The sequence below is a fragment of the Arvicanthis niloticus genome, chromosome 6 (assembly GCF_011762505.2).
Source record: "Arvicanthis niloticus isolate mArvNil1 chromosome 6, mArvNil1.pat.X, whole genome shotgun sequence".
Lineage (NCBI taxonomy): Eukaryota > Metazoa > Chordata > Mammalia > Rodentia > Muridae > Arvicanthis > Arvicanthis niloticus.
Window position 1 is genome coordinate 23,376,774 of NC_047663.1, and position 121,896 is coordinate 23,498,669.

Here is a 121,896-nt window from a genome sequence, read left to right on the forward strand (position 1 = left end):
CTTCTACAGCAACAACAACAACAACAAATTTAGTGACTTAAACCAATGCCCGTTTGTGTTTGAACATATGTGTGTGTGTAATGTGATGAGCATGTTCATGTGTGTATGCACATGCATGTATGTTCATGTGTAAGCATGTGTGTGAGCATGTTCGAGTACGCACACGTGTATAAGCATGCTCGTGTCTGTGTGTACGCGTGTGAGCACGTCTATGCATCTATGCACGTGACCGAGCTCACTCGTTCATCTGCGTGTACACACGTGTGTGTAAGCGTTCATGTGGACACACGTGGGTGAGCATGCAGGCGGAAGCTAGAGGACATCTTGGCTGTCACTGGTTACTCAGGAGCTTCCATCCTTTGTGCTTACTGAGGGGGTTCTCTCACTGGCCTGGAGCCTGCTAAGTAGACTAGGCCGACTGGCTGGAAGGCCATGCTGAGAGCCTCCTGACACTGCCTCCTTAGGGCTGGGATTACAAATGCCCACCACCACACCCACATTGGCTGGTTGATTGGTTTGTTCATTTGTTTTAGTTTTATAAAATATATTTTGATGATGTTTTCCCCTCCCCCACCTTCTCCCAGATTCCTCCCCACCTCCCTTCCTACCCAATTTTATGTTCTCTCTCTTAAAAGAAAGAGAGAGAGAGAACAAAAGAAAGAAAGAAAGAAAGAAAGAAAGAAAGAAAGAAAGAAAGAAAGAAAGAAAATCAAACCAAACAAAAAATAAATACAGACCAAAAAATGCCAAAATGAAACAAACAAACAAAATGGAGTCCATTTTGTGCTCGAGAACTCCTCCTGGGCGGGGGGGGGGGGGGGGGGGGGGGGGGGGGGGGGGAGGCTGCCCTGGCATGTGGTTGATATACCCAGTAGCACTCAACGGAGAAGACTGATTTCTCCTTTGCCAGCAGGTATCAACTGCAGAGTTTCTTGGTTAAGGGTTTTGGGGTTTTGTGTTTGTTTTTGCTTTTAGTTTTTCAAGACAGGGTTTCTCTGTGTAACTCTGGCTGTCCTCGTATTCTCTCTGTAAACTAGGCTGGCCTCCAACTCAGAAGAGATCTGCCTGCCTCTGTCTTCCGAGTGCTGGGATTAAAGGTTTTTTGTGAGCTCCGCCTGGCTCTTTGTTTTGTTTTTAACATGGGTTCTGGGGATCAAACTTGGGTCCTCAAGCTTGCAAGGCAATCATTTTACCAACTGAGCCATCCTACCCATGTGTTAGGTCACAGCTGCATGGGACAGAGCTCTAGATGAGGTCACTGAGATTCTCCACTGGCGTCTCACAAAGTTCAAAGTTGGGTGTCAGCCAGGCTGGACTCTTCTTCTTCGGAGGCTGTGAGGAAGAATCCAGTTGTAGGGCCATTCAGGTGGTGGGATTCTTTCAGTCAGATGGGCTGACTCCACACCTGCAATCTCAGCACTCAGGGTACCGAGGCAGATACACAGGGATCCAATCCCCTTCCATCTCAGCACAGCAAGGGTCTTGGCATGCTCTTCTGGATCTTCCCCAACTGGCTAGGAAGCAGGAAAGAGAGCCAAACAAGGCGGATTTTTCTAGAACCAAACCAGAACCAGAATATAGCATAGCTTAGAGCCCTTAGGTCACATTCTCCTGGCTATAACTCAATGCATGAGCTCACTTCAGAGGAAGCTGAGAAAGAAAATTCGAATCTGGGAAGGACACAGCATGCTGGCTACCACGTTCATTGCCTACTGTTATGGTTGAGATGGTTGTGAGCCACCATGTGGTTGCTGGGAATTGAACTCAGGGCCTCTGGAAGAGCAGTCAGTGAGTGCTCTTAACCACTGAGCCATCTCCCCAGCCTTTTTTTTTTTTTTTTTTTTTTTTTTTTTTTTGAGACAGGGTTTCTCTATGTAACACCACCTGTCCTTGAAATCTCCCTGTAGACCAGGCTGTCCTCAAACTCAGAGATCTGCCTGCTTCTGCCTCCCGAGTGCTTGGATTAAAAGTGTGTGCTAACACGCACACACAGACCACAGACACACACACACAGACACACACACACCCCCCAGAGTTCTTAGAGTACTTATCTGTTATTGTGTGTGCACATGGATATGAGTACAGACACGTGCATGCTATGACACATAGATGGAGGTCAGAAGACAACTTTCCAGTGCGTATTGCAGGAACCGACCTCATCCATCCAGTGAGCATTGCAGGGACCAACCTCAGGGCATCAGGCTTGGTAGCAATTACTTTTACCCACCAAGCCTTCTCCCTTGCCTTACAGTTTTCCCCACTCCAGTACATTCTCTTAGTCAGTGGCAGCTCAGCAGGAAGAGCCTCTCATCCGATGGGTCTAGGGCCATGCAGGATGGCTCACAAACTGGCCAAGGATACCCACTCCTGGCCACCCCTAGGCAGACAGTTCAGCCACTTAGATCACTGCTGCAGCCAATCAGGGATAGGACACAGGTCCAGATGCCCTCAAGATCATTCCTATGCTTCCCTCAGGGAAGCTGAGGAGCCCAAGCAAGGCAGGCCCCAGGGCGATAGTGACGTACTCCTATTCCCACCCTCGCTGGTCTTTTTGTAGACACAGTGCCTGGTTTTCTTTTTAATTCTAACTCTTGGATTTAAGAATCAGAAAATTAGGTCCCAAAGCCAAGTACAAATACCGTGGTCCAGAAACTGTCTGAGTGACAGACGTTGAGGCTGTAATTCCTGCCTGCCTGTCTGGAGGCAGCAAGGGTGTGGGAAAGGAAAGTGTGGACAAGCAGAACCAAGGACATATGCACCCGCTCTCAGGCCCACCCAGCGCTGCCCCTAGAGAGCACGCCAGAGATGTCAGGGCTCCAGCCCTGGCCCCAGAACACAGATAGCACGATTACCTCCCTTTGGCTGCATTTCCAAAGTCCACAGGACTATATGCAGTGTGGGTGATGTAGAGAAGAGAGGAGTATAGGAATCTCACCACCTACCTTCCCCATATCCCCACACAGTGGCAAAGGTCATAGTAAACCCTGATCCGGGGCTCAGTCAGCCTCTGTCACTCTGGAATCAAAGGGGCCTCCAAACAGTGTTGAACAGAGTGTTGGAAAGTTAAATATATATGTATTTCTATCCAAAAGCAAGACATTCAGGACTTTTAACGTTTGGCATACAACCAGATCCATGTCTTCTCCCTCTGATGGTTGGCCTGTCAACCCCCCTGCGTGAGTCAGTTTCTGGAAGAAGTGAGAATTCTCCATTAGACGGAGGACTTAACAGGCCTTTCCTCACGCTGTAGCTTACTTTTAACATACTGTGGCATACGAATGCTTACACATGCCCAGTTCCAACAAAATCACAGCTTCCGATGCCTCATTAAACTAAATTAATACTCCTTCAAAAGTAGGGTTTGTAGGGTGTGGCCCATGCCTGAAATTTCAGCACTCAGGAGGCTGAGGCAGGAAGCCACCTATAAGTAAGTTTAAAGTTAGTCTGGCTATAATATGAGTTTCAAATCAGTCTGGATTAGAGAGAGAAAGCTTACACACACACACACACACACACACACACACACACACACACACACTTACTTGCATGGAGGCAAATGGCTGAAAGAGATTTCTTATAACCAGATAGCAAGAAAATAGCAGCATCCCCTGCAATGTGAAGACTCGGTTTCATATCACAGGGAAAATTAAGATTGTCAATCAAGTGGACTGTAGATTTCTCCAAGTGGCATGTCTGTCAGGATAAAGGTGAGGTCAGAAGATTCTCCAGTAAAGCTATTAGGAGAGGCAGGTAAGAATACATCAGGGAACTTGGAGCCAAAGTTTAAAAGCGTCCTCATTATTCCACAGTTTTGGTAGCTGAAAACTGCATGCATTTCCAAGATCTTTCATATCTGTCCTTCAAACAAGGAACAAAAAAGAAAAGAAAATTTTAATTTGCTTTGAAAAAAAAAAAACCTTTCTAAATGAAGAGTCTGAGTGGGTTTAAAATCCATTTGCTGGAAGTATTAAAATGCAACATTATTCCAGTCTCTTCCTAAGAACAACTGATTGACACGAGAGAAGATGAGAATTTGCAAGCCAATTTTGAGCAAAACCTTGCCATAATTGGTGGATGGAATTGAAAATTAATGTCACGATTTCCTGAGCTGAGCCCCACAATGCACCTCGTCCGTCTGGATCTAGGTGTCTTCGTGAGGCCTGTTTTTCATCCCTGGCAGCCATTAAAAACTGAACTTTGAAATAAACCAGATTTAAAATGAGACATTCAGATCCTGGCCCCATAAAGTGTAAAACCAAGATTTTTTTTTCAAAAATAAACAAGCATATTCTATCATGTTGTTCTCATCATGAGAGAGAAAAACGAATTTGAACTAAATGAAACACCATGAAACGATTTTAAGATATTGCTCTTTTTTTTTTTAATTTGTCATAGTCTATACAGTTTTATGACAGGCATAATATCCTGTACAAACTTATATGTTGTGTGTATGCTTTATAATGCACATGTTTTTATAATGTAAGTACCCATATACATTCACATGTGTAGCTTCTGTATATTTCTATAAAGTTCTACATATGCACATTATAAACAGACGGGAGCTGCCGTGACTACTCCACATTTTTTATTGTAGCTTTATGTGAACAATAAACTCTGAATTGAAGGATATTGGCAGTGCTCGTGTCCCCACCATTCCTGGCACCAGACTACATGGGGCCTAGCCCTGCCCTGGGCGTGGACATACATCATAAAGATGTTCCTGGATTGGGCCTGGCCTACCCTGTAAGAGCAAGGGGTCAACTAAAGGCTTCAGGCATGTGTGTTTTTATAGGTAAGAAGGTACGGTCTAAAGGAACCAAGCAAGGGCAAGAGCTGCCTGGTTGGAAAGCACGTGATCTCCTCCTATAGAAAAAGAAGATCCTGCCTCACACTGGTGGCTCAAGCCTTTAGTCCCAGCACTTGGGAGGCAGAAGCTCAGGGATCTCTGTGAGTTCGAGGCCAGCCTGATCTATACAGAGTGAGTTTCAGGACAGCCAAGGCTACATAGAGAAAAACCCTGTCTCAAAAGAAGAAGAAGAAGAAGAAGAAGAAGAAGAAGAAGAAGAAGAAGAAGAAGAAGAAGAAGAAGAAGAAGAAGAAGAAGAAGAAGAAGAAGAAGAGAAGGAAGAAAGGAGAGTTGCTGGCTCAGAGGGCCTTCAAAGGACCCAAAAAGTTACTATCTTTTTTGGCACAGCGCACCTAACTGGCAATGGAGACGGTATAAATTCAGACAGCTTGAGACTGGGCCTGTGGCTTTTTACTGCTCTGCTGTCTGGACCTTAATGTGGAGTCTGGTCCTTGGTTACCAAGATGATCACAGCAGTCTCTGCCGGAGAGTTTTCTGCTATGAATTTCAGATTGGTATGCTGCAAATTAAGCCTTGGATGTTCAAGAGGCTACACACCCAGGTCAGCCACAAGAACCTCTCCCTGATCTTTTAAGTCTGTCACAAGCCAGGCATGATGGTATATTGATAGGTTATTTCTCCACCGTTGGTGAAATGAGCCAATTCGAGCCAGGTTAGGTTATATTAAAGGAAGGTTTATTGGGAAGCTGCACTAGGGCAGGAGTGTTCACTGGCCCCAGAGACCGAGGCCAGGGGAGTTGCCATGGGGAAAGAGGAGAGAGAGGAAGGAGTGTGCTCACAGAGAGAGAAGAGAGCAAGAGAGACCGAAATGTTTGGATTATATAGAGAGAAACCTCTGGGGGACGGGCAGCCCAACCTCTGGACTGCAAAGTTCAAGGATGGGGGCGGGGTATACCAGGTAGCAACTGAGAGATGCTGGGAGAACCTGGGAGACCAGGTCTACTTTGATAGGTAAAATATGCACCTCAGACTCTTGATCTGGGGTCTAAAATCAAACAGTGTATACCTGCGATTCCAGCACTGGGGGAGTTGAGGTAAGAAAATTGCAAGTTTGAGGCCAACCTGGGCTACATAATGAGAATTTTGTCTGAGAGAGAGAGAGAGAGAGAGAGAGAGAGAGAGAGAGAGAGAGAGAGAGAGACTGCACTTCTGCTGCTGCCTATGGAGCCGCCCAGCCTCCCCTGAAGCAAAATGACCTTCCTGAGGCATGGCTGTGGCATGTGTTTCCTCCCTGTGCTTTTCCTGTCTGTTGACTTTCTCTGGACTTTCATTGCCCACAGCAGAAAATTCAGGCTGCCAAATTAGGCTAACCAATAACGGCCCATTGTTCTCGACTCCCAACACACTGAATTAGTCACCTACACAGAAAAGGGTTGTGCCGGCTTTGAATGAGAACAACCCTGATAGGCTTGAATGCTTGGTCCCCAGAGTTGGTGGAACTGTTTGGGAAGGATTAAGAGGTGTGGTCTTCATGGGGGAGGTGTGCCACTGGGATGGGCTTTGAGGTTCCAAAAACTCAAGCCCTTCCCAGTTAGCTGTCTCTGCCTCATGACTGTGTCCCAAGATATAAGCTCTCAGCTACTGCTCCAGCGCCACGCCTGCTCATCTGCTGACATGTTCCCCACCCTTTGCCTGCTGTCACGAACTTACTCTTTGAAATTGTAAGCCTCAAATAAACACTTTCTTTTCTAAGTCATCTTGGTCATGTAGAAGTAACTCAGACAGGAGCCATTTGAGCTAATTTGAACAGCTAATTTAAATTTAAAGATTTATTCATGTATTTTATGTATATGAGCACTCCGTTTGCATGCATGTCCTCATTCCTGAACAGAACATCAGACAGAACAAGGCATCGGATCCCATTACAGATGGTTGTGAGCCACCATGTGGTTGCTGGGAATTGAACTCAAGACCCTGGGATGAGCACGCAGCCAGTACTCTTAAGTGCTGAGCCATCTCTCCAGCCCTGAATAGAAAGATCTTTGTGCTGTTATCCTTTGCTAGAAAGCTCATTGGAGACAGGTGGTGGTGGTACACATCTTTAATCCCAGCGGTCGGGAAGGAGGGACAGTGGATTTCTAAGTTCAAAGCCAACCTGATCTACAGAGTGAGTTCCAGGGCTACACAGAGAAACTCTGTCTCGGGGGAAAAAAAAAAGAAAGAAAGAAAAGAAAAAGAAAAAAGAAAGAAAGATAGAAAACTCATTGGGAGGACTGGAGAAGGCAGCTGTATCTGTGTATCTGAAGCAGATCCTGGAAGAACACGCTTAAAAGATTCACCACAGAAGCGGCTCCTCTTGGCACTATGAGGAAGCTTTTTTTAAAAAAAATGAGGAACTACTCAGGGACCATTGACTTCCAGAAGCATGCTCATAACTGATCAGGGGATCAAAAAGCCATTTCAACAACTTTGTAACCACCAAAAGCTGTGGCAAACCTAACTTCCCTTCTGACAGACTGTGACTGGAAGAACAAGAGGTTTCCGCTCCACTGAGAGGCTTTTGGTCAGCTGAACACTCCAGCCCTCACCAGGCTGACCAACAGCAGCAAGCTGCAAGGCAGAAAGAAGATACTGCCTCACCTCACCTAAATCCTTACCCCCAAGTCTGTCTAGTGGACATAACTGACTACCTTAGTGGGATTCTAACAGCAAAAGAATCTGAGAAATGCAGTGTCTAGCGCACGTGTTCTAGCTCAGAAGGGCTCACCAGAAGGTTAGGTGGGGACTATGATATCTGTACACATTCACTCTGGATTACTCCCTCAGCAATTTTGCCAGGCTTACCTGAGTTACTACACACACATACACACACACAAAAAAAAGTCCCTAGAAATGCCCCCTCCATCTGCCCTTTTTGAGCCTATGACGCTTTCCATGGGTTACTGTAGGTTGAAGCTGCTCCACAGAAAATATAGTGCAAACCACACCCAGAGTAGGCTGAATAACAAGTACCCAAAGATATCAAGCAAATCAGGTCCTACCCACCAGAGCCTTTAAATATTAATTAAATTGTAATTAAATTGTGGGAGATAGGAGAGAACGATTTCAAGGTGCGAAAAGTAATCCTGGCTTATCTGTGTGATTCCCTAAATGCCACGGCAAGTGGCCTGGTACAATACAACACGGATGGAAGGGGATTAAGCCAGCAAAAGAGGAGAGGAGAGATGAAGGCAAAAGGCACAGTGGAAAGCGACGCAGACACAATTCAAGGACTCCAGAACAGCTCCCCAAAGCTACAAAGGGCAGGGGCATGAGTTCTTCCCTCTGGCCTCCAAAAGCAGTATGTCCTGTTCAGCTTTGGGCCTTGTGACTGTGGGACAGTGTCTATGGGTTGTTTGAAGTCTCTGGGTTTGTGGTAATTTGATACAGATGAAATTAATTCTGATCATCTATTTTATTTAACCCAAGAGCCGCAAAGCATCTTCATTTCAACACAACACTGAGATAAAACACTGTGAGTCAGAGGGCCCTTGAGATCAGTAAAGGGGAAAGACACTTGCTGCCAAGCCCAAGGACCTGGGTTTGCTCTTCAGAGCTTGTGTAAAAAAAGGAGAACTGACTTCTGCAAGTTGTCTCCTGACCTCCACATGCATGTCAGGGCACATTGCCCCATTCCACCTCGCACAAGAAATAAATACGTTTTTAATTATGAATACTATAGCTTGAGCCTTTCATGCTAAGCCATTAACGTCTGAATTACAGTTTACTCCAAACCCATCTCAGCAGGGAGTAGCCCAATAGCTCTACCTGACTGACCCTGCCATATTGGATAGTGGAGTTCTGGTCTTTTGTAGACTAGCACCAGGCTGAGACCGGAGTCTTTCCCCCTTATGGACCATGAGCATCTTGGAGTCGGCAACCTTGCCCCTTTGTTTCTGTATCCCAGTGCCTAAAGGCAAGCGTGCTCATGGATGTGTTTTAATGACCTGATAATGAGTTTAATGACGGCGTTCATTAAGACTGGGAAGCTAACTCAGTAAAGTGCTTGTCGTGAAGGCAGCATAAGGCCCTGAGACCAAACTCTAATGCCCACATAGAAAAACGGCACAGAGACATGACCTGATAGTCAGTTCCAAGGAGGCAGTGACAGGCAGACTCCTGAGACTTGCTGGCCAGCCAGCTTACCCTAATTGGTACCATTGAGGGACCCTGCCTCAATAATAAAAACAAGGAAAATGGCTCCTCGTGGGAGACACCTGAAGTTGATCCCTCACCTACACACATACACACACACACAGAAATGCACACACAGGCACAAATATACACACAGAGTCACACATAAACACACACACACACGCACAGATACAAAACCATACACAGACACACACAGATACATAGACATGCACACACAGACACAAACACACACACATAGATACACAGACATGCACACACAGACACAAATATACACACACAGATACACAGACATGCACACACAGACACAAATACACACACACAGATACACAGACATGCACATACAGACACAAATACACACACACAGATACACACAGATACACAGACATGCACACATAGACACAAATACACACACAGATACACAGACATGCACACACAGACACAAATAGACACACACACACACACACACCTGTTCTAGTTTGCTTTCTGTCACTATGACAAACCATTCTGACCAAAAGTCTCTTAATGGAGAAAAGGGTTTATTTTACCTTGCACCTCCAGGTCACAGTCTGTCAGAAGGGAAGTCAGGGCAGGAACTTAAGCAGAAAACACAGAAAAGGAATGCTTCTCTGCCTCCTACACAGGCCATGCTCAACTCAGTTTAGGAATTCCTGCCCAGGGAATGGCACCACCCACAGTGGGCTGGCCCTTGTTAAGACACTATCTCACAGACTTGTTCACACATCAACAAGATAAAGAGGAGTACTCAGTTGAGACTTCCATGTGACTCTAGCCTGTGTCAAGCTGACAATCACTAACTGGGACACACCCACACAGAGGCAAACACATACATGCACACAAAATGGAGTTCTTACAAGAAAAAAAAATATCAGAAATAACAATTCTTAATTGTTTAATCAAATTTCCCCTCTTCTTTCATGAGAGAAGCGCAAGCAACATTGAAAAGAGTCAGGGCTTTTTTTTTTTTTTTTTCTGCACCTTTAAACATTCTGCTTGGAATAGAAAGATAAACACAAGACAACAGCTTGAGCAACAACATGCTCAAGGTTGAAAAAGAAAAGCCATGAATCAGAACATGTTGGTTGATTCACACCTATAATCCCAGCACTCAGGAGGCTGAGGCAGGAGGCTGTGAGCTTCAGTTCAACCTGGTCTACGTAGTGAGAGTCCGTTAAAGAAAGAGAAGGGGGAGGGGAAAAGAGAACAGAAAGAAGAGGAAAGAGCTGTGAATACTTATTAAAATACCACCTCGCCTCTCTGTCTCTCTGTACCCTCAGGGGACTGGTTAGCCACAGGGCTCCTCCCCTTCCATGCCCAAATCTGCATATGCTCTTGTCCCTTATATAAAATGGTATATTTGTGTAGGACCTACATATATCTTCTCACACAATTAACTGATTTGTAGATTACTTGTATCTAATATAATGTAGTTGTTATGCTTAGGAGATAATGGCAAGAAGTCTGCGCAGGACACCGTTTTGTCTAACCTGCATTTTGTTGATTCTATGAGTGTGGAATCCAGGAACTGGGACTGGGCAGCTGTAATCATCTCCAAAAACAGAAGCAACGGGATGATTCACTGCAGAATGAGGGGTATGAAATAGTTCAGGGTGAAAGCACACCAGTTCCCTGCACTCACTTTCAGAAAGCAGGCATAAGAGGGTCCCTTCCTGACTGTCCGTGAGGCTGGCTTTACCCTAATGACCAAACCAAAGGTATTACGAGGATCAGACAGTTGCAGACTGATAGCCCTCATGAGCACAGGAACCAACTTCTTCACCAAAAACTATCAAATCCAACAAAGATTTAAGCAGCATCACAAGATCTACCCCCCCCCCCAGCATGCAGATGCAAGCCGGGAACCCATCATGGCAGCTGACTGAGGAAGACAGTCCTACCAAACATATACAAAGATATGTCACCCCTTTGGCAATGCTGGTTGTGTCAAAAAGCGGGGAATGGAGAGAAGAGGGTGGGCAGCTGAAACTGAAATCAGCATTCTGGGATGGTTAAGCTGGAGGAAGTGACTGTGTGTGAACCAAAAAAGGCTAACTGCAGAGAAAAACAAAAAATCAAATCTACATGCTGGGCAAGCATGTACCAACTGTGTGTACTACAACTGGAGAGTCATTTCTCCTCCATGCAGCTCACCCCTCCCACCCAAGAAACTCAGCAGTCTTTCCTCCCACCCGCCCACGAAGCTAACGCCTACAGACCATGCCCACCTTTGCTCACAGCTAGCCAGTTTCTTTCTTCAAGGATACATTAGGTATTTGCCAAGTCTGGCATCTGCTGGGTCATATGGATACCAGAGGATCCATTTCAGTGTTATTCTCAAAAAGAGAAGCCTTGTGCCTTGCAGGAGCACTGGCTCATCACAGGTCTCCAAAACCACAGGGCATCGAACACAATCCAGAAAGTGGACTGCAGAGCCTAAGAGAGATGCTGGGCCACCCACTCTCAGGATCCGCCTGCTGGGGTCATCATGTGTCTCCAGACTGAAAACCTTTCACACCAACCTGCTCAGATGGGGGTCTGCCCCCGGTGTCCCTCATCCTGGCTGGACATTCCCTCACAGCATCTTGAGGACCCCTGACAGGGAGGGAGTTGGAGCCATGAAAAAGGAGAGGATGCCTTCCACCTAGCCAGGTAAATCATTGAGAAGCAGGGCAGCCCTAGAGAGAGCCCTCCAGGGCCTTCCACTTCTTTCCTTAGGCCAGAAGCCTCATTCCTAGGCTGGAGGTGGCCTTGTAACAGAACAGAAGGAAGGATAGACCACATGTGGGCCTCACAGAGGCGTCCAGATTATAGGACAGGTCTGGGGAAGGGTCTCCTACCCACTAGTGTCTTTTACCAAGACCTCAAGCTCTCTCTTCTCACTGTCTCTGCCAACCCACTGTTTCCTCCTTCCTACATAGGGTAAGAGGAAAGCCAGCAGCACACCTTGGTCTACAGAAAGGGTCAATCTAGGAGTTTGCCCCACACACACACACACACACACTAACCGGTGCATCCCCCATCCCTAACACACACGCCCCTCCCAGTATGTGCCTGCCCCTCCCAGTATGTGCCTGCCCCACCTGAATGGTTAGGACACCTCTGGGGCGGGGCCAGTCACTGTCAAGGCCACGTGTAGGGCCTTAGGAGGGAAGCCAGCGAGCGGGAGAGGGCGGGCTGTTTTTAAGGCGTGTCCTGAGGTTTGCTGGCTCCTCCTCGTGGAACTTACCTGGGCTCAGCACAGTTTGATTCTGAGAGTCGAGTCGTATGTGAGGGGAGCAGCGGCCACGAACAGGTGAACAGGTAGGTGCTTTTACTCACTGGGTGGGGGTGAGGGTGGGAGAACCCAGTTCTGCGCTTAAACTAGAGCTAAGTCTGCACCGGGTTGCACAGATAAAAGAATCCAAGGCCATGAAAAAAAAGCTGGCCCTGGGATCTTGAACACCAGATTAGATCCTGGACAGACCCAGGTCTCCTGACTTCTAGACAGAGCACTAAGCAGAACTAGGAGGCTGCCCACTGTCTGCTGCCCCAGGTGAGGCCACATGGCTCTTGGGGAAGCAAGGGACAAATGAGGAGCAGGCTCAAATGATGGGGATCCTGGGTTTGTGTGGTGGGGGAGACTGGAACTTCATCCTCTGCCTTCTCTACCGGGGCTCCTACAAGGTGAACCAGGATGACCACGAGAGATTTCCAGCTGCCCTAGGGGTTCCCTGCCCCCCCTCCCCCCAGAGTTTTGGGGAAGGGAAGAGAAAGAACTAGAGTTAGAATCTGAAGAAGAGAAGGTGTAGGAGGGAGCTGTAAATAGGACAGAGATAACTGGAATCCTTCCTAAGACGACAGACAGACAGACAGACAGACAGACAGACACACACACACACACACACACACACACACACACTGAGCCCAGGCACTCCTCCCTAAGACTTAGAGCAGAAAGGAACCAGCCAGAGGCCCTGGAGTGTACAGCAACGTCTCAGAGGGGCAGACAGAGCCTGGGCCCGAGCCCAGGGATGACTTGGGAAGACTGAGAATGTGAAGAAGCGTTTCCTGCCCTCAGCATCTCTCCCTGAAGCTTAGTATCCACTAGGTCCAGACAGAGAACAGAGGGTAATCCTGTGAGACTTTTAGAGGCAAGAATCCCTTCCATGAGGTTCGAGACATACACTTGTAGCCTGGACAAGGCCCTCAGCCCTGCCAGCACTGCCCCCTCAGAACTGTTGGGAAAAAGAACGAGTGTCTGTTATTATCAAGTCACCATAAGATGGATAAAACCTCTGAGATCTGCTCAGAGAAGGAAGTATCCTTTCCACAGGAGCACAGAGAGGCAGCGTCTGGGCAATCTTGAGTCCTGGTCATGGGGGATACTCAGCTTCCAGGACACCCAGCCCGGAGTCTCCAGCTTCCTCTGTAGGCCTGGCAGTGAACCCTGCAAGCTGTGCCTGGCTCCTTGGACTCTTGGAGACTTTGTGGGAAAAGCTGTGTCTTGGGCTCTGTGTCCTCAGCTGCCCCCAAGGAAGGCAATCAGAGGCCAGCACCCTTCCACTGCCATTTGTAGATTTGATTCACCACATGACTTCTCCACACCAGCATGAGCACCCCTCCCCCCTTCCAGGACCCAGCCAAGAAGTCTGATAACATAGCCATAGGAGCCTAGGGTGAGGGGTGGGGTACGTGTGGGGTCAGGCAGGCCTGGCTTCTTGTCATTAGGCATACCATGCTCCCTCTGTGTCCCCTCTGCCTTTGAACTCTGTGTGGCTTAAGGAGTTAAGATTACAAAGGTCCAAGGCCTAGATTTGAATCTCAAATATGAAGCCTCTTGGGGTTTTGTGGGTTATTTGATTGGTTGGTTTGGGGGATGAGGGATGGGGGAATTGAGATAGGGACTCATCTATCTCAAGGTGGCCTTGAACTCAGTGTGTACCTCCTCCTCATCCCTAGTGCTGCCATTACAGGTGTGTGCATCACACCTAATCCCTGGTGTTTTCTTGACTTCTGTGAGTCTGGGTATCTTCTGGGGGTAAAGTGGACTGAGACCACAGGCTAGGACCTCAAGAAGGTTGAATTACCAGGTGCAGCTGTGTAAGGCATGTTGACCAGTGCCTGGCTGGCACCTGACGGGTGCTCAGCACCTAGGAAACCCCGTCTGAGGATGTCATACTCCATGAGCCCCGGTTTCTAACTCAACTCCAGAACTGTCTAATGGTTCCTCACACAGCACACTGTAGCTTCATGCTCTGACACGGTGGGCAGGCAGCAAAGCTCAGAGCTGCCAGAAGGACTGAGGTCAGCATGTCCCTGTTCCACCCAGCTTTCTCATCAGGCTGTCCCAGAACCTTTTACCTCCTCCTCAACACCAATCCATGAGAAACAAGTATGTGGCATCAAGGTTAGACAAAAGGAAGAAGTTTTCACATGGAGAAAATTAAAGTTAGGACGTTTCTTTCTCTTTCTGAATGAGCCCCCCCCCAGGGAAGTGACTGTCAGCAGACAATGTCACTTCCCAGTTCAAAACATTCTTGTGGCTTGCTCTTACCTCCAGGGTTTGAATTGTCAGTCCTGAGCTGAACCTGTGAGTCTTGGCAGAGCCTAGTTAGCCCACTGGCTCTACCCTATTTCTCCATCCCAAACATGTGCTTCCTGGATACCTTTGACCTCCCATGTGGCCTCTGGGCCTTTGCACATGCCATACTACTGCTTGAATACTTCCTTGCCTCCTCAATCTTACAGGCCTTGCCCCGCTAGCTCCTTCTTTTCTACTTTTGCATGTCCCCTTCTCCACAAAGTCCTCCCTGCCATCATCCTCACCAGTGCCACAGAATCTCCTCCAAGTCACTGAGTCTCCTGTGGTATTACGCATACCCGCTCGCCTGCTTGCTGATCCATTCCACCAACTAGCCTCAGGACAGGAGGTCAGACAGCAAGCAGGCAGCCTAGCGTCCAGTCCTGTTCTGACACTGGTTGCCTATGTGACAGTTGAGCCGTTCTTTTTTTTATTGCAAAATGGGATAATAGTGGCTCCTACCTCATAAGGTTGTTATAAGGTTGTCATTAGGTTGTTATAAGCCCTTGAAAGGGCTTCATGAACCTGGTAGTTTCTCATAAACAACTGGGTAACATTTAGAGATATGTGCATGACATCGTAAGTGATTACTTAATCACCCCTTTAAGTCACCTAACCATCCCTTTCATAGGCTCGGCAATACCAGGCATTGTCCTGAGCATATTTTCAGGATTAGTTCATTTTAAAATAAGAAAACCAAGTTGGGGGGGGGGGAGTTAATTCATTTGTCCAAACTTACACAGCCAGTGAGTGTCAGAGCCAGGAGCCCAGTGGAGCCTTTAACTGAATGAGGTGATCTGTCCTTCCCTGAGACCCTGGGCAGGGGCGGGGGTTCACCTACAGAGGTCACTTAGATCCCACCCTCATCTTTCAGGTCCTTGGAGCCCTTGAGAGCAGGATCTAGCTCCGGGGAGAAGTGAGGCTCCTTGGAAGCCAGAGGTAAAGCAGTGGGCTCACTGCCCCACCATGTCCAGCTCCCTGCTGACTGAAGGTCATGTGGTCAGCTTGACTCCCCATGAGGAATCCAGGATGGCCCTGCACCCAACCCCCAGCCCTGGCCTCCCAGCCCTGTGTCCTTACTACACCACAGAGAGCTGGGGAACCCAGCCTCTGATGGCCCCCACACTCTGCAAAGGCAGCTCCAACAAGCTCCAGCAGGCCCAGCAAGCTGAGCCCAAAGCTCACGGCTTCCTTCAATGCCCTGGGGAGCAGGCCTCAGGGGCCTCGCAGGATCTGGACTCTTGCATTGACTTCTCACTGGAGGCCCTCAATCAGATGATCCTAGAACTAGACCCCACCTTCCAGCTGCTTCCTTCTGGGATTGCTGGTCCCCAGGCTGAGTCTACCAACAGTATCACTTCAAGGAACAAGAAGGAGGAACCTGAAGCCTTAGGTAAGAATTTGGGGCACAACCAAGAGGGGAGCTGGGGGACAGATCGCAATCAAATAAGAGCTCTTCTACAGAATCTAAGGCACAGGTGGCCCTGTCCCGTGGGGAGTACTATGCAGCCCTAAACAAGCTTCTGGCCTTTCTGATTTCTCTGTTGCACAGAAGGTATAAATACAAGTTTCCCTCAGTATACAGTTCTGTCTGGGTCCAGAGTTTGAAAGCCAGTAGACTCCAGTTTCGTGTGTTTTTTTTATGGGGACTGAAATATGCTTACCCACATGAGCAGTTGACATGCGCATAGTGAAGGCTTCCTGACTGCAGAGTCCTGCAGCCTGACCTGAGTCCTTGATGCTTCTCTCTGTAGTCTACGTTTGGGCCCCTGAAATTATCATAGGAGTTCTAGGTGGCTTTAACCCCTGTTTAGGGGAACAGGTCTAAGCTGGGAATAGTGAGATGGGACAGACATAGAACTCAAGAGAAAAGATGCTGGCTCACTGTTTGGGAGGCAGAAGTCCTGTTTTGAAGCATTTGCCATTTCCATGGTCTAAATTCCCCCATCCTGGCCAGTTCCATGCTACTAACAAAATCAATCTCACTATACCAACATAATAGCTATGCTCAAATAATATGCTCAAATAATATGCTCAAATAATATGCTGAAAGCATACAGAACAGTAAAATAATGGGAAGTATGTATTTTGAGTGTGTCTCCTTTTTTTTTTTTTTTTTGGTTTTTTGTTTTTTTCGAGACAGGGTTTCTCTGTGTAGCCTTGGCTGTCCTGGAACTCACTCTGGAGACTAGGCTGGCCTCGAACTCAGAAATCTGCCTGCCTCTGCCTCCCAAGTGCTGGAATTTAAGGCGTGCGCCACCACCGCCTGGCTTGCTTGTTCTTTTGGTTTTGGTATTTTTTTCTTTCTTCTTCTCCTCCTCTTCTTCCTCCTCTTCCTCCTCCTCCTCCTTCTTCTTCTTCTTTTCCAGAGTCTCTGTGTAGCCTAGGCTAGTCCCTAAAACTCCATCTCCTCTCCTGAACACTGCGCCTGGTCAGCATTTTTCTTTTGCTTGTTTTGAATCTAAGTTATTTCCCTATCAGTTTGCCGGATGTGATTGTTAATACTGGCCGTGTTCAGCAACCAGCTAGACAACATCTTGAAATTTGCTGTCTTAGCTCTGTAACAAGCTGGTACAAGCCGACACCAGTCTGCTCAGTCCGAGGGAATCTGGAAAGCCCTGGGTGCCAATTCAGTTTCCCATGCAGAGAAAATCTCAAATATTCTGAGATCGGCTAGTTCGGCTAGCAGCAGACCTATGGGGCAGACCTATGGGGCAGACTGACAGACAGGTCAGGCCTCCAGGGGTCAGACACCAGGAGCCGGGCCGGGCCGTGCGGTTGGGATCTAGGACAACGTTCACTTACTGAGCATTTACTGCATGCCAGGCCCTGCCCTTAAGTTGAGTGCCTTCTAATGAATCTTTATTTATTTATTTTTTTTAAAGACTGCGTCTCATGTAGCCCAGGCTGTCCTCAGTCATGCTAAGTAGCTCAGGATAACCTTGAATTCCTCCTCCTCCCTCCTCTCCCTCTCCTCCTCCTCTTCCTCTTCTTCTTCCTCCTCTCCCTCCTCTTCCTCTCCTTCCTCCTCTTCCTCCTCTTCCTCTTCTTCTTCCTCCTCCTCTGCCTCCTCCTCTCCCTCCTCTTCCTCTCCTTCCTCCTCTTCCTCTTCTTCCTCTTCTTCTTCCTCCTCCTCTGCCTCCTCCTCTTCCTCTTCTTCCTTCTCCTTCTCCTCCAGCCTTCTCCTTCCAAAGCACTAGGATTAGGAATCTTCAGCCCTCCTATCCTACCTCACTGAGATGAGAATTTGACCCCTTTTACAGATGAACAACGAAGTTAACAAGGGCTTGGATAAGGAGCCTATCTAATCTAACCACTGGGCTCAGGCGGACCTTACATAAGCTGTTGACATCGCCTCTGTATCTTTGGTTCCTCATTTATGAAATGAACAAAATAAGAGCTCTTAACCTGAAAGAATCTGTTTGTCACGAGTCTTGGTGCACTGAGCCATGGTAGAGCGGGGATTGCCTATTAGGCCAGCTCCAAGTCAGTTTAGACTCTGGGATAGAAGACAGCAGAGCACCCAGGCTCTCCTGCACCCAGCAGGGGATCCTGGCCTTGCACAGCTTCCCCTAGTCCTGCCAGTCCTAAGAAAGGAGCTGTCGACTTCCCCAGCTGCCTTCTACTGAAGGCGAGTCGTGGCCACATCACGGCTGGGAAGCGCTTAAGACCTAATTACCATTGGCAGCAGCCAGCCCAGGGTTTTAATGTTCATGCCCCAGGGAAGGGATTCCACCTGGCCAAAACCAGTTAGGACAAGATCGGTATTTGGAGTCCACATGCATAGGGTAGGGTGTGGGGTAGACCCCCCACCCATGTCCTCCTCCACTGAAGGAATGAGGGTAAGCAGAGGGGTCCCCATCCTCAGTTTTCTGGGTACAGCCTGTCACTACCCACCCCCAGCCCCTTTTAAAAACAAAGTCTTGCTCTGTAGCCCAGGCTACCCAGCAACCAGGCAACCTCCAACTTCTGTCTCCGAAGACTACAGGCATACTCATTCCCCTTGTTCTTTTTAGTATCAATCGCTGCTCACATGCCTCTCCTACTTCAGAACCCCTTCCTCCTAAGACACTAAAATCAGCACCCTTCAGGAACTGGTCCTCTCCTCACCATGAATGGCAGATGCCTGCTCTGCCTTTCTCAGGCTCCCCAGATCCTCCTGTGGGCCCCTGTTGCTGGTGAGAAAGTACCCACAGGCCCAGGACACTGCACATACTTCTGGGTGGGACCCCTTAATTCTTCACTTCCTCAGTGTGGATTCTACCCCTCCCCCCACTCCCATCTCACCCCACCCCCACATCCCATCCATCCTTCTTTGGGGGACCCTGTCCTCAGGAAGCAGCAGAGGCTCACGGTCCTCTTTCTCCTCCCTTGGTAAAAGCTCAACCGTCATCGAGCTTGGTCACCCTCTCTAGACAGCCTCACAGACTTCCTTTTGTGAGGATTAGCCCCTGTGATGTATGTCCCAGCCGCGGCAGAGGGAAATCACAGTGATCTCATTTTACAGATGTGTTAACTGAGGTGGAGGAGGGAAGCCACCCGGTCCTCAGTCACCCCCTACTGAGTGGCAGGTCAGGCTATTTCTAATCCTTAAAGCTCTTGTTCCTGTCTCTCTCCCTAAACTGGAGTTTGCTGAGAGGCAACCTACAGACTTCTCTGAAACTCAGCCGAGCCCTCCCTCACCCCAGAACTTGGTCAGCACCCCCTTCCTTGCCTCCTGGTCACCTTTCTTTATACTTGTCCTTCAGGACCTGTCAGCATCCCAGAGGGCTCCTGGCTTCTCCCTTATCCTCTGTACGACCTCCCACCCCATCCTTGGAACGGGTCCCCACATCTCATTTTCCAGCAGTTTCTGCCAGGCAAGGCTGTTTGCCAGTCCCAAGGGCAGGCTGTTTAATAACTGCCTCTCCTCCCCCCACCCACATGCCCTCCCTTCACCGGCCAGGCCTGCGGCTGGCGCCTGCATCCACCCTACACTGCCGGGACTTGCCCCACAGGCCTGTAAACAGCGGCTGCACCCCAGAGATAGGGTGGGAGCCTCCAGCTCCCCAGCCATATACCTCAGGACAAAGAGTGTGGGGGTGACTCACAGCAGAGCCCCTCCCGCCCTACTCAGCTCCTCTACAAGGTCTTAGATACTTTTAAGCCCTGTGAAGTTGGGGGCCAGTAACCTCACAGGCTGAGAGATCCACACTGGGGCAGCCGAGCATCAGGAAGGACTTAAAATGGGATCTCAAAGAGTTCCTCTTTGTCCTAGAAAAAGCCCCTACCACAGCTGAAGGGCAGAAATTGGAGTTTCTTCCATGCCTTCCTTCCTTCGTGCAGCATTGGGAAGCTTGTTTAACCTAGCCAAGCCTTGAGTTCTTCTTTGTTCCTTGGGGATTATTGCATTTGAATAGAGCTGCGGTAACAGCACAGGTAGCAACTATGTTGCGTGCTAGCAATTGCCTATCTTTGGTAAAAGTTATGCAAGAAACCTCAACTCTACTCCCACATACTCTCCAGTCACCGATTGCCTCTTTGAAAACAATGTCTGGTCTGCCCAAGGGCCAGTGTGAGAGTCAGAAGTGGTCATGGGTATAAACACTATAAAGTCTTTCTAAAAATACAAGTTGTGGCTACGGATGCAGCTCAGTAAAGGGCTGGCCGGGCACACATAAAGCCCTGGGTTCTATCCCCAGCCCTCCAAGTACCACATAAAACTAGAAGCGATGGCTCAGATCTGTCATTCCCAGCATTGAGGAAGTAGAGGTAGGATTATCAGAAGTTCAAGGGTATCCTGGGCTACTTAAGGAGTTTGGGGATAGATTGTGTCTCAAAATTGTGTGTGTGTGTGTGTGTGTGTGTGTGTGTGTAAACTGTACTTACCAGCTTCCTGGAAGAATCTCTCTCACTCTCAAATCTCCTCTCAGAGCCTACAGTGTAGTTCCCCAAATCATCTGTTACTTCATCCTCTTCTGCCAAAGATACCCATTGTGAGCCAGCGAGGGCTCCCTTTAGATTACCAAGGGCAACTGGTGGGGAATGTTCCTTCCTTGAAGAGGTCCGCCATGAGCCAGGCTCCATCCATCCTGTGTTTGGTCCTCAGCACCACCCTAGGAGGCTGGGTCTAGATCACGGCTTTGCAGATAAGGAAACTGAGGCGGAGAGAGGTCTGGAAAGTTACTCAGTGCCTCCTGGCTAGAAAGTGCTGACGTCAGGATTCACACCCAAGTTCCTGTGACTGCAGAGCCAGCCTGTTTCTACATCTCCGGAACCAGCATGCCCAAGTCAATCCACTAGCCCTGTGTGCCTAACCTAATGTCTACTTTCACCCAGGCTGCAAGGAAGGAAGCATGAATACCCCAGGCAGGCTGGATAGAGAAGGGATGGGCGCTTTAGTAAACTGAGTGGTCTCCAGGGCTCTACCCTAGTTTCCATCCTGGGAAGCCACAGAAAGGATTCATGACCCTCTAGAAAGGGGACAGCCTGTGCACCCCCAGTTTCCACCACCTGTGCCAGACAGTGCTCCACCCGGGTCTGGAGAGGAAGCAACAATTCTCTCTGACTCGTAGGATTGAGCAGTGTTTTCTTTCTTTCTCCCTACCCCCCACAAAGATATAAAGTACATCGAAGTGACCTCCACCAGATCAAGATGCCTTGACGGTCCCCAATGCTGCTCCAGCCCATGTGTCACCCCACCATTTGGCTCCCCACGTAGTGGCGGCCTCTTCCTCTCCAGGGACATCCCCCGAGAGACTCGAAGCAGCAGCAGCGAGAGCCTCATCTTCTCTGGGAACCAGGGCAGGGGTCCCTCTCCCCACACCCCTTCTTCCCTCAGCAATTCCATCCCTTGCCAGGAAAGCAGAGCCTCAGGCTCCCCACTGGCCACTCCTCCAGGTTGGGAGAAAGGGCTAAGGGCCCCACAGCGGGGCAGCAGGGTCTCTATGCTGTCGTCGGCCAGCCCTGTATCGGATGTCAGCTATGTCTTTGGAAGGTAAGTTCTGTCTGTGCGCGCGCACACACACACACACATACACACACATACACATATACATATACCCACACATACACACACACACAGACACACACACACACACACACACACATACACATATACATATACCCACACATACATACACACACACACACATATACCCACACAAACATACACACATACACACACACACATATACATATACCCACACAAACATACACACATACACACACACATACACATATACATATACCCACACATACACACACACACAGACATACACATACATACACACACACACATATACATATACCCACACAAACATACACACATACACACACATACACATATACATATACCCACACATACATACACACACACACACATATACCCACACAAACATACACACATACACACACACACATATACATATACCCACACAAACACACACACACACACACACACACACACACACACACACTAGAAGGGCACCATGTTCTGTGAGCAAAATGCAGGGGCATGAAGAGAAGAAGCATGCAGGTTGTCTTTTCTAGCATCCCAGGCACTTCTAGCTCAAGTTCTCCTCAAAGCATTTAGAACAGAACTCAGTGTGTGCTAAACTCTTGGCCGCCGTTGACCTTTCGAGACGAGAGTGCTACTTTAAAGAGACTCGCCTGCTCTCTTCCCGGCCCTCATGTGACCCATCTGGAGGAAGGACTTTTAGAGCTTAGGGGTGGGAACTCGAGAGGTAGCCCGATGGTTAAGAGCATAGGACCCAGGTTCAGTTCCCAGCACCCATAGGGCAGCTAACAAACATCTGTCACTCTAGTTCCAGGGGATCCAGTGCCCTCCTCTGACCTCCACAGGCATGACAGACGCTCACATGCATAAAATAAATAACTTTAAAAAAAATAAGTACATCTCAGAGGTGTACACAGACTTGGGGGCCTGAGGTGAAGCATCTAGGAAAGCCCCTTCTCCCCTACCCCCTTTCCCACAACTCCCCTCCCCAACCCCCTGGGCCTTATTTACAATGGTCCCAGGTCATTGTTCTTAGGCCTCACAATAGAAACACCAGCCCCTCCAGATTCAGGACAACTAAACCACAGGATCTCAGTCCCACACACCAACTCCAAAGACAATGGCCAAGGCAGTCCCTGGCAAGAGAGCCAGCGTCCCACCACCATGCTTGCTGGCCTAGACACCTAGTAGAGATGACCTCCTCCAGATAGAACATTCCCCCTGCATCAGCTCAAGACATGTCCAGTCTAGGTGGAGCAGCCTGTCCCCACAGGGCTCCTGAGAATCATGGGTAGGGAAGATGCTACTGTCTGTGACCCTTCTATCAGACCAACCTGGTCGGGAAAGCAGAAAATCCAGACCAGGCTAACCTGCTGGAGGTTAATTCCCCTGGCTAGTTTAAATGTTAAAAGGCCAAGGAAGGTTCTGTACCCTGGTGCAGCCCTTAGAATTCAGATGAGGGTTCTCTTTACTCTTGAGTTTTTGGCAAGGGTATATGCAATGTTCTCATTGACCCAAGATAGGGCCACCAGATGGCTAGATTCTAGAACCTAGCTCTGACCCAAGTCACTGTCACCCAACACCCTAATCCTCTTGTGTGCTTTTTCCTGCAGCAATCAGTCCCTCCCCAACTCCAGTTTCTCCAGCTATCCATCATCATCTAGATCCTGGGGAAGCCCAGCCAGCTCCTCTTCCAGCCTCCACAGCCTGGACCGAGGGTCCCAGTGTGTGAGACCTAGCGATGCCCAGGTTCCTAGTAACCCCGTACTGGGCATGGGCCAGCCCCAAGCAGTCCAGTCTACTGCAGCGGCTAAAGAGCAGGCCAGTAGCTGCCCCCCATCTGTCACCAACTCCATGGTGGACATACCTATCGTGCTGATTAATGGGAGCCCAGAACCACAATCTCCCCCAGCCCAGCGGACACCAGGACACCAGGACTCTGTCCAGCCTAGGGCTACATCTCCCGGCCACCTCTGTCAGGCCACCAAGAACCACAGCAAGACTCTGCCGGATGTTCCTCCCACTGCATCTCCAGAAGGTATGCTGTAATCCAATACCTCCAGAATTGCATGGTATGGTTAAGGAGACTAGTCAAAGTCCAAGGGGGGTTGGCAACAGCCTCTTAACACATACTTTTATTGACTACCCACACTGTATGTGAGCATTGTGAGGACACACAGATGAACACAAACTAGAAAGAGTGGCCCAACCCAAGGCTTACCAGAGAGTAGTGTCATCACAGAGGTAGAGACGCTTCGTAGGTGACAGATGAAGAAGGCACCTGTAAGGCACCTGCAAGGCTCAGGCAGCCTGGAAAAAACGGGCGCTGTGGGTACCTGAGCTGCAGCCAGAGGAACGGAGGGGAGGAGACATTTGTAATGAGGATGCGGGCATTTGGGGTTCTTTGAAAACACAGACATACTATAAGAAAGTGTTTTCTTTTTAATCCCAGGTGTGGGATCTGGGGCTGCTTTGGACTGTCTGGAGCAGCTAACTATGATTTGCCTCATGCTCTAGCAGGGCCACGATTTTGCCAGCTGCAGCTAGTTTTCGCAATTGTGTGACTTTGGAATTCTGGGAACTTTTCAGAGGGTCTATAAATGCTAGGGCCTCGGAGAGGAGAGCTGAGGTTGGTGGTTGGTGGATGGTGTTTGTTTAAGGGAGTTACTTATGGCTTGTTAGTAGTCGTGCTCAAAAAAGAAATAAAAGGAAAGAAATTAGATTCAGGAATATCTCTCTCTCTCTCTCTCTCTCTCTCTATCTCTCTCATTCTCTCTCTCTTCTCCTTTCCTTTCCTTTCTTTTCCTTTCCTTTCCTTTCCTTTCCTTTCCTTTCTTTCTCTCCCATCTAGCGATAGAAGGTACAACCAGGGAGATAAAGGGTGGGAAACAGAAGAACCCAGAAAGTAGCAAAGCCCAGCTATAGGCATTCTTTGCAGAGACAGCTAGGACCTCCTAGTTAGAATAATGTGCCCGCACAGTGTGCACGCACAGTAAGGAAACTCCTGGAATGACAGGTACAGGTCAGTGAGAATAGTGGCAGATTGTATGAGTCCTCGAATGTCAAACTAAAAAGTGGATTTCTTTCTGGGGACTATAAGAGCCATCAGAAAGTAAATCAGGGAAGATGTGTTGTCAGCAGTACAGGCAGAGTGATTTACCCTGGAAGCTGCTTGGCAGAGGGTTTCGGGGCTAGAACCAGGGCTGGGCAGTTGAGGTAGAGGGGAGGAAGGAGAGCCAGGCAATCCTCAGGCTATCTGAGCAAGAGGCTTGGTGACTAACTGGCTAATCCAAGGAGAGCCAGAGGGCGCATCAATCCTCACTCTGACGTTCACGGATGACGCTAAACATAGAGGGGGCAAACAGAATGGAGACAATACATTCCAACACAGATGGCTGAAAACCACAAAACAGCAAACATCCTCCTTCCCGGAGCCTGTGACTACAGAGTTCCAAAGAATCGGAAGCAGTAAACACAGGCTGAGTTGTAGCACTCTCTGGGTGCATACCTCCCATGCGTGAGCAGAGACCCAAGGACATTGTCCCAGACTCCCCCACCCCCCATCTGAAGGCAGAGCCTGGCTCCGCCTTGGGCTTCCCAAGATGTGTATATGAGCTCTGACTGTAGCCCCAGATGGTTCACTCCTATGAAAGCAACACAAACAGAAGAAAATGGTACCTTTAAATGCCTTTAAAACAACACGGCTGGGCGGTGGTGGTGCATGCCTTTAATCCCAGCACTTGGGAGGCAGAGACAGGCGGATTTCTGAGTTCGAGGCCAGCCTGGTCTACAGAGTGAGTTCCAGGTCAGCCAGGACACAGAGAAACCCTATCTCGAAAAAACAAAAAACAACAACAACAACAACAAAAAACACCAAAAAACTTTATCATTGTTGCAGGGGTGGGGCAGATGCCACAGGACACAGGTGGAGGTCAAAGAATGACTTAAAAATGGGGTTCAGGGGATCAAACTCAGGTTGTCAGACCTGCATGACAACAGCTATTAACCACTGAATCATCTTGCCAGGACTGTTGCCAGCTTTTGTGATAGGGTCTCATTCTGCAGTCAAACTGGCTTTGTACTCAGTGCAACCCCCCTGCCTCAGCTTCCCAACCACTGGGATTACAGCCATGAACCACCAGTCCTGGTTTTATGTTGTGTTAGGGATCAAACCTGGGGCCTCATGCAAACGAGGCAAGCAAACTGCCCAGTGAGCTACAGCTTCAGTTGGATTTTCCTCTTTGGGCTATTTGGAAAGACTCTGGAGATGGGTTTAGGAAGGATGAGTGGAATGGGATCCCTGGGAAAAGGAACAGGGCGAGTCTCCTGCATTCTCTCTCGGCAGCCCTCTATCCAGCCTACAGAGTGTCTCTTCTCTGTCTGTCTCCAGGTCCTGCCAAGGACATGCAGCCCACCATGAAGTTCGTGATGGACACATCCAAGTACTGGTTTAAGCCAAGCATCACCCGAGAGCAAGGTAAAGCCAGGACTGTGTCCCAGAGGACAAGTAATTATGTCTGGCCTTGTACCATGCTGCAGGCAGATGGGGCCGTGGGTGGGGAGGGGGAGGGAAGCAGCTGGCAAACAGCAGCCTGCAGAAAGGTGGGTGACCTGCTGGCCTTATTAGGAAACAGGCAAAACATGCAGAAAGTAGACTGGAGAAAGACTTCCTGGGGACAAATGGTTGTGTGACTTTGCTGTGAGGACCCTATGGGGATGGGAATAGAGAGTAGGAGAGTAGGTCGCCTTCTAATTGAAGACTGTTCCAGCAATCAGTCTGCTGAGGACGGAGAAGCCAGGTGCCTTTGTCATCAGGGACAGTTCCTCCTACCGAGGCTCCTTTGGCCTTGCCCTGAAGGTACAGGAGACTCCGGCATCTGCTCCAAACCGACCAGGTATGTACGTAGGTACCTTTTGCTTGATCACCTTGGAGCCCCCACCATGGTTGACTCTGTTCCAGCTTGACAGTGACTATTAGGGTGACTCCTGGGAGGACAGTCCACCTCTCCGCTCTCCCAGCCCACCCTCTAGCACCTAGAACCATGGAGACCAACTCTGAAAGCCAGAGATGCCCCTGCCTCCCCAAGTTTCGTGTTCCACACTTGAAAAAAGGTAGAAGAGGAGGAGGGAGGTCCCAGCCTCTCCTCAGACTGCTGTCTTCTGGGAACCTCTGTCTAGCCTGGATTCATCTCCAGGAAGGAACCTAATACAACTAATTTTTTGTGGGCTTATCACACTCCCAATAGCTTATCATTCATAAAATAACTTAGCATGTGTTCACTAGCTCATCCTGTTTGAGAGAGCTTATCACATGTACAACCGCTAATTGCATATGTGTGATAGCTTTTCAGCTCTCCTTCAATCTCACGTGGTCATCTGGTAACTCAGCACACATCCCTTGAAGGATCTTATCAGATCTATACCAGATCCCGTGTAAGGAACCAGGCCTGTGTGTAGAGGGCTCGCACACGGAAACCATGCCGTTGGGGAGATAGATGAGGACCATCATGGCAGTACTACAAAGTCCCAGAGTAATAGTCCCCTCATTTAAACCCCACCAGCAGTGAGTCTCAGGGAGTGAATGACCCCCAAGGAATTTAAGGCATAGAATGAGGGTGGACCCCCCAACCTTGTGCTGTTAGCACAGGTTTGGGGAGTTGGCTCAAAGGTGGAGGCATTGCCTGATGTGGGTTATAGCTACAGCATAGTGTTGGGAGTGGGGGATTCAGCAACTTCTGGGGCAGTTGTGGGTTTTCAAGGGAGCGTTGCAAGAGGCAGTGAGCCCAGATGGAGGAGTGAGCTGTGGTGGGTGGCGTCAGAGAGCTTCTGCTACCTGTCAGAGCCAGCTCTGCTGCAGTAGGGATGAGCTGATAGGAACTGATGGCACTTGGAATGGTCTGGGGGAGTTTGTAAATACAGACCCCTCTGCGCAAGCATGCTGGCACCTTGGAGCCTGTGAACACAGGTTTACTATCTGCACCTCCATAAGGAGGCAGAGGTTAGCATGACAGCCTGGGATGAATCTGGGGGAAGTGAGCAGGGCTGAGCTGGCAAGGGTCTGGCTAACACAGGGAACCGAAACAAAACTCCTTCCTTCTTTGTCCAGGTGAGGACAGCACTGACCTTATCCGTCACTTCCTGATCGAGTCTTCAGCCAAAGGGGTGCATCTGAAAGGAGCAGAGGAGGAGCCTTACTTTGGTAAGCCTCCCCAGGCTCTGCAGCCTCCCCAGCCTCCCCAGCTTCCCCAGCCTCCACCAGCTTCCCCAGCCTCTGCAGCCTCCCCAGGCTCTGCAGCCTCCCCAGCCTCCCCAGCTTCCCCAGCCTCCACCAGCTTCCCCAGCCTCTGCAGCCTCCACCAGCCTCTGCAGCCTCCACCAGCCTCCCTAGCCTCTGCAGCTTCCACCAGCCTCCCCAGCCTCTATCAGTCTCCCCAGCCTCGGGCTCTGCAGCCTTCCCAGCCTCCCCAGCCTCCACCAGCCTCCCCAGGCTCTGCAGCCTCCACCAGCCTCCCCAGCCTCTATCAGTCTCCCCAGCCTCAGGCTCTGCAGCCTCCCCAGGCTCTGCAGCCTCCCCAGGCTCTGCAGCCTCCCCAGGCTTTGCAGCCTCCACCAGCCTCCCCAGCCTCTGCAGCCTCCCCAGCCTCTGCAGCCTCCACCAGCCTCCCCAGGCTTTGCAGCCTCCACCAGCCTCCCCAGCCTCTGCAGCCTCCACCAGCCTCCCCAGCCTCTGCAGCCTCTCCAGTCTCTATCAGTCTCCCCAGCCTCCACCAGTCTCCCCAACCTCCACCAGCCTCCCCAGTCTCTATGCCTCTGGGCTTGGTCTCCTGCACTGTGAAAGTGTCTGGGAAAGCCCTACTCACTCAGAGCTTCCTGCTCCCTTGCAGGGAGCCTCTCTGCCTTCGTGTGCCAGCACTCCATCATGGCCCTAGCCCTGCCCTGCAAACTCACCATCCCACAGAAAGGTAGGTCAGACCCATTGTTCCATTAAAAAGGCTTCCAGGGGCCACTTCAACCTTGTTTATGAAATTTTTTTTTAAGGGCCAGTATGACATGTGCTTGCTCTGGACTAGGTCCATGTTGCTCCACTTCCCACCTGTGAGAATTTAAGGATGTTTGCTCTTCTGAGCCTCAGTGCTACAGCCACCCCACCCCCCTGCCACCCCCTCGCCACCCCACACACACACACAAATGAGAACAACCATCAACCAGATTCAGTGAGATTTTTTTTTCAGGCAAGGCTTACTACTGCACAGTGCCTGGTTCAGACTAGACCTTAGGGCAGTGTTTCTCAACCTGTTTGGTTAAGGGTTGAACCCCGTTTCACAGGGATCACATATCAGATATCCTATATATCAGATGTTTACATTACAATTCATAACAGTAGCACAATTACAATTACGAAGTAGCAATGAAAATAATTCTATGGTTGGTGCCACCACAGCATGAGGAACTGTGTAAGGGTTGCAGCATTAGGAAGGTTGAGAACCACTGCCTTAGAGGGCCAGCAGCCTCCTTTGAACGGATAAAAGAACCTAAATCCAACAGTTGACGAACACGTCTGATGTCACTCATCAAACATGCACCACTACCACCCCCTTATAACTGTTGCCTACTGCCCCATTTCGCCGGTAAGATATGGGGTTGTGGCCTTTACCTGTGATATCAGCTCGTGGAAGGCTGAGGCAGGATGACCAGGAACGTAAGGCTACATAGTGAGTTCTAATTCAGTCAGCACTATGTAATGAGACTCATTTTTTAAAAAAAGGCCGGACAGTGGTGCTACATGTCTTCAATCCCAGCACGCTGGAGGCAGGGGCTGGTGGATCTCTGTGAGTTCAAGGCCAGCCTGGTCTACAGAGAGAAATCCTGCCTTGGGGGGCAGGGGAAGGCTGATAAAACAGAAGACAGAAAGGAAGAGAGGAAAGAAGGCTTAAGCACCAGATTCACAGGCCCACAACCTTAAGCCCGGGTCAGCAGCCCAGTCCTCAGGAGCTTCTGGGCCAAGGGGGTCATCTCAGTTGTGCTGGAGTGAAGGTGAAGAGGGGACAGGAAGAGCCAGCCTTAAACAAAAGATGGAGACAGCATCCTTACTCTAGAAAGAGGGGCCTAGGGTGGGGTCCAAAAGAAGAGCCCAGTGGCTTTAAGGACATGGTCAGAGCAGTGGGCCAGGATCTGGGAGGCTGCATATAGAGGCTGGAAGAGATCAAAAGCTTGCAAACAGGGTAAAGTGGTTCTCTCCCTAATTGAGGCGACCACACCTGGCTTCCCAGCGTGTCAATTCCTGGGAGTGGGGGCGGCTGTGGGAGGTGTTCAAAGGAATTCTCTGACAGCTGCTCCCCTGAGAGGGGTCCACTCACTCCACCCTCTCCCGGGGCCTTTTTCTTTGCCTCTGCTCAGAACTGGGAGGTGCAGAACCAGCATCGGACTCCCCCACACATGGCCAGACCTCTTGCCTGAAGATATCAGCCGGTAAGTGGTATAGAGGAGGCGCCAGGCTCACTGCATCCCTGGAGACCACTCCCCAGATACACACACACACACACACACACACACAGGCCCACACATGCTTTCCATTACTGCTTTGTTTCTGCAGCCTTAACAACCCACTGCCCCCCTCCTCGGCTCCATAAACCCAGAGATGAGAGGCTGCCGCTGTGGGCCAGTGGAGAGGGAAGAAGGGGGGTGAGGGATTGGGGGACGTTTGCTGGTAAGCCGAAAGCCAACACCCTTGCACACACTGTACACACATCTGTACTAGGGTCTTTCTGTGTTTGAGATTCCTGCCCTGGGGGTGGTCTGCAGGTCTGGATCCTCTGTGGGGGATGAGGTCTGAGTCCAAAGGTTGATTTCAAAGCCCAAGTCCTCTCCTCACTTGAGAGGCCAAGCATCCATCAACACTCAGTGACAGCTGCTCCTGTTTTGTGCCCCACTCCCCAAAGCACAAAGGCTGCCCTCCTTTCTCTCTCTGCGCTCACCTTGGGGGTAGGGTAGCCCTAGGTAGAGGAAAAGAAATTTTGGTCATCCTTTGTACTCCAAGTCTTTTCGGTGGCTCTAAAAGAATCCCATGGACTCCTGATGAAGAAAGGCATTTTCTCTGCCCCGTCCCTGTCCCTGGGCATAGGAAGGACCAGAATCCAGTGATCCATACACATTATAAGATTCCGCTACAGATCCTGTTTAATTAATACGTGTATCCCACAGGCTGCCACACGCTGTACCTGAGCTCTGTGAGTGTAGAGACTCTGAGCGGAGCCTTGGCTGTGCAGAAGGCTATCTCAACCGTGCTGGAGAGGGATGTCCTCCCCACACCCACTGTCGTCCACTTCAAAGTCACAGAACAGGGCATCACTCTGACAGACGTCCAAAGGAAGTAAGGACCTCTCCTAGCCCCTGGGCTGCAAGGCTAACTAAGAGCAGGGCCGAAAGGGAGGCCGAAGACAGACAGAGGTCAGGGCCCTGGATCCAGAAGGGGTGATGGTAAATGCTGGTTGACACCAGACAAGTTCCCCACCTTTCCTAGGCCTCCGGCATTGGTCTCAACAAGGATGAAGGTCGGCTGTTTTCATTGGGTGCTGATTAAATCTATGTAGGCCAGATACTAATGACATCTCAGACACAGTGTGGAATGACCACATCTCTTCCCAGGACGCAACCTAGCCAGAGCCTTCCCTAATTTAGCCAGGAAGGCAAGGGTAGACCAAGATGTAACTCCTGGCTTCAAAAGAGTGAATGGCATTGGTGGGGGGGGCATGTCCAAAGACCCCAATGTAAGAGCATAAGGCAGATTATTCAATGGGAGAAAGACAAGGCCTGTGTGTCCAGTCCCAGTAGTAAGAAACCATGACAGGTCATGAGAAGCCTACCAGGATAGGATGTGTGAGCTTTGGGGGAGCCAGAAATGCTGAGATGGGGGCATGACACAGGAATAAGCCCTCACCAGCCTGGCTTTTCTTTCTGCATCCACTCAGGGTGTTCTTCCGACGGCACTACCCACTCATTGCCCTCCGCTTCTGTGGAATGGACCCCGAGCAACGGAAGTAAGTTCAAGGCTGAGCCATGCTGAGAAGGCAGTTCCAGGCCTAACTGCCCTCCACAGTGTCTGCTGACTGTGGCACTGAAATAGCAGAGACAGCCTGTGAACACTAAGGGGTCAGGTGTCAGGCCAGGTGGGGCATGACAGAGGTCAAGCCGCAGCTCCCACTGTTTGTCAGGGTCCTGAGGAGCAGAACCACATCACTCACTCCTGTCCTGTTCCTTTCTTTCAGGTGGCAGAAGTACTGCAAGCCTTCCAGGTAAGCTCCTCCCACCACTCTGTGGCTCTAAGAGGTGGCCTTGTGCCAAGGCTCCAAGGGGGTGAAGCCCGGGTGTGATATCACACACCTGTAATTCCAGCGTGCAGGAGGCAGAGGCAGGAGCATCACTGTGAATTTGAGGCCAGCTTGGTCTATATAGTTAGTTCCAGGCGGGCCTTGTCTATGTAGTCAATTCAAGCTAGCTAGGGCTACACAGTGAGAGATAGTGGGGTGGAGGGGGAGGGAGGGGGGAATGAAATAAGGAAGGAAGGGAGGAAGAGGGAGGAAGGGGGCTTCCATCTTCATCTTAAGACCAAGGTTCAGTCCCCAGAACCCATGTAAGAAGCAAGATGCAATGTGTCTGGGGAGGCAGAGACAAGCGGATTCCTGGTGCTCATTGGCTGGCCAGTGTAGCCAATTGATGAGCTCTAGATTGATTGAGATGCCTTGTCTCAAAAAGTAGTACAGAGCAATTAAGGAAGACACCCAACCTCCACACTCACACACACACACACTAAGTCTACACAAATATGTGCATCTCACACATACATATGTATGCACATACAAGCACACACAAGTGGCAAGGCGCTGAAGCCGGTTAGCTTGGGGAGAGGCAGTTAGGTTCAGGCAGTTAGGTTCAGGTTCCTCCTCATCTGACCCTCCCCTCGGCATGATGTCTGTCTAGCTCACATCCCCTCAGACTGTCTTCTCTCACCAGGATCTTTGGGTTTGTGGCCAAGAGCCAGACAGAGCCACAAGAGAACGTGTGCCACCTCTTCGCAGAATACGATGCAGTCCAGCCAGCTTCCCAGGTCATCAGCCTGGTGACTGCTCTGCTTCAGGACACAGAAAGAATGTAGCAGAGAGGCGTTGTTTGTGTACCTTCCCCGGCATCTCAAGGGACCTGCCCAGGACATGGAACTATGGCCACATTGACAGGCCTTGGACTCAAGGATTGATCAAGTTGAACTCTGTGAACCTGCTATGACCTTTACCGGGCTCTGGAGCCTCGATCTCTTCCATTATAAAGAGACCCATCCTTAAGACAGCTGCTCCTTGAACACTCGGCTGGGATTCTTTAGTGTGTCCCTCCATGTTACTGAAGCCCACCCACCTCCAAGTTAAAAACTGCCTGCAAGGACTGTCCGGCTTCATTAGCCTGAACACCCCTTACATGGCAGGTTGTGCCAGAGACCTATGACCCCTGCCTTGTGGTGAACAGTAGGTGCTGGATCAGAACCCATGGGTTTCCTGGCTGGCACTTGGTGTTGATGTGTACAGTTTGGGGACAGATTCTATTTCCCCACACCTATTCCTCTCCTCAGTTTGCTGAGGGCCTTTTGGATCCACTGGCCTAGAGATTTAAAGGTTTGGGGATGAGGATGTATGTAATTCAGTTGGTAGAGTAATTGCCCGACATGCAGGGGGCTGGGTTTGGTCACCAGCCCCACAAACCATGCACAGTGGTGAATGGTTGTAATCACCTAGAATCTAGACTGCACTAGAAGGTAGGGAGATCAGAACTTCAGGGTCATTCTTAGCTATATAATGAGTTTAAGGCAGTCTAAGCTACACAAGACCCTGCTGAGAAAAAGAGACAGAGAGGTATGCATACACACACACATACACACAAAAATGGGGGTGGGGCTAAAGTTTTCATAAATCTCAGCCTGTCATCAAAGCCTTTACCTGAAGAGACCACACTTCAACTCAGACCTGAGGGCATCGCTCCATCAAAAGCTGCTGTGGGAAGAGAGGGTATTGAATGGGTGGGAACCTATGAGGTTCAGTCTATGATGGACAGGGGACCAGGTCGAGGGCCCAAGCCAGAGCAGATCAGGCTGCCACAGCGCATGCACCCTATAATGCAACCCACTTCAGCTTGCTTTGAGGGGAGGGGCATCAAGTCAAGTCTGGGTACAGAACAGGGGTGAGTTTTCATACCCCCGCGTCGTCTTTTCCACGTTGCTAATGAAGGTTCTGTCAGTGTGGCCTTCTCTAATGCAGTATTCAAACTGTTCTCCCATCTTGAGATCTAGCTGTTGCAGTTTGTTCAACCTAGCTGTCTGATGGAACATTCTGGATTCCTTGGATTTTTAGGTGTAATTTGCCACAGTCTTGGAATCTTTTTCCCGAGATAGAAAGACCCCTGGCCTCTGCTGTTACAAGCACAGACTCTAGCCCTATCAGTTTATTCTGTGATGTTGAATCAGGATCCTAAAGGCTAGCTTTGGCTGTGACCTGTTGGGCTAGCTCAGTTGAAGACCCTTGTCCCCATGATCAGACTGGAAAAGACTCAGCAATGTTCACATTCTTCATGTCTAACCCCTCCTTGCTCACCCATTGAAAATGGGTATCACCCCAATGTTTGCTTTCAGTTTCTTGGTAAGCAACAGCTGCCTGGCATTGTTCAAGGAACCCACATCTGGTGGAGAGGGGAAGAGAGACCCTGTTGCTAAAGTACAGATACAAGTGTGTCTCTGCCCCAGCTCCAGTCTTGCTGGGTCCTCCAACCTCAACACACACACACACACACACACACACACACACACACACACACACCATAACCATGTGGCATCACCAACCATACAACCACAAGGGGGAAGCAGAGAGTCAAGAATGCAAAGAGGCAGCTTTCCCAGCTGGTTAAAAGAAGCTGGGCCCTTTTCCTCCCAAACCCTACCAGCCTTGCATAAGCCATTTGTTTTGTTTTGTTTTGTTTTGTTTTGTTTTGTTTGAGACAGGGTTTCTCTGTGTAGCTCTGGCTATCCTGGAACTCTGTAGACCAGGCTGGCCTCAAACTCAGAAATCCGCCTGCCTCTGCCTCCCAAGCGCTGTGATTAAAGGCGTGCGCCACCACTGCCCGGCTGCATAAGCCATTTGTTGCTCTTGGTCCTGTCTGCCTGCCACTTCATGGCATGCAAGGAGAAGCTCACAGAAGAGGCCCACCATAACTCAGTGTCAAGTGTTTGTCCCTGCTCACCAGCTGTCTACAGAGCACCATTGTCATTGGCCAAGGTCAGATCTGAGGGATTACGATTTCAACGCAGGAAAACCAAATCAGTCTCAAGGTAGGGGGTGCTAGGCCAGTGGTACAGTCCAAGCAGGAGATCAGTCTTGGTTCCACCTCTGGGGTCTGCAGGATATTAGCAAAGTTTCCCTAGTTAGTTAGTGCCCAATTCTAGGCTGAGTGGGAGAGTCCTCCACAGCTCCCTGTGTGCCTCATGGAAAATAAAGTTTCTTTGCACCATAGCTGGTTCTGGACATCCAGAACTATCTCCTGAGTCCTGAGCAGAGAAAGGGACCCAACAGAGCAGAGAGTAGGACACACCATGTGCATTTTGCATTGCCCACAGAGGCCAGAAGAGGGCGTTAGAGCTCCCCCAGAGTCATAAACAGTTGTGAGCCACTGTGTAGGGCTGGGAATTGAACCCATGTTATCTTGAAGAGCAGCCAGTACTGTTAACCACTGATACCCCATGGTAGTGTGTGCGTGTGTGTGTGTGTGTGTGTGTGTGTGTGTGTGTGTGTGTGTACGTACATGCATGTTACAATGTATGTGTGGAGGTCAGAGGGCAATCTTAGGTTCCCATCCCACCTTCTACCCTATTTGAGACAGGGTCTGTTGTTCACTGTGTGTACACCAGGCTAGTTGTCTATGAGTTTTCAGAGATTCTCCTATCTCTGTTTCCCATCTCCCCATCTGCATGTTGGTATTACAGATGTGCATTACTACATCTGGCTTTATGTGGGTCTGGGGATCCAAGTTCTAATCTTCAATAGTGCACAGTGAGGGCTCTACCCACTGAGCCACCTCCTGTTGTTTCATTTCATTTTCATTTTGGTGACAGGATGGTCTGAAACTCACAGCAATCTCCCTGCCTCAGCCTTTGTGAAGGCATGAGCCACCACGCCCAGCTGTGAGGAACCACCTTTTACCAGAAGAGCTCCTCAGCGGTCACTACAGTGAGGAGTGATTCCTACATTTGAGCCCATTCTTCAGATTAGGAGACTGGGACTTGGGGTCACTGGCATAGTAAGCGGCTGGGAGACTGCATTTCTGGTCCATGCCAGCACTACCTCTCTTAACATTGCTTTTGTTTATTTGTGTTTGTTTGTTTGTTTGTTTGTTTGTTTTGAGATAGGGTTTCTCTGTGTAGCCCTGACTGTCCTGGAACTCACTCTGTAGACCAGGCTGGCCTCGAACTCAGAAATTCGCCTGCCTCTGCTTCCCAAGAGCTAGGATTAAAGGCGTGCACCACCACTGCCTGGCCTCTCCAACATTCTTAAGCAGGTAACAAATGTGTGTATGAAACGAGTATGAAAACATGTGTTACATTCAATGTGGTTACATAAGAAAACATGTGCTATGTTCAGTGTGGCTACATGAGAAAACATGTGTTATGTTCAGTGTGGCTACATACAAAGTTCGCCAAGGAGCGGATGAAAGACCATCAGGACCTTCGGTGCCTGGTCAACAGTGTCTAGAGAATGGTTTTTGTTTGTTTATTTGTTTGTTGTTTGTTTTCTCTTCTTTTAAAGACTGGCTTAGCAATTAACACTAGCTATTCTGGGAGTGGGGAGGGTTGTTATTTTTTGTTTTTGAGACAGGGTTTTTCTGTGTAGCCCTAGCTGTCCTAGAGACCAGGCTAGCCTCAAAGTCAGAGATCTACCTGCCTTTGCCTCCCCGAGTGCTGGGATTAAAGGGATCCACTACCACCACCCAACAAGCTCTGGCTATTCTTGCAGAAAACCCAAGTTTTATTCCCAGCATCCACGTGGCAGCTTAAGACCATGTATAACTCCAGTTCCAGGGCATCTGACACCCTCTTCTGACCTCCAAAGGAGCCAGGCACACATACAGAACAGTTACATACATGCAAGCCAAAGATAATAATAACAAAATAAATAAGGTTAGCTTCAGGACCACTGTGTACTGGGGAACAGGTTGTGCAATGCGCAGGCGTCAGGATAACCCACTTGGACTTCACCCTAGAGGTAATGGCGGCAGACATCAAAGGGCTTTTCCACTAAGAGGAGTTGGTCAGATCTGGGCTTTGAAAGTATGGACTCGGGACAGGAGATGAGATCTGAGCCTGGGGCTAGAAGGGATGTGAGGGGTGAGGAATCTGAGGACTTGGAGTTCAGAGCAGGACAAGAAATACCTGAGCAGAGGGGCTGTAACCACGCTCTATCTGGGCCTAGGTCCCAGCTTCTCTACAAATCTAAGAGGACCGTGTGGAATAAAAGCCAGACTGTAGATCCTATCTCCTTCAGCACAGGTTCGTGTAACAAATACCACACTGTGAGGCCTCAGACATTAGATACTTACTTTCCATAACGCTGGAAGTTTGACATAGTGATCAGGGCACAGTATGGCCCAGGCCCTGCTGGATGCACTCCCTGCCTCACAGACAGCCATGGCCTCACTGTGTGCTCACACAGGTTTCCTCCAGAGTTTGCATGTCGGGGAGAAAATTCCCTGCGTCTTAGTCCTACCCAGCAGTGCATGCTGAGAGGGGACGATGGTTCAGTGGGTAAAGCACGCAGGGAGGCAGCAGCAGGAGGATCAACGGCCAGCTCATGGCCAGCCAGGGATGCATCGTGAGATGCTGCTCACAACCCAAAAGACAAAGAACTAATGTGCTGAGCTATTATATAAGGAGTGGGGAAACTGGGAACCCTGGGGACAGGCCCTCTGTGTCTCCTGCCCCAAGCTGATCAGGACACTGGGAAAACCCACTCCTTCTATTGCTACCCGGAAACTGGTGCACCTCCCCCTCAGCACCCTGCTCTGAGAGCTACACAAATTGTGATTCCCTGGCAGAGCACACACTCTCCCACCACAGTCTCCTGAAGACCCAGGAGGGGCCAGGACAGGAGAAGACAGGACAAGAACTCCCAGGTTCTGCTGTCTTACCAGCCAGCAGCACCTGCTTGCTCAGCTGTCTCCTTTGTTGTTCATGTATTCACTCAGCAAACATTCACTGAGTATTTACTGTGTTCCAGGCTCAGGACACCCAAAGGGAAACAAATAAGAGCACATGTGTTGTAGATAAACAGAAAAGTAAATGTTTGAAAAAGCACAATGAGCCGGGCAGTGGTGGCGCACGCCTTTAATCCCAGAACTTGGGAGGCAGAGGCAGGCGGATTTCTGAGTTCGAGGCCAGCCTGCTCTACAGAGTGAGTTCCAGGACAGCCAGGGCTACACAGAGAAACCCTGTCTCAGAATAACAAAAAAAAAAAAAAAGAAAAAAAAAAAAAGAAAGAAAAAAAAAGAAAAAGCACAGTGAATGAGACACACAAACCTTATAAAGTAAGGTGGAAGCCCCGAGGTGGTGTTGAGGCAGGTGTATCTCTGAGTTCAAGGCTAGCCTGGTCTACAGAGCAAGTTCCAGGACAGCCAGGGCTACACAGAGAAACCCTGTCTGAGAAAACAAACCAAACCAACCAAACACACAAAAAGGAGAAAGCTGCACAGGTGTAGTGGCTGGTGCCTGGAATCAACACTCAGGAGTTCAAAGAAAGAAGGTTACTCTAACTAGTTAAGGGCTAGCCTGGGCTATGTGGTAAGTTCCAGATTAGCCTGAGCTACAAAGACCTTCAAAAGAAGAATGGGAGAGAAAGAAGGAAGGAATAAGACAAAGAGAAAAGGGATAAAAGCAAAGGTGGGAGGGAGATTCTGTACCCAGACTGGCAGAGGAGCTGCCAAAGGAGGTGCCGTTGGGCTGAAGGTTGAGGAGGCGATGATTAAAGTGATCCAGGTAGAGGGAGCAGCATGTGCCAAGGCCCTGGGGCTGGCGTGAGTGGTAGTAAAACGGTGGGAGGACAGGGTATGGGAAACCCAGGGCAGTCAGTGGGTGCTGAGGATGTAAAGCAAGGTCAGAGGTAATCCTCTCCACCTCCTCCCTCTGCTCTTGAGTCTAGTGCGTCACAGCCAAGGTGAAGGCCAAGGTTTGCAGCCCCAGGCATCTCCCAGGCACTCACACATCCATGCCTCTCACGTGCTGTCACAGGCTCTTCTAAATGCCCCTCTTTCCATCTTCCCAAGTGACTATCCAGACAGCACTGTCTTTCAACTGCCCAAGTGTCCCTGTTTATTCAGGTGCCTGAAGATCCCCTATCCAGCTTCAAGGTGAATAGTTGGGGTAAGAACACTGTCCTAGTTCCTCACCTGCGTCTGCCACCAGCTTATCCAGGCTCAGACAAGCAGGTGTCGCGTCTAGGCCTGCCCGTACCCCACCCCCATGTGTCTCCATATTGGCTCAGCTACAAAAAAAAAAAAAAAAAACTTGCACATAGGCTGCTCCCAGCGCTGGTCTTCTTGGCTACCCAGCCAGCCAGAGCTGGCCCTGCTCCACCTGCCCACACTCAGCTGTGTCTTCTCTGATGTGACACAGCCCCCTCTCTCCAAAGTTGCCTGTGTTCCCCACAACTCCATCATTTGTACAGATTGGAAATGACCCCCCCTCAGCCTGCCTGGCCATTTTCCTTCTTAGAGCCCCAAGAACAATCCCCATGAAAAAGTGTTTGCATTCTAGGGGTTGGCTTCCCACTCACTGTCAGGAATTTGTGGAAACATCTTTAGTACTTCCCAGGCCTCAGTTTATATACATTTTTATTTGTTTGTTTTTGTTTTTCCAGACAGGGTCTCACTAATGTAGCTCTGACTATCCTGGAACTTGGTATGTAGACCAGGCTGGTCTCAAACTCACAGACATCCTCCTGCTTCTGTCTTCTGAGAGATGGGACTAAAGGCATGTGCCAACACATAAGCCCCCTCTGTGCCTAGCATTTAAGACTCACCAGCTCCTAAGTTTGTTCTCTCTTTTGGGGACAAGCAGCTGTGGCAGGCTACAGAGGCTCCTACAGACCCCACTGTAGACTCTTGAGAAAGAGAGATGGTCACAGACCCAGGGAGCATGGGTTCTCGCTGGCCTAGCCTGACCCCTGGCACAACTGCAGACCAGGCCAGGGTCACCAAGCAGTCACATGTCACATTGAATGAGAAGCCTTCAGCTATGGCTGAGAAATGAAGTCGGAAAACAACTCAGCCAAAAGCGATTGGACTTCTCTCTTTATTTATTTATTTATTTTTTTTAAAGTTTTGAAGGGAGGAAAAAAAAATACCCTATTGTCCAACTAACCTTCCTCGATGCTGGAAAGTTGCATTGATTTCCTGAGCAGTCTGGTCTAATTTCCCCTGGGTGGAGAAAGGCCCCTGCTCCCCTCCTTCCCGTCTCCTCCAGCTTGGAAGGTCTGGCTCAAACATTAGGAGGAAGAAGCAACCAAAAGTCCCCAACCCCACCCCCAGCCCCCTCCTGTGCCTGCTTGCCAGCACCCAAGCCTGCCTTGGGCAGCCCCCTGCAGCTGCTGTGGGCCAGGGCAACTGTTCTGCAACTTCACCTCACTCCTTCAGCAACCTGCGTGCCTTGAGCAGCTTGCCTTAGCTTGTTCACACCCAGCTGGGTCACCTCAGTCTCAGGGCCCAAGGGCAAGCGGATAGACTGAAGCAACTGCTCTAAAGCATTCATTGGTGGAGCTGCTGGGGCGTCTGAGGCAGCCCTCTGCAGCCGGGGAAACTACCAGGCCCCAGATCTCCCACCCCCAGAACCCTGCGTGAGAACCTCTCTGTCAAAGCCAAGGCTGCCTTTGATAAGGAGTATGAGCTTGAAGCCACACCAAGGAGCCAGGGGACAGGAGTGATCAGTTCCTCCTTAGCAACCTGCAGCTGAGCTGTGCTTCAGGGCTGGGGTATGAGGTGCCGCTCCTGGAAAGGAAGGCTCACCCAAGCCTCCAGAGAAGATGTTCACAGCTGCACCTCCGGCCCACAATACCACTGTCCACCAGCTAACAGAAACACTTCTGGGTCACCAGGAAAATGGAAGTACCATCCCCTTTTATCTCCCTGCCCCCACTTCCCTTAGGTGTCCCCTGTCTTTCCTGGGTTTGGAGTACTGACTTTTTCAGACAGGTCACTAGTCACGGTGACAAGTGGTGTCTGATTCCAACAGGGAGAGCAGGATCCCAGGTCCCAGAGGAACACAGGTTGGAGTTGTGACACCTAAAGGGGAAATTGAGATTCCCTTCTTGGGGGTTCTTAGTCTCAGTGATAAAAGAATTCAGGAATGGACTCAAACAGAAGCTCCAGGACAATCTTCCATTTTTTTTTCCATTTTTCCATTTTTGTGTTTTTTTTTTTCATGACTGTGCGTGTGTCTTTTTTTTTTTTTTTTTTTTTTTGGTTTTTCGAGACAGGGTTTCTCTGTGTAGCCTTGGCTGTCCTGGAACTCACTCGGTAGACCAGGCTGGCCTCGAACTCAGAAATCCGCCTGCCTCTGCCTCCCAAGCGCTGGGATTAAAGGCGTGTGCCACCACCGCTCAGCCAGGACAATCTTATAAGTATTTCCCAGAAAAGTGTCCAGGGCTGACAAGCTGTAAACCTCAACAGCTGGAATGGAAGAGAGAAGAGAAAAAAACCCATGACCTTGAAGCTATCGATGGAATCAGACACATGGCAGACATGCAGGCTCAGGGTGAGAATGGAGACTTCAGAGGAACAGCAAAGAAGCCCAAAAGTGTGGAGGAGACCCAAGGTGCTAAGGAAAGCAAGCTTAGAAAGGAGGTAACACGGAGAAAAAGAGAAAAAACAGGCCAACTTGCCGTAGCCCAGGGAGTGATTATCCTGGGATAGAGCTTCTGGGAAGGAAACACACAGCATCTCATTAAAGGACTAATTATTCCACCCCTTGTTGGTTTTAAGCGAGGTCTCATCTTGAGCTATAGGCTGGCCTCTAATTTCTGATCCTCCTGTTTCAGCTTCCCTGGGATTACAGGCAAGGGCTACCTTGCCCAGTGTGACTTTATTTCGGTTCTGACAGCTTCCTCCCTTATCTCTGAACAAGATTCTCAGAAGACAATTGCTGATCAACCATCTGGTCTGTTCTTTGTTTGTCCCATGGTGTGAGATACTAGGACAGCACCCCCGGGAAAAGTGAAATATCTAGCCTCAGTTGCTTGAAGTGACACTAAAGGGTTCACTGGTACTAACGCCTCAACTTTTGTTACTTACCATCCCCCAACCTGGGATCAAAATCCCAACATCACATTTCTTCACCAGAGGCTGTTCTTCTATAGAATGATACAGACACTTAGTTATATGTTTTTACCACACAATTAGCTGATGACAACAGCTAGCTACACATCTTTTCAAAAACACAACCAACAAGGGGCTGGAGGGATGGCTCAGTGGTTCAGAGCACTGACTGTTCTTCCAGAGGATCCAGGTTCAATTCTCAGCCCCCACAAAGTGACCTAGGTTCAATTCCCAGCATCCACAAGATGGCTCGCAACTGCAAGTAACCCCAGTTCCAGGCCTCTGTAGGTTCCAGGCACTCAAGTCATGCTCATACATGCATACAGGAAAGACACCCATTTGCATAAAACAAGATTTAAAAAAGAGGCAAAACTATTTTAAAAATTAAGTAACTATGAAGATTTACAAACATCTAATACTTGTTACTCCTCAGAGGGCTTACATAGTTGTGGGTTTGTTTGTTTGTTTGTTTGTTTGTTTGTTTGTTTTAGACAGGGTTTCTCTGTGAAGCCTTGGCTATCTAAAACTCCCTCTGTAGACCAAGCTGGCTTCAAACTCACAGAGATTCACTTGAAGGCTTATATAGTTTAAGAGGCATCTATAGACACACTCAAAGGCAGCAACAGTTAGCGTGTATAAAACATATATAGAAGTTACTTCTTTCGAAGGGGTTGTGGGTAATGGGGTCCCACTATGTAGTCCTGGCTGTCCTGGAACTCATTTTGTAAAGTAGGCTGGTCTTGAACTCACAGAGATCTCCCTGCTTTGGCTGGAATTAAAGGCATGCAGCACCACACCCTGCCAGAAGCAATTTCTAAAATAAAAGTTAGAATCTTTGGCTTAGAAGAAGAGGTCTATGGCTCTGTCTTAGTTGAAGGTTGTTATTATTACTGTGATGAAAGAACATGACCAAAGTCACTTGGGGAGGAAAGGGTTTATCTGGCTTACACTTCCATCACACAGTTCATTATCAAGGAAGTCGGGACAGGAACTCAAGCAGGACAGGAATATGGAGGCAGGCGCTGAGGAGCATGCGGAGGCCATGGAGCTTACTGGCTTGCTCCTCTTGGCTTGTCAGCCATTTTTCTTATAGAACGCAGGACTACCAACCCAGGGATGGCCTCATTCATAATGATCTGGGCCCTCCTCCATTAATCACTATTTAAGAAAATGCCTACAATCTGATTTAATAGCGGCATTTTCTCAGTTGAGGATCTCTTCTCTCTGATGCCTCTAGCTTGTGTCAGGTTGACATAAAACTAGCCAGTACAAGTGCCAACAGCCAAACTCTGAATTCCCTTACAAACTTAGGGAATGCTGCTAGTTATTGCAAGTAGATTGTGTACAAATGTGTCTTCTATACACGATAGCACAACGCTTGTTTTGCCAGAGTAAACAGGTAAAAAGCAGCTGATGGCCCTGAAGAGGAAAGAGAAGAGAGTGTCCCTGGACTAAAATGACTCCAGAAGCTGATGGGAACTTCCATCTCGACTCTCCACCTGGGCCCAGCCCCCTTCAAGTGCCAGGCACCCCCAAATTATGTCTCTGTTTCTTTGTGGTTGGCAAACCTGGGGGGGGGGGGTCACAACTTGTGCTATGGCCACCCGTCCTTCACAAGCCAGATACAAGAGCCAGGGAGAGGAACAAAGAGATGCGGAGAACCCCTCCAAGTCTGTCTTCCAGGAACCTCAAAGGAGATTACAGTTTAAGTAGAGGGCCAAAGATAGAAGACACAGCCAAGCAGGGTGTGGTTCTGCCCACCAGTAAGCCATCCCTGTCCAGGCTTCCAGTCTCTTTCCGTAAAGTGGTCTGACAAGTCCTTAGAACTGTGTGAATGAAGTCTCTCTTTGAAGAGTGGAACCTTTTCCTTTCCCCCAGCATAGCATTCCTGCAGAATATCCTATTGCTTTGGGGTCCGTTGCACCAATCAATTGTCCAACTGAAGTATCTTTTTAGAATGTCTTCACTTCCGCTAGGCCTGTTACAAAAGGTCTCGCCAGACCAACCTCTCAGGGATAGTGTGTGTGGTGGTTTTAATATGCTTGGCCCAGAGAGTGGCACTATTAGGCAGTGTGGTCTTGCCACTGTGGGGACGGGCTTTGAGACCCTCCTAGCCCTGTGGAAGCCAGTCTTCTCCTGTTTGCCTTAGAACAGCAAGTAGAACTCTCAACCCCTCCAGCACCACACTTGCCTAGATGCTGCCATGTTCCCACATTGATGATAATGGACTGAACCTCAGAGCCTGTAAGCCAGCCCCAATTAAATGTCGTCCTTATAAGAGTTACCTTGGTTATGGTGTCTGTTCACAGCGGTAAAACCCTAACCAAGACAGTGAGTAACCTGGTTTGTCTGATTCTGGAGTCTGACTCCAAAGCTGTCCCCAGAAAGTCATTAAAGGTCAGTTCTGGTCTCCAACCCTCACTACACAGCCCCAACTTCTCTCCAGGCCCAGGATCCATGATATCAGCTTGGGGGGGGGGGCAGAGAGGAAGCAACAACCCAGCATCTGTGGACATGGCAGGGTGCCAAGGTCCTGATCCAGGCTCTAGATTCCCATCTGGGCCTCAACTTTCCTATCCATAGAGCCCAGGCTGTCTGTAACTGAGTTGAACAGTGGTACAGTGATTTCCCAACCTCCTGTTCCTGTCATCTTGAGTGTATCTAGAGCCTCCCCCCTTGGCTTGGGTGGTCTTCAGGAAGAGGGTTCTGGCCCCAGTTTCAGAATTTAGAGTTGGGAAAGGGACCAAGAGAATGAGGGGATCGAGCCAGCCATGGAAGCTGCTGATCTCCATTCCTTCTCCCCAGCTCCACCCCAGGGGACCACACTGCCGCCTCCGCTGAAAGCAATTTGTCATGCCCTGAATTAAGTGATTCCAACAAGGGCTTAATTTCAGTTTAATGGCTCTGTTTTTATGTGTAATTAAATACCATTGCATGGTGAAAATATGTTGTTTGCACTTTAGAGACTGTGTAAGGGCCTGGGAAGCCAGTCCCTAGGAGTTTCGACTCACAGGCTCCGTCAGCCTGGCTGGGATTGTCTACATGGGGTTTGGGAGGTGACCTCAAGACCCAAGGAAAGAAAAAAAAGGGGAGTGGTGGTCTTTCTGGCGCCTGCCACTCAGGGGCTTATGTTTCTAATTATCTGCATACCCACCTCTTCTGCCCTCTGACCTCAACCCTCCTCAACCCCTGGGGCCTCAGACATAGAATGGGCAGGATCTAATTAGATCCCTGGCCAAGGACTGAGGTGCTCTCTGTCCCCCACAATGTGTGTGCCCAAAGGCTGGTTCCTTTGCCTTCCCTCCCTTCCTCCTCCTGTGCTTACAACAGTCCCTTCCCTCTCACCTCCCTGTGAGGACCCAGCCTCTCAGCTGCTCCTGGCTTCCCAATGCCTTCAACTCATATCCCTAATTTCTCCTATACCAGAGGTGGCTCTATCATAAAGGCCTGAAACGGTGGGAATTTCTTTAGCTAGGAATGTTTTGGGAGGTCATTTGCCAAAGAACCACATGCCTTCCAGGAAGGGGAACTTTGGAGGTGCCCAAGTCCTCGCACAGGTCATGACATTCCTGGAGCAGCTTGGTGGCAGAAGGCCAAAGGGTTGGAATGATAGGCTTTTTCTGGAAGGAGCTAGGGAACAGCAGAAGCTAAACTTTAGGACTTTTCTAGGTGATAGGACAGAAAGCTGACCCACCCTCAGCAGATCCGGGTTTGATCTCCACTGAATGGTAGGAATGGAAACTAAATGCCAGCGTGTAAATGAGCCAGGAGACCCCAGCTGCCATTCCCATCCCCACCCGCACCCAAGTAGAAGGAAATAACTTTTTTGCATATATTTTTATATATAAACAAGGGACAGAGATTGAGACTGTAATGCGTGAGCATGCACACGCCACTGCATGCCTGTGGAGATCAGAAGACACTTGCAAGAGTAGATTCTCTCCCTCTGTCACGTGAGTCTTCAGGCTTGGTGGCAAGTGCCTTTACCCACTGAGCCACCTTGCTAGTCCAGAAAGAACAAGTCTCTCATGGTGGCCGAGCAGAGCAGACAGGACCTCAGTTCTCAAGGTGCAGTGACTCCACAAAGACATACAAGTCTGGTCCTTGCCTTCTCCCTCCTAAGCTGCCAGTCCTGGGACTGCAGCAACATTCAAGGACATGTGAAGGCCAGGGCAGAAGGACATCTCTGACTCTGGGGATGTCATGCAAACACAGTGTTGCTTTTATTTTCTTTGCTATAAGACAACCTACACAGGAGAGGAAGTGTGTTTGTGTGAAATGTGAAGAAGCCCCTCCAAAGCACGCAGCCTCTGTTACCTGGTGCTAGACAGTTCTCTTCAAGGCCTACAGCTGACTCCTTAAAATAAAGATCTACACATGCATTGCCAGGAGAGAAACATACTCTGTAGAGTATCTCTCCTGAACACTACACACACACACACACACACACACACACACACACACACACACACTACACACAGACATGAGCCACTGTATGTATTAATAAGATAAGTTTGGCTCTGCTTTTTTCTCTTTTGGGGGAAGTTCCTGAGAGAAAAGAGATTTCCTAGAACCTGTTATCAAAGGTGCAAGGCTAGAGCCCAGCCAGCAGGGTTATGGAAGCAGGGATGCTAAGGTGTGCCTTAGGGAAAGAAATATGCACTTATACTTGGCTGAGGAATCCGAAAGTTAATCTTCAGGCTACACCACCCCACTACCTCAACATGCCTTGGCCTGGGCCCCAAAAGGAGGTGGCCAGGTGCTGAAGGAACAATTCTCAACTTTATTATCTCCTGCTCCTGGCAGCAGCCAAGTTAGAAGCCTCCGTAGAATGTCCAGGTAATTAAAGAAGTTGGGGACCAATGAAGTTAGAAACATAGGACTCTCCGGATCAGGGAGGGGTCTGGAGGACAAGGACAGAGACAAGACAAGCTACTTCCCTCAAAAGGCAAAAGACTCAACAGTCTCCAGGCTGCTTCTGACCTCCAGGGAAGGACTTCCATCCTAAATCAGCACACACACACACACAGAAAGAGAGAGAGAGAGAGACAGACAGACAGACAGACAGACAGACAGAGACACCGCGAGAGGCGTGCAGATGCATACATGCCCACCCCTTGGAAGCAGAAGCTATGGGAACATGTCTATGAATCCAAGAAGGAACAAGTCCCGAGGCACAGGCTGACACTGAGAGCTTAAAGTCAAAGATTCCTATTCTCCCAGTCTTTCAAAATTTAGTGTTGGAGCATGCCCACCCCCCAGTGGAGAACACGAAGTCTGGCGTCATAGAACTTTACCTTACCACCACTATCCAGCCCCTCGAGTGCAGAGTATCCTCACAATTCCCATCTAAACAAACTAAATTGAGCTGTGAACTCATCCTGTGCAAACTCTAGGTTATGTCCCAGCACCCCTGAGTACCTAATTCAGAAGCTAACAACAGCTGATGAGGCTTCCTTGGCCTCTAAAACCACAGGACCCCACTCCACTGTGACAATGGAACTGCAGGCTGGGGCTGCCTTGGAGAGACCTTAGGGAGAGAGCTTTTGGTTTGAAGCAGTCCCTCACCAAGCAGAAAAGCCCCACCTCCCTCCACCCCTTATTTATCCCAGTCTCTAACCATAAATAAATCAACCAAACACAATTATCTGGACACTTTTTGGGTTTGTTCTGTTTTTTTTTTTTTTTTTTAAAAAAAAGAAGAAGAAGAAGAATGAATGAATGAATGAATGAATGAACGAAAAGACATTATAGCCAACAAGCAGGTCTCTAAATCTATCCAGGCAAGCCAGAAAATGCTCGGGGGGTGGGGGAGTGGGGGGGCGTAGAGAGGGTGGGACAGGAGATGTAAGGGAAGGGAAATATGGGAACGGAGACAGAGCTACAGGTGTGGGCAACTGGAAAGATAGGGTCATCCTGGTGACTTCATGACCAGTAACCACAAATAAGGACCAGAACAGGGCCATCCCCCCAGCACATGAGTCTTCGTCTCCCTCAGACACACACAATCCAATCTTACATTCTTTCCTCTCTCTTATCTGCTCAAAGTGAGTCCACCTCCCTGCCCCCTCCTCAGGTCTTCTTCAGCCCATCCCTCTCTCACAGCAGAGATCCATCTGCAAGGCGTTACCAGATGACTGAATACCCAGACCCACAGATGGGCCCTGTCCCTTGAGCTCGTGCCCTGGAAGACCTGAGGAATAAGATCTACGCAGCACAGAGCGGAGGTGGGTCTCGTGAGCCTTGAGCCTCTACTCCGCACCTTCCCAAGCTCTGGCCGGATTGAGAGGAAGGATGTTCAATGTTCCCAACTTTCTTCCTCTCTGACTCCAAGAATTCAGTTTCTTTTCTCCCACAGGGCTCTAGCTGGGAACACCTCACATGTCACAATCAGAGGAAATCAGAATGAGGCTTCCCAGGGCTGAAAACTAAAGCTGGCACATAGTGTGTTGTCAATACATGTTTTCAGATGGCTGAATGAATGAATGGATGGATGGATTCAAGATTGATTTGAAAACACACTGGGGCTTCCTGTTGCTATACTCAGACCTCTTGGGGTATTTAAGCCCATTGTGGGCACTCCAAGGCTCAGGCTTACCACTTGGGGCACATCCCATAAACACACACACACAGACACACACACACATATCAAGGGAAACTTTGGGCAGAGCCAGAGGCAGAGAGCCAGGACTCGGGCCAAGACTCCATGCCAGGTTAACTCTACAACCCCCAGAGCAGAGGGGCCTAGTAGGGGGCACTGAGTGCCCCACCTGCTGGCAGGTCTCACTCTTGGAAGTTGTCAGCCAGTTGGTGGCAGTCCAGCTCCCCCTTGGGTTCCAAGCCCCCTGGAAGCTTCACCCCCGTCTTCCGATCCACACACCAGCACTTGCCTCGCTGTCCATCCAGGGCGGGGTGACACTGCCAAGACAAGCGTATGAGGTCAGGTCCCAGAAAAAGAGCCCAGGTAGTCCACACCACCTCCAATCTAGTTCCCAGGTCAGACAGCTGCTCTTTCAAGATGATATCTGAAGGCAAAGGATCTTTTGAGCACCAATCCCCAGAGCTCACTGTAATGGGGAGACTTGTCTAAGGAGAGAGCGACAGAGCTTCTAGAGTTAGGACCCGAGAAGGCTTATACTGAAAGGCATAGATGATTGTAAAGGCTGGGCTCATTGAAGATGTCTCAGCTTGTTGTGACTGGGCTGGGACTTGAAGCATGGGGTTACAGCTGAGAACAAAGGCAGCATCAGGACCACAGATGAAGATGGGTTAAGGATATGGTTAAAACACGAGCCAGGTCACATTGAGAGCCCAAATCAGAAGCGGTTGGATCAGATGTAGTGGCACAATGCCTGTAACCTTGGTACTTAGGAAGCAGAGGCAGGAGGATTGTTGCAAGAAGCTTCATCAGAATAAGGACAAAAGTCAAGGTCAGAAGAACTGAGGTCAGGCTAAAATTCAGGTCAGAATTAGACCGGGGGTGGGCATGGGCAGAACACAAAAGTGTATTTCAAAGCCAGACTCAATGTCAGAATGAAGGTTGGCTCAAGACTCAGAATTTGTTTTGAGATAAAGGGTCAAGGGTCATAGTCTGTTTGTTTGGTTTGGTTTTTGATTTTTCCAGGCAAGGTTTCTCTGTGCAGTTCTGGCTGTCCTGAACTTGCTTTGTAGACCAGGTTGACCTCGAACTCATGGAGATCCACCTGCCTCTGCATCCCAAGTGCTAGGACTAACGGTTTGTGCCACCACGCATGCCCAGCAAGTGTCATAGTTTTTTGTTGTGATAAAAATTAAGGGTAGCTTCCAGTCCCGGGTGCTGCAGGAGCTGTGGGTTACCATGCAGACATGGTCAAGTCCAAGAACCACACCACACACAACCAGTCCCACAAACAGCACAGAAATGGCATCAAGAAACCCGGGTCACTAAGATACAAATCTCTTAAGGGAGTTGACCCAAAGTTCCTGAGGAACATGCGCTTTGCCAAGAAGCACAAGAAAGAACTGAAGAAGATGCAGGCCAACAATGCACAGGCAGTGAGTGCACTCGCAGAGGCCATCAAGGCCCTTGTGAAGCCTCAGGTCACCAAGCCCAAGATGCCAAAGGGCCCAGCCACAAACTCAGCTGTCTGGCTCTCATCGCTCATCCCAAACTTGGGAGGTGGATTCGAAGCTACATGGCCAAGGGTCATAGGCTCTACCAACCAAAGCCCAAGGTTCAAACCAAGGCAGAGGCCAAAGCTTCAGTAAGGCCCAGGCTTCAGCTCCAGTCCAGGTTCCCAAAGGTGCCCAGGTTCCTGTGAGGCCCCCATAGAAAAGGCTCCTGTCAACCTGAAGACAGAGGGACTGCTGTGACCCACCTACCCACACACTATTTGCAGATGACCAGTGTCCTATGCTGTTTTTACAAATAAACTCGAGGCAAGATTTAAAAAACATGTATGAGTTAAAAAAAAATACATGTAGCATTATATAACAGGAAAAATGAATCCTGGTATAAATGCTGGGCTTTAGTCAATAATCAACTGAATCAAGTCCACTCCATTACGTCATGAGTAGGGAAATAAGCTGCAATGCAAGCATGGGATACAACCATTCTGCACTTTCTTCATAAACCCAATGGTCGGGTCTTTTGGTTTTGTTTTATTAAGGGCGAGGGGTATTAAGAAATGAGACATGGCAGGGCAGTGGTGGTGCACGACTTTAATCCCAGCACTTGGGAGGCAGAGGCAGACAGATTTCTGAGTTTGAGGCCAACCTGGTCTACAGAGTGAATTCCAGGACAGCCAGGACTACACAGAGAAACCCTGTCTCGAAAAACCAAAAAAAAAAAAAAAAAATCTGAGACATAGAATTTGTGTTGGGATGAAGGCTGAAGATAGGCCAGGTGCTGGTTGGAAGGAGCCTCCTCTGACCCTTCACGCATTGCACACAACTCCACACCTTTATCTTGCCCCGTACAGACCTAGGACAGTTGTGTCATCCTCCTGATGAGGCCTCTGCTGCTTGGGTGGCAGCTCACTATGGGGATGTGTCCACAGTGGGAGGACAACATTCCCTATGCTCATGTAACCTAGAGGAGAAGCAGGACAAGGGTCCCCAGGCCACATTCAGCACAAGGCACTCCAACTCCAGTACCCTGCCAGGATCTGCTGCCCTCCCCATGGGCCAGAGATGAGATAGAACAGGCTGTTCCTGCTGTATACTCCAGCCAGCATGCTGGATGGTCTGAACGAGTGAGTGTGTGAGTGTGTGAGTGTGTGAGTGTGTGAGTGTGTGAGTGAGTGAGTGAGTGAGTGAGTGAGTGAGACATGCTACCTGCTGCCTTCTCTCCTGACACCTCTTTCCATGTGACAGTCTCAGCCACCAAACCCGGCTCTACCTCCCTCTTTACTGTACCCGGAGAGTCTGAGCTCAGCTGCAGGATGAGCGGTTTTCTCCTTGACTTCTCATAACTTGGGATCCCACAACCCAGATGAAGCTTCGGATGGTCAGAGACCCGGGAGCACTACTTTGAGGAAAGGAGGAGGCGGAGGGAAAGCACAGGGAGCAGGGTCTACACCACCGATGGGGGGATCCTGAGAAGCTGCAAAGGGCCCTGGAAGGAAATCAAGTTCTGCCGGGAACTCACTCTGTGGCGTGGGCTGGCCAGGGTCCTTTCTGAGTCTGTCTCTCATCTCCAAAAGGAATGAGGTGGACAGACCATGCTGAGAGTAGAACAGAACTTAGGGAGACCCAAATGGTTGGGGTGGATTTGGAGAGCGTCCCTTCCTTTGAAAGCATCCTTTGGAGAGCTAGGAGCTCCCCAGGCTAAGGCCAGGGCGGAGCCGGAGCCAGCCGCAGGAAGGGAAACCCACCTGTTTGGGGTGGAAGTTGCCGTTCCGGTCACAGTTGGGGATGGGAATGATGAAGAGGTCCTCATGCGTGCGGCTCTGCGAGGCGGCCAGCCGCTCCAGGGCCCGGTGCAGCTCGCTCTGGCAGGAACCCTGGGGCTGGGGACAGAAGAGCAAAAAAGCTCAGCCGATGAGAAAGGCAGGCGGGAAGATCGAGCTGGGGCTCTGAGCTAAAGGAGGCTGACGTCCTGAACAAAGGGTCAAGGCCTGGGCACAGGGCAGGGGCGCAAGAAGAAACCAGAATCCAACAGCAACTCAGGTACCAACAGTGGATACTGAGAAGAAGATTTTGACAGCAAGCACTCCTAAAGAAGCAGGGGGTGGGGGCACATATCTGCAATGCCTGCCCTCTGGAAGCAGAATCGGAAAAGTTGTTGCAAGTTCAAGGCTAGCCTGGCATATTTAGGAAATTCTAGGCCAGCATGGGCTGCAAAGGGAAACCCTGTCTTTTTTTTTTTTTTTTCAAGACGGTTTCTCTGGCTGTCCTGGAACTCACTCTGTAGACCAGGCTGGCCTCAAACTCAGAAATCCGCCTGCCTCTGCCTCCCAAGTGCTGGGATTAAAGGCGTGCGCCACCACCGCCCAGTATTGGGAACCCTGTCACCCTGTCTTAAGATAAATAACCATTAAACAAAACAAAACAGGCTGTGGTGGGTGTGCCTTTAATCCCAGTACTAGGGAGGCAGAGGCAATTCAACCTCTCAATTCAAGGCCAGCCTGGTCTACAGAACAAGTTCCAGGACCGCCAGGGCTACACAGAGAAACCCTGTCTCGAAAAACAAAAAATAAAAAAAAAAAAAAATAAAAAAAAAAAGAAAGATAGAAAAAGAAAATCCAAACCAACCAACCACGCAAAAAGGAACAAGAAACACTAGGGAGCTTGGGCCCTGCTTCTACCAGCCAGCTTGCTGTGTCAGTATTCATGTGCAAAGGGAGAAAGGAATTGCAAAGAGAGAATTTAGGATTCTCCCCAGGTCCGGATGAGGTCATGTTGCACACAGGGAGCCTCAGTGTTTGCTGGGTGAACATAGCCCAGGTCTAGTAATTGTGGGATATCTATAAGCATACACATCTGTGTGGGTCAGAGGTGCTCACCACAGGACGGGGTTCCTCCCGAGGTGTCCCCACGACCTTCATCTTGCTCCGATCTCTCATTTTGGCCATATGCTTCTGCAGGCACCTGTGATCGTGGGCGCTGCAGGGGTTGAAGCTGTTGCTGGGATGCTCGCTCTCATCCTTGTCTGCAGGGCCATCCAAGAAAGGCAGAGGTCGGCATCAGAACAGAGGTTTACACGCCTCCAGCGTCCCCACCTGCTTCCTCCTCCACCAAGAGAGTCTCCATTGCACTGCTGAGTCTCAGGGCAGGAAGGAATATGAACAACCCCCGCCCCCCCATCTCCATCCCACTCCACTGGATCTCTCTGAGAACATATTCCTCTTGAAGTTCTTTGGCTTGTTCCTCTCCCCACCCAGGTCACCATGATGAATCACCAGCTGCAGCTGCCCAGATGGCAGGGGGGTCCCCTTGGGCCCTGCAGGGAGGTCTGAGGCAGGCAACGGGAGGAGGGGAGACTACTGGATCTTCTACCTCTCTGTTCATCTCCTCCCACCATCCCCCTCTCCATCTGCTCACTCTTCCTGTCTCCTTCTCTGCTTTTTCAGCATCTGGCTGAGCCTGCCGGGGATCCCTAGGGCAAAAATCATATTTTCCATGAGCAAGGAGTCTGGCCCTAAAGGTTCTCCCACTGTCTGGGTCTGTGAGTGTGTGCATCTGCATGAGAGACAGAGAGACAGAGAGACAGAGACAGAGAGACAGAGACAGACCAAGACCAAAACCCTGTGTAGCCCCAGAACAAAGAAAACAGCCACACACGTTTCTCCAGCCTCACAATCTTAAACTTGAGGCCCCAATCAATGTCCATGTGAGTCAACCAGAAGCAGGCAATGGGCTATCTGGAGACGTAAATTATGAGAACGGACCGTCTCCATGGCCCCTCCCAAAAGCTCTATGTGAGCTGCCCCATCCAGAAGGCCCTGCAGTGTGACCTGCTGCTCACTCTTGGCTGCCAGGGCCAGTACGTAAGGCTGAGCTGGAGAAAGAGGCTGGAAGGCTTCTCAGCACATCAGAACCACCTCTGAAATACTCAAGCTTGGCAGCTCGATGCGGACCCAAGTGCAGAGGCCCTGCCAGCATTCCAGATGTTGGCAGGCGGACAGGAGGTTACATCTGGTTTGCGTCAGGCCTTTTTTTTTTTTTTTTTTCCTGAGGTTTTAGCAGGTTCCTCCATACATGGCAACAGTCCCAGAACTGCCTCTGGGTCAAATGGTATTTCTCTGCCTAGCCAAGGCTGGGGAGTTGGTTTTTGTTTTATTCTTCTAGTTTGGGGGATGAGGGAAGAGAGGCACAGAAATGAAGGGACACCAGGCAAGAGGGGATCTAAACCATTAAAAAAAAAAAAAGCATAACAAAACAAAAAACAAAAATTCCATTAAGTTCCATACCAAAGTCTTTGTCTTGAGTGAAGTGTTAGTGTCGAATTAAAGAACAGAAATAGACAGAGCAGATAGACACCTCCATCCTTCTGTTTATGCGACAATAGATCGTCCCAAGGAAGCCCCCAGAGCAGCCTCAAGCTTGAGAGAGTCAGCTAAATGGATGGAGGAAATCACTGGGACTCACAGGCACATCTCAGGACTGACTCTAGGCACACCATTCCAATCAGTTTATTCTCTCTGATTCGATGTCTTTTCAGCCACAATGGCATTGCCAAGGCTCGGGTTCTTCTCGGTAAACATGAAGGGTTTTCAGCAGGAAAGAAGAATTTGAGGCTAGGCAAACATTCTACCCTTAAGCTACTATCCCAGCCTAATATCCCTTTTCTTTCTTTTTTTTTGTTTTGTTTCGTTTTATTTTGAGACAGGGTCTCACATAGCCCAGGCTGGCCTCGAACTTTCTATGTAGCTGAGACCGGCCTTTAATTCCCCCTCCTCCTAGCTTTGCCACCAAAGTACTGGATTATAGGCAGGCCAGGCGCCACCACATCTGGCTCCTAACCCTCAAATTATTATTATTTTTTTTTTTTAGTTTTGTTCTAGGGGGTCTTTAAAGAAAGGGGTTCCCTCAGGAGATAGAGAGCACCCCCAACCCTACAGTCTCAAATCTATGATACGATGAGCCCTCAAGACACACGTCTGGACCACATCACGGCTTCCCAACATGGCATTTCTGTGAATAGAAGCCAGCAACAGGAGTCCCTTGGGAGCTTATCCATGGGTATTTAAGATGTCCACCATTAACAAGAACAACTGAATAGCTGGTTGAAACCTAGAACTGCGTAGGACACAGAACAAGCCCAGAAGCATAGCTTATGCTGATGTCAGAAATGAATGGCCCCGCGGCGCTGAGGGTCTTAACTGGGCACAGCTGCATGGGCGGCCTACCAGCCTCTGAGTGTTCGTGGTCTACCCAGCGATCCCTGGTTTGAATCTACACTTAGTAAGGACCACCATCTTGGAAAAACAGTTTCTTATTCGCCTGGGGTCATAAAACAGATTAAATCCACATCCACCTACCAACGCCGAATCACAAATGTTTACTAACAATCACATGTCCAGACACATGCTCATCCAGGTGTGTGCATCTACACACCCTCACGTACTCTGACCCTGCCCTGGTCAGACACACAGACCAAGCCAGGACACACTAACATCCGGCCCTCTCTCACCATGGTTTGTTGACTCTCCATTTAATCTGTAACTTCTCCCCGATCTATCCATGCTTGCCCAGCGAGCTGAGGACTCATCCTGGAGTCCACCTCTAGGTACTGAGCTTTGGTGGGGGAGGGGTGGAACACTGAGCCTTTTAAAAACATTAACTTGCTAGCACTGTTCAGCTTCCAATGCCCTCTACCGAAGTCCCAAGGACCCTGAGCAGGAGCTGGGGGCGGAGGATGGCAGACCCCTCGCTGTCTTGTTAGGTCTCAAAGAAGCTTGTCTAGAAGGTGGAGTTGCCAATGTGAAGCAGGTCTTCCCATCTAGTTTCTGCTAAGAGCTGGGCAGACTGCCATCCAGCCATGGCCTAAGTCTTGCTCTTCATTCCACTGCAGAGCAGGACAAAGAGCCCCTGGGGAGAAGCTGTGGACAGCTCTGGCCCCAGTAGAGGCAAAGTTCCCGCTGAGTAATTTCACTCCTATGATTTCTCTTCAAGGCCAGCCCCTGACCCCTGTAAGACACCCAGGCTAAGAGCCGAGTGCACCCTGTCAGCCAGACTCAGAGGTGTCAGCCATGCCCCAGAGGGTCACCTAACTGACCACAAAAAAAAATAATGTCTCTGTTCCTTCATCCCGAGATCTTAGCTGGAGAATACAAAACAACCCAGGAAAGATACCAGACTGTTTCTTTGAGATTCTGTTCAAGGGGTCAAGGGGTGCCCCTCATGGTTGTTCCCCACTGCTGGCCTCTAATGAGATGAGATCCTGCACAGTGAAAGAACCCCTCTCCTCCCCTGTGACTCTCCTCAAACTTTGTTCCCTTTACCCTATGGTCTTCAAAGTCCCAGTCTCAGCTCCTTCATCTCCATCTTCACTGTCACTCCAATCTATGGACTTTATACTCTGTATCAAACACCTCAAAACTGTGAGACACCTGACAGAGGAGGAAACTGAAGTCACCTTAGTGAAGAAGAGGAAGGGAGATGTGTCTTTGGCCACTTGAAGCACCAATAGTTTAGGCTATGTTAATATTAAAGAAAAACTCTAGGCAGCCATGTTCTTCCCCCCCTCTCCCCTAAAGCACAGAATGTCTGGGAAAGCCCAGTTTCCATGACATGACTAGATTCCCAGTACTGAAGCAGGGACAATATTTGCTATGTCGACTAAAAATTAACCCAGCCTGCCTGTTCCTTAACCCTGTCCCTGAGGGACCTGGAGCCTGGCTTAGGAACTCTCTGTCCCAAGCTTGACCTCCCTATCAAACACCCCTCTCAGATTTCAAAAGTTGAGGGTCAGACAGTACCATGATGTGAAACTGTAGACTTTATGATGCATACACCCCTCCCCACCTCTGGTGACCTTGGTAGTACCGAACGCCAAACTGTCAGAGGGGAGAGCAAGGCAGGCTGGGAAGAGAAGGAATAACATTTCCCTAAGAAAAAACTGTGCCAAAGGACAACCCACCTAAAGGAGCAGCTGAATCTGATCACCTGAAAACCTAAGAAAGAACAGTGGCCTACTGGTAGTGTAAGGTGTGGCTGAGCCCCCCTCAGTCATTCACCAGAGATCCTGCAAGGCTGTGGCACAGCTCTATAGGGACTCCTGCCATGATGCAAAGGTGTCAGGCCATGGCAAGGAAGTACTCCTCTGATAACCAGGAAACACTGCCCATAGCCTGCCAATCAAGGGACTAAGGTCTGCCCTCCTGTTACCAAATTTTCCCGCTTCAGATAGTTGTGTCCACTGTGTTCGTAGAAGACAAGGTCCCCTCCCACCTCTTGGGAGGGGAATTAGTGTCTTGAGATCTGAATTCCAGGATAGACATACTGGCACCCTATTGCTAGACACCTCTTGAAGCTGGCTAGCCTCACATCCTCCAAGCAGTCAGAAACTGTGCCAGGCCTTCCAGATCCAGGGGATCTGATCGTCCACATAGCAGGAATGTTCCTGTGCGACCAAGAGAAGGCTCTTGCAGAGCTCTTTGGGGTTGAGCTCAAGTTGGGAAGAGGGGGCACTACCCAGCTTCACCCGCTGCTAGATGCCCACCAGCTGGAAGGGAGCAAAGACTTAAAGTGGGCATCCTAAAAACGCGACCTTCTCTCCTGGTCTCACTGCCCCAAGATCAAAAAATCACTCCCCCAAGACCCTCCTCCTCTAGCAATGCTGGTTGCCAGGCTGGCATTTCTCCCAGAATATTTTCTGCTGACCCATCTCTCCTTGCCCCAGGAGCAGGAAGGGCAGAAAGGCACCCCTGGGGTCCACCTCCTTCCTGTTTTCCCTGCCTCCTGCTTTCCTCAGACTAAGAAGCTTGCTGAGGATTGAGGAAGTGGAGTGGTCTGGGACCCAGAGCAGGAAGCTTGGGGCTGAAGTCCCAGCATCCGGACTGCAACAATGGAGGATTCAAATATCAGGAAAGAGAGAAGCTTCGCAGTGCTTGCAGTGCTTCGGAGAGCCTGGGTGTCAGGGAAGAGATAATAACCAGAGTCAGGGAGACAGAGAGGCAGAATGTGCAAAGAGCAGAGAGCAGAGGACATGCAGGGGTCACTGTCAGAGACATCAGAAGAGCGACAGCTTCAGAGATGGGAGTGGGAGGACTGCAGAAAACTAAACTAAGACAGCAAGAGAAGGAAACTAGTCAGGCTCAGGAGACCGAGAAAAAGAGAACTCGGGGCTCTTTGGTGAAACTGGAAGTTGAGAGGCACAGCAGAAAACAGAAGGACAAGGGAAAGGTTCTAAGAAGAAACCGAGAAAGGCCCACCGACAAGTGGACACAGAAGAAATCGTGAATACAAGAGCTATCTGTCAGCCTTCCTCTCCTCTCAGCCCCATATACCCAAGGGGTCTGCAACTCTGGACTGGCATCCAGTACTTCCCTCCAGCCCCCTCAGATGGCACCTGCCAGAAGGAAGGAGCGAGAAATCTGGGATGTGCCACCCTGGCAGAAAGAACCCTGCCTTCTCTTCCCCTGCTTTCTGAGCCTTTGGGGAAGTCCAAGTCTCATGTTCTTTACCACTGAAGTCCTTCTGATTTGTATGTTCACTTCACCACAGGGTGATGAGTGAAAGGCCCGGGCCCTGACTCCTCACACCTCTGGCATCCACCTGAAACTGGGTGTGGATCAGGCTCTGGATCAGGAACAGAAAGGAACCGTCCCAACACACACACACACACACACACACACACACACACACACACACACACACACACACCATCCTTATCGAAGTCTTCCAGCTCTAGATGACAAATGTAACTGAATCAGGTCATTTAACTTACCACAATCGCCTCAGGAGCCAAGCTTACCATGAGACCAAGGCCCCTCTTTCCAAAGAAGTACTTGGGAGGTTTGAGATGAAAAGATGGTGTAGGTTCCCCTCGCCAGTGTGGCAACTGGTGTTGGGATTAAGTGCCAGCTTTCTTGGCTGTCCCTATCAGGTTCTGCCACGTACCCCCCTTCTCCTCAACTCACAGGAGGCATTGAGGGCCTTCCAGACCAGCCAGAATGGGAACCAAGTTGCAGGGAGGGAGGTGTTTGGGAAATGTGGCAGAGGGAAGGTAGGTATACCTTACCAGAGGTCTGCAGGCTTTCCTGGATGGCTTCGATCTCCGACAGCTCCGTGCACACGCCCTGCCCGTGCATCAATGTGCGCAGGGGCTTCTCCACCCCCCGGGGCGGGTAGCAGCGCATGCCTGAGCCACAACGTGGGGTATACACCCCGCAGGGCATCCCCAAGCCCAGGGCGCAAGTGGCGCAACAACCGCAGCCAGGCTCCCGCACCAGCTCCTCGCAACCCACGGGGGGGCGGCAGCGCGCCAGCTTCTCCTCGGAGCAAGGGGGGCAGTGGATGGCTTCGTCGCCCAGGCTCGGCCGAGGCCCTGCGGCCAGCAGCAGGGCGGCCACGAGGCCGAAGGGCAGCATGGTGAGGACGAGGGTGGGGCGCAGGAGGGGAGCGCGGGCTCGCCGAGTGGACTGCAAGGGACCCAGAGGCAGCGCCCAGAGAGCTTAGAGAACCAGACCCGGAGGGCGCGGGGACACGGAGCGGCCCCGGCAGGCAGGGACGGAACCGGGGAAGTTAGCAAGCACGCTGGAGCGGAGCGAGCCTGGCCACCGAGGCGCTGCGCTGCATCCTCGGCCGGCCCAGCAGGCGGCGGGGGGCAGGGGGCTGAGCAGCTGCCCGGGACCGGCTCCCGGGACTTTATACCGGCCCCCTGGCCACACCCCCAGCGCCGTCCCCGAGGTGGGAGAGCAAGGGAGGGCGAGGGGGAACTGGAGCAATGGAGCGGGAGAAGAGGCCGTTAGGGGGAGGGGGCGTTTGGGCTGAGTTGCCGCCACCGCTACATCTGAAAGTCCTTTGCTCCGCAGAAGAAAGCGACGCAGTTTGGAAGCGGTGGCCCGCGCGCAGAGAGCCTCTGAGCTGGACCTTGGAGAGGAAGCAGGGCGAGGGGAGGAGAGGGGGTTGTTGCTTGGTCCCCTCCCTCGACCTCGAAGGATTCCTTCCCAGACACCTAGGCGATGCTCCTGCTGCCACTGAGAACCTGACCTCATAGTGGACTCAAGATCCTCTCGTTCAGTCCCCATCCCCAGCCAGAGTCCTCCGACCAACCCCATCCACCCCACCCCCGGGTACGTCCAGTCTCAACCTCTAGAGACCGTGCTGAAGTGGGGCAAGGCGATCAAGCACTCTTCAAGGGGTCCAGGAGAGTCAGCTCCGGCCTACGGTGCTAACAGGCAGTCTTCTCACTTGGCCCCGAACCTCTGCCGCTTGACCCCCGCCCCAGGTTCCATTTGGGCCTTGCTGCACTCTGCTTCCAGAACTCCAGGACAAAGTGCCAAGCCTCTTCCTCCTTTCTAGATATTTTTCCCTCTACCGCCCTGCTTAGATTCTGGAAGGAGGCTGCCACTGGCTTTGTACAAGACGTGAGCTGAACAACTCCAGGGGGCGCCACTCTTTGTACTCATTGTGCATTTGCATAGTTCCTCTAACAGTTTCCCAGTAGATGGCAGTCAAAGATTTCCAGAAAGGGAAGCCTTCTTTTAATTTTTCCGACGCCACTTTGCCCCTGGGTGACACCTCTGTTGATAAACATATCCCTTTCCCTCGCAGCAATTCTGTTAGAAACCGGAATCGAACTAGAGTCGCGTTTGGAGGAGAGACCCACCTCCTACCACCTTCCTTTTCGTTTTCCCCTACGCCTTCTCATCCTCCCTAACCAAGGAGTTCGCTTCAGTGGCTGTCCAGGTACAGTTGGAGGTCCGAAGGATTTTGTGGGTGGATGAGGTCGGGAGGGGTTGGGCTAAACATCTAAGGAGCAACCAACCTAAAGACTTCCTAGTCCTCTTCCGGTTCTTTGTCCCAGACTCGGGGTCTTTCAGCCTCCGGGGAATTAGGCCACCTCCCACTTTCTGTAACGCAGACCATTTGGCGCGGTTGGAAGGAGAAAGACATCAAGACCGGGACCTGGAGGACAGACCAAAAAGTTGTGAACTGACGGCACCTACTGGCAACCTCTAGGACTGCAGGAGGGTTGAAGTGTTAGGACCAGAGACAAGGATTCCTTCCCTCAGTCACATCTCAAGGATAAAGTTGGGTCTCTCCTGGCCCATCTGCCATAGAGAAAAGTAAACAGAACAGGTTCTTCAAGCTCCTGGGGGAAGCCAGCGGGGGTTTTTGCTTTTGTTTTTGTTTTGCTTTTGATTCGGACCAGTCCCTGCCCCCATTTTTTCCTTAAATGCAGTCGCAGTCAGACTTCTATGTAATGTACCAACTTGAAGTTTGCATCTAGCTAAAAAGAATACTGATGGTCACCACCTATGCCACTTCTTGGAGCTCCTGTGGGAACAAGATGGATCGATAAGGACAGTTCTGAAGCCCAGAACCCAACTTGCCTGCAGACAACAAACCCAAGATGAATAAAAGTGAGGGCTGGTGAAGGTGGGCGTTCTGTACAGGTTTCTAGATGAGACAGATGCCCCCATCCCACAACCCCAGCACCTCCTCTGCCCCCAAACCTTCCTCCGGTGTCCTCCCGGGACATCACTGCCTAGACTCATACTTGGGAAGCCAGAACCCAAGCATGGCTCTCCACATAAGGTACGTTCACTAAGCACCTACTATTCCAGGATTTTTGCCTCAAGGAGATAGAAGACAAGTGTGTAATGTTAATAAGTTTTCTAAGACATGGACAGGTGCTCTGGGAGATATTTATATGGGACACATGGGCAGCCAGTTCTACCTCTGGGGCATGAGAAATATTCATTGCCAATGTGACCTAAGGCCAAGTCTCCTGTGCTCAAGAATAAAATAAAACTGGTATCAGCATGGTCAGACTAGATTAGTGTCTAGCTTTGTCACTTGGTCCTCATTAGGGACCCTGAAGCCCTCTGAGCCTTCAGGACTTGTCTGACAAAAGGGACTTTGCAAGCAGCTGTGGGAAGTGCCTTGAAGGAAATAGACACCAAGCATTTTCCCCTTCCTAGACCTGCCCAGCTAGGAAGGAACTCATCCCAGATTACAGATGCTTTCCTGATGGTGCGGCCCGTGTCTCCCCCACTGAACTGGAGGTTCTCATGGTTTAATGTGCCTCTCAGCAGTAGAAGCTGGCCAAGGAGCAGAGGAGGAACAGAAGTCAGAGCCAGGGCTCTGGGTGTAAGTTGTAGCAGGGCCTCTTAAAGTTATGGATCACTACTTAACATCTTTTTAAAAAAAGATTTATTGGTATTTATTTATTTTGAGACGGGGGTCTCATTATGTAACCTTTTCTAGCCTAGAAGTCACTATGTAGACCAGGCTAGCCTTGAACTCTTGAAGATCCACTTACCGCTAGTTCCTGAGTGCTAGCATTGAAGATGTGCCACTAAGCCCTAGTGTTTTTTTTTTTTTTTTAATGTATAAGTGTGTGTCTGTTAAGGGGATGTGCATGTGAGTGCAGGGACCCACAAAGGCAGAGAGGCCAGAGGCATCAGATCTCTTAGAGCTGGGGTTATAGGCAGTTGTAAGGAGTTATCTTGAAGGGAGCGCCTTCTGTCTCCAGGTCCCCATTTAACATTTAAATGGATAGTTTTCATCTCTGAAGAAATGAAGAGAGGAGGTAAAAAGGGGTGGGGCAGAATTCTTGGGCTCAACCACAGAGAATGGTTAGAAGAAAACACAAGGTGATAATGACAGGGGATCTGAGAACTGGAGATTTAGCTTACTTGTAGAGTACTTACCTAGCTTGTGGGAGGTCCTGGATTCAAATCTCTGTAGCCCTTGAAGGTCATTTTACCCAGGCGTGGTAGCCCATGCCTACACTCCCAGTACTTAGGAAAGGCCAGCCTGGGCCATACAGTAAGACTGTCTCAAACCATCACCACCCTCAAGAAGAACTGAAATCCACAGGCAGAGCTACTGGCACAGGCTGGCTCCTCTGCCTGGCAGTGCCTCTGTGCTGGATGCTCCCAGCATGTGCCTCTGGGAAGCAGAACTCAATCCTATTTTTCTGTTCTTTCCTGGGCCAGAGCGTGGACAGCCTTGTAGGTCCCTGCTTCCTGGGACCTGGGGAGACACTCTACCTGGTGCATAGATGAGGCAACTCCACCACCTTTCATTCAGTCCCTCCAGCCCATTCTCTCCCGGACTTGTTGATTAGCCGGTCTCGTTAGCTAGCTGCCTCACTGCGACAATTCCAGACTTCTGCTGACCCAGAATACACTCCTTAGAGAACAAATTGGGGCTCAGGCTCGGGGCTCTCAAGGCCAATAAAGACAAAGTTGTGGCTGGGCATGGGCATGGTGGTGCATTGATGTAACCCCATTGTAGGCAGAGGCAGGAGGATCTCTGAGTTTGAGACCAGCCTGGTCTATACAGTGAGTCCCAGGACATAGTGAGACTCTTTCAATTAATTAATTAGTTAATTAATTAATTCTGTTCTCAGGGAACTCTCAATCTGATAAGCCTGCTCTCAGGGGCATCTTGTCGGATGAAATAGATGAAATATATAATTACAAGAATTAACCCTTTCACTACCGTTGACCATGTCCCATGGAGCTTCATGAAGCCAGCATTGTCAGTGTTGTCTTTTTAAGACAGGAAGATCGAGGCATGAAAGGGCTACATAACTTACTCAAAGTCATGTAGCAAGTAGAGGGACAAAGATGTGAACTTAAGCTGTCTGGCTCCAGTCTGCACAATTAACTCTTACGCCTCACTGTCCCTCGAATCAGCCATCAGAAATATTCTACATAGACATTGAGGGCAGAAGACTGTGACACGGAGTTTGAGCTGAGCATGGGGGTTGGGGGTCAGGTGGAGATGGCATCGGTATGAGACTATGGCCCAGGCATCCTTATAAGTTCACTTTCCAGCCCACTCCTGACTGCCCTGGACTTCACTGTGTCTCCACTAATACCCTTCATATCTGCTGATATCCAAGTACTGACAGGATGGCCCCATAGTTGCCCCAACTCGTGGGCCAAGCAAAAACATATCAGGACAGACTTCTTCCTGCCCACCAGGGCTTCATACTTGCAGAGATGTAATCAGGAGAGCCAGGATCTTCAGAGAGGCCCCATAATGCAGAGAGAACTCCTATTCTGCCTATTTCTAGAGACTGCACTTTCTTCTCTCCTTTTCATCCTACCTCAAGACAGGCCAAGACTCTGGGCAGGGAGGAGGCATGAAGAGGGCAGTCTGTCCATCTGCACTTGGGCTGGTGGGCAGCCTGTTTCCTATCTTCAGTTCAGCCAGTTCAGCCACTTGCCAGTTTTGTGACCACTTCTTTTCCTCACAAAGGTCTCAGTCTTTGTACAGTGGGTTGGGAGAACCCATTGGATTCTGAAGCCCTGGCCACCTCTGGCAATCTTGGAATATTAGAATTCTGGAGGGTTTTGTTTGTTCGCTTTTGCTTTTTCGTTTTTTAAGACAGGGTTTATCTGTGTAGCCCTGCCTCGAACTCAAGAGATCCCACTTGTCTCTGCTTCCCAAGTGCTGGAATTAAAGGCATAGGCCACCACCACTACCACTACCACCACCACCACCACCATCAACAACAACAACAGCAGCAGCAAAATTCTGGAGCTCTTTTGTGGAAATACAAAGCACCCCTCTGACATAGCTCCCAACCCTCCAGAGTCTACAGCGTTGTCTCCAGGCCCATGGGTAGCGATGAAATCTCTTCTTACTTACTGAAGCCTATACAGAAGACAAGCCAAGTGAACAATGTTGGACTCCATGAAATTGCTGTCACCACCCAGAAAATGACAAGGCTCACCCAAAAGCATGCAGGTAGCAAACGATCCAGCAAGTCCTGTGTGTAATATATCAACTTCCTGTGCACACTCCTGCCTTTGGGCCCGGAGCTGTTACCACAAGTTCAGAACTCAAGGCAGGATGGAAAGGAGAGGAGAAGAAAGTGCAATATAGAAAATTCTACAGGTTCTCAGCAGACAAGAGCCATATACTAGCATGGAGAGAGCACCTGCCTTGTCTTCCCCAATCCCTGTTGGGTCAAGAGAAGGGTATCCACTTTCCAGAAGGGTTGGAAACCCACAATCAATGTGAAATCCCTGCCCTTTCTCCTCCCTACACTAGAGGGCTCCCAGGCTCTGCCTCCTAACCTCCCAACTCTGGGGAACAAAGAGCTTGTTATCTTCCCACTAAAGAAATTCTACTGAGGGTCCACTGAGCCAAAAAGAGGACTCCGAAAGGGCTCCAAGCTTAGAGAGAGACCCCACAGAGGGTCATTGGACTCAGCAAACCCCAGAGAGTAGGTTGAGATGCAGAGAAATCCCAACACCTGTCCACACCTATATATTCTTTCTCCCACAGTGTATGGCTTCTCTCCCCACTAGCACTAGGGGGCCTGCACACCGCCCTCTGCTGACTTCCAGACCGCTTCTATGGAGCCATCGGTTCATGTCAAGAGCAACATGGTCACCAAAGTGGTAAAAACTCTAAATCCTGACAATACCAGGTTGTAGAAGAAAGGGGTTTTCAGCTCATACTGATAGTGAGAAGATAAATATGTACACTTGCCTGGAAGCAACCTGTAGTTCCACCCCTAGATTCCCATTCCCAATACAAATGTGTGTATTCTGAACAGTGTTCAAGTGCATTCATGAGGTGCTGTGTAGAATAGTCACTGCTGGTACAGGAGACATGGGTCAGTGGTTAAGATGGCTGCTCTTCTGTATAGGCTTTCTATCTTAGCACTCACGCAGTAGCTCAAAACTGTCAATAACTCCAGTTCTACGGGATCCGAGACCCTCTTCTGGTTCCCAGGGTACCAGGCACACATGTGGCACACAGACATACATGTAGGCCAACCACTCATACATATAAAACTTTAGAAAATATAACCACTAGTGAGTTGATGAGGTGCCTCGCAGATAGGAGCACCTGCCACGCAGTCCTGACTAACTAGAACCCGCAATGGAAGGAGAGAATGAACCCCCAAAAGTCCTCTGACCTCCACAGACATATATGTAGACAAAACACCCATACACATAAAATTAAGTTAAAAATTAAAAAAAAAAAGTTTTAATGGTAAAAATTACTGAAGTGGAAAACTTAAGGGTTCTTTGGAGAGTCGGTTGTGCTTGATAGTGTTTTGCTGAGGCAAGACCCGTGCTGAGGCAAGGCACGTGGAGGACACGTGATGTTTGGAGGGTATCAATAGAACTCCAAGGAGTGATGGAGAGAGAGCTTGGCTGGCCGGTACAGCTAGCTGTGCAATGCTTGTGGGTCTTGTGTCTTCACTGATCTTTGCTTGCCTGAGAGAAGCACAGCTGATAATGTCTCCTGGTGTTCCTGTTGGTCTCTCCTGCTGACGTGAGCCGAGGCTGAGGCCCGGCTGTCTCTGCTAGGTCATGTCACCGCTGTTGCTAACCTGACTCTACCGAACTGGACTGCTGGTGTATCTGTGAAGTGTTTTCGAGTGGATCAAGCTGCTGCTGCCTGCTGACCTGTGAATTGAACTGATGATTTCCAGACAAAGAACCTTTCCAAACAGGTTCACTTCCCCCAAATCCTTTCTTTTCCACTACCTCTGGTGGATGGTGGGCTAAAGGGAGGTTAAAGTGTTTAAGAACCATCATTAAAAATAGGATTTGAAAAAAAAAAATTAAAGTTACAAACTACCGTCAGGAAGAAGAGCGGGAACAAACTTACGGAATATGATTAACAATTATCACTTATTTACCTGGTACAAACACTCGTTATGTAAGTACTCAGTGAGCTGAACATTTTTCATTTCTGCACATTTCTCCGTACATATGCTATGTCGGAACACGGTCAGAAGAATGAAGCATGGTGAACAATGCCTGGGGGAACTGAGAGAGACTCTAGGAAAATAAAAAGAGGGCCTGTACCTCAGTGCATTTTGTTCCCTGAATTGTTCTTGGACGTGATTTTGTGCTCCTGTGACAAACATTTACATTCAATTTACAAGACATGTTTATTCTTGTTCGGTGTCAGAACACAGCTACCGATCGCAATCTGGGGAAAGGCTGTGCTGAGTGCTGTCCTCAGTGTGCCCTGGATCTGGATCTGGCCTTCTGCCTTGCTTCATGCTTTCCCAGAAAGAATCTCTAGGACGTGCCTGGCACTTGTGTTTAAATTGGTCTGCCTTGAGAAAGTTCTGGGAATGAGTTGTTCTGTTAATATTTAGTCTGTGCTTACTGGCATTTATTTACATGTTTTTCTGAACTCAACCTTCCTTGGGTCACTACTTTCTTTGTCCCACTCATGTATGAGTGCATACTGGAACTGAAGTAAGGTTGTCTTCAGCGTTAGATTGCATTGTAGTCCGCCACAGTCTTTAAGGTCCTCAAATCCCGTGTCTCACAGACACAGATCTGCATAGGTCGATGAGAGTCGACAGTACCATACTTTAATGGTTTGGTGTATATATGAGTGTAGTGTATGTGTGTCTGTGATTGCAATTGCATGTGTGTGTGTGTGTGTGTGTGTGTGTGTGTTCGCGTGTGCGCGTGTGCACAGCACTCCGCTGAAAAGGGGCATGTTGTTTAAGAGCATGCAAAAGGAGAGGCTAGCATCAGCTCTCTTCCTCTATCAATGTCCACCCTAGCTTTTGAGACAGGGTCTCTCCCTGAACCTGGTGCTCACTGATGGCTAAACTGGCTGGCTAGTAAGGTCGGGGAATCAGCCTGCCTGTTCCCTGTCCATACCACCTAAGGTTAGAGATGCAGGCGACCACACCCAGCTTTTACACCGGTGCTGTAGAATCCTAACTTGTGTCTTCATGTCTGTGCTTCACCCACTGAGCTAGCCCCTCAACCCCTATACTTCGTTTTTAAAAAGAGGCTAATGAGACAGCTCGGCTGGTAAAGGTGTGCTGCCGAGCATGAGGACCTGAGTTCCATCACCCAAAACCTGCCTGGAAGAGGAAGAGAACAGATTCCTCAAAGTTGTCTTCTGACATCCCCTATACACGCGCACACATGCACACGCGTGCACATACACACATGCGTGAAGTGCAAACACATACACACCCCTAAATAAATTAATTAAATGTTTGGGAAAATAACGTCTTTTGTTTGTTGTTTTGTAGTGATGAGTTTTAAGTCAGCCTTACTGTATTCCTGTCAACAGGGTCCAGATGTTAGACAGTGCCTCAGGGTCCCTTTCTTTCTTTCTTCCTTTCTAAATATTTATTTATTTATTGTATATGAGTACACGATAGCTGTCTTCAGACACACCAGAAGAAGGGCATCAGATCCCATTACAGATGGCTGTGAGCCACCATGTGGTTGCTGGGAATTGAACTCAGATCCTTTGGAAAAGCAGCCAGTGCTCTTAATCACTGAGCCATCTCTCCAGTCCACCCCTATCTTCATAGGAAGTGAATGTCACCTAGGGTAACCAAGATGATTAAATTTAGAGAGAGAGAGAGAGAGAGAGAGAGAGAGAGAGAGAGAGAAAGTGTCTGGGCATGGTGGTGGTGCATGCCTTTAATCCCAGAACTCAGGAGGCAGAAGCAGGTAGATCTCTGTGAGTTCAAGGTCAGCCTGGTCTACAAAGTGAGTTCCAGGACAGCATGTTACACAGATAAATCCTATCTAAAAAAAAGAAAGAAAGAAAGAAAGAAAGAAAGAAAGAAAGAAAGAGAAAAAGAAAGAAAGAAAAGAAAGGAGAGAAAGAAAGAAAGAGAAAAAGAAAGAAAGAAAAGAAAGCCCTTGATAAAATACTCAAAATGGTACCCAATAAATAGTAAGTGTCCAGTGAGTATTATTAACCATGACTGGCCAAGTGAGTTGGAAGCCAAAATGCCTAAAATGGTCCTGGATTTGCTATTAACTGGCTTTGAGATTTGGCAAAGTGATACCTTCTCTCTATCCTCAAATGCCCTCAGTTGTAACTGAGGGATAGTATCAGCCCAGCCCGAGAAGACTGGGCAAAACTGCAGGGATGACACTATGTCTGACAGGGTTAATGTCAGTACATTAGCCATTGTGATCTCAGTTACCATGGTAACCCTATAAACCCACATATAGCTAGAGCTCCAGGCAGTAAAAAGACTGGCCTAAGGTCACTGCACCTAAATGTGATTTAACCTATTTGTGAGACAATGGAGCTTAAACTCCATTCATACCCAGCTTTTAACACATACACACATATGTGCAGTACACATACATACACGTGTACATGCATGCACATAGGCACACTCAGACTTGTATGGTCATGTGCACACATACATACACATTCACATACATGCATATGCATACACATGGACACACATGCAGATGCATATACATGGACACACACGGACACATACACACATGCACACACACACACACACATACACACATGCACACACATACATACACACACAGAAGTACCATATCCTTGGGTTTCTTCAAACCTAGCAGTGTCTCTTCCATCATTGGGCAATGCTGTCAGTGCTAATGTCCTGCCCCTTGAGCTGCAGCAACCAAGGTCCCTGTGTCTGGGGCTAATGTGTCTTTTCCATGAGCCAGCTGTAGAGCCAACCCGATACTCCCAGTCAGGGTGCTGAAGACACAGCCCTGGAACCAAGATCTAAGCCCAACTGTGGGAAGGCAGTCTCAGAGAGAAACCCAGGACTTTCCCCACCTATCACACCAGGAATCTCCTCTGCTACAGTCTTGTCCTTGGCCTAACAGAAGGAGCCATACTCTGAGGGTGGGAACTGGAGGGTTAAGGGCAGAGGGACAAGACTATGTGGCCCCAGAAACAAGGCCTATTGTACTGGAAGCCTGGCCACGCTCCCTCAGCCCATTTTGTCTCCAGAGACTTGATGTTTGGGGACAGCAAATTTCTAGATCTGTGCAGTCAGATTCTCATCCTACCAAATCATGGCGCCGGAAGAGTACCAGAAGCTGGGCCCTATGCTAGAGGGAACCCAGAGGGCCAATGACAGAGAAGATCTCTGCTCCCAGATTTGTATGCACGAGCTGTAAGATTGAGAGCCTTGGTGTCCTGCTGTCAGAGCCAGGGTTGCAAGGCCAGCTCTGTCCTTATCAGCTGTGCCCTGTGAGCTCCCCTCTCCAGTATGGCTGATCTCAGTTTTGATGTCTGTAAAACAATGATTCTGGTCCCTAATTTACTCTGTTAGACTGTTGAGAAGGGCCAAATGGGGGCTGATGGAGGAGGAGGAGGCAGAGGAGGAAGAAGTGGAGGAGGTGGTGGTGGTGGCAGAGTAAAAGAAAGAAGAGTAAAAGGAGGAAGAGGAGGAAGAGGAGGAGGGGGGAGGAGGAAGAGAAGTTGTTAGTTTTTACTTGGAGATCAATACCCTGATCCCCAAATCCCTGAAACCAGTTCAGGTAACCTCAAAAAAGGAGACTAATGGGGCCAACTCATCCCTCTTCTATCCAAACATTATTTTTAGGATTCAGAACTAAAACAGCTGGACTGAAGCCTTCTTTGCATCAACTTCTCTGTTTCACCAGCTCAGACCATCTTAGCACCCTTCAGGACCAGCGGGACTGCCGCAGTGTTCCACAATGAAAAGGAACTAGCTCGGATTACTGCCAAGGATGGGACCTGTGTCCTCCTCCATGAACAATGCTGCTTCCAAGCCGACAAACCGTAAGTGGTTTGAAACGGGGCCTAAAGACACAGTGACCAGACAAAATTCTTTCCGGTTCCCTCCCACTCTGGCTCCTCCTCCTGTGGAATCACTTGTCCTCGTTATCCGTATTGGTGTTTTTACTCTGTCTTTTAAACATTTTACTTACTAAACTTCACCCTATACCCAAACAAAATATCCCAGGCTAGCTCGCTCGATAACTCTCATCCTACAACTGTTTGCTTCTGATACTTCTGCAAGAAAGACCTTTTAGATCCTGTGGAGAAACTGACCGAAAGGGGTCTTCTTCTCTTTTATCCTGGGCCAGATACAATTCTTTACATGAGTCCTCCATTTTTTTCTGTTCCCTTCCTTTGATGCTGTAGCTCCCTGCCTCTCCTGATAGCTTATTTCAGTGTAGTAGCCCTGGTAATGGGACCAGTCACTGTCACCCTAAATCACCTGCTCCCTCCATTTCTCCAGGCTCTGTTCCTCCCTCATCCCCAGTCTTCCCAGAAAAATCTCTGGTTTTATTCTGTAACCAAATTATACAGCCCTTGTGCTGGTTTGAATAGGTACGGCCCCCCACAGATTCATGTATGCTTGGCCATAGCAAGTGGCACTATTAGAAGGTATGATCTTATTGGAGGAGGCGTGGCCTTGTTAGAGGAAGTGTGTCACTATGGAGGCGGGGCTTTGAGGTTTTGAATGCTTAAACTATGCCCAGTGTGAAACATATCTAGCCTCCTCCTTCCTGCTTTCAGATTAAGATGTAGAACTGTCAGCTCCTCCAGCACCATGCTTCCTGGACACTGCTATGCTTCCCTCCATGATGATAATGGACTGAACTTCTGAACTATAAGCCAGCCTCAGTTAAATGTTTTCTTTATAATATTTGCCTTGGTCATGGTGCCTCTTCACAGCAGTGGAAACCCTAAGACAGCTCTTTAATAATTATTTTTCATTATCCTCAGGAATACAAGATAGTAATCACCTGACCCATTGCAGCCGATCATGTTTTGGTTTGTTTTGTTCTTTTTGTGGTTTTGGCTTGTTTGTTTTTCAAGATGGGGAGATTTCTCTCTGCAGCCCTGGCTATCCAGGAACTCTGTAGAACAGGCTGGCCTTGAATTTACAGAGATCCATGTGCCTCTGCCTATTGAGTCCTGGGATTAAGGAGCGTGCCACTACCACCTGGCTGCAGCCAATCAAGTTGATACTCTTCCCCTGTTACATGACCAGAGGACCCCCCTCTTCAATGGACTCAGAACTCCCTCCTCTGACAAAGACCCTCCTCAGCAGAAAACAGCTTATAATACCCCTGTCCAGCATTTTTTTTAATCTCCTCTCAGTGTTAAGAATGCTTGCTTCTTGCTAAAAGACTACACCTCTCAGCTTCCCTTGTGGACTACAGAAGTCATTTCTGCCCCAGAAGGAGTCGCATCTTCCCCAGCGGCCAATTTGACCCTCCACACATGTGGGTGACAAAGATACCCCCTCACTGTGGCTATGAATAAACATGGTTCCACCTGAGCTTAGCGTCTTTCTTTCTACCTTCAGTCTCCCTACAGCTGCCTTAATAGTCTAACACAAACAAAAACCACTGTATAGCTCAGCGCGGTGGTGAGGTCTCATTCGTGATTCCTAGACACTAAATTGTTGAGTAATACTGCCAAAGGGAACTTCTCAGTACATTTGAGAACTAATGGTCCAGAGCCACATCGCTATGAAACCTCCCTTATTCTCCTCCGAGGTATGTGGTCCTCTGTCTCCCTTTGGGGCAGACCTCCCAGAGGCTGAGCTCTGTAGGAGATCTAGGGATTGAACCCCTGGGTAGCATTCTCAGTCAATGGGCGGAGGGGGGATACAGAGAGAGAACGAGAGAGAGAGACAGAGAGAGAGAGAGAGAGAGAGACAGAGACAGAGACAGAGACAGAGAGAGAGACACAGAGAGAGACACAGAGAGAGACAGAGAGAGAAACAGAGAGAGAAACAGAGAGGTGGGAGCAGACAGAGAGAAATAGAGGGGCAAAAAAATCCAAAGCCCCCACTCAGTCAGTTAATCTCATTGATGGGAGGAGAAAAACCACCAACCCAAATCATCATGACCAATCAAGATCCAGTGACTTGCCCAAGTCCGGAGACCTAGCAAGTTCTCAGTCACAGCCTTACAGGTGGAGGCAGGTCTGAGGCGAAAGGCCAGTGCAGTCCCCTGAGGAGTCAGGAGAGAGAGGATAGCAAGAATGGTACCATCCCCCTCCACCACCCACCATCACCACAGCACTTTGGAACTGAGTCCTAAAGTCTGGCCTCTAAGAATTAGCATACAGGGACTGGAGAGGTCGCTCAGTGGTTAAAAGCACTGACTGCTCTTCCAGAGGTCCTAAGTTCAATTCCCAGCAACCACATGGTAACTCACATCTGCAATGGTAATCCAGTGCCTTCCTCTGATGTGTGTATCTGAAGACAGCTACAGTGTACTCTGAAGACAGCTACAGTGTACTCACATATATAAAAATAAATAATTTTTTAAAAAAATGAGTTGGCATCTAGCTAATTCTGGAATTCTCTTGGTGGGCAATGCCTTCAGTTCCGTCATTCCCATACATGCCCTACCCGAACACAAACACACCTACTTGCACCTTCAGTGGATCCTACAGGTCCTAAAAGACAGACACCCTAAAGGATAAGACACACTTAAAGGACTCCTAGGAGAAGGATGTTCTGGCAGGAAAAAAAAAAGGGGGGGGGAAGCTTGTGTACAGAAGAGAAAGAAGGGAAGGTCAGAGCAAAATGCTACCTTTAATATCTAACACTAAGTCAGCACTTGGGAGGCAAAGACAGGGGGATCTGAGTTAAAGGTGGATCTTGAGTTCAAGGCCAGCCTGATCTACAGAGCAAGTTCCAGGGCAGCCAGGAACATGTAGAGAAACCCTGTCTCAAAAAATGAAATAAATAAATAAATAACACTAAGTGCCTCCATATCTCATTTAGTTCTGTGTACCTTTAACAATGAATAATGTCACGGGGTTAGGGGACTGAGGCTTACTGCAAAAGTTATGTGGGAGCTGGGGGTGTATTCAGTTGATGGAGTGTTTGCCTAGTATGCATGAAGCCCTGGATTTGATCCCAAGAACTGCATAGTCAGGTATGGTAAAGCCTGTGATCTTAACACTCAGGAGTTAGAAGCAAAAGAGTCAGAGGTTCAAGGTCATCCTTGGACACAGTAAGTTTCTGGTCCAGTTTAGGATTCATGAGGCCTGTCTGGGTGGGAGGAATAACTCTGACTTCTGAGTTTTCGAATAGACACAAGGTCATGATCCAATTGAATTTGTGGGGAGACTTTAAAGTTGATGTCTCTCATCTTCACTGAAACTGTTCCAGGAAACAGGGCTGGAACTGCTTCCTGTTGGAACTGAATTCCTGTTGCCTTATCTCCAGATGGATCTTTTTTTTTTTTTTAATTTATTTTTATTTATTTAATGTATCTGAATGTTCTATCTGCATATACACCTGCATGCCAGAAGAGGGCATCATATCCCATTAAAGATGGTTATGAGCCACGTGGTTGCTGGGATTGAACTCAAGACCTCTGGAAGAGCAAGCAGTGACTGCTCTCAACCGCGGAGCCATTTCTCCAGGCTTCCAGGTGGATCTTGCAGGCTTCGAGCTGGTATGAACTACAGGACAGAGGACAGGAGTGAAAGGGTATCCTTGGGAAGCACACCCACCCAGCTTCTCTGCTCCAAGAGCTGGGGACATAGCATGCCTGGCTTCTGCACATCAAGGAAAGCTGCTGAGAGTGACACACTGGTTCTGGCACCCATAGCCTAGTCAGTCGTCCAACTGGACAAAAATCCTAATGGCTGAGTCCCTAGTGGCCCTAAGCATTAAAGTCACCCTCCTTTATTAATATACAGTGACCAGAATAAGATCAAAAGTCTATTCTTTGGTTTTCACATCTCCTAGACCACATTTCTTCATTGGCCTTCTCTTTCACTTTGCCAGCAGGGTAGTTGTTGGACAGGTGGAGTTATTTAATGATGGTTGATCTGGGCCTTCTTTTGGAAAGGAAAAATATTTAAATTTATCAAATTCATTGTTGATAATAGCTAGCATTTTTAGGGGGTTCGTGGGGTTAGAAACAGAGTTTCTCTGTGTAGCCCTGGCTGCTCTGGAACCTGCTCTGTAGACCAGGCTGGCCATAAACTTCCATATCCACCTGCTTCTGCCTCCCAAGTGCTGGGATTAAAGACCATAATTATTCTATTGCTACTTCATTTTTTGCTGCAGTTGTGAGTTGTTACATAAATAGCTGATTTGCGACCAAAAGGGTCACGACCCACAGGTTGAGAACCGCTGCCTTAAGTTAACCTTGAGGGAGAGCTGGCGTTGTTTCCTCGGTACGAAAAAGCAAAAAAAGGAACAACTCATCCCAGGATTAATAGAGGGTCTCTGTAATCTCAACAAATCTGAAATAAAGAATGAGTATCCGTCTTCTAGTTTTTTTATTCAGGAGGGCAGCTGAGTCAACCGCTTTGCACTTCCAAATGCCTTCTCTCGTCAGAGTTTCTCTCAGAGCTTACGGACCTTCCTCATTGATCAGATTTCCTGTCAGTCCCAGCTACAATTGCTATTGGTCCATTTTGAGGATGCTCCCGCCTCCATTTACCTAATTGGTTCATTCGAAAAAGGAGCCTCTTCAACCGTATGAGTAAAAGACAGTCTACGATTGGTTGCTGTAAACAGAGCCAATGAGAGCCAGTCGGTGATTGGTTCCTCTGATTTGGGCGGGCTAGATAAAGTTTCAAGTAAAACTAGGGAAGCTCTCCTAACCGACGCGCGTCTGTGGAGGAGCGTCCTGGTCGCGGGTTGCCTAGCGTTTCCCACTGGTTTTTGTCGCTTTCAGGATTCTCGAGCCCCTTCAGGACCGTCACCATGGAGTTGTCCCCGCTGCAGGTACATCTCGCGGGTGGGGCCCGGTCGTAGAGCCTTTACGCGGCCTCTGCGTTCATGGCTGGCGGCGAGAGTTGAGGCTCCTGTGCCGAGGGCTGGCCGGCGACCGGCTGGAATCCAGTCAGCCCCATCTTCTGGGCCTTGAGGGGTCGTGGACAGGGTGAAGCTCTTTACGAAATGATATCTGTAATCTAATCTGGCTTCTTGACTGTTGTGTTTTTTATTATTTGCGGGGGCAGGTTCAACTCGTCCTGTTATCGGTCTGTATTCTAATGGCCCCTGTGTAACTTTCCAACCGGCTTATACTTGAATTTAGTGGCCCTCTTTTCTTCCCTGGTTGATTTGAATAATTCATCTCGGAAGGTGCAGAGCATGACAGTTCCCATGGAGGAGCTGGCCGACCGAGTGGCTCAAAAAAGTCCAGTTTGAGGATGTGAATGTAGCCAAGGGTTTGCGTTGCTAGCATCCCGACTGCTACGGCTAGATAATATCATCTGTAATCTGCACGAGACTGTGAGGGCACTCAGTAAATATTTTCCCATTAGATGAAAGAAGTTGAGTGTAGTTCATCGATGACATAAAAAGTATTATTCAAGGCAGAAATGTCCATACTTGCTGAAATAAAATACCTATTTAAACGGACACCTGTAGCCAGACCTAGTTGAGCAGGCCTGGAATGGCAGCTGCCCCGGAGACTGAGGCAGGAGGATGGCTTAAGCTACTTAATGGGACTCGATCTCTAAAACAGCAAAAGGGGTGAGGGTGGGGCCAGGGGAACAGGTCTGGGGATTTTGCTCAGTGGTCAGAGCATTTACATAGCACGTGCAAGGAAGGCCTTGGATTCAGTCCCCAGCACCACACATGCTCAAATCATAGAGGATTTCAGGGATTTTAATTGAATTGTTTGTTCAAAACTATGTAAACTCTACCAGTACCTACAGAGGACAGACTGTGATATAGTGTATTGAGTTTATTATTATTGCAGATATTTTGTTGACCACTTCTGATAAACTTGTGGTTAAATTTCAGTTTATTTTTACTTCCCCTAATGACTAGCCCGTAAATGAAAATATGTTAATGAACAAAAAGAAGAATGAAGATGGCAAGAAAAGATTGTCTATTGAAAGAATCTATCAGAAAAAAACACAACTGGAACATATACTGCTCCGCCCAGATACCTACATTGGCTCTGTGGAGTTAGTGACCCAGGTAAAACTAAGCTAGCGAGTGCACTTGCTTTAGTGTTACATGACATACATTGTCAGGTTAATGTTTTTTACTTTACTTACTGTCACTGGAACTAATCCATCATTCATGCATATACAGCAGACTCTCTCTCGTGTGTGTGTGCGTGTGCGTGTGTGTGTGTGTGTTTTAACATTTATGCTAGAAGACTTTACTCCTGGATGTCCTGGTGCACACCTTTAATGTCAGCACTCAGGATTCAGAGGCAGGTGGATCTGAGTTTAAGGCCAGCCTGGTCTGCGTACCCAGTTTCTGACCAGTCAGTGCTACATAGTGAAACACTATCCCAAAAAAGAAAAGGCTAGAGTATTAATGACAAAACAATAAATAAATAGCTTTCTTTGCCTTTTCTAGCCAATGTGGGTTTACGATGAAGATGTTGGCATTAACTACAGGGAAGTCACTTTTGTTCCTGGTTTGTATAAAATCTTTGATGAGATTCTAGGTAAGTAAATATTTTTATATAAAGATCTACGGGTTAAGTTCCCAAGTATCATTCATGCTAAAACCCTCTGTAGACATAGCTCCTGCTCCTCGCATTTTAAGTAATTAGTGTTTGAGTGAGGCAGGCAGGCTGCGTGTGGCAGCTCACACCTTTAATCCTAGCACTTGGAGGTACAGATGGGCAAATGTCTGGATTTAAAGTCAACTTGATATACATAGTGAGTTCCAGGGCAGTTAAACCCTGCCTCAAAAAAGAAAAAAAAAAAAAAAAAGTCCAATAAAGTCCAGAAAATTAAGTTTTTCTCTGGAAATAGTTCTATGAACTATTATATTATTGCTATAATAAACCAGTGAGATGCTAATTCCAATGCAGAGGAGATAGATGCAGGAAAACCAAAGGTGTTCTCAAGGTTACTTTCCACCATGTAGCAAGTTCAAAGTCAGCATGAAATGCTGGTGATTCTGTCTCAATAAAAAGTGCTGTGAAGCCGGGCAGTGGTGGCACACGCCTTTAATCCCAGCACTTGCCAGGCAGAGGCAGGCAGATTTCTGAGTTTGAGGCCAGCCTGGTCTACCGAGTGAGTTCCAGGACAGCCAGGGCTACGCAGAAAAACCCTGTCTAAAAAAAAAAAAAAAAAAAAAAAAATTCTGTGAACTAATGCCTTCTTACTGCCATTTTTTACTTATGAGTATATTTTTCTTTTTATAGAGCTACTGTGTTGTAAAGCACTTTAAGGTCTTCTAAATGTGTGTTTTATTTTCTTACAGTTAATGCTGCTGATAACAAACAAAGGGACCCAAAAATGTCTTGTATTAGAGTCACAATTGATCCGTAAGTGGAAGCTTTTTGTTTGCTAAAGCTCATATTTTTTGTTATACTTGCTTTGATTGCTAGTGAGAATAGCTGCTGATCATGGTAGCGGACACTTTTATTTAATCTCAGCAGTTTTGGGAGGCAGAGGCAGGCTGATCTCTGAGTTCAAGCCCAACTTGCTCTACAAAGCTAATTCCAGGAAAGTCAGGGCCACACAAAGAAACCTTGTCTCAAAAAACAAACAAAAGGTAAAGTTTGAATTAGTACAGAAAGACAGGATTCTAAAATGAGTAGCCTGTAGGTACCAACAATTAAAACTGATGTTTACTAGTAGTTTTGATGTTTTCCTTTGTTTGTTTGGTTGGTTGGTTGGTTGGGGTTTTTTGCTTGTTTGTTAGTTGGTAGACAAGGTCTCACTGTGTGGCTCTACCTACTGTGGAACTTGCTATGTAACTTCAGTATGCTGGCCCAACTCAGGGATCTGCATGCCTCTGCTGTGATTAAAGGTGAGCACCAGCACACCTAGTGTTTTCTAGTTGGGCCTGGTGCTATAGGCCTGTAATCCCAACTGCTTAGGAAGCTGAGGCAGGAACACGAAAGCTCAAAGCCAGCCTGAGCAGTGTACTGAGACCATGTCCCAAAATAAAAGTTTTAAATTAAAAAAAGGACTGAGAGGGCTAGAGAGATGGCTTGGTGGTTAAGAGCACTGTCTGCTCTTCCAGAGGTCCTGAGTTCAATTCCTAGCAACCACATGGCTGAAGATCCCATAATGAGATCTGGTGCCCTCTTCTGGCCTGCAGGCATGAATGGATGCAGAACACTATACATAATAAATAAATAAATCTTTTTTAAAAAGGCGGGGGGACTGAGAGGATAGCTTGGTGGTAGCATGTGTATAGTCCAGACCCAGGACTACAAAAACAAAAACAGCAGATGTGGTGGAGGCATACACACATCATCCCATCAGGAAGAGGCAGAGGCAGATAGATCTCTGTGAGTTCCAGGCCACACAATTAGAATTACATGGTGAGACCCTGTCTCAAAACAAATTTCCATATTTGCGCTGAACCATTTCAAAATAATTTATAGACATGATGCTTAATCATGAATCATGCAGTCATGGTTGATATAGTGCAGAACGTCGGCTAGCACGTGCAGTAATTGTTCCGGTCATCTGAAAGTTGTTGTTAATTTCTTTTTTGATGATGCTATTGAAACAGCAAGCCAGCAGCTAGTAGTAGAGAATAATTTGGGTTTATATTTCTGGTTTTAAATGCTAGTGTTCGCCGTGCTGTGGTGGCACATGCCTTTAATCCCAGCACTTGGGAGGCAGAGGCAGGCGGATTTCTGAGTTCAGGGCCAGCCTGGTCTACAGAGTGAGTTCCAGGACAGCCTGAGCTATACAGAGAAACCCTGTCTAAAAAAAAAAAAAAAATACTAGTGTTCCCTTGTTCCCTTGTTCCCTTGTGGGTAGCCAGGATGCCTGGTTTACATTTTTTATTACCTTGAGCAGTGTTGATGTAAACCACGTTTAAGGCTCCTGTAGGGTGTATGTATTGATGATCAAGTGTGATAACAATCTTTTCAAGAATATTGACCTAGTTTTAACTGGTAGTTTTTGGGCTTTTTTTTTTAAAACAGGTAATATTAAGCCTGTATTATTTGTATTCTGAGAATTAACCCAAGATAACTAAGATAAAAGTCCTAGTAACTAGGCTGGGGACATGGATCAGTTTAGAGAACTTAGTGTTCTTGTACAGGTACCTGAGTTTGGCTGCCAGCACCCACATTAGGGTGGGGAGTCCAGTGCCTCTAAGCTATGTAGGCACATGTGCAAATAGGTACACACACCTAGAAACAAAAATAAAAAAAAGTCTGAGTGACTTTAATATTTTGTTAGTAAGCAGGGAAGTTTGTTTATTATGGGTAATATTTTTTCTTTTTAATGCTTTTTTTTGTTCTTTATTGAGTGGGAACACTTAAGGAAGTAGAAACATACAGATGATCCTTTTGAAAATGGTATTTCCTGATTTTTGTCCTTTTCTGTTAGCATAATTAATTTTCTTTTGTTTATCCTAATATTTTAAAATTGAATGTTTTTTCAGCATTATCAGTGTCTACCCAGGTGTTGGAAAAAGTTTCTGTTCCTAACCCTTCATGGTGGAAAAGACTGACCATGCTAGCCAGCTTCAGAGGGAGTCACAACAAAATACACTTGTAGATTTATGTAGTTTATTTTTAAATATTAAGCATTAACATTTGTTGTATAATAAAATTTTGTATCTTTTCTCAGAGAAAATAATTTAATTAGTATATGGAATAATGGAAAAGGCATTCCTGTTGTTGAACACAAAGTTGAGAAAATGTATGTCCCAGCTCTCATATTTGGACAGCTCCTAACCTCCAGTAACTATGACGACGATGAGAAGAAAGTGACAGGTGGAGTACTGGGAGAAAGGAATGCTTGTGGCTGAGAAAAAACACATCCTTTAAATCACTGTCTGGGTGTAAGGGTTACTAATATGGAATTAGGGGACTAGAGAGATGGCTCAGTGATTAAGAGAAGTGGCTCCTCTTTGAGAGGACCCAGGTTCAATTGTGAGCACGTAAGACGTATAACGACATCTGATGTCCTCTTCTAACCTCTGTGGGACCAGTCATGCATACGGTGCCCTAACATACATACAGGCAAAACATTCATACAAATAAAGTTTAGAACAAATTTCAATATGGGAATAGCTGGATATAGTGATTAGGAAGTAAAGGCTCACTTTGTAGCTCTGGCTGGCCTAGAATTCTGCTGTGTAGATCAGGTTGGTCTTGGTTTCAAGATAGCCAGGGCTACAAAAAGAAACCCTGTTTCGAAAAACCTAAGGAAAACGAGTGCCTTATGGTTTTACTGCCATGAACAGACACCATGACCAAGGCAACTTATAAGAACAATATTTAATTGGGGCTGGCTTACAGGATCAGAGGTTCTGTCTATTGTCATCAAGGTGGAAGCATGGCAGCATCCAAGCAGGCATGGTGTGGGAAAAGCTGACAGTTCTACATCTTCATCTGAAGGCCTCTAGAGGAAGACTTGCTTCCAGACAGTTAGGCAAGGGTATGAAAGCCCACACCCACAGTGACACACCCACTCCAACAAGGCCACACCTTCTAATTGTGCCATTCCCTGGGCCAAGCAAATACAAACCATCACAAGGAGATAGAGTGGCAGGAAGAAATCTACTCACAGAGATGTTCCTGCCTCTTGTCTCCCAACTGCTAAGGTTAAAGGTGTGCACCACCACTCTCAACAAAAGGAAGAACTTTATTAAAGGAAAACTTAAAAATTTTGTAAAGATTTAAGCATTTAATGTATGTGGGGTCCAGACCAGGCAAGGGCTACATAATGAGACTGACTCAATGAGATGGCTGAACTTGGTGATGTACACCTTTAATCCCAGCACTTATAAGGCAGAGGCAGGTGCCACTGGGAGAGGCCAACATGGTCTATAGGGCGAGTCTTAAGACAGCCAGGGCTACACAGAGGAAACTGTCTCAAAAACCAAAGGAAAAAGGGAGAGAGAGAGGAAATTGATTAGTAAATAAAGTAACTATATGTAATAGCTTTGCCAGCAATTAAGAAAAGTGAGGAACCCGGAGAAGTGGCTCTGCAGTTAGAGGTCTGCCAGGTCCAATTCCCAGTACCTGGATGGCTTCACAACTATGTGTGACTCCAGTCCTAGCAGATCAGACATCCTTTCTGGGTTCTGCACATGTAGGCAAGCCCCTCCTCCCCAACCCCCAACCCCTCAAAATACTAGAGCCCTGTGAACTCAGGAGATACAGCTCAGTAGTAGATTGATGGCCTGCTGTGGGCAAGGCAGTGTTCACATTCTAGTATTCACAACGAAAATAAACAAATAAACATAAGAAAGGAAATTTAGTTGAGAAATAATAACATAGTGTTATGCGTTTACTTGCCCAGGTGGTCGGAATGGCTATGGAGCTAAACTCTGTAACATATTCAGCAACAAATTTACTGTGGAGACAGCCAGTAAAGAATACAAGAAAATGTTCAAACAGGTAAGTAAATAGGAATCTTGTGATTTGCTAAATTGAAGAAGTCATTTATAATACCAATAATGTTTAAATTGAACAATTTTTAAGCTACATAAAGTTGTTTTCCAAAACATACACTGATTTACCTCTAGTTTGTTTGTGAAATGAATTGTCGTTTTCATCTTTCCTGTTCTTTACTGCCATAGACATGGATGGATAACATGGGGAAAGCTGGTGACATGGAACTCAAGCCCTTTAGTGGAGAAGATTATACCTGTATCACCTTCCAGCCTGACTTATCTAAGTTTAAAATGCAAAGCCTGGACAAAGATATCGTTGCACTGATGGTCAGAAGAGCATATGATGTCGCTGGTTCCACTAAAGATGTCAAAGTCTTTCTCAATGGAAATCGGCTGCCAGTGAGTATTTTTCCAGGAATACAGGCTGCAAAAGGAATTCAAGATCAACATTGTCAACTGCACAATTTGTTTTCCACCCACATTTTTCTTATGATGTGTGAAATAAGTTTCTGAAAGAAAAGACTAGACTAGCACAGTTTTTAAAAATCAATCTCATTTTAAGCTTAGTGAAAGAATCTTTATTGTGTTTGAGACACACTATCACTGTGTAGTTCTGGCTGGCCTAGAATTCCACTATGTAGACCAGGCTGGCCTTGTTTGTAAAGATTATTTTGGGTTTTTTATATATGTGGGCTTTTGCCTGGTCTGTGTAACTCTGTGTACAGCATGTATGCACTCATGAGACTTTTATATACATTTATTTGTGTGTGCATGTACATAGAACATACTACATGTGGGAAGGTTTATTACTGATTTTATTTTCCATTATTGTTTAAGTTTCCCATTATCTTATTTTAACAATCCCTTCTTTAATTCCTATATAGGTAAAAGGGTTCCGTAGTTACGTGGATATGTATTTGAAGGATAAAGTAGATGAAACTGGGAACTCCCTGAAGGTGGTACATGAACAAGTAAATCCACGATGGGAAGTCTGCTTAACAATGAGCGAGAAAGGCTTTCAGCAGATTAGCTTTGTCAACGGCATCGCTACCTCTAAGGTAAGCTTTGAGAATTCTTACTAGTTTTTTACTGTATAATATAAAGTGGGTTTAAACCTTTGTCTAAATTATGTTTACAGTTATAATTTTGAGGAGTTTTTAAAAGTTTTTTTTTCTTTAGGGTGGCAGACATGTTGATTACGTAGCTGATCAGATTGTGAGTAAACTTGTGGATGTAGTGAAGAAGAAGAACAAGGGCGGTGTTGCAGTGAAGGCTCACCAGGTATGCTTTTGTCAGGGCTGGGTGACAGGGCTGGGTGTAGCTCAGTGGAGAAGGCCTGCTTTACATGCACAAGGACATAAAGTCATCTTGTATTACAGGTGAAAAATCACATGTGGATTTTTGTAAATGCTTTAATTGAAAACCCAACCTTTGACTCTCAAACAAAAGAAAACATGACTTTACAAGCCAAGAGCTTTGGATCAACATGTCAATTAAGTGAAAAATTCATCAAAGCTGTGAGTACCTACATAGAAATTAAGATAGAAATGTCTTATTTTTCATTATTCTCCACTCTACAGAAACAGATTGCCTGATGAACTGTTCTTCTTCAGAACTTCTGTCTTAGTTTGGGTTTTATTGCTGTGAAGAGACTCCATGACCACAGTAACTTTTCCTGTAAACAAAAACATGGTCAGACCTGTCACAGCAACCCTACTCCTGGTACCAACTTGTCCTAGTTAAGGTTTCTATTGCTGTGACAAAAAACACTGTGACCAAGAAGCAAGTTGGGGAGAAAAGGGTTAATTCAGTCAAATCACAGGGTCTAGCTTTGTATAACCCCATGCTGGACTATAACTCAAGGTCCTCGTAGCTTGTCCTCACTAGTGCTAGTGTTGAGTAGTATACACCATGCCCGGCCCTACGCTGACAGGTTCCCAGTCTTACTCTGGTACTGTCACCATCATCTTGTCTGTTTTCCCCCAAACACAGATTAGTTATCCAATACTCATCCTTCTACAAGGAATACCACTCTCCATCAAACAAAACCGTTAGGTTATTTATTTATTTATTTATTTATTTATGTGCGATTGTACTTTGCATACATGTATGTCTATGAGAAGGTGTCCAGTCCCATGGAACTAGAGTTACAGACAGTTGTGAGTCATAATGTGGGTGCTGGGAATTGAACCTGGGTCCTCTGGCAGAGCAGTCAGTGCTCTTAATCAGTGAGCCATCTCTCCAGCCCCAAAACTGTTAGTTTTAAAGCTCCAATAAAAAAGTAAAAGTAGGAGCTTCCTCTTTGTTTCCTCTCCTCCAGTCTAACCAGTAAGGCACATCTGTTTGATATTTCCTTAGCCTCCCAGTTCTACCTCTTTTTCAGATTACTGTAACAGCTTCTTAACCTTCCTGTTGCTTCCAGTCTCCCCGTCTCTGCCATATCTCTATGGTATTTACTTGGGTTCTATACAATAAGCCTTTATACTTACATCCACAAGCCATCTATCTCCCTTGTCCTAATTTAACCACTGTATCACCAACAAGTAGCTCAGTGCCAGGCACAGCATAAGTTCATTAAAAATACTGAATGAGCCAAGAGAAACCAGCTTCCTTACTGATAACAGCTAACATGGAGAGACCCAGGGTTACTGTGTCACACACACCACACCCAGTCTAGAAATGTTGCAATTTTGAGGTTTTTTGCTTTGTGGTTTGGCTGTTTTTTGAAATATGATCTCATTAGATAATGATGGCTGGTCTTAAACTCACAGAAATCCGCCTGCTTCTACCAGCCAAATGCTAGGATCAACTGTTTGTGCTACCATATCTAACTCTTTTGAAGTATCTTACTTTCTTGTAGACTTATATATATTCTATATTTGACTGAATCTTCCTTTCCTAATGTGAATGTTTTTGTTTTGAAGGCAATTGGTTGTGGTATTGTCGAAAGCATACTAAACTGGGTGAAGTTTAAGGCCCAAATCCAATTAAACAAGAAGTGTTCAGCTGTAAAACATAACAGAATCAAAGGAATCCCCAAACTTGATGATGCCAATGATGCAGGTATACATCTAACATTTTCTCAATAACAGCAGCATACCATGGGTATGCTTATAACACTCGTAAGGTTCAGCAGAATAGATCTCTTTTAAAAAAATTTTTTTAAATTTTTATCAAATATTTAGGTTATTTTAAACTTGTGGCTTTTTAAATAATATTGAGATGATTTTTTAGAAAATAGGGATCTGCCTAGCAAGTATTTATAATATAATATCAAATGAATATCCAACAACAACATAAATATGATGAGGCATTAATCTAAGACATTAAAATGTTAGGCCTGGGGGTGGTGGCACATGTCTTTAATCCCAGCACTTAGGAGGCAGAGACAGGCAAATCTCTGAGTTCGAGGCCAGCCTGGTCTACCTAGTGAGTTCCAGGACAGCCAGGGCTACACAGAGAAACCCTGTCTTGAAAAGCCAAAAAAAAAAAAAAAAAAACCATCAGACAATCCTAATGAATTATTTCTTGAACCTTTTAAAATTTGTATGTATACTACAGCACATGTGCAGAGATCAGAAGACAACTTACAAAAATGGTTTTTCTCCCTTTACCATGTGGGTCCCAGGTTGTCGGGTTTGTAAGTAAGCAAGGAGTATCTAGCTGGCTCTGTTTTAGATTTTTTGAGATAGAATTGGATTATGTAACTCAGGCAGGTTTTGAATTCATGATCTTATTCTCTAAAGTTCTGGGCTTACCGTCATGAGCTGTCATAATGGGTGTGAATTTTCTCTTAATATTCTTGGACTATTGTTAATTGAAAATGTGGAAAGTAAAACCATAAGGCCTAGAGAGATAGTTTAGCTTTAAGAGCCTGTACTACTCTAGAAGAGGGCCCTCGATGGGTTCCCAGTGCTTATGTTGGATGGCTCACAGCTTCCTGTAACTCCAGCTCCAGGGGAATCCAATGCCTGACTTCTGTAGGTACTCACTCACACATATAAACCCTGACAGACATATCATTCAGAATAATAAAAAAAATTTTTTGAAAGCAAACCATAAGCCGGGCGGTGGTTTTGCACGCCTTTAATCCCAGCACTTGGGAGGCAGAGGCAGGTGGATTTCTGAGTTCGAGGCCAGCCTGGTCTACAGAGTGAGTTCCAGGACAGCCAGGACACAGAGAAACTCTGTCTTGAAAAAAACAAAAAACAAACAAACAAACAAACAAACAAACAAAAGCAAACCATAGGTAAGGTATACTATTATATTAATTTATTATGATCCTTAACTGGAAAAAAAATATGTATATGAAGGACCAGGGCTGGAGAGTTGGTTCAGCAATTTAGAATACTTGATTGTCTTGCAGAGGATTCAAGTTCAGTTTCTGAACACCCAGACTGTGGCTCATAACCATTCACAATTCCAGTTGTAAAGATCCAGCACCATTTTCTGACCTTCATGGTACACATACGTACATGTAGGCAAAACATTATTATACATCTACACATATGTAATTGTTGAATCTACTTCTAAGATAATTTGTTATGCCTTATTTTGCTTTATTATAGTTGACAGTGTGTTTAAGTGATTATGTTTGAAATTGAGTTAAATGTGCTAAAATTAATTTGTATGTTTTTATTTTAGGGAGCCGGAACTCTGCTGAGTGCACACTTATCCTGACTGAGGGAGACTCAGCCAAAACTCTGGCAGTTTCAGGCCTTGGAGTGGTTGGAAGAGACAAATACGGTGTGTTTCCTCTTAGAGGAAAAATACTCAATGTACGAGAAGCTTCTCATAAGCAGGTAGGTTATTATACTACTTTTAGAATTGGAACCTAGGGCCTAGAGTGTAACTTGGTGATACAGCCCTCGTCTGGAATGCACAAGGCCCTGTGTTCAATCCCCAGCACTGCAAAAGTGCTGGGGGCAAGGAATGGGGTCTACATCTGGTTTATAGTGCAGGACTCCATGCTTGTATTCTGTTTCCTCATTCACTGGCATCTTAACAGACCTGAGTTATTAAAGTGTAAAGTAATAATTCAAATTACTGAGGCTTATAAACACTCAAGCAGAGCCTATGATTTTATCTCTTTATTTTCAACATTTCAGATCATGGAAAATGCTGAAATTAACAATATCATCAAGATTGTGGGTCTTCAGTACAAGAAAAACTATGAAGATGAAGATTCATTGAAAACTCTCCGTTATGGGAAGATCATGATTATGACAGATCAGGTCAGATTTGTCAGATTCTAAACTGGTGTCAAATGTGTGGGCTCAACTCTTCACCTCCCACAGCCCACAGAATGGCTAGAGCTACAAGCAAGTCTTAATTATTATACTTATTTTCCTGCCATAAAAAGATATTATTAAAAGCTTTGCCCATTATCTCTAGTAAATATCCAATCAGATATGCTTACATCATAATATATCACATGTACAAGATAAGTAAGTTTACTTTAATTTGCATAGAAGAATTTTTGAGAAATTGCCCATCAGTGATAATTTTATTTCTAAACAGTTCTTTGTGCTTTGGCTTTTCAAATATTTGTAGGACCAAGATGGTTCCCATATCAAAGGCTTGCTGATCAATTTTATCCATCACAATTGGCCATCTCTTCTGCGACATCGTTTTCTAGAAGAATTTATCACTCCCATTGTAAAGGTATAAATGTTCAAGACTCTATGGCCCATCCTCAATACTGGGTGTACCTGTAACTCTGGCTATGTTATATAGGGGAGCTTACAATATGCAAAGCTATAGAGATGTGTTCTTTACCATAGGTGTCCAAAAACAAGCAAGAAATGGCGTTCTATAGTCTTCCCGAGTTTGAAGAATGGAAGAGTTCAACTCCAAATCATAAAAAATGGAAAGTCAAATACTACAAAGGTTTGTAATGAAACCCACATAGAAACCCTCAGCTTTGTCATGTAAGGCTACATGGGGGACTTACCTGCTGTGCTTGTCCTGTTTGCTGCTGTAGGTTTGGGCACCAGCACATCCAAGGAAGCTAAGGAATATTTTTCAGATATGAAACGACATCGTATTCAATTCAAATACTCTGGCCCTGAAGATGATGCTGCAATCAGCCTGGTGAGTTGGAGTCATACTGTACATGTGCGATCTGCCTTCAGGAGTCACTATCAGTGTGCTCAGTTACAGCAGTTAAACTCACAGAGAAGAGTTTGTTAGGAAATAAAATGTTTCTGGTAAGCATAGCCTAGTGACAGAATGAAAGACTTTAGAAAATAGGACTTTCAATGTTTCTTTTGTATAGAAAAGATGGAACCAGTAATTACCAGTGACGTCTTTCCTACCTTCTAATCTGTAGGCCTTCAGTAAAAAACAAGTTGATGACCGAAAGGAATGGTTAACTAATTTCATGGAAGATAGAAGACAACGGAAGTTACTTGGCCTTCCTGATGTAAGAGTTTTAAATATATCCCATAAAATATACTATTTAATTGACTTTATAATTGATGTTACACCAAATTAAAATTACTAAACAGTATTTTCAGTAAAAAGTTTGATGTAATAACTATGACAGCATTGAAAAAAATATTGTCGTCTTTTTTGTTTGTTTGTTTGGTGGTTTGTTTGGTTTTTTTTTTTTTGGTCAGGGTTTCTCTGGGTAGTCCTGGCTGTCCTGGAATTTGCTTTGTAGTCTAGGCTGGCTTTGAACTCACACAGATCTACCTGCCTCTGCTTCCCAGTATTGGGATCAAAGACAAGGCCACCACCTGGCAATATAGTCTTAAAGTTAAGTGGCAAGACATTTCTTACACAATTATGCTGATGCTGCTATAAACAATTATCATTTAGTCTGTCATCTGTAAATATGTTCCGTTGTGTGTAGTATGAAGTTTTTATGTGACAAGCAGCCAGGCCAGGCTGGGCTAGAAAATAAGTTTAGAAACAAACAAAAACAAAAAACCCCATGAAATTTTAAAGGGCTGGAGCTGCAGCTGAGATTGAGTGTTTGGCCTGGTGTAGGAAGCCTTGAGTCTCATTCTCAGTACTACTCTCCTTCCCAGACAAAGAAGTGTAATGTTTTACACACTGCAATGTTAGGCAGCAGCAACCTCAGAAACCTTTTTTTTTTTTTTGATTGTTTCTTTCATTGTTTTTCTGTTTGTCCCTGGCTGTTCTAAAACTTGCTCTGTAGACCAGGCAGGCCTTGAACTCACAGAGAAGAGATCTACCTGTCCTCTGCCTCCTGAGCACTAGGATTAAAGGTGTGTGCCACCACTTCCCAGCTCACTTGTTGTTTTGGGTTTTTGTTGTTGTTGTTAATTTTTAAATTATGGAATATTTATTATTGCAATAAAGAATATGTGCAATATAAATAAGCAAATACAATTAATTCATACAATATACTGAATAGAATTCAAATCAAGACAGAAAAACAGGAGACATTTTGGAGATAGAATGTTCTCAGTTACAAAAAGACGGAAGCATCAACTCAGAGGCATCTCTCAGTTTATGCTTGATGTTTTGAGTATTTTATGGAGAAATTCACTTATATACATACAGGATTGAAACCAAATTCTAACAAATCCTGCCAGCATTTTGAAAAGTTGTCAAAGGATACTCAGACAACAAATGAAGAAGGAATGACAGGGATTCCGGTCTCTAAGGAATAACAACAATCATGGACAGCGAGCTTAGTGCGCAGGTCCAGAGGAGACTCAGATGGCCTGCTGCAGTTGACCCTTCTGTGGACACTGTGGCATTTAATGGTCTTGTGCCAACTTACCTATTGTTTTTCAAGGATTTAAGAAAAGACAATTCTGCGGGGCAGTGGTAGCGCACGCCTTTAATCCCAGCACTTGGGAGGCAGAGGCAGGCGGATTTCTGAGTTCGAGGCCAGGCAGCCTGGTCTACAGAGTGAGTTCCAGGACAGCCAGGGCTACACAGAGAAACCCTGTCTCAAAAAAAAAAAGAAAAAAAAGAAAAAAGAGAAAAGATAATTCTGACAAATGATAGTTCTGAATGTTTTTATTTTTGTATTAAGTGTTAAGACCAGTAGTTTATTTTTAATCAGATCTTGTAATACTGCCTTTGATCCTTAGGATTATTTGTATGGACAAAGCACGACTTACCTGACCTATAATGACTTCATCAACAAGGAACTTATCCTCTTTTCAAACTCTGATAATGAAAGATCTATCCCATCTATGGTAGATGGTAAGTGCCAATGCTTTAGTCTGTTTTTATCATAGAATGTCCAGAAATTGCTAAATCGAAAATGCTAATGATTGTTCTTTCATTTTAAAGGTTTGAAACCAGGTCAGAGAAAGGTTTTGTTTACTTGTTTCAAACGGAATGACAAGCGAGAAGTGAAGGTTGCCCAGTTAGCTGGGTCAGTGGCAGAAATGTCCTCTTATCACCATGGTGAGGTAAATCCGCAAGCTTTAACACTTCCAGAATGCCTTAGAGCAGAAATAATTGAAAGTTATTCTTGAAACACATTTGGTACATATATACGCTGGTATATCCATAGTAGAGAGCGGCCTGGTAAAATCTTTCAAAATTAAAATATGATTGCCCTCTGACTAATAGTTCTATTTCTAGAAATAATATTCCTATTAGGATATTTGTCCGCCAAGTTATGTTCATAGATTTTTAGTATGATTTAATATTACTATATGATATAAAAGTTTAGACACCTTGAAGTCTTATGTTTGGGTACCCTTTCTGCCATCTATTTTTCTTGGGAAGATCACTAAACATCCAAACCTCACAACCTTGTAAGATTGTGTGACTTAATTGAAGTAGTGAAGACACACAGGCACACATTTGTTTTCATCTTTGGATCAAAGTGATGATTGTTGTTTTCCCTTCACAGATGTCACTCATGATGACCATTATCAATTTGGCTCAAAATTTTGTGGGTAGCAATAATTTGAACCTTTTACAGCCCATTGGTCAGTTTGGTACCAGGCTGCATGGTGGCAAGGACTCAGCTAGTCCTAGGTACATCTTTACAATGCTCAGGTGAGTTTGCTTTTAGTGGCTTGAAGCAATATGAACCATTCAATGTTAAGACTAATCAGTTTTCAGCCTCAGCTTCACCTTTGCAACAACACTTAGCAGTTGTCAGCCACTGTCCACATAAACACTGGCCTATGAAAGGGCTCCTTCCACATACTTATCTCAAAAAAAAAAAAAAAAAAGATCACTTCCAACCAAAAAAACATATACATACACAAATCCTCCAAACCCAAATCCTGAGCTAAAATTAGCTCAGTCAGTAAAGTGCCTGCTATACAAACATGTAGATATAAGTTCATACCCAGAATTCACATTTTTAAAGAAAATGTCAGAGAGATGCCACAGTATTTAAGAGCACTTGCTGCTCTTCTAAGAAAGCCTAGGTTCGATTCCCACCCTCCACTTAGTGGCTCACAAATGTCTATAACTCCAGTTCCAAGGGATCTGGTGCCCTCAACTGACCTCCTAGGTCACCTAGCCACACAGACACATACATGAATGTAAAACACACAATACTTAAAGATCTACCTGCCTCTCAAGTGCTATTTTTTTTCTTCTTAAAAAGGCTTATAATGGCACACATTTGTAGTCTTCACACTGGTAAAGTAGAAACAGGCAGGTTCCTGGGGATTTGCTAGGCAGCCAGCTAAGCCTAATTATGGAACTTCAAATTAGAGACGCTATCTCAAAAATCAGGAAACTGGATGGCTCCTGAGGAATGGAGCCCAAAGTGGATCTCTGACCTTTATGTGCATATATACATAGAAACCACACAAAAGACAAGTTAATGAAAGTTCATTATTTATTTATTCTTGTCGTTTGGCTTTTTTTGTTTGAGATCAGTTCTTACTATGTAGCTCTGAAACTCAGAGCTCTGCCTGCCTCTGACTCCCAAGTGCTGGGAGTAAAGGGGTGCCCTACTCCACCCAGCAGTCTTTTTTAAATCCTGACTTGTCCTTATAAAACAACATGCTCTAATTGTTTAGGCTAAAACCCTGAAGTCACCCTGACTCTTTCTTACCCCTTTTTTCACTTTATAAGCACTCGCCTCGCCATCTTCCCAGTTAGTATCTCAGTAAGCAATCTCAGTAAGCAGACATGACCGGATGAGAAAAGCTCCTGCCAGGGAGCAAGGACCTGAATTTTGACTCCCAAAATCCATATAAAAGCTGGGTGTGGTACTAGCACATGTCTGTAATTCCGGTGCTCTGATGGAATTATGGGAGGTGGAGGCAGTAGGTCCCTGTAAGCTTGGGGTGGGGGATGACAATGACAAGTAAACTGCATCCCAATAACAACATAGACCCTGTCTCAAAAAGGTGGAAGGCAAGGACTGACATCCAGGGTTGTCCTTGCACCTCCACATATGTGTCCATATTAACACTCTCCACACACATGATACATATTACATACACATATACTTAACATATATACACAGAAAGAAAAGAGATAGAAAGGAACTCATACTTCACCAGGTAATCCATTAGTACCACCTTTCCATGGGCACATCCCGTATTTCACGTTTTGATATTCTTTTTGTTGTTTTGTAAGTTCTTACCCACATTAGCATTCTTTGTGTCCATACATGCATGTCCGGGCAACCTTGAGTGCCTTCCACCCCCTTTCTTTCTTTAAGGCAACACCTCTCCTAGAACTTAGTGAGCTAGCCAGCCCACCTGTTTTCACTTGTCCAGTGCAAGGGTTATAACTAAATGTGAGTTCTGGGGTGAGCACTCAGGTCCTTGTGCTAGCATGTGGACTGAGCTGTCTACCCAGCCCCGGCACCTGCTTTATTTGGTTTGGTTTTGATTTGGGATTTTTGAAGCAGAGCTGCCTATCTTTGCCCACCGAGTGCAGGCTTGTGCCACGATGCCCAGCTGAGTGTGAAAGTGTAAGGGCCATTTTCTAAATGATGTTCTTTGCTTTCTTTAGCCCTTTGGCTCGGTTGTTGTTTCCACCAAAAGATGATCACACATTACGGTTTCTATATGATGACAACCAGCGTGTTGAACCTGAATGGTACATTCCTATTATACCCATGGTGCTGATAAATGGTGCAGAGGGAATTGGTACTGGGTGGTCCTGCAAAATCCCCAACTTTGATGTTCGTGAAGTTGTAAATAATATCAGACGGCTGTTGGACGGAGAGGAGCCTCTGCCCATGGTAAGTGTTCTAGGTTAGAACAGTTTTTCCTCAGGCTCAGTTGAGTAGATTGGATAGTAAGAGAGGGGACAAGTACAAGATTTATTTCATAGTTTAGATTTGTTTGTTGAACATATTTATGATGTAATTTTTTGTTATTAAATTAGCTCCCAAGTTATAAGAATTTCAAAGGTACTATTGAAGAACTGGCTTCAAATCAGTATGTGATTAATGGAGAAGTAGCTATTCTGAATTCTACAACCATTGAGATCTCAGAGCTTCCCATCAGAACATGGACTCAGGTAAGTAACTGTTGATTTCTTGGTTTTTTGAGAGAAAGATATTATTTTTGCTGTTGACTGTCCAAGAGACTCCTTACCGAAGTTTAATTGTATTTTGGTTTTTGTTCTTGTTTTTTAGACATATAAAGAACAGGTTCTAGAACCCATGTTGAATGGCACTGAGAAGACCCCCTCTCTAATAACAGACTACAGGGAATACCATACGGATACCACTGTGAAGTTTGTCGTAAAGATGACTGAAGAGAAATTGGCAGAGGCAGAAAGAGTAGGACTACACAAAGTCTTCAAGCTCCAGACTAGCCTCACTTGCAACTCTATGGTATGTCTTAGTCTGTAAGAGTTAATGTTTCAAAATCGTTCTTATCATGATCCTAGCACTCGGGAGGCAGATAGATTATCCTGGGCTGTGCAGTCAGACCCTGTCTCAAAAAGAAAGGCTGGAGAGATGGCTCAACAGTTAAGAGCACTTGGTAAGTGTCCATCGATCTGTGTTCAGTTCTCAGCACCCACATGGCAGTTTACAACCGTATAACTTAGTCATAAGTGATTCAAGGTCGTCTTCTGGCCTCCAGGGGATAGTGCTAAAAGCACATGTTTTGGATATATATCTATATGCAGGCAAACATCCATATACAAAAAAAAATTTTAAATGTCAGTTTTAAAGAGTATATCAAACAACTTTTATGAGGGCTCCCCAATTTATTGATCATAGCTTGAATATTTCTTTTCTTTTCCAGGTGCTTTTTGACCATGTAGGTTGCTTAAAGAAATATGACACTGTGTTGGATATTCTAAGAGACTTCTTTGAGCTCAGGCTTAAATATTATGGATTAAGAAAAGAATGGCTTCTAGGAATGCTTGGTGCAGAGTCTTCTAAACTGAATAATCAAGCTCGCTTTATATTAGAGAAAATAGATGGCAAAATAGTCATTGGTATGTAAATATCTACTAAACACCTAAATGAGATAGCCTTTCCTGGATTGGGCATTGTTATTCGAAATGCTTTATTGGTGCGGGGTCTCAAATACAGGCCTTGCACTTGCTAAGCATGTATTCTGCATTAACTTCATCCCCTAAATAAGCATCTAAAGAAATCAACTCTCAGTTAATGTTTACACAGGAAGAAACTAGAGAACTAAAAGACCTTGAGTGGAACTGGGGTGTAGCTCTCACAGTGGTAGAATGCTTTCCTGCTATTGACAGGATCCTAGGTCCAACCCCAGTACCTGCATCAACTTCATGTGCTACTGCGTACTGTGACCCCAGCACTGTGGAGGGGAAGCAGGAGAATCAAGGCCATCGAGCATGTGAGACCTTGTCTGGGAAAAAACCTTGTATAACTAATTGATCACAAAAACTTTGTATAACTAATTGATCACAAGAAGAGACACTGATCTGATCTTAAAATGTAGGAAGGTTGTGAGCACAGAAGACTGGAAACTGGCAAATCTTAGCGATTTTTTTTTTTTTTTTTGGAAATTACAGAAGCAATTAACAGGGTTTAAGTGAGTAGAACAAGAGTCTTGATATGAAAAGGAGGTTAGAAGATGGAGCCCAACTCTAGCATGACAACTAAGAAAGCCAACAACAGTGGTAAATTATAGGAAGTCCCAATATCACTAGTTGCTGGCAATCAGAATAATTTTCTCTTAGTATACAAAAAAGTTTAGCTTAATAGTTAATGTTTCTTTTTATACCTACTTAAAATTACTAACATATCAGACACTGCATTTCACAGATGATTTTGTTTCATACAAGGATAAGATGAATGGTACTGGGGGGAAAAGGGGATGTTGTATTTGGCTAACAGGAATTAGGAAATATTAGGATGGCCCAGTCTTCTTACAGAATAAATCAAGGGTCTAAAAGTATAATCCAGGGAGTTGGAGCAACGGCCCAGTGGCTTTGGCTCTTATTGCTCTTATAAAAATCCTAAGTTCAGTTCCCGGCACCCGAGCAGTGGTTTACTATCACCGTAACTCCAGTCCCAGGGGACCTGACGCCCTCTCATGGCCTGCATAGGCACCAGACACACGTGCACATATTAAATGTAAGCAAAACACTCATACTGGGCAGTGCTGTCACGGCCTTTAGTCCCAGAACTCAGGAGGCAGAGGCAGGCAGAACTCTGAATTTGTGGCCAGCTGAGTCTTCAGACCAAGTTTTTTATAACAACCAGGACTACACAGAGAAACCCTGTCACAAAATAAGTAAATAAATATAATAATAATAATAGCAACAATAATAATAACCTACATCAAATAAAGTGATGGTGGGTGGTACTCCAAAGCTATATTGCTAGTGATTTTGACTATCTTTTCACTGGAGGAGAAGTACTAGAAAAGGGGAACAGACATGCCCTGTGTGTCTGCAACTAAGGGAATCAAGCTGTGGGCAAACTGTCCTAAAGCCCAGCCCAGTGAAGTGTTGAAATGAAAGCCAGAAAACATGATTGAGTCCCAGGCTCCCAGGCTCTTCAGAAGTGGAGGTTTTCATTCTCTTCTGAGAATTATGTAGATTACAGCCTCTTCTATGGTCTAACTGTCCCTTGGTAATTCCTTTGTACTGGCTTACAAAAATTTGTCTGATCTGGGCAAAAATATAGGCAAAATATAGACAGTTGAATTTCCCTTTTTGCAGGGAGGAAGGCTGAGGTAGGAAAATTGTTGGTTTGTTTTTCATGACACGGTTCTCTGTGTACCCTGACTGTCCTGGAACTCTGTAGACCAGGCTGGCCTCGAACTCAAAGATGTGCCTGCCTCTGCCTCCTGAATGCTGGCATTAAATATGTGTGCTGCCACCACCTGGCTCAGATTTTCCAGTTTTAATCTTTTGACTTAACTGTAGAAATACCCTGTTGTTTTTCTAAATCTTATTCAAAGCTTATCTCTTTCTTTCTTTTTAAAAATAGAAAATAAACCTAAAAAAGAATTAATCAAAGTTCTGATTCAGAGAGGATACGATTCTGATCCTGTGAAAGCCTGGAAAGAAGCTCAGCAGAAGGTAATTTCCCGTCAGCCACTTGCTAAGCTCTGCGTGTTCGTCCTGTTAGTTATCTCTTGCTATGACCAGACCTGATGCAGGCAGAGCACCACACGGAATGAAAATGGGGGAAAATTAGTTAAAAAATGTAAAATTTATTTTCTAGCATTTCTAGAGGTCAAAAGTACAAAATGAAGGAACCTGTGTGTTTTTACTTCATAATCTGCATTTAATTCACCCTTTAGGTCCCAGATGAAGAAGAACTTGAAGAAAGTGACAATGAAACCAGCACCAGCGACTCTGCAGCAGAGTCTGGCCCAACCTTCAACTACCTTCTCGACATGCCCCTGTGGTATCTAACCAAGGAGAAGAAGGATGAGCTGTGCAGACAAAGAAACGAGAAGGTGAGCTGGTGTAGGAGGGTGGCTGTGTTAGTGTCCTTCTGGTGGGGAATAGTAATTGTGTTCTGTTTACAACACTCCTTGAGCGTACTTACTAAACCCATTTTTTTGGTAATCTTATGAAGGAACAAGAGCTCAACACATTAAAGAAAAAGAGTCCTTCAGATTTGTGGAAGGAAGATCTGGCTGTTTTTATTGAAGAATTGGAGGTTTGCATTTTATAACACCTATATGAATATTTATAGCCTAGCAGCATGCCCCTTCTTATTTTACTTATAACTGTATATATGGGGGGAGGGAGACTAAGTGCAGGTGCTCACAGAAGCTAAAGGTGCCAGCCTCAGAGCTTTAGGTGCAGGCAGTTGGGAGTCACCCAGGGTGGGTGCTAAGAACCGAGCTTATGCTTGGCAAGAGCAGGAAGGGCTCTAAGCACGGAGCCACCTGTCTAACAGCAGGACATATCTTTGTATCAACGAAGTTCACAGTTGATAAAAGAAAATATATAGGAAAAGAAAGAATACATGACAAAATAATGAAAAGACTCTCTATGGTAGCCACATAGACAACCTTCAGACTAAGGCAGAGACATCAGACTAGGTAGTGAGTCAAGGCCAGACTAAACTATATACTTAGTAAGGCTGTCAAAAACCAGGGATTAGGATACAATATAATTATAGAGCACTTCCCATCCACGTATAACCTTTGCCCTCTGTGCTCAGCACTTCAAAATCTACTAACAGCATATGGCAGGGTGAACATAAAACAACCCTGGCTGAGTGGCGCACACCTTTAATCCCAGCACTCAAGAGTCAGAGCCAGGCAGATCTCTGAGTTCAAGGCCAGCCTGATCTACAGAGTGAGTTTGAGGATAGCCAAGGCCACACAGAGAACCTGCCTGGGAGGAGGGGAAACCACACAGTAGGCAGGGTGTGGTACACACAGGGACTTGGAGGCCATCCTGCACAACAGGGGAACACAAGCAGAGAGGACAGCAGTCAAGATGGCTCAGCACATACAGCCTGGCAACGGGAGTTCAATCCCAGAGCCCAGGTAATGGGTAGCGAGAAGCCACTCCACATGACCACGTACATACATCCATCCAGAATGGTAATGTGCTTTTAAAGAGAGAAGAAAAAAGTGGATTATTAAATAATAGCATGAAGCAAATGATGGTAAGAAATAAACTATTTTTACAAAAGAAAGCACTAGAGTTAATTCACTTTTAGATGTGGTACCTTAGTTTCAGAATGTCCTTTGTTACTTAAATCCCCTAAACAATAGTTAGTTTCTGGGTATTAGAAATATATGTATATGTTTACTTTATAGCACAGCCTCCTCTCCTTCAGAAAGATTAAGTAAGAAATTAGACGTAGGCTCTCAATTCTGTTTCTGCCCTTTCAAAGTAAGCTCATATTGTCTCTTCACTGAGGCTGGTCACCAAATCATCTAAAGTTGTAAAATTCTAAAGTTTGCTTCAGTGTTGCTTCTCGGGTATTGTGTTTTCTCCACTACACATTTGTTCTCACTCTTTTCTTTCTTTCATAGGTTGTTGAAGCCAAGGAAAAGCAGGATGAACAAGTAGGACTTCCTGGAAAGGGGGGAAAAGCAAAAGGGAAGAAAGCGCAGATGTCTGAAGTCCTGCCTTCTCCTCGGGGAAAAAGAGTTATTCCCCAAGTGACTGTGGAGATGAAAGCTGAGGCAGAGAAGAAAATTAGGAAGAAAATTAAGGTAATACTTTAAGCAAATTTCTCTTTAGAAATCAAACAAATTAGAACCAGTCAGATGGCTCAGGTACAGGATTGAATGACCAGATTTCAGTCCCTAGACCACATGATGGAAGAAGAGAACTGACCTCTGACCATAAATAAGTGTAATTACCATTTTTTAATGGAGAAAATTATATCTAAATTTCTATCCCTGTTGTTTGAAATTAATCCTATATCAACTAGCTTTCTCTTTTCAAGCATCCATGTTTTTTTAACCCTTAATTATTAAGGATCATAACTAACCTTTATTTGGATCTCTTAATATTTTATTTCTATGGATATTTGCCTGCACCACATTCAGTGTCCACAGAAACCAGAAGAAGATATGGGATCCCCTTGAACTGGAGTTACAGACAGTTGTGAACATGTGGGTGCTGGGGACTGAACCCTGGTCCTCTGGAAGAGTACCCAGTGATCTTAACCACTGAGCCATCTCTCCAGCCCTTTAACTAAGACTTCTTTTCTTTTGTTTCCAGACAGAGTCTCACTATATAGCTCTGGCTGTCCTGGAGCTTACTACATAGACCAGGCTGGCCTTGAACTCTGTCCCCTAAGTTCTGGGATTGAAAGCTGGCTTATTGGGCAGGAGAGATGGTTCAGCAGTTAGAGCACTGACTGCTCTTCCAGAGGTCCTGAGTTCAATTCCCAGCAACCACATGGTGGCTCACAACCATCTGTAATGGGATCTGATGCCCTCTTCTGGTGTGTCTGAAGACAGCTATAGTATACTGATGTACATAAAATAAGTCTTTAAAAAAAAAAAAAAAAAAGCTGGCTTATTTTATATTGCTTAACCAAAACCCAAAGAGAAATGTATTTTTTACACTGTATCTGTGTCTACCTATGTATGTGAATTTTTGACTTTATTATTCCAAATCATAAGACAGGAGTGAGTGGTTTTGTCTTGCTGAGTGTTGTTATTTCCTACATGTTGCTGTCTTTTAGAGTGAAAACGTAGAGGGTACGCCTGCTGAGGATGGTGGGGAACCAGGAAGCCTACAGCAACGATTAGAGAAGAAACAGAAGAGAGCAGCAGGTACTGCAGTGCCGGGCAAGTGATAAAACTCACGGTCACATTGCTCATACAGTCTACACAGGCAGTCAGTGTTTCTGTACAGTTGAACTTTGTATTGTAAAGGACGGTGGTGGCATATGAATTATATTTTGACCTTGTTTGACCTTGATGTTTGATTTATTTTAGAAGAGACTTGTATAATATAGTTATCAATTTAGTGACTTGAATGCCTTAGCTGGAATCTAAAATAGCTCCCACCCCGTTTCCAGGAAATCCTACCTGTTTGTCCTTGACTCCAACAGCCTACAGAAGAGAGGTGTGAGAGCAAGTTCATTTGTAACTGTTCAGGCATTATAGCTCCTGAAACTGCCTTTATCGTCTATGAGCAGACATGGGAACAGAAAGAGCAAGGGTTAACTTTCCCTGGGCTGGAGAGATGGCTCAGCAGTTAAGAGCACTGACTGCTCTTCCAGAGGTCCCGAGTTCAATCCCCAGCACCTACATGCTTGCTCACAACCATCTGTAATGGGATCTGATGCCCTCTTCTGGTGTGTCTGAAGACAGCTACAGTGTACTCATCTACATAAAATCAAAAATCAAAAAACTCCTAGTGACCCCCCAGACCTCAGCTCAGACATTTATTCTCAGGGAACTTTCATGTTTAGACATTTGTATCACATTTACTATAAATACATCGTATCCTTGTCGGCTTAAATAACCAAACTCTATACTCTATAGGGACAGGAAATGATCTGTTTCTACTCATGCTTGTACCTTCAGCCCCATTACAGTATGTAGGTAATGATGAAGAAACCAGAGTGGATCAATACAGTTAGTTTCTGGGCCAGTGGGGAAGTGGCTTAGCATCTACAGGCCCTTGCCATTGAGACTAACAACCTGAGTTTGATTCCCTTGACCATATGGCAGAGAGAGATCCAACCCCCATAAGCTGTCCTCTGATCTCCACTCACTGTGTGCGCACACACACAGACAAATAAGTGTAATAATTTAAAACTTTTCTAAAAAGTAATTCCTATCTCCCTTTTAGGTACCATGGCAAAGAAGCAAACTACACTGCCATTTAAGCCTATCAAAAAAGGGAAAAAGAAAAACCCCTGGTCTGACTCTGATTCTGAGTCAGATATGAGCAGTAATGAAAGTCATTTTGACGTCCCTCCACGAGAAAAAGAGACAAGAAGTGCTGCAGGTGAGGAAAACTACAGAAGGCCATGCTAGCATGCTGTAAGATTTGGGTAGCCATTGGGCAGTAGTGGCACATGCCTTTAATCCCAGCATTTGGGAGACAGAGGCAGGTAAATCTTTGTGAGTTCAAGGCCAACATGGTCTACAGAGTGCCTTTCGGGATAGCCAGGGCTACATTTAAAAAAAAAAAAAAACAGAAAGAGAAAGAAAAAAGAATATAGCACACATATTCCTAAAATATAAAGTCAGGGGCTGGAAAGGTTGCTCAGTAGTTAACAGCAGTGACTGTGCTTGGCAGTAGTGGTGTATTCCTTTAATCCCAGCACTTGGGAGGCAGAGACAGGAAGACACCACCCAAAAAAAAGCACTGGTTGTTCTTCCAGAGTACCTTGGCTCCATTCCCAGCACCCACATGGCAGCTCACAACCAATTGCATCTTCCCGTCCTGGGATCTACTTCTCTGTCTTCTGACCTCCACTGGAACGAGGCATCCATCTAGTACTCAGACATACACGCAGGCACAACACTCAGACACATAAAGTCAAATGAGTGCTATCAGAATACACACACAAGTGAATAGCCTGTGCTTAATGTCTGTATCCTCTTTGCTTCTTCATGTATGTATTCAACAGCAAAAGCCAAATTCACAGTGGATTTAGACTCCGATGAAGAAGATTTCTCAGGTTTGGATGAAAAGGACGAGGATGAAGATTTCCTCCCATTAGATGCTACTCCACCTAAGACCAAAATCCCACCAAAGTAAGACCTTTATCTAATGTAGAGTTAATCATGGCTATTTGAATAGTCATTGGTCTATTGATTTATTTATTGTTGGTGTTTTACACATGTAGAGATGTTTGGCGGGATGTCTTCTGAGTGGTTTTATTTTGTTCTTTTAGAAATACTAAAAAAGCACTGAAGCCACAGAAAAGCTCCATGTCGGGTATGTACGTAGGTGAAGTTAGTGGGTGCTTGGGAGATGCCCGTCAGTCAGGCATGCTACACATGTGTGAGGGAGGGCCTGAGCTCAGCCCACAGCACCTGCATAAACCCGGAAACCTTAGTGCTCAGGACTTACAGGCAAGTTTTCAAGTTTAAAGCCAACCTGTGCAAAGCTCTGTGCCCAAGAAAGTAAAAAATTTAAATTCAACTAAATTCTAAGATTATTTAAAATAGTCCGAGAAAGTTAAAATGGGAATGCATATCAGGGACAAAGCAGCAGTGGAATCTTTTTGATTGCTATCACTGTTTTCCTTCTTGTTTGATGTAGTTGATCTTGAAAGTGATGTTAAGGACAGTGTGCCGGCTTCCCCCGGTGCTCCTGCTGCTGACTTCCCAGCTGACACTGAACCCTTAAAGCCGGCCTCCAAACGGACTGTGGGAGTGAAGAAGACAACCAAAAGTAAGCCTGGAAATCACTAGGTTTGACTGACTTTTCCAAGTCAATCGTAATTTTTTATTCTGAAAATGTCTGTTGATCATGAAGTAAAACATCCCAATGAGAGTGGTATCTTTTACGTCTTTATTTTAAAATAAAATACAAAAACATATCGGGTGCTGAAGAGATGGCTTGGAGGATAAGAGCAGAGTTTAAGGTCGGCACGTTACTTAGATTCCAGGCATTCACTGGCTCCTAAGGAAAGAGTGTATCTGCTGCTGGAAGTAATCCAGATGAGATAGCTTAGAAGTCAAAGCTGGGCATGTGTCTTGGTTGGTAGATTGCTGGCCTAGAATCTCTGAAGACTTGGAATGGTTCTCCAGCACAGCATAAACCAGGCGTAGTGGTATGTGACTGTAATTATAGCGCTGGGGCAGGGAAACAGAGCTCACAATGAAAAAACTCACCAGAGAAGATGATGACTAATACCCATGCTGACTTACAGGTCAGTCTTTAATCTCCACTGCTGGTACCAAGAAGAGAGCTGCACCAAAGGGAACCAAATCAGACTCAGCCTTGAGTGCTCCTGTTCCTGAAAAGCCTGCTCCTGCCAAAGCCAAGAACAGTCGCAAAAGGAGGCCATCTTCTGATAGCTCTGACTCTGATTTTGAGAAAGCAATTTCTAAAGGTGCCACGAGCAAGGTACTTATCACTGCTTACCTCATGTGCTCTGGATACATCCAACTTAGGTTTTGCTCTTAATTTTGCATATTTTTTTTTTTGTTTTTGTTCTTGATTTTTGGAGACAGGGTTTCTCTGTGTAGCCCTGGCTGTCCTGGAACTCACTCTGTAGACCAGTCTGGCCTCGAACTCAGAAATCCCTTGCCTCTGCCTCCCAAGTGCTGGGATTAAAGGCGTGCACCACCACCGCCTGGCAATTTTGCATATTTTTAAGGTAGTAAATTTAAACTTCAGTTCATTCCTTTGCACCATGTGTAATTTCGCTGTGGGAAAGTTTGATCTGTCAGTCTGTGGGACACCTGTTGTGGACCTTTTTCTTACTACTTAGTAGAAGAAGGTGGGGAGAACTTGGAGCCATATGTATCTACCCTTTTGCATTAACAGTATGTAAATTACTTGGATTTTAGAAACGCAAGGGAGAGGAACAGGATTTCCAAGTGGACTTAGAAGCCACCGAGGCTCCTCGAGCAAAATCTGGACGAGCGAGGAAGCCAATTAAATACCTGGAGGAGTCAGACGACGAGGACGATCTCTTCTGATGTGTGTGAGAGATTGTTTTAGGAATGGTTTTACTGAGCCAGGTTAGTTTTAAAGTTCTGATCTTTTTTAAAAAATAAATAAGAGTATCCAGATGAGTAGGGCCCGTGTGGCCTTCAGCTTTGTTCTCAGCACACTGTCAAAAGTGACCAATTCATGGACATTGTTTTCTTCTCTGATTTGTCTATTTCATGTCTGTTTTCTTTGGTCTCTAAAACTCTGGCTCAAAATGTTTTTGGAGTCCACAGAATTATATGCTCACTTCAGCACAATAGTGTTTATCAATCATTTATTTAAATGATTTATTTAAACATTTATTAAACTAAAGTGGAAATGTTTTCAAAAGCACTTCTGCCTCCTTTCCTATGCCCACTAACTATGGGGTAACATGGTCCTTGTTTCCAATTTTAGAGGTAGAATTTGGTCATATAGGACTGGTTAGTTCTAGTGCAGATACGTGATGAATTTTTGTTTAAGCCAGGAGAAATTTCTTATACCTTTGAACATTATCAGAGGCTGGAGAAAGTCACCTTGACTGTGTCTTTCTGACTCAGCACAAGCAGCAAGGTGAAGAAAGTTAGGCCAGTTATGTGAAGTCCTGACTTTCCTCGGGAAGCCTTCTGAACACAAGATCCTTGGGAGGAGGCAGGACTGCTCATGTTACGTCTCCACACCCAGCCAGCAAGTGTGATCCATTGCAGATCTCCATAATTCCAACTTGTGAACGCCGAGACCTTCTGTGTTGTTGTCTATGTTATCAATGTCTTTTGTAAATATTTAATATGTCTGTCTATTCAGCTTAATTCCAAGTATTTTATACTTTAATAAATGTTCTAAACATCACAAGCCATCCATTCCTCTTATTTTAACCCATCTTACATCGTCTCCTACAGTCAGGACTTATTACAGCCATATTCTGCAAAGACTGTCAGCCTCTGGCGGTAAAGTATCCAAAAGAGAGGCACTGTGACCTAGATGGGGCCAGTTTTACTTAGAATCTTTTTTTTTTTTTTTTTTTTTTTTTTTTTTTTTTTTTAAGATTTATTTATTTATTGCATGAGTACACTGTTGCTGTCTTCAGACACACCAGAAGAGGGCATCAGATTCCATTACAGAAGGTTGTGAGCCACCATGTGGTTTTTGGGAACTGAACTCAGGACCTCTGGAAGAGCTATCAGTGCTCTTAACTGCTGAGCCATCTCTCCAGCCCTTTACTTAGAATCTTATACATGGCTGCTGAAGTGTCCATGTCCTCTATACTCAGGGAGTCAATTATAAAAATGCAGCTATCATGCTAGGAATGTGGCTCCATCGGCAGAGCTGAGCGAGCCTGAGGCCCTGGACTCAGTCCCCAGCACTTCATAGATAGTGGTATGGTAGCAGCCACCTCCAATCCCAGCACAAGGGAAGCAGAAGCAACAGGTTCAGGAGTTCAAGGCTATGTTCTCTTAAGTTTGGGCTCTGTGTGTGTGTGTGTGTGTGTGTGTGTGTGTGTGTGTGTGTGTGTGTGTGTGTGTGTTTTCAAGACAGGGTTTCTCTATGTAGTCCTACCTATCCTGGAACTAGTACTGTAAACCAGGTTAGCTTCGAACTCAACTTTCACCAGCCTCTGGGTCCCAAGTGCTGGGATTAAAGGCATGTGCAAGACTACCTTGGGATACATGAGACTCAAAACAAAACATATATTTTTAAAATGATGTCTACTTTAGCCATTTTGATAGCTTAGTCAACTACTTGATGGAATCAGTAAAGTTATATTGGAAGAACTGCTTAATCCCTCTAGATAAAATGGTGAATCCAATTCCTTTCTTAATATATTACACAAAATTCAGTCCAAATAAAAGTCTTGTTTTTTATGCTAGGTATCAAGTCTGGAGCCTGGTGTAAATATTCTGAATATTGTACCAAAGCTACCACCCACCCAAGACCAAATATTTAAAGATTAGAAAATGTGTTTCTAGTGGACTGAGATGGTTCCCTGGTTAAAGGTCGGCAAAGCCTGACCCCTGAGTGGAGCTCCAGGATGGACATGGGGGAAAGAGAATTGATGTCTATGAGCTGACCTCTGGCTTCCACAGGCAAATGCCCTCTTTCCCTCCCCCAACACAAATAGATGCATACATTTTTTTCTTTGTAGGGGGGAGCTCTCAGGGTATTCTCAATGGTTGAGAGGAGCCAGGTTCAGTTCCTTATGCCCACATGGAGGTTCATAACCATCTGAAACTCCAGTGCCAGGGAACCTGACCCCTGGCCTCAGGCACAGACATACATTCAGACAAAACACCTACACATAAAAATCTTAAGAATAGCACGTGAATCTATTAGTACCACACAGCTACATACAAAGCTATTTGCTAGAGTTTCAGTAATAAAGTGATACGTTATCTAAATGTCCATCAGCCGGGATATAGGATCAAACATGGAACAGACATGGTAAGTGCTAAGCACAGCTCTACCTGTTCACATGTTGGACTTTGCTGAGTGGAAAGCAGCAGCTTCGAGCAAGGAAACCCAGCCTGGTGAGCAAAAACCACAAATTCACAAAAGGAAAATCAAAAAAGGCTTGCTCTGGATGGTCACGTGCTTCTGACCAGAGAAGCTAGTAACTTGACTATTATTCACTCTTCCTCAGGTTGCTAACATTCAAGGACTTTTTGTTTGTTTGGTTTGGTTTGGTTTTGGGACAGGGTTTCTCTGTGTAGCCCTGGCTGTCCTGGAACTCCCTCTGTAGACCAGGCTGGCCTGGAACTCAGAGATCCGCCTGCCTCTGCCTCCCAAGTGCTGGAATTAAAGGTGTGCGACACCACTGCCCGGCTCAAGGACATTTTTTAAAAAGAAAACCTACCACTAAAAACTTGATAGTTACAGACATTTAGACTCTTTTTAGAGAATTTGGTTGTCTCCTATATGGATGAAGCATTACATAGATATAAACAGTTATTGGGAGAAGGGATTCAGAGCCTATATTAAGGGACTGAGGAGACAGCTCAGTGGGCAGTGCACAGGCTGAGTTACAACTACAGCCCTCTCCATGACCTCAGCACTGGGGAGAGACGGAACTAGCCAGGGGACTCACTGGCCAGCCAGTCTGCTGCAACCGAGCTCCAGGTTCAGCAGAGAGACTCAGAAGCTAGGCTGGAGAATGATAAAATCACCCAGCATTGACTTTGGGCGAGTATGCCCACACAAACACAGACACACACATATAACATACACATCAAACCCAAACTAAACTAGTGATGAATGAGCCGCTCAGCCCTATGGACGGCTAAACTTGGTCCCACTCTGGTAAGTTGTCTGAACCGGGGCCGGGTGTGGTGACGCATGCCTGTGATCCTAGCACTTCTTCAGTAGTGCCAAGAGGCTAAGAGTCTAGGCTATCTAACATAGCTAGAGAGATGGTTCAGCTAAGAGCTTAAACCTGTCTTTTAGGGAACCTGTTCAGTTATCAGCATCAGATGGTTTCCAAGCACCTGTAATTCCAGCTCCAGGGGATTCAATACCTCTGGTCTCCTAAGCTATCTGCCCTCACATGTACACACTCTCCTCAACACTGAAACATAATCAAAAGTAATAAAAAAAATTAAACAAAAAAATACATCCAGAACCATTCATCGAGTTGAGCATCTAACTCAGGTTCAGGGCCAGACTGGACGATTTGTGAACTGTCCATCTCACAAACAAAAGCTATCCATTAAAGCATTATTTACACAGATAGGAAACAGCATCAATGTCCAGCCACGGGATTACTGAAACTGAGCCACATGTGGCGGCTCACACCCGTAATCCTAGCACTGCTGAGATCATAGGATCTCTGTAAGTTCTGAGTCCAGCCTGAGCTACAGAGTGAGACCAAGGCTCAGGGGGAAAAAAAAAATTAAACAGTACATCCTCCATTCTCATTTACAATGTATTATACAGCCACTAAACATCTTTCTTTTCCTGTATATTTAATAACACAAGAACATCCTCAGGCTGGTGTTTGTTTCTTATTGCTGGGATAAACACCAGTGACAAAAAACAAAAAAGCAACTTGGGGAGGAAAGTGTTTCTTTGGCTTGCAGGTCCTGGTCATGTCCATCACTGAAGGAAGAAGAAGGCAGGAACCTGGAGGCAGGAACCAAGCAGAGACAGTAGAGGAATGTTGTACTGAACTGCTCTCGGGCCTATGTTCAGCTACACTTGGGTACGGCAGTTAAGGTTCCCTCTTTCCAGATTTCCAAACTCTCCAGCACAAAAGCCAAAGCCAAACTTGACCCCTGATCCTCTTGCCCCCACCTCCCAAATGCTGGGATACAAGCATGAAGCACCACACCCAACATACTGTATTTAATTCTGGAAAACTTCATTTCAGTGTGTGGTCCTCAGACCAGCAGTCACAACGACACCCAGGAACCCTTTAAGAATACGGCATGTTGAGGCTGGAGAGATGGCTCAGTGGTAAGGGCACTGACTTGTCTTCCACAGGACCCTGGTCCAATACCCAGCAGTCACATGGCTGCTAACAAGAGTTTGTAACTCCAGTTCCAGGGCATCTGATGCCTTCTGGCTTCCACCAGTACTGCACATACATGGTGCACAGGCACTCCTGCAGGCAAAACACCCATACACATAAAAATAATAGCTTTTTGTTGTTTTGTTTGAGAGAGAGAGAGAGAGAGAGAGAGAGAGAGAGAGAGAGAGAGAGAGAGAGAGGAGTGTTAAGTACACCCCAGAACCGTGGGCTCGGAAACACTTCTTTAAATGGCACTCTGGGGCTGGGGAGGTGACTTAGGAACTGATCCTGTTCTTAGGCACTGAAAACAGTGAAGTTTTCTTGTTTGTTGAGATGGGTTCCGCTTGTTTAAACCGGATTTGCCTTGATCACTCCCACCTCAGGCATGTGCCATCGCATCAGGCTGTTAGAAAGCCTTTGATTTACCTCTAAATTTCTAACAGGCTTCTTCAGACAATTTCTGGGCTGATCATGGATCTGCTGCCCACACCTACAGATCACTTGTTCCTGTTTTATTCCTCCCAGGAATGAAGTAATAGAGCACCGGTGTCTTTGTGCTTAGCTTCTTTTACTTAGTATGATGTCTTACATTTTATTCATATTGTTAGGGGCTGGGGATGGCTCTGTGGGTAAAGGAGCTAGTCGCACAAACCCGAAAACCAGAGTTTGACCCCCAAAACCTAAATAAAGATGGAAAGAAAGAACTGACTCCACAGAAATGTCCTCTGTCCTCCACATTTGCCACGGGGCTGTACCTCTACCCCACAATAGTGATTATTAAAAATAAGCCTCAGGGAGCTGGAGAGAAGGCTCAGTGGGTAGGAGCACTGGCTGCTCTTGCAAAGGACCAGGATTCAACTCGCAGCACCTACATGGTGGTTCAGATCTATCTGTAACTCCAGTTCCCAGGGATCTTATACTTTTTGTCGCCTCCTCAGAGGCCCGTTCTCATGTGGCACAAAGACATACATGCAGGCCAGGCACCCATCTACATAAAACTAAAATACAAAATAAAGCAGGGAGGGTAACACACACCTTTAACCCCAGCACTTGGGGAGCAGTGGCAGGTGGAGTTTGAGGCCAGCCTGGTCTACATAGCAAGTGCCAGGAAATGTGTGTGTGTGTGTGTGTGTGTGTGTGTGTGTGTGTGTGTGTAATGTATGAAATGTGTGTGTGTGTGAAATGTGTGTGTGTACATATATATGTGTATATATGTATGTGTTTGTATGTATATTCATACATATATATGAAGAAACAAACAGTGATGAATGCAAAGCCTTTAAAATAAAAAATGTTAAATAAAATTTAAAATGTGCCTATATTGCATATATCAGCAGTTCCTTTTTCAAAACAGACAAAAAATACTTTTCTATTATTGCTAAGTAATATTCCATCATACGAGTTTGTTTATCCATTCATCTGTTGATGGGTATTTGGATTGTTTCCAGGTTGGGCCCTATTATGAGTAAAACTGTTGTGAATTGTGTAGAATGTATCCATTTCACATTGTTTTTTCTTTTCGCCATGGGTGGATTCGTGGCAGTGGGTGCTGTGTTTAACTTCATAAACTGAAGAGCTATCTTTCCAAACACGGGGTTCATTTACAGTCCTTCTTACATTTTTCCTCAAAAACCAGAAGTGCTTCTTTGGTGTAAAATGTCGCACTCACTCACCTCAGGTTTCTCCAATATATCCTCAAATCAAAAGATTTTGTACCAGAAAATGTCATTTCAGCTGGAGGGAAGGAAGCCCAGTCTCCAGGTGCACTTTCTCAAGCTCGACGCTTTGGATGGAGAAACGTCGATGGGAAGATGTGGCGTAGTCCACTGCTGTCTTGGTTTCAGGTGGAGCTGATTTCAGCTCTGACAGCATCATCTTCCTCAGCAGATGCTGGAAAAGACCTCAGAGTGTTCTCAGGACCACACCAATGACACGGGATCTTAAGCCTTGGGTAATGACAGCTGGGACCAGGCTGTGTGCAGCAGCAATGTGGATGCTTGCATATATACACACAGAGAGATGCAAGGGGTTGTTGTTGTTTGGAGACAGTCTTGGTCTGTAGTCCAGGATAGCCTTGAACTTTACTCCTGTTTCAACATCCAAAGTATAGGAATTACCAATTTGGTTGCCTGTATCTGGCTGCCTGTATCTCACAAACACCAGCCATTCTGAGCTCTGGGGAGAGGGACTTGGAAATATGATTTTTAAAAAAAAGGATTTTTTTTTTTTTTTTTTTTTTTTTTTTTTTTTTGGTTTTTCGAGACAGGGTTTCTCTGTGTAGCCCTGGCTGTCCTGGAACTCACTCTGTAGACCAGGCTGGCCTGGAACTCAGAAATCCGCCTGCCTCTGCCTCCCAAGTGCTGGGATTAAAGGCTTGTGCCACCACCGCTCGGCAAAAAAGGATTTTCTTTAAATTTTAAGTTTATGAATATTTAACCTGCATGTATGTATGTGTACCACATATGTACCTGGTGCCTGAGGACAAAAGGTGACCTTGGATCCCTGGAACTGGGGTTACAAATGGTATGAGCTGCCATGTGGGTGCTGGGAACCAAACCTGTGTCCTCTGTAAGTTCTCTCAATCACTGAGCTATCTCTCCAGCCCCAAAAGATGCTTCTTGAAGAGTCAAGCCCAAAACTGGATACAGGTCACTGGCAGAATGTTCCCTCAGTATCTACAAGTCCCTAAACTCAATCCCTAATAAGAACACACACACACACACACACACACACACACACACACGAAACCAGTGCCACTTGACCCTATAGGAGGACTGTCATGAGTTCAAGGCCAGCCCAGGCTCACAGAATGAGCTGGACATAGTAGCACACACCTTTAATCCCAGCACTTGGGAACTGATGCAGAAGGAGCTCTGCTAGTTCAAGTCTCGCCTGCTCTACATGGTGAGTTCTAGCACAGTCAGGGCTATGTAGAGAGAGCTCGTCTCAAAAAAAAAAAAAAAAAAAAAAAAAGAAAAGAAAAAATAAGTTTTTATAAGATGGAGCATAGGAAGTGAGATGGCTCAGCCTGATGGCCTGATCCCAACACACACAAGTACACGTGCACATGCACGCGCACACACACACACACATGCATGAGTACACACACACATGTAAACACACACACACAAATCTATAAATATAAAAACAAACGTTTACAAGAGGGTCAATCAGCAAGATGTCTCAAGGGCAAAAGCACTTGCTACACAAGGTCTTGACCACCTGAGTTTGGACCCTGAACTCTTGGGAGACATCACGCCGAGCAGGGCTTAGACAGTGGCCCCATGGTGTCTACTGCATGATAGCGTAGTCCTTCATCCTTTCTTGTGAGGAAGACGCTACCCTCTTGGTTAATTAAGCCACTGGTTGGTATTCTTGCCACTACGGCCAAACCAAAGAGTAAAGAATTCCAGAGCTAAAGCAGGTATCCAAGCAGAAGGAGAAGGCTTCTGACTTTAAGAACTATAGCACACAAGAGTAGAGACACCAAGGCCTCGCAGCCGTGAGGTGTCCTGGGACGAGGGGGACATAAGGCCATGGAGAAGGTTCAAAGGCTCAGGTGTTAGTGGTGTTTAAATAAGTGTTTGTTGGAGTTTTCCTCTTAACGCAGCTAGCTGCCAAATATCTGAGACTGGATTGTTCTATCTACTTAACAAGCTTTAAGGGCACAACAAGCGAGCAGTATTTTATATTTTAATCCTCCAGACGAATCTGGCTACCTCCCAGCCAGAATCCCAGTGACACTTTGCATTTTAATACTGATCTGGATCTCTGGGCTCTAGGTGTTTTCTCATGGTGTCTCTTGGATTCTCTTCCTGTGTCCAATCTGCACTTCCTTCTCCTTCCCTCCTCTCCTGGCTAGGAGGAAGTCCAGCCCAATTGGCTGATGGCTCTTATTGACAAATCAGAGAATGGGGAGCAATGTTTACACAACACTGTGGCAGGAGATTCTTAGAATAAGCTTAGAATGCCGGGTGTCTGGATTGCAATCAGACAGGGAGGCAGAGAAATCGGCATTTGAATAATAAGAACAATCTTTAGAGTATATGAGTAACATTATGCCTACACTCCAGAGCTCTGCAGGTTCTAGGGTGGCTACAGAAGGACCAGAAATGCTGGAGAACTCCCACCCCTTCCCCACCCAGGCCCCTGACACCCTTGGGAGCTGGCCCTTCCTCCCAGGCCTGTACATTTTGCATAGTAATCTCATACTGAATGAGACACTGGATAGAAGGCCAGGAGAACTGGGAGAACAACAGGCAGGGGATTGGGACACGCTGACCGTGCCACCCTCCCACTCACTGCCCTTTATCCACCCAACGGATATTTCAGCGTCCACTGTGGCTCCAAGTGTTATAGGTGCCGGGGGATGACATGGGAGGAAGCACCCAAAGTCCCACTTTGGGCCTCATACACTTAGCTGAACAAACAAATAAAATATCAAATGATCAGTACAGATAAGAAAGCAGGAATTAAGTTAAAATATAACAATTGCACTGAGCAAGCCGGGAATGGTTGCATACAGCCTTGGGGTTTTGTTGGTTTTCTGTTTTGTTTTGGCTTGTTTCATTTTCAAAAATGCTGTCATGTATCAGTTACCGTACTGTCATGGACTCATTAGCTATGAACACGTCCATGCCCCTGTGTGCGACCGATGCAGGACTACGGCTCCAGAGCCAGATTGAGGTGTCTGGGACACAGACAAACAGGGGAGGATCCTCTCAGCCCAGCCCTTCTTCAAGCAGGGCCAAGAAGGGCCAGTGCCACCAGGTCTGGGTATTGTCAGCAACACCTCCCAGGCTGCCCACTGCTATCTGGGAAGGGGACTGGGTCCTGGAGATTGTAGAGTCTCTCCTGGCATAGGAGCTAGGTGGGGGACAGGGCAGAGTGACAGTGACTCTCCATCTACTGCTCCACCCTAGCCATCACTGTGGCAAGTTCCCACTCCCCGCAGAGCCACACAGGATGGGGTAGGGTGAGCTCCGGTGGGGTGGGGTCTGGTGGGCTTTTTCCAGCCTGACGAAGCAGGAGCAAGGGGGGCTGGGGCCGTGGCTGGGACCATTGCTGTGCAGTTAAGAGAGAAGTGATGTGACCCTGAGCCTCCATAGCTGAGGACAGGGAGCAGACAGCAGACGCAGCCGGAAGCGAGTGGCAGGGGTCGACAGAGCTCCACCTCACATCCTGTTTTCAAAATGTGGGGTTCCAGCACGTGCTATTTTCTTGGCTTTTATCCAGGGTAGCACCCCCACACCCAGGCCTATTTCTAAGGGACCCTGCAGGAGGATGGAAATGTTCAAGGGCACACCCAAGTTAGAGTTAACCAAAAGTTTTTCCAGGCTGGGCTAGACCCCTGACTAAGGCAATCAGTAGAGAACACATTTCCCATTAGGGAGCCACTGTTAACAGACAGAAACCCATGCAGGTCTTTGTACTGATTGGGGGAGGGGAGGGAATATCACAGAGTACCTGAGGACTAATGACCTCTCCCTTCAGAGGAATAAACACAGCCCACCCCATTGCTGGGACCCTCAGCCCCATGCAAGAGCCAGGGAAGGCCCCACCCAGGTAAAGAGAAGGGACAGTTTTCCCTCACATGCTGTGACTATGTGCTCCAAACCATTCAGGCCACATGGGAGTGCGTGCACAGTCTGCCTTTCACTGACTGCACATGTGTGACTCTCACTAAGTCTCAGTTTCCCCAGCTGTATTTAGCACCCTCCTGCCTGGATTGCTGAAGACTGAATAAGTGGGTGACTGAGCTAGACAGAAGGAAGGGGAAAAAAAAAAAAAAAAATCTCAAACTGGGAGGACCTCTTCCTGGCCCACTCGGGTCCCCATGGATTATCTACCGTGGCCTGGCATCTCCCTACACCTAGACTGGTAGACACCACTCCATATTAGAAAACCCCTGGTGGAAACTTTTCTGTCTGCTGGGGACCTTATGAGGTGCCACACTCCTCATGGTAAACCTAGACATTGCTGGGAAGGAGAGACCAGAGACCTGACTTAACCACGGGAGCCAGCTATCTCCACACCTTCATGACGACAGTACAGAGTTCTTCCAGGCATTGGTTTTGGGTTTCTATAACATAGTTGAGACCTGAGCATTAAGACGGACAGCTACGCCGGGCGGTGGTGGTGCACGCCTTTAATCCCAGCACTTGGGAGGCAGAGGCAGGTGGATTTCTGAGTTCGAGGCCAGCCTGGTCTACAGAGTGAGTTCCAGGACAGCCAGGACTACACAGAGAAACCCTGTCTCGAAAAACAAAAAAAAAAACAAAACAAACAAACAAAAAAGACGGACAGCTACTCAGGGTGTGGTGGTGTATACATAATGTCTTGGCACTTGGGAGGCTGAGGCAGGAGGACCAGTGAGGACCAGTGACTTCAAGGGCAGCCTGGCCTGTTTGATAAGGTCCAGGCCAGCTTAAGCTACATAGCAAGACTCTGTCCTAGAACAAACAAAGCAAGATGGATCTCAGCGTTTAGCTGGCTCAGGTGACAGACCAAGAGATCTTAGCCCAAGTGACCTGAATGGCTCATCCAAGGTCCAATAGTGGCAGAGCAATGAATCAAAAACCAGCCATGGGATATTTGTTGTCACCTAAAAACCGAGGTATCTCTCTCTGGCCCACAAGGGCCAGACTTCAAAAGGGGAGTCAGTCAGTTGTGGTAGACCCAGTCTTCAGTCTGGGGAGTCTGTCAGGAGAGGGTTCCTATGATTGATCTCCCTGGCTCCCTCAATAAAAAGACTGTGACTCTAGTTAGTCTTAGTCCATCTCCACATGGAGACCTGACTATGGAAAGGGCATGGGGGGTAAGGGATGGAAAGAGAGGGCAGGGAGGACCCAGCAAGGGGTGTGGCCCTGGATCTATTCCCAGGGTGGAGCCGAACCACAGGTCACCCTGTCCCTTTAAGAGAAGGGGGAGAGCTAGCCCCTCTCAGCCATACTTGTCCTGTCATCCATCCCAGCCAAATCCAAAGAGGAAAAGGAAAGAGGGACTCAGAGGAACAGGTCCCAGCTGTCTCCCAAGGCCCTCTGCTCAGCTCTAAGGCCCAGGTCCCAGGGTAAGTGGGGTTGGGGACATCTAGAGGCCACTAAGGGTCTACAGGGCCATGGTGTATTCCGTGTGTCTGGGGAGGCTTACAGGAGCTGCCTGACCACTGCTGCCAGAGAGGAGGCGAGGGGGCAGTTCCGGTCTCCTGTGACAGATCCCTAAGTTGGGAAAACAGGCTTCTGTGTCAACCTCCAACCCTGAAAGGCGTTCCCTTGCTGCGAGGTGAGAGAGGGACAGTGGGGGCTCACTCGGCCTGGCCCTCCCCTTGCTCCCAGGGGTCTCAAATAGAAGGAACGTGGAATTTCAGACTCCAGCAGCCGCTCTTGCTCCTGGAAATCATCCTGGCGCAAAAAGCCAGGCCAGCAAGGTTGGCCCTGCTGGAGAACCTAGAATCTGGGAGACTTTAGGGTTTCTCTAGCCAAGCGGGCTGAGACCAGGAATTCCCCCCCGAGGTGCGGGAGAATCCCTCCTCAGCACCCCTCTATGCCTAGATGAAGGAATCCCATAGCTGAGGATGGATACTCTCACACTCAGGAGAATTAACTCACTGAACCCCACGAAATCTCCTTCCCCTGGCGCCCTCCGAGATTAGAGATTGTAGAGGAACGGGGTGGGGGCGGGGGTTGTTCAGTCTGTCCCAGCCTAACTACCCCCTTTCCTCGTCCCCAGCGTCATGGGGGAGTGGGCGTTCCTAGGCTCCCTGCTGGACGCGGTGCAGCTGCAGTCGCCGCTCGTGGGTCGCCTCTGGCTGGTGATCATGCTGATCTTCCGCATCCTGGTGCTGGCCACGGTGGGAGGCGCCGTGTTCGAGGACGAGCAGGAGGAGTTCGTGTGTAACACGCTGCAGCCCGGCTGTCGCCAGACCTGCTACGACCGCGCCTTCCCGGTGTCCCACTACCGCTTCTGGCTCTTCCACATCCTGCTGCTGTCGGCGCCGCCGGTGCTGTTCGTCATCTATTCGATGCACCAGGCCAGCAAGGAGGCGGGTGGCGCGCAGGCGGCTCCGCCGTGCGCGCGCGGCCGTGCCGAGGTGCCGTGCTCCCCGTGCGCCCTGCGCGCTCGCCGCGCGCGCCGCTGCTACCTGCTGAGCGTGGCTCTGCGCCTGCTCGCCGAGCTGGCCTTCCTGGGTGGCCAGGCGCTGCTCTACGGCTTCCGTGTGGCCCCGCACTACGCGTGCGCCGGGCCACCTTGCCCGCACACGGTCGACTGTTTCGTGAGCCGGCCCACCGAGAAGACGGTCTTCGTGGTCTTCTACTTCGCCGTCGGGCTGCTGTCGGCGCTGCTCAGCGTGGCGGAGCTGGGCCACCTGCTCTGGAAGGGTCGCCAGCGCGCCAAGCTGCTCCCGCCGCCGCCGCCGTCGCCCTCTCTGCCTTCGCAGCGCGGGGACCCCGATCCCTTCGGTCCGCCAGCCTACGCGCACCGCTCGCCGGCCGGCGACAGCGAGGGCGAGGGCGGCAGCGGTCACAGCAAAGCGTCGCTGGCCACCCTGCGCCAGGACCTGGCCATCTAGCGGCGAGATCGGAGGCTGGATGTCAGCACCCGGGTCCTTGGAGGCTTCTGAAAGACTGTAGGACCCTGCCTGAGCAGAAGATGAGCAGAGGGGGACCCCCACCCCCGGCAGAAAATACGCAGAGGGGACCGCCGGGGTTCGGGTGGGGGTGGTGTCGCACTTCCTAGTGCTGGTTACTGCAGCCGCGTTGAATCAGGGAGGCTCCTCCGTGTTGTGATCCCAGCAGAAAGGGAGAATCCCAAATGCTCCTCTGAGAGGAGGCAGACGGGCAGTGGATGACCTGATTGTTGCACGGGAGACAAAAATCAACAGTTATGGCAGCATTCCCAGATCCACTGCTAATCAGAGAGTTCTCTGTGAGCTCTCTGTACACACAAGCACACTGGATACACTCAGATGGGTTGGATGCACGAGCACAGAAAACCTCTGTGAGCTGTGTGTATTTGCATGTGTACGCTTGTGAGGGTCCGCACACGTGTGTGTGTGTGTGTGTGTGTGTGTGTGTCCCCACAAGTACACACCTCCCAAATGACGGGAGATACAGACCTGGGTTGTAAGGGTACATGTATGTCCTTGTGGGCACTTTGTGGGTGCATGTATGCATGCATCCTGTGTAAGCTCTGTGTACACACCTGTACACACACATTTTGTGTGTGCATCTGCCATCACTGTCAGTCACTACCAGAACTCAGTTGTAGGGGCAGCCAAGATGGCTTCCTCCCTATTGACCTAACCCAGCCAGCTGTGAGGGCATCAGTGTCCTTAGCAGGGACAGAAGGCAAGGAGAGTCCTGTTCAGTCATCATCCTGTAGTCTGTGCTCTGAGCCCAGGGGCCAGGCCGGGTAGCCACGCCCCGCCGCGGAGGCGGACTGGGAGTCGGGCTGGACCTGAACCAGACAGCGCTGTTCTTTTGGCTCAATTCATCTCTAGTCCCACCCATCACCGCTCCTGTAATCTGTAAACATGGTTGAGTCCTTTCCGTCCTCAAGAAAAACTGCCCTTCGAAGAGACATGTTTCTGGGTCCCCATTCCCGTGCAACTAGCCCTACTCCTAGCCCAGACTTTCAAAGAGATGCCACATGGCAGGTCACCCCTCTGTCTGTCTTCTCACCTGTCTTCCTCCTTTGTTGCCTGTGTGGCCATTCCAAATACCCTCACCGGGACCAAGTGATAAATCCTGACAGACTAGGACTGGCTGCCTTCCCCGGCACCTCTGGCTCTCTCCGATCTGTTGCCCAGGCCCTGCCTTTAGGCACCATACTCCAAACTGCTCATTCTTGCCCACACCAGCCTTCCCTCTGTCCTTTATGTGCCAAATCGCCGCCCACCTGAGAGCCTTACTTGACCCTTGAGGGATTCCCTGTTCTTGGAGTAGAAGCAGCCATTTCCCCTGGCTTCCTGCACACTGGACTCCCCTTGGCTGGGCCTCCACCCCCTCCCCCCACCTTGCCATCTGTCAAACCAGCCTGAAGTTTCTGTTCCCAGCAAGCATGCCCACCTGGGATGCCAGTTTTAGACATGCTGTCGGGTACAGTCTTACTTCCTGAAGCCCTGCCCCCTACCACTGCCTGCCTTTGTCTTTTGGTCTCATTTGAAGAAAACGTGCCTCCAGGTATGGCCTCAAGCTAGAGTCAGGCATCCCATGTTCCAGCCATGTTCCATCTGGGCATGACATACAGTGCTTTGGGGCCACTCCATCAGGACGCTGCAGCTCACGCACATGCTCCCAGTGGAAATGTCTGGCTCTCTAATGTTGGGTAGTTCTTTGTCTACAGCCTGGAGCCTTCCACGCAAGCATACATGTGATGTCCAGCTGCCTTCCAAAGATAGTCACTCAACAAATATTGGTTCAAGATCACTATCCAATACGATTGTACATGAGGCACAAAGTAAATTGTTTGTTTGGTTTGATTTTGATTTTTGAGATAGGATCTCTCTACATAGAGAGATAGCCCTATCCTGGCTGGCTAGGAACTCACTATGTAGACCAGGTTGGCCTCAAATTCAGTGAGATCGAACTACCTCTGTCTCCAACTGCCGGGATTAAGGGCATGCATGCACCCCCCTACGTCCAATTTACAATGTAATTTCCAATTTTCATTCAACCACATTAAAGAAAAAAAAAAAAAAGGAAACAGGCAAGATTGATGTTATTTTCTTTAACCCACTTTATCCAAAATAGTTCCATTTGAGTGTATTGTCAGTGACCGGAAGGATCACGGAGATATTTCCCCGTTCTTTTCCTTACACAACTCTAAAGTATACTTTACACATAAGGTACACTCCAGTTCAAACCAGCCCAGTCTGCACACCTGGCTAGTGGCTGCCACATGCAGCACAGATCCAGATGTTGGCTACAGGTCAGCACCTCTGACAGAGTTTGGATTCTGGTGGGAAAGACATCAGAAAAGATAAGGGAAGAGTGATGTTCCCAAGGAGGTGACACTTAAGGGACCAGTCGTGAGGCTGTTGCCAAGAAAAGCATTCAGATGGTCAGTGCCAAAGCCAGCAGAGAGACCAGTGTGGCTGGAGCTGAATGAGCATCATCGAAAGGGCCGGCAACTTGGAAACAGGACGACTGGTCTCAATCAGTCCACTCTGTTACTGGATCCTCCATCCCGTGGGACCACCTCTGCCAGCTCTTGTCCAGCCATCTTCAGTTTATTTTCTGTAAGACACAAGTCACCTACACCTCTCCTTTGACTTTGTCATCAGCATCTCCTGTGTCGGCTCTTCTCAGGCCCTGGAGAAGCTGCCCAGGGTCAGCTGCTGCCTAGAGCTGCCCCACAGACTCTGCTCCTGGCCTGCTCGCTCCTTCTGAACACATCTTGCCAGTGTCACTCTCCCTTCAGGGCTGAATCCTGCTCCTGCCACCTGTCCCAGTCTCTATAACTGCACCTACTCCATATTGACTCACAACCAGATGTGAGCTACTGACAAATTCTGGTCAGCACAAACCACCTAATTACCCCCATCCCTTCCTCTCCCCCCTCCCCCCCCCCCCCCCCCCCCCCCCAGTTACTGTCCTGAAGGAGGTGGACTCATCCACAAAGATTCCTGAGTCTCCATGGGGAAACACTTCTGACTTGGGTCTATTACCAATCTTCTGAGTCCCTCTGTTTGTGGGGGATGAGTCTTGGCTAGGGGTGTGTCTGCCTCCAGGGGACATTCCCACAGCCTTCGAGGAAGCGTGGGTATCCAAAGAGTAAAGGCTTCAGACAGACTTCAGTTTTGTGGAGTGCTTGGGGGAGCAGGAAGCCTCGGGGATCCTAGCACTTGGGAGGTGGAGGCATGAGGATCAGAAATTCAAGGTCATCTTTGGTTAGTGAATTCAGGGTCATCCTGGGATCCCCGAGACCCTGTTCAGAAGCAGAGGGTTGAGTGGGCTGGAGCGAACTCTGTGTGGAGGCTCACCACTGTAATCTCAGAGTCTGAGAGGTTGATGCAGGAAAACCCCAAATTCCAGGCCCGCCTGGGCTACACAGCAAGACCAACAGAGGTGTGGAATGTTGTTGACCTTTGTGAGTACCCAGGATAAACTCTCACAGAAAAAAAAAAAAAAATCCCATCCAAAATGTCACCACTGGAGCTGGATTACATTAAAAGAATGTTTTTAAAAAAATTAAAAATTCCAGCAGTGAGGATGCACACTTTTAATCCCAGAACTTGGGAGGCACAGCAGGAGAAGCTGTGTGGAAACGGGGTCACCAAGCCCCACCCCTAGCTGAGGAGCCACTGGCAGTTGCTAGCTCCTTGGAGAGGGAGTGAGTTTTCTTTAGGGATGATCTAGCAAGTGGCCCAACGCCTATGGGTGTATAAGCAGCATGAAGTAGACTCAGTGGGTTTTTAAATAGGGCACATGAGGCTGGAGAGATGGCTCAGTGGTTAAGAACATTGGCTGTTCTTCCAAAAGACCAAGGTTCAAATCCCATCACCCACATAGCAGTTCATAACTGCCTGTAATTTCAGTTCAGATCTGACAGCCTCACACAGACATACATGAAGGCAGAATACTGATGTAAATAAAGTTTAAAAAATAAAAAGGGTACACGAAGTTGTAGGGGGCACTGGTAAGGGGGGAGAAGTGGAGGTGCGGGGATAGAGGTGTATTTGATCAAAATTCGGTATACAAAAGTATAAAATCTCAAAAAAAAAAAAGGTAGTTGAAGACTTCAAATATACACAAAATCGTCAAACTTTCAAAAAAAAGTTTTTAAAGATTTATTTTATTATTATTGTTATTTTTTTCTTTTTGGTTTTTCGAGACAGGATTTCTCTGTGTAGCCATGGCTGTCCTGGAACTCACTCTGTAGACCAGGCTGGCCTCGAACTCAGAAATCGCCTGCCTCTGCCTCCCAAGTGCTGGGATTAAAGGTGTGTGCCGCCACCACCACCTGGCAAAGATTTATTTTATATATATATATATATATATATATATATATATATATATATATATATATACTGTAGCTGTCTTCAGACACACCAGAAGAGGGCATCAGATCCCATTACAGATGGCTGTGAGCCATCATGTCATGTGGTTGCTGGGAATTGAACTCAGGACCTCTGGAAGAGCAGTCAGTGCTCTAACCACTGAGACATCCCTCCAGCCCCCAGAGTATTTTACTACATATCCGTGTGCATACGTGTATGTATGTCCACAATGTGAATGGAGGTCCTGTGGAAGTTGGTTCCCTCCTCGCCTGGGTCCTGGGGATCAGACTCAGGTTGTCAGGCTTGCTGGCAAGTTCCTTTCCTGCTCTGCCATGTCACCAGCCCTCACACAACTTTCAGAGTGTCCCATTGAACATTCACATAGTCAAAACCCACTTGGAGGGCCCTGAGAGATGGCTGGGCATCTTAGAAGGCATACTGTTCTTTCAGAGGACTTGAGTTCAGTTCCCAGCACCCAAGTCAGGTGACTCCATCTCCACAGGACCCACCATCCTCTTTTAGCGTCTGTGGGTATCTATTTATAGCATGTGCATGCTCTCTTCAGACACCAGTTGAGGGCATGGGATCCCATTACAGATGGTTGTTGGGAATTGAACTCAGGACCTCTGGAAGAGCAGTCAGTGCTCTAACCACTGAGACATCCCTCCAGCCCTAAAGTATTTATTAATGTAGCGAAATGTCCTACTCTGTTCCTGCTCTATAATGCTGATAGCAAACATCCTGGATTTTGCTTTTTTAGGGCAAGATTATGTAGTCCAGGCCAATCTGGAACTTGCTGTGTTATAC

The 121,896-nt window shown here is 47.2% G+C and overlaps 4 protein-coding genes and 1 long non-coding RNA gene across 7 annotated transcripts; 4 read left to right on the forward strand and 1 right to left on the reverse strand.

Moving 5' to 3' along the window:
• The first annotated feature begins 12,221 nt into the window (after positions 1 to 12,221).
• Positions 12,222 to 36,377, forward strand: Tns4 (tensin 4). The gene is made up of 13 exons (XM_034507850.2): positions 12,222 to 12,319; positions 15,454 to 15,972; positions 21,177 to 21,555; positions 23,190 to 23,614; positions 25,967 to 26,053; positions 26,346 to 26,471; positions 27,683 to 27,775; positions 28,461 to 28,538; positions 29,974 to 30,045; positions 30,778 to 30,946; positions 31,545 to 31,613; positions 31,842 to 31,868; positions 32,587 to 36,377. The coding sequence occupies exons 2-13, from the start codon at positions 15,546 to 15,548 to the stop codon at positions 32,726 to 32,728; spliced, it is 2,094 nt and encodes a 697-aa protein (XP_034363741.1). The 5' UTR covers positions 12,222 to 12,319; positions 15,454 to 15,545; the 3' UTR covers positions 32,729 to 36,377.
• An 11,231-nt stretch (positions 36,378 to 47,608) lies between these two features.
• Igfbp4 (insulin like growth factor binding protein 4) lies at positions 47,609 to 59,758 on the reverse strand. Of its 2 annotated transcripts, none has more exons than XM_034507762.2 (4): positions 59,132 to 59,757; positions 52,950 to 53,095; positions 51,819 to 51,953; positions 47,609 to 48,882 (listed from the first exon to the last, which is right to left on the reverse strand). In XM_034507762.2, the coding sequence occupies exons 1-4, from the start codon at positions 59,478 to 59,480 to the stop codon at positions 48,748 to 48,750; spliced, it is 765 nt and encodes a 254-aa protein (XP_034363653.1). In that variant the 5' UTR covers positions 59,481 to 59,757; the 3' UTR covers positions 47,609 to 48,747. The 2 variants fall into 2 exon arrangements, with proteins under 2 accessions (XP_034363653.1, XP_076791932.1); XM_076935817.1 differs by having other exon boundaries at positions 48,809 to 50,292; positions 59,132 to 59,758.
• On the forward strand, positions 59,402 to 66,907 carry LOC143442672 (uncharacterized). The gene is made up of 4 exons (XR_013111041.1): positions 59,402 to 59,799; positions 59,925 to 60,185; positions 60,667 to 60,801; positions 60,977 to 66,907. It is a non-coding gene; the product is annotated as an uncharacterized LOC143442672 (long non-coding RNA).
• Positions 66,908 to 75,314: 8,407 nt separating this feature from the next.
• On the forward strand, positions 75,315 to 104,440 carry Top2a (DNA topoisomerase II alpha). 2 transcript variants are annotated; one of them, XM_034507349.2, is made up of 36 exons: positions 75,315 to 75,565; positions 76,619 to 76,771; positions 77,162 to 77,252; positions 78,020 to 78,083; positions 80,359 to 80,504; positions 82,039 to 82,136; positions 82,319 to 82,531; positions 83,017 to 83,190; positions 83,312 to 83,413; positions 83,512 to 83,649; positions 85,057 to 85,195; positions 86,777 to 86,934; positions 87,241 to 87,366; positions 87,686 to 87,796; positions 87,916 to 88,021; positions 88,116 to 88,225; positions 88,464 to 88,556; positions 90,205 to 90,319; positions 90,410 to 90,531; positions 90,981 to 91,129; positions 93,059 to 93,290; positions 93,437 to 93,571; positions 93,690 to 93,890; positions 94,309 to 94,504; positions 96,483 to 96,574; positions 96,799 to 96,957; positions 97,080 to 97,163; positions 98,500 to 98,682; positions 99,666 to 99,756; positions 100,784 to 100,942; positions 101,571 to 101,697; positions 101,838 to 101,881; positions 102,209 to 102,340; positions 102,822 to 103,018; positions 103,465 to 103,638; positions 104,149 to 104,440. In XM_034507349.2, the coding sequence occupies exons 1-35, from the start codon at positions 75,545 to 75,547 to the stop codon at positions 103,594 to 103,596; spliced, it is 4,593 nt and encodes a 1,530-aa protein (XP_034363240.2). In that variant the 5' UTR covers positions 75,315 to 75,544; the 3' UTR covers positions 103,597 to 103,638; positions 104,149 to 104,440. The 2 variants fall into 2 exon arrangements, with proteins under 2 accessions (XP_034363240.2, XP_034363239.2); XM_034507348.2 differs by having other exon boundaries at positions 103,465 to 104,440.
• Positions 104,441 to 115,583: 11,143 nt separating this feature from the next.
• Positions 115,584 to 118,690, forward strand: Gjd3 (gap junction protein delta 3). The gene has a single exon (XM_034504494.2). It carries the CDS (start codon positions 115,822 to 115,824, stop codon positions 116,656 to 116,658), a length of 837 nt encoding a protein of 278 aa, XP_034360385.1. The 5' UTR covers positions 115,584 to 115,821; the 3' UTR covers positions 116,659 to 118,690.
• The last annotated feature ends 3,206 nt before the right edge of the window (positions 118,691 to 121,896 follow it).

Excerpts from the sequence above, each read along its gene's own strand:
- Tns4 (XM_034507850.2), top strand. The coding sequence starts at position 15,546 with ATGTCCAGCTCCCTGCTGACTGAAGGTCATGTGGTCAGCTTGACTCCC. Across the intron at positions 21,556-23,189 it reads GTCAGCTATGTCTTTGGAAG|CAATCAGTCCCTCCCCAACT; the intron begins GTAAGTTCTGTC and ends TTTTTCCTGCAG. Across the intron at positions 27,776-28,460 it reads AGAGGAGGAGCCTTACTTTG|GGAGCCTCTCTGCCTTCGTG; the intron begins GTAAGCCTCCCC and ends GCTCCCTTGCAG.
- Igfbp4 (XM_076935817.1), bottom strand. The coding sequence starts at position 59,480 with ATGCTGCCCTTCGGCCTCGTGGCCGCCCTGCTGCTGGCCGCAGGGCCT. Across the intron at positions 53,096-59,131 it reads GGAAAGCCTGCAGACCTCTG|ACAAGGATGAGAGCGAGCAT; the intron begins GTAAGGTATACC and ends ATGGCCCTGCAG. Across the intron at positions 50,293-51,818 it reads GCAACTTCCACCCCAAACAG|GTTGACAGGAGCCTTTTCTA; the intron begins GTGGGTTTCCCT and ends CTCTGTCTTCAG.
- Top2a (XM_034507348.2), top strand. The coding sequence starts at position 75,545 with ATGGAGTTGTCCCCGCTGCAG. Across the intron at positions 77,253-78,019 it reads AATCTTTGATGAGATTCTAG|TTAATGCTGCTGATAACAAA; the intron begins GTAAGTAAATAT and ends ATTTTCTTACAG. Across the intron at positions 102,341-102,821 it reads AGTGAAGAAGACAACCAAAA|GTCAGTCTTTAATCTCCACT; the intron begins GTAAGCCTGGAA and ends GCTGACTTACAG.
- Gjd3 (XM_034504494.2), top strand. The coding sequence starts at position 115,822 with ATGGGGGAGTGGGCGTTCCTAGGCTCCCTGCTGGACGCGGTGCAGCTG.